This window comes from Barbatula barbatula (genome assembly GCF_947034865.1).
Source record: "Barbatula barbatula genome assembly, chromosome: 6".
Taxonomy (NCBI): domain Eukaryota; kingdom Metazoa; phylum Chordata; class Actinopteri; order Cypriniformes; family Nemacheilidae; genus Barbatula; species Barbatula barbatula.
Window position 1 is genome coordinate 24792178 of NC_136765.1, and position 140057 is coordinate 24932234.

The following is a 140057-nucleotide window of genomic DNA, read 5'->3' on the forward strand; positions in this document are numbered from 1 at the left end:
CTTACACTCGCCAATCGAGTCTCAACGTGGGAAGCTTTTTAAGCAGTACTTAAGGAATATGAACCTTTCTTGGACGGTTAAGAATCACCGGTGGAATGAATATACTGTATGAGAAAGTGGTTAATGCTGTTTTAGGATTCAGTGTTAGGTTCCTGTTAGTCAGCAAATCTGTCAACGTTCCAGAATTACCTTCCACCAGACTCTACAGTAGTTTTTTTGCATATCAGTAAAATCTATATTTTTGGGAAACAACCATCGAGGAAACAAACTCTGTTAACAGCATTCATCCATCTCCCTAAACAAACAAGAGAACAACATACCATAGTTGTTCAAAAGAAGTGCTCAAAATAATACAGACTCCTTTTTCACATCCTTAACATTTTTATATTTTTCTTATTCTACCTAAAACTTTTTAAGTCAGAATTGAATTGTATGATGGGTGAAAACTCATCTCGTGTTTTTTCCCTCGTTTGTGTTTTAATAGTTTTGCTGTCACTTTTTGGACCTCAAAGTCATTGCAGGTTCAATGTCACTTTTCTTATATGTGTGTAAAGTGTTTATGTAAAAATAATGATATAAAAGATCTGCCACCGATACAAACATGTCTATAAATGTATACGCAGATGTCACATTTGACCGTTACGGACACACCTGAAATGGTCAATATTTCAGTTCCTCTTGTAACTTAAGAATACAAATGTATGCGTTTTCCAAGATTCAACAACATTGTGAAGCCTGGTTAACTGCAGATATGTGAAAGTTTTGTTTTGTTTTTATATATACTGTACCTGTCTTAACTTAAAATGACAGGAATTGAAAGTATTAGAAAGAATTTTGCTTTGTCATCAAGTTTAGTTCTGCACAAAAGCACATGACATTTGATATTATTTATAGTCAATCATTCAGAGTCAGCTTTGGCCGGCCAATATGGGAACCGCTTCACATATGGTTGAAATAACGTAGCACACTGAAGTTTGTAATGTATAAAATGAATAATACAGTATCGGCACTTAAAACGACACAAAAACAAAGGATTGAAGGTAATGGTTTCAATAGCATCCAAAAAAACATGATTGGGGCATCCACACCACCCTAGATACTCTTGTATTTTAGCTGATAAATGAGGTCTCTTTAGGGTATTTCTGAAGGCTTATCCATGCAAAACATACTGCTGTAAAACATACATTTCCAATGCAAATCCACAGCGATGATGATGACGACATTAATTTCAATAAAAGGTGGCAAATGAAAGGCTCTTTGTGTTGTATGTTTATTCTCGTTTAGGCTGAAGGTGGTGGTTGAATAGAAATCCATGACTGTTATGAATGTTATTCATGTTATGAAGAGCCCAATTGTGGCTCTTTCTGGTGCTTGACCTGAAAGCGCTGTCATACGCTATTGTGTAACATTAGATTATATGGGCTATTCAGTGAATCCCAGACAGAAACAATCAGCTTTCTATATTTCGATATATATATATATATATATATAATATCACACTGAATTTCAACGGACAATTTAAAAAGCAAGGTGTAAATAAAACATCTGTCAAATACTGTAAACCGAGAAAAACACAGTGGTCAAATTTATATGGGATGAATGAGTCCTGCTGTACACTATAGGGTCTAATAATGTGTTGTTAATTTGAGTATTACACTCTATATATAAACGGTTGGTAAGAACCACACGATGTGTCATTTCTTTTGTTATTTTCAAGTCAACTTTAATTGAAGGGACAACACTTCACATTGTGTGTTACACAAGCAATGTGATTAGATTTAACACATCCTTTTTCTGAGTGTATGCATTGTAAACTACACTGTAAAAGTATTTTTGACTATAGACGGTTTCATCGGATGCGCACGCCTGGCCTGAAGTTAACTTCCGGTCTGTGTTTAGTTAGAAAACACTTTTTAGCCGGAGGTCTACCGCATGTTATGTTTAGCCCACATCACGTTTGTTGATGTTGTTGCCGCTGAAACAGTCTTCAGGGTCTTACTGTAACTGTAAACTAAGTTGAGAACTGTTAAAGTAATAAACTTAACTGAAAAAGAGGTGTAAAGGGCAAACGTATAGGGAAAGGCAATGTAAGTCACTTCGGATAAAAGCGTCTGCCAAATGCATAAATGTAAATGATTGAAATTGTCCTACCTGTGCAATTAAAGGCCTGAATAACAACCCTGTTAAACACTACAACAAAATTCTGCTTCATTGAGACATCAAATGAAAGATTTTTACAATAACAAAGTAAAAACCAACTGTGCGTATCCCGAAATGACCATATTTAACCTATTTTCTTTAAGATAAAGATCACTGAGAGCAGTCGTGAATGATGCACGTATGCCTTTATTGAAAAAGTGAAAAATCATCATCTCAGATTCATCCATTACAGGCATCTGGTGTATGTTCGAAAAAAAAATGATTTCTTTTGTTTTATATACGGCAGCTACAAATACAAAAGCATACACCATGAAACGCACGTACAGCATAATATGAACATTTACAACAGACACATACGGTTTCCTATAAATTAGCAAAATATTACAGATTGACTGAAAATATACACATCCCTGTTATTTATAACATCATTTAATTACAAAATATCTACAAGATCTATATTGTTAGTTTACAGAATAATCTGAATACTGCTGTGACATGCATTGTACTAGACTGAAGTCTCGTGCTCCACACACGGCGTCGGGTGTGACGGGAGAAACGTTTCTCTCTCTTCCGCTGGAGCACTTTCCTCCTTTACGTTGCCGTTAACTTCCTTATTCTGCTGGAAGCAGTTTTGCAATGATAAACCTCACAAAGCAACAATGCATTTCATAGTAAATCCTTTATACGATCTTACCCTGAGCTCAGGAGACGAACTACAGCAAACGCTGGGCTTCGAAAGATTTTGAAGATTTTTCACCACAGGATAAACTGTGCCGGAGGTGATGTCATTTGGTTTGGTCGGACCTTGCAATCGAAACATAACATTTTACCGCGCTAATAATGCGAGTTATTACGCATCACCAACTGCATGTGACAAATTGAGTCGAAAGGGACATTTCACCCCAAAATGAAATGTGCTTAAATGTATATTGTGTCCAGTGTCTCATTATGAATAAACACAATCAAGCTCTTACTGTACCTGTCATGAAGCTAAAAATGAGTCCAATGAGAACCACGGTAGAGGAGTTGACCGCACTGTACCACATGTATGACAGAGAATAGAGCCCATGTAGCCCTAAACGTCCACTAAAAATATATATATTTATACCTTAGATGTTTTCTCTTAACACATACAACATTACACCACACGTTGGTCGAGTATAACCATCACCTGCTTTTATTATGGGCAGAGTCTATGGTGGCTGTCAAAGCTGTGATGTTGTCAGAAACATCTGGCCTGGTGTTAGTAAAGTTGAGAAGGTAAACCTCTACAGGGATGGAAATCTGAGCCAAAAATCCACCAATGCCAATCCAGAAGGCCATGACCAGACCTGCAGCGAGTCCTATTAGAGCTCCCTGGAGTCAGAAGTGAAAGTTTAGTAATATTTAAACACATGGTTACACATTATAACCAGATACAGATCTGCAAATGTGTCTGTAAACACAGCTGCTGGACTGAAGTACAGATATAGCAGATATAAAGAGCAGCGTGTCTCCGCTGACCATCAAATAACCAGTGATGTTGATATAAGATGCAAATAGATCTATATACTCACAATGCTGTTAGCACACGGGAAGAAGATTCCAAGACAGAAGAGACCCAACAGCGGCCCTCCGACCATCCCAAAGATACTGAGAGCTGCCTTTTTAAAATACAATAGACATACATGTATCAATCTATATACCCATCTCTCTATTAATCCATTTTTATAGTTTTGTTTTTAGTTTTAGTGTATCTACTAATACTTTGAACCTTTATTTTTAGATTTTGATATTGCTACGTTACATTTTTTTATTACTTTCCAATATATATGTTATTTCACATTTTATTTATCTATCAATATCAATTGCATCTATCTCTACAACCTCCAAACTTCAGTCTCACATGTTTAAAACTTTCAAGCGTTTATAAACTTTACTACCAGGCCAGGCTTCCTCAAACCAACATCAAAGCTTGTCTAAAAACTTTACTATTTAGTATTATATACAGTCACAGACAGAACAAATACAAAGCAAAAGCTGACATGCTTACCTGTAGAACAGAACTGTTCATCAAATGGACAACATAAGACACAGCAAGACATATAATCCCATATGACAAAGCTGGATGAGAATATAATCAGATATTATAAAACATGCTTACTGGAAGGATTAATTTGATGTAATTGAATCAGAACATCAGATATGAGAAACTAGACATTCTAATGTGAGAATATGTATGGAAATAAATAGACATGATGTTGTCTCACCCAGAATCTTAGATAGCAGAGTGGCTCTTGACTCGCTCATGGAGTAATGAGGTTTAATCAGATCAACCATGGTCACAGTGGTCAGCGAATTAAACGCTGAGGAGATTGTGCTGTGGTAACACAACATTACTGCATGATTTATGTTGACATTTCATTCTTACAGGTAAATTAAGTAGATTTAATTGAGCATAAACTTAAAGCAACAGATTTTTTTTGTTTAGATTTAACACTTTTGCTACTCTGACCATGTTTGTGCATCTAGTATAAAGCGTAGAAAAACATTTTTTAAAACCTTAAATACTGTGTTTTCTTGATTTCAATTACAAAGCAACATTGACAATTTTATTTTCAAAAAACATGTTTTTTTTAAGATTTATTGTGTAAGTTAGCTGTATTTTTTGAGTTATTATGTCTTAAAACAGAACAAACCAACTGCAGTTTGATAAAAAAATATTTTTTATATATGTTAAAAACAGAGTTCTCATTTTGAAACCAAACTCTTCATATATATATATATATTATATATATATATAAATATATATAGATGACAAATCTTTGCTAATTATCTTTGTGAAATCACATTTATAAAATACACATTATATTTATAAATGTATCATTCATGAACCTCATGTTACATTGACATCGGAACGCCACATAAGGGATATTTGGCATCCTCCCATTATTATGAGCACCCGATCTTATTAGATCCTAATAACGTAACTAAAACGTAAAAAAATGACTATTGGAGGATAATAGTAATAACATTTGGGGAGGAGGGTGTCAAAATGCTAAATATCACAATCGTCCTAGAAATGCATGCGTATTTTTGTCTATTCAGTTTGGGGTTAAATATGACATGTTCTTAAATGCCTTATTAGATTCACAAAGCTTGTTTCTTAATTTAAAATAGCCATGGTTTTATTACAGCAAAAGTGTAGTAACCATGGTGTATTCATTACCATTTGTATAATCAGTTTTACTGGTAAACCATAGCTGAGCTAGGTTTACAGTAGCAACACCATGACAAATTTGTGGTAACCATGTGTTGCTTTTTAAGTTATGGTTAATTTTTAAGGGGTGGATGATACCTTAGAGACGCGCTGAACAAACATGCCACGAACAATCCCGGCAGCCCAGGAAAGTCTTGCAACATGTCCATAACAAAGTAAAGTACCATCTGTGACATGGAAAAACAAAATTAGTCTAGAAAAACATTTTGTGGTCTAGCGCTCGGTATTAGTTCAGCTAACCTGGTCTTTAGACTTGACGTAAGGGTTCGATTCATCGCCGTAACACGCATACATGACCAGTCCCATTAAACAACTGAGAGTTAAACCCACCTGAAGACAGGGAAACACCATATAGCACGACCTGCAAGAGAAACATCATATACTGTCACAACCTTTCTTTCAAAGATCACCTGAGACTCTTTAGGTCAGTAGTTTGGTGAAGTGATGCTTACATGACAGCTTCTCTCTCCGTGCGAGTACTGAGGTACCGCTGGACCTGCGCCTGATTCACACCATACAGAGAGAGCATCAGAAACACTCCTCCGACCCCTAACGTCCAAAACGTGTGTCTCACCGTCGGGTCTGGGTTGAGACTGAATCAACAGACGAATGGATCCATTAACAGTAAACATTTTGTGAAGATGTTTTTTAAGAAATCACTGCAAAATGTTTGGTTTATATGGATAGTTAGTTCACCTAAAAATAAAACATTTATTCAGCCTAATTTATATCTCGGTATTTTGAGAAACGTCTCAGTGGTTTTGTGTTGTTTGGTTCTCAACGTTTATTGCAATATCTTGTCTTGAGTAGAAAAACTATATGTGGAATCAATTGAATTCTCAAAACGACAATGTTTCAAGGATAACAGGATATTCTATCAGAAAAAAGGGTTTTCATTCATCAGATACTGACTGAACAATGTTGTCTCTATATGCCAACTCGAGCATTTTGATGTTGATTTTAATGAAAGATAACCAAACGTAATTTGCGTGAAAAATAATGTTAACTGATCAGAATTTGCATTAAGCAAGTCGGCTTCGAAGTGAACATACTCGATCCCTGAGATGCGGCCGCCCTCTCTGACTTTAACCCAGACTTCAGACAGACCACCAGCCTGCTGTATGCCCACGATGATGACGGCCAGCTGACCGGTGAACATCACCACTGTCTGAAAAACATCCGTCCAGACCACCGCCTTCAGTCCACCCTGACAAACAACAACTCAATTTCACAATCTACTCTGCACATGACTGGCATTATAACACTGCACATGACTGTTGTCTTACTAGTGCTGTATATAGAGTGCACACTGATCCAGTGGCCAAAACTGCTCCCCATAAATTAAATCCTGTAACTAGAGACAACCAGAGTGAGAATTTCATTGTGGGTATTGTGTTTAAGTCACGTTAGCAATGCATTTTTTTCATAGTTACTGTAATGTCACCTGCATTCAGCGCAAGAGCGGGGGTGTAGATACCAACACCCATATAAATGACCTGCAGAGCCACAAACAAACTGTTCCAAACACGTAATGTGATAAATATGGTAGTGTGGACACTTTTTTCATGATAGAGAACAAACAGGCGACGCTTACCATCTGAAAAATAAATGTGACTGTACCACATATACGGACGGCTTTACTGAAACGCAGCTCCAAATACTGTGAATGAGAATCGAACATCAATGACAAACGTTTGGTAAAATGATCTGAAGTGCCATATTTGCATATATTTGTATATGTAGATGCTACATTGGGCCGCTCCAGACAGATTGCCGCCTTGGGCCTGTTGTTTACGGTGCACATTTCATTCGCTGTCTAGTTTTACAGTTTATGTTTTGCAATTATAATATAATGCAAATATAATACTCAAAGAGCAATGTACCTGGTAGGCACTGGTAAGGTGAAGTCTGTAGAACACAGGGATGAAAATGTGTGCTGGTATCAAGAGACCCAGAATATAAGAGCAGCCTATAAACCAGTACTGCGTGCCGTTGGTGAAGACCTCAGCCGGCGTGCCAATGATGGCCACGGCCGACTGGAAGGTGGCCATGAGAGACAGAGAGAGAGGCAGGCACTTCATCTTCCTATCAGCGAACAGGAGCTCCTGCGTGGTCCTCTGACGCCCTCCGGTGAAGGCGTAGTACAGCCCGATGGTCATAGAGGCTATCAGCAGCAAAGCAAATATGACATAATCCACAGTACCGAAGTACTTGTGTCCTGTGGGATCCATACAGACACTCCAGGCGTGAAGATGATATTAGAGAAAGATCATAGCCGTCCGTCTGGACTTCTAATGACAACCTGAAACATCGCATGACGCACGGGTTACGTGAACGTTGCTGCCATATCAAGTTATTATAATGTGTTTGTGTATTCATAGAGCACTGTAGTAATCGCAACACAAAGGTCGTGGGTTTCAGTCTCAGGGAACACACAAACTGATGAGAAAAATGCATCAATGTAAATTTGATTGAAACACAAACATCCCACTCCTGTCAACACAATAGTTTTTAGAGGGTCTTGTTCAATGGACAATACGCAGTAAAGAGCTTCCAAGTGAAACCAAACATATGGCATGTTTACAAAACAAGCTACATAAATGTATAACAAGCTCCAAATTTTATTGAATAATCCTTTATAGACTTTGATCAAAATGTATAACTTCTATCTGTTCCTCTCACATAAAATCACTGAGTAATACTTTAGTAGTTACTCTATTTTACATTATATATGTATATAGATGTAGTTTTTAAACCATATAGTAACCTATAGTGATTATTAAAGTTATTTATAGCTAGTACAAAATACTGGAGTGAACATTTACAAAGTGTAGCAATAAATATAACATACTTGAGTTTACTACAGTAGTTTGTCCTGTTGAAACACACTTATACTATAATAAAACCATGGTTCATTTTCCTAAGACTTATATTAGACTGCAAAGCAGTTCAGGGTTAACAGTCCTGGCACGTGTTTACAAAAACACTTCCGACACTAGATTCAACTTTACCCTAAATCTATGCTATGATTTTGAAATGTTTACTTCCTTGTTTTAATAAAGGCGCGCGCCTCGCTACAATGTATCCGTTCACGATCAACTGAAAGCAACAAGCAGACACACGTGTGTTTATTATTGTTGTTGTTTTCTTACCTAACAAGAATCAAGCAGATTTCTGTAAGAGCTTCATGCGTTCCGTGCATGTCATCCCGGTGCAGACCGCAGATAGCGAGAGTCGCTGACAGTGTCGTTGTCGTTATGGTTCAGATATCATCACATCTGAAGGTTACAGAGCTAATTTCATTCAGCCCAAACCTCCAGTTTCACTACGCATCTCCCTAATAGCGACTATTGCGTTGATTATACCCACATTAAACATTATAAACCTCTATTTTCTCAATATCTTTCTTCATATCTGCTATTAAGTTATCTTAACGGCAAGTATGACGCAATTGTAATATGCAGACATGATACAACTACAACCACGTGGATGAAACGTGCTCTTAAAACAGGGATTTACCTGACTGTGTTAACCGTGTGCAGTGATGAAGCGCACGAGTTAGCGGATTAGCCGGCTGCGTTAATTGCGCGCAACGATGAGTCGAAAAAAACACGCTGTTTTCATTTCAGCTTCCGATGTAGACGTTGTCACTACAGCGCGATGATTTTATAAATGATTTAAAATGATAGAGAGCTGAATGAACGTCTGAAATCAGTCACTTGTTCACACACACTCGTTATTTCCTATATGGTGAATCGCATAAAATCCAGACAGTGTAAATATGATGACGTCCTTTATGGTCAATGAAGTGAGGGGCTGCAGCCAAAGACGCGGCGCGGCGCGCATGAAGATTATATTACTGTAACAGCAGTTTAATTATACAATCTAAATCGGGAATCTGTTAAAATACATAAAAAAGAATCCAACATTCTCATGAATTATGCTATTTAAAGATGATCGCTCTTTTATTTATAGCCCGGAATAAACCTAAAAACACAGCAGAAAGTACCAAGACTTAATGGCGTTTTTTGGTCTAGTTGCTTTTCAGAGTGATCTTTTTTGCGTTCAGTAAATTCAAAGCTTTGTTTTAGATTTTTGTTACATGGTGTAAATGTACGGTTCAATAAGGACATTGAAGTGAAAACATAGTTTACAAAAACAACATTAATGGTGGGCATCTTGAGACAAAACAATCGCACTAAAAGATTTTAAGATAAATCAGAGCAAATTGTCTTCGATTAAGACATCTAACATTTCAATTAGTCTGACTCGGCTTAAACCCTGTCTAGGACACCGCACTATTGTCAATAAACCACCTAATGTGCATGTTGGTGACATCTTTAAATCCCATACCTGTAAAAGTAAAGCGTCCTTTTTAAGCGTAGTGAATATTTGAATATCTGAAATATGTCTTAATGGTTAAAGGAACTGTTGTAGAAGTAAGTGTATGACCCTATTCTCAAGCTTTAAAAGGAAACAAAGCATTACTCCGTGTATTTTTCAAGTGTCGTGAAGGCATACGTTCGGGTTTGGTGAAAGAACATACAAATTATTCTCACCATGTGGGCTTCTAAACATACATTTCCTCCGAGTTTTCCAAGACCTTTCGTAGAAAATAGCAACAATTTGTGTGCCGTGACCCGAGTCCGCCACTAGAGGGAAGAGCGCGCTCATTTTTGAATGAGCGGATCCGCGAGCAGAGGCGGTTGTGGCTAGAAGGGATATAACTTCGGCCGGAAGTTGTGCAAAACCTCGCCATAAAATGACATTAGCTTACGCCTACACTTACCCCAACCCTAAAATTATAATAATACAAAAATAGTTATAGACTATTGTCAGCGAGACAATAATGACGCGCTATTGAAGTGCGCATGCCCAGTGATGAAGCTGTATCCCTTTTAGCCATAACCGAGAGGCTGGCAGCGCAAATTGGTTTTACAAATACTCGCACGAGGCTAAAAGAAAACAAGAAGCTACATAAAGGTGTCTGTTGGGAAACAGTTTCAAAAACAAATATATAACAGGAAACTTGCTTACTACACACCAGTCCAACATCAAAACAGCCACTGACACCAAATCGTAAAGCATGCGGTTTAGGTGACCCAGAATCAAAGGGGTAGATGTAATACCGACGACAAACATTTATTGGTGACATGACAGTGAATTTAAATAGACGGGCAACTTCATCCTCCTCGTTACGCGATGCGTCTTTCGGTGCGGAAGTACGCAGTGACATCATCGACTGTTCGACCAATCATAGGCGTTGTGTACGCGACGCTACAGACGCGCTCGGTGTTGTATAGGAGGCTTGACCGTCAGCATCTGAGTGCGTCTTGGTTAAGGTAGGCATTTCATCAGAATACATAAACAATATAAATATGCACTGTTTGCTGAGTTTAAGAGAGTTCATCTTTGATATTAAGGCTTTTCTTTAACCTTAATAATTGTCGTTACATTTGGCAGACGCTTTTATCCAAAACGACTTACAAGTAGAGCATATAAACATTTATAGTTAATTATCTATGAATATTAAACTACACATAAACGTTTATTTTTGCTATTTTGGTTTGGGTGAGATAAAGTAATCTGCGTAACAACATTTTTATATTTTATAGGTTATGCTGTAACTGTCTATAAATCTAATATAAAGCTACTTCATCGGTCTTCCTCTAATAAAATAGGCCTATCGGAAGATAACAGGGCATCACATGAGCTTTTTCCCATTTCTGCAGTATAGTATGTATGCTGTGCACAGTATGCTCATGTGTTACACATTTTTTATTAGCCTGCAATAAACGAAAACGTTATATAAGCACAAAATAAATAATAATTCAATAAATATTTTTTAAATAATTTTACATGTGCAACGTAATGATAATACTATAGCATACTGCTTGTAATGTTAATGAATGGCAATATTGTTTCATATACTAAGTAAAACTGTGGAATATTCATCAGTAAGTTATTTCCTCCAGACATCTCTCAATATTACTATTGTTATAACACATGTGAGTCATGAGTCGGTTTATTATCCTCCAGTTCAGCATTTGAATGCACGACCATCTTCGCATGCTTTTAATAATCTGAGAGGCGTATGCATTTTATATATCAGTGTTCAATACATGCACATTTTGATGCAACCTTTTTGTCGTTGCTGTATAGGTAGTTGCATGTAACATTGTTAAAAAGAAAATGCACCAAACATGTTGATGAGATTTCCTCATCTTACAACATAGTTGTAAATGTTTTGGCATCATGGCAGCGTTCAACACAGTGATGCAGTGGTTATTCATTTCCTCCTTTACATTTCCCACAGTTTAGTTAGTCAACAGTCGTTCATCCAAGCACTGTTCCCTCAGACAATGAATAAGATTCACACATCCTCATGGAAAGTGAGCACAGAACCTGGAGAATTTCACGAGTTTTTCATCGGTGTGTTTCATGATGATGGGAGTGTTGCTGAGATCTGTACTGGTCTCAAAGGGTTCCCAGTTTAGCCGTCAACTTCCATGTCCTAGTTTCCTCAGTCCAGAAGCTGACCAATATTACATGTAAACAACGATTTCTTATTATTTAAATAATAGCCTGTTTAACATTTCTAGATATCAAATTGAATAAATATGATTTTAAATAGATATTTAATATTTATAAATTTGACAGGTTAAGAAATCTATTTTTCATGTAAAATACTTCCTCCGATGTTTACTAAGCAAGGACAACTGTAAGAAAGATATTTTTAGGTTCACCAGAAGTGTAAACAATGTGACAGGTGTGCTTTCAAAACATTCCTCTGTTTACTTGATTATCCGGACAAGCCAAACGGACCATCACATGTGTTTGGAGGCGGACCTTATGAAAACACACAAGATAAAAACATCCTGATGTTAAAGTTCTCATACATGTGGCTCACTGATATTCAGTTTATTGTGAAATCATATACGAAACATGATTCACACACATTATCTACAATGAGTTCTAAGGTTGAAAAGTCCCATTTCATTTCTTTGTTTTCTCTGCATATATTACAGACAAAGATTAGTGTTTCACATTTTAGACGAGTGAACTTTGAGTCAGGTTTAGCACATTGAAGCTCAGTAATAAATTGAGGCCATTTAACACGATGTAATATTTGCATTTCTGGTACAGATGCCGCAACATTAAACGTCCACAAGAATGCTCAACCAGAAAAAATGAACTGGAAATCTGATGTTTCTGAAAGTTTTTCTTCGACCCCCTCAATGGAGCCTATGGCAGCTAACACCTCAGAAAACCCAGAATGCATTGCAGCATGTAAGGACGACCACCTCTCCAGTCTGAAGTCTTTGACCGAGAAGCTCAAACTTGAGACCAAAAAGTCATCTCAGCTTGACTGGAGAGCCCAGCTAGAGGCCATGCTGACCACTAGCCACGCAATCTCGTCCAGTGAAGCAGAGAAACGCAGAAGCTCACATCCTTTCAGATGGTCAAAGCTGTCGATGAGCTCTGGTGTGTTTAATGAAGCGAGACAGCCCGGAGAGCGCATGATGGGATTTAAAAGTATAGATCAAGCGCTGGAGTGGTTCAGAAAAGAGCTGGTGAGTTGTGTTTTTTTAACTAGTTCTGACTCCTTTGGTTTGTAATGTCAAGAAATGGTGTACTGTCCCTTTAAGACAAATTTAAGATGATGTATAAATGACCTGCTTTGGTTTCTCTGTTTCTTCTCTCACAGACAGAGATGCGTTTGCACGACCAGCAGCTGGCGCTCCAGCTAATGCGACTGCGCAGCGACATCAACAACCTGAGAATCGTGCAGACGTGCAACCAGCATCGCATTATGCTGAACGATGTCACGTTCGAGCTTGAAAAGCGAGATGATATGTCGGGTTTGTGTGACGTCCCTATGTCTCCTGGATTAGGCCTCTACACGCCACTCAAGGTCATTGGGGTCACCAAGATGAACATTAATTCTCGACGTTTCTCCCTGTGTTAGCAACCGTGTGTGTTTATGCCGCATGTCTTATACAGAATATATTTGACTATTTAACTTATATTTTCAGAACATATCTTCCCGTGAGATGAAGATCACAACTCATTGTGCTTGTGTAATGTTATTTCAGGGTTAACAGGATATTTAGCATGAAAAAACAAGGCTGGGTCTTGAGTTCATTTTTCTGTAATTGATGGATGGTAAAAAGTGTCTTTATATGGCAGGTGGTTCTATGACAAGAAGACTTGGTGGCAACAGCTGTAATGGAAAGTCGTCACACAAGATGAGCGAGTTATTCAATTTTGCTCTCGACGTGAGACCAGGAAACTATCAAGTTAATAGGATCAACGTGTTTCAGGAAATCTCAATGTAATGTCACTGTCTTTGCCAAGATTTTGTTATTTACCTTTAACGCTTCCTACGGTTTGGAACTGCACAAACTGTGAGGGGTAAAGATCACGCAACAGACCTGCTGAATGAAGCTACGGTGATACAGATACGACACAGACCGGTTAAAAGAAGACCGACGGGATGGGCATCAAAAGTTTTTTATTCAAAAAAATTGTCTATAGGAGAAGGTACAGAATGCATTTGCAAGAAGGATTATGAACCATCCGCGCTCTACCATTAAAAGCTTTACAAATTTCATTTTGCAGTTTGTTTTATTCCAGTAAGATTTAATGGTACTTCATTGGTTCCCATTATAAACAATAAATCCATCACACTTTCTGTGTTGAAATTATCAAGGATAAAATGTTTGCAACGAGAAGGCTTAAGAAATAATATGAACAGATGTAAATCAAGCTGAACACAATCTACAGAAGTGTTAAGTGTACACACAGGTTTTGAGTTTAAATGTTTGTAACCTGTTTGTCGTAGTTTAAGAGAATTTTTAAGAAGTGTGCCCAACAGTTCAAACCGGTTTTCCTTCAGAAGAATAACGTTTTTTATTCTGATCATGTAGATCAATGCGTTCACAAATCATGCGTTCACAAATACTATTTTATAATAAAATAGTTGAATAACAATTTCAGTTTTTATTATGATATTAATAAATAAAAATGCCCACAACACCAGCAAGCACCCCTTCAATGATCTTTAAATAATCCAAAAATAAAGATAGGCCTATGACATTTTATATCAAAATGTATTATTGATATTTAGCCACATTAGATCTAATGTCACGTGTAATTCAACAGTTTAGTATGATATGTTTTATAATATAATGTAATAATTGATCCAGTCTGACCTATCAAACGTCAAACAGGTCTGTGTGTCAATACACAACAATGAAGAAAGACTTCAGTGGTGTTTGTATGCTAGTGGCACAATCTCACATGGGTTATTGTTCTATGGGTGTGTTTCCAACATTTCTTTGCAAACCTGCTCCTGTTTTTTAACCAGTTTGTTCAGTCAGTGCACGGGAAGGTGTATAGATGTTTAAACTCTTATAGTGAGTCTGAGACTTAAGTTCTGTGTGTGAACTGACGTCACAATGGAAGTGCCCTGGAACTTTAGATTCGGGATAGTTATTCTGGGAGACTCGGCAGTGGGTAAATCGTCTCTTCTGCATCGCTTTACTGAAGGAACGTTCGATGATTCCCGACAGTCTCCTCTCGGCATTGATTTCAAGGTTTATAATATGCACTTTGACCCTGATGTTGTCATCAAGCTGTTGTTGTGGGATACTGCCGGTCAGGAGAGATTCAGGTGAGTTTTCCAAAAGCAAAGTCAACAAATGTTGTCATGTTATTATTGTTGTACTTAGTTATGCCACTCAGAAGTGCAGATTTTAGATGGGACAGTGAATAGACTGCTGTACAAGCCTAAAAATCACCGGGGCTAGTTGTCACAAGATTTTTATCTTGTTTATTTCTTATATCTGGAGAGTAAATAAAAGTGGTTTGCATGTTTGTTTCTTTATATAATATATAAGTTGTGGATTTCAATATTGTAAATACACTTTTGATTAGTTTATTTTGGATACATTCTGAACATTTCTGTACAGTATATTTCCCTTCACATTTTACCCTTAACAAGTTAGGTCAACTTTTAAATTTGACTTAGTTTATTGAAAAACTTGTTTTTTAAAGTTGAACCAACTATCGTTTTACAGCGTGAATTATTCATGAGCTATTCAATATTTCTAAATACAATTTTGTTGTGAAAAACATTTCATTTCATTACTCTTTTACATTAGGTAGTATTTCAAACAAAAGCATTCTTCCAAACGTTGTGTCTGGACCACTGTGACAACTTACCCCATAGGGTGGGAGTGACCATGTGATTGTTTTTCACTTGAGGAAAACGTGTGACAACTAGCCCCTGTCATCTTTAGAGTTGCCATGGTCTTTTTCAAAGAAATCTAAGCAAGCAAATAAATGTGAAATATTAAAATACATGACTTGGACCATTTCGTCGGCTGCAGGTCCATCTGTAAGTCTTACATGAGGAACTCTGTGGGTTGCATTCTGATGTTTGACATCTCACAGCGACAGACGTTCGATCGGGTGGGCAAATGGCACCGGGAGGTCCTGGACTATGTGAAACCGAACCCCATGTTCTTTTTGCTGGTGGGTCATAAAAGTGACATGGCTGTAGGACGTCAAGTCAAGAAGAGCGAAGGAGAGGCTCTGTCTAAAAAACTCAACATGATCGCATATCTCGAAGTGTCCACGAAAGAAAATATTAATGTGAGTGAAGCTTTCGAGACACTGACCAGAGGCATACATAATCTTCTCCGGCAAGGCAAAATAGTCACCCGAGACAACTGGCAGGGGTTAACCATCGGGGCAACCGTCGATAAAGAGCCACTAGTGGCCAAAAAGTCCAAATGCTGCAACTTTGGATGAGAACTTCATGGATCAAGACACGTTTTATTCCACAGTACATCTGAACATGAACAAGTATTGAACAGCATGCCTTTAAAGATAAAAGCACTTCCATCACATGTGAAGTCTTAAAGGCAAGGCCAGCTAATGGCTGTCTAGAGACACAGAAACGTTTGCACAGAATGTATTTTTCACTTGCACATGAAAATAAATTATTTGGGAACCAAAATGACTCTTTTTAAGCAATGGGAAACTTCTTTTTGGCATCTTTATGTGTAGATGTCCATTTGTTTACTTGCCAAAACTGAAGAAATAACTAAAATCGACGTTATATCAACATTCTGCCAATGGTTTTCTGTTCTGTAAGGGAAACTCATATACAGACTGCAGAATACAAGACATTATTTTGATTGTAAATTAAAAATAAAGCAAGCCGTGTTTGGGAAAGTATAGCACCACTTACAGGTCATGACTCACATTGTCTTAGACTTCCAAAAATGAAACCGTTTTATTTCAGTCACATTTTATTGTATTAAATGACAAATGTAAGCATTTACTTTCGTGTGTCCATCTGTATCTTGTTAATCTGTGGAATCTGTCCAATATGTATACGGTTTATATCATTTCCATTAACAAAACCTTGGATGTTGCATAAATGTTTAACAGAACAAAAATAGATTTGAACTCAGCATGTTGCGTATCTAATATGGAACACAAAATGTGAACATCTGGCAAGATCCCTAAATCACAAACAGACGAAAATGGGAAATACAATTAAAGAAGATCTCACCGAGAAACAGTTGGACAATGGATTCTATAACTTTAACCATGAAAATCACAAATAATAAATGAGTAACAAAATAATCGCTGCTTTTACCCTGATCTGCCGGGTGATGTTTGTCTAGTAAAATAGAGTTAAAGGGTCAGACTGAACCATATATAACAATATTATAGTAAATAAATAAAAACAAATAAAATGACACGTACGGTTCATGACTGGTTTAATGTCATGAACAGTTTTTTTACTTAATTTCAATAATGCGATTATTCGACCTGCCTCATATTTCACGTTGTAAATAAAAGTAATAAAAAAGCTTTTTGCTGGTGATTATTGAAGAGCATCCTTATGAAATCACACGAGACGACAGAAAACAACCACAGCAGCAGCATCTAATTTCCAAATCACATAAATAAACATACAAAAATATGTTAATATATCTTAATACTGTTCAAAGCATCAACTATGACACAACCATGCAAAGTAACACAGACATAGTTTGTTGTTCTAATATTATCGCGGTCTTCCCTTATATCTCATTCTTTATTTCTTTCAATATAAAACACAGACAAATGTTCATATCAAATATACAGCCAAATTGAAACAGTCAGATATCTAGAGCATAACACACATTTTCATTTTCCATACAGGTTTGGACAACACATCACATAGAATTTTCAAAAATAAACGTATACCTTGTTTTCATTAGTCTGTTTTAACATTCAAACGAACTGGATAACATTAATACAATCCATAGATCCAATGGAAGAAAAACTATAATCAGTTTAACAAGTATAAAATATCTTTCTCTAAAAACAAACTACAAAACGGTTCAAGCACAAACTTTAGAATATTAACTCTGACACTAACTTTCAAGGAAGATAATATCCTTACCAACACGTTGATGGGTCAAATATAATAACCAGGTATTTTTCCCACTTACATTTTTTTTCATTTTACCTAGGCTTACCCTCTACAGCATCACCATCAGATAGTTTATAGCAAGATTATAGCAAAGTTAAATTTGGCGTCACAAAAATAAACCTCTTGTCCTCAAAGTCCCCATGTCCCAATTTGATGGTGAAAAAAATGAAATCTGATGTGTGAAAAATCACAGTTTAACAAACATAACAGGCTTCATTCATGTCTGATTCCAGATTTAAAACGACTTCGATTGTAGCACTAACATAATGTGCATGTAAATGCATGCTTACAATGTCTCCTACTGAACCTACACATTTCAACTTCACACAATTCCTGGAACCTTAACAAACAAACAAAGATGTGCGTCCCTGCATGTGATGTTCATTTTCAGTACAGACTGTTACACAAACACACAAAACATTCAGTTTCACATTCCACAAGGATGCATACAGTTTAGCAAATCTAGATTTCTCAAACACGTATAACAGAGAACTGTTTACACACCACACTTTGACCTTGGACAATTCAGAGCCCTGCTTGAACGGACGTGTTTGCACGAGGAACATAATGCCTTGAGATTTCACCTCCGTGAAAACAATCCACCGTAGTACCTGGATAACCGTTTGAGGCCTTTCAAGAGTTGAACACTTCAATATCCAAACAGAACAGCTCCGCTCAACGTTTTTGAAATATTACAAATACAACTGGCTCTGTACTCCACATTCATATGAAATCACTCTACAACTGTACGTCTTCATGCAATACAATATCAGATTTCTCACTTTTGTATCATATCATCATAGCGGGCAGACGACGATAAACTAAATATGTCCAAAAGTCTGAACGCTGCCCAATAGGAATTACAATCTACAATGCTCTTCAACATGCATTTGACCTTGTGCGGTGAACCTGTTTTTTGTCTCGTAAGTCACGATAAGCCATTCTTAATTATATATATATATATATATATCTTTACATTTGAGTTTAGGTAATCTAAATAATTTAAGGTGTCATATTTGTCCTCCAAGCCACTGATGGACATATGTGAAAAATTTATATGAGGGGTGACATTCTATCTAAAAGCATCTTTTAAATCAGTCAGAAGAAAAGACTATTTGTACTGTTTGGATACCAAAGATTATGTTCTTGTGTTTAACCTGTTCAATAGAAAACAATGTTCTGTCCCTGTGCTACATCGAGGGTAACACGTCTCATTTTAAAGTGTATTTCTGAAACACCGGCGGCCATCAGGCGTGATAACTGAGGTCTTTATAACATGCTGTAGGAGGCATTTTGTCTCTTGCTAAAACTACAAGTGAAAAACATTTGATTTACATTGTACACTGAATTTAGAGTTGTTCTGTCAATTGCACGACAAACTTATTCAACCAACGTAAAACAAATTGAATGAGCTAAAACCAAACATCTGTATCACCACAACAATCTCAAACCTTCTCTTAAAAGTTGTAGACAGTAAGTACAGTAGCGCTATGATATCGGAACAGTGTTGGTTTTACACGGCGTGACAGCATCAAACCACCATAGATGGTTGAGATAGTTTATTTGAGTTTTTTTTGTAATTGCATAGTCTGGAATCAACAGATGAATTTATAATTGAATACTTTTGTTGACCGATTGTAACCTGTTCTTCATGAAACCACGCAAACATGAACCTATTTACATATACAATTTTGTCTTTCAATTAATAAACACACTAATGCTCTCTTATTACAAAGAATAGATTCAGTATATACACAAAAAAAAAAACATTTACATACAAAACGTCGTTACTTGAGAAGATGAAACTTTGTGGCGGGTAAATGATCTCCCTCAAATATTTCAGTGCTAAGGAGAGTTTTTATTGAAAAAGAAATGAAAACATTTTAATTCTATGATAAAGTATTACACGGCTACCTACAACCTTCTATACATTTGTATGTCTCGTAATAATGTCTATGTTCATATCACATATACGCCCCTCCAAAAAAACCTAAACAAAAATATTCAGTTTCTGTACATTAAAAGAAAGTATTTATATCATACAGTATGTACAAGTCATTTGGGTTCTGTATACTTTTTTTGGATGAACGGTCTGATACAGTGATCAGGGTAAGGCTTTACAAGAACATCTATACATTTATACAAAACATGGTTCCGTTTTAGCACCTTAAAGATATTGAGCTTGGCAACGGTGAAGCTGTGCTGGACATCAAATAGACAAATAAACTCTTTTAGCCCTAAGATTTGCTTCCCGCAAAGCAATAAGGCCGATGTCTGGCATGGCTTCACCCCGTCTGTTAATGCAATGCAGCCACGCCCCCCCAGAACCGCAGCCAATCAAATGCTGGAATGTTTACGTCCCCAATCTGCCACGCGTTTATACTGTACGTACAGTTCCACTTACTGCATTGGCACAATTGAAAGAAAACAATATCAATACTGGCATTGTTGTTTGCTGAACTGGTTGCCTTGTGCGGTTAGAAAAAAACGTTGTAAGGCACCACAGGGTAAAATAAACCACGGGTGTGAAACGAAAGAACAATGGCAAACAAATGACATAGTGGTGATAACATCATAGCGGATACCACAAGGATCCTTCATGATGTCTGAACGTGACTTTTGAGAATCCCAGATAGTTATGTTTCCTTGTGATACGTTCAAATTCAATTAACATGTGCACGTCGATATTCTAGTTTAGTCTATTTTCTGTGCATATCAAGGAAGCCCTTGACTTTTCTAACAAAAGCGGATATTCCAGTTTGAGATATTCAAGTCTGTCAGAGAAAAACCAAATGCCTGAGTACAAAAAAACAACAACAACATGCAATAGAAATAAAACAAATTATTTTACCCAAAGGCTTCGAATGCGTCATTAAAAACTACATAGGATTAAAAATAACCTTTCGAGGTGTTTATATTTCACAACCCTAAGAGATTTATGAGGACTATAAATCTGTATTTATAACCATCAGAGCTTAATAAGCAGGAAAATCCGGTTGTAGAAAAATGAATCACAGTGTATTAGCACCTGGAGGCGGGAGAGCATTTACAACAGAGATGTTCATGCGTAAGATGGCAAATAAGATAGAAATCAAAACAAACACGATTTGGCAAAGCTGAACGTAATAAACCGAAGAGATGCAGGTTTCTCCAGCAAACAACAGTGGACCAGAACACTGCGATGAGCTGAAACAAAGCAAAACATGTAGGGAATCACATGAAGTGTGTTTAAAGTCCCAGTGAAATAAAAAATGACAATGCCTATTTTTTCATGAAATACTGCAGTGTTTATTGTAAATAGTTAATCAATGTGGGTCATTCTCTTTTTTTATTCTTGTGCCCTAGTAATCTTTAGTTAAAATCTGAATATGAATTTCCTTCCTGTAATCTCAAAAGACGTGACGGCTCGGGCGGAGCATCCGTTAACTCCTCCCCTTTAACTGCCTTCTGCTGCCAGTTCCATTTCAAAATGCAATGACTGTTTTTATACATCCAATCAAATCGTAGAGAAAGACGAAATCCACGCCCACTGTTTTCTCATTGGAAATTCGTTTCCACTCGGAAACGCGTCACAATATGGAAGTAAAAACGCTCTTCCGGTTCACAGGGACTTTAAGATCTCAGAATGACTGAAGACTATTCAGAGGAATGTGCACAAGAATACACATGGGAAAAGGGCCAGCAGCGATCAAGACGGAAGCCGAGTCAAGGGAGACTTCACATCTAGCCATCAAGCAACTTTATGAAAACGTCCGCCAATTACTGTTCAGTATTGCACCGAGATATATATGGACAGAAAAAAACAATCATTATATTTCTAAAGCTCTTTTCCCAACGTGGCAAGAACCTTTTCACCTGTTTGATGGACGATGGACACACCAAGACACCGATGCTGTACGTTTCAATAAAACGTTACGCATAAAACAGAGAAGAAATATATAACTTACTGCGAGATCTGAACCTGTTGGTTTGTTAAAAACTGAAACTCGAGCGTCCAAAACCTATTTAGTAAAAGTGATACAAAACACAAATTGATCAGCAAATGGCGGTTCGTCAGGTTTTTTGTTCTCTCCGTGTATAAATTTAACTTTGCCATAGAGAAAAGGAGCGAAATATTACATTTTGATGAAAGATTTTTTTCAAATGTTCTGAATAACATGCACCCATTCTTCTGAAACAAGACCACAATTGTTGTAAATAAGAGTTCAACCTAAGCTTAAAAATATAGAAATGTAGCACCAAAATAAATCAACATACAACATGTGTAGAAAATATAATTTCCTAGAAGCACCAAGAAGCAAAGAAGATTGCCTTGACAGGCAGCTGATCGCACCAATAGCAGAGAGAGGCGGGATTTGGCTTTGTTGTTTGTGTGAGCCCAGTGCGTCAAGGTATTGGCTGCAAAATCCACCTGCGGTGAGACTGTTGTGTTAATACGCTCAGGTCAAGATAACTTCCACTGGCAATAGCTTGTTGCACCTTTGAATAAAATAAAAAACTGACAATTTAATCATTTCGCTTAGGAAAGTATGCATGCCGGGGCTCATTGCGGAACTTCGGCTCTATTTCTGCACCTCAGGAGTTTATTACTTGGAATAGCCGATGAAGATGCAGAGACGAGATGTTGATGGTGGTATCACTTTATACAGTGTAAATGCTTGAAAACAGTTGGAAAAATGGAGAAGAGCGTTCATCAACGTAACCTTGTGCGTGGTTTGGCTGTGCTTATTTCTGAAAGGCCCGGGGGTTTTTCTCTTCGAAATTAACTAAAGAGTTGTCAAACGATTCATCGCGATTAACCGCATCCAGAATAAAAGTGTGTGTTTACATTATATATGTCTTTGCGTATTCATTTTGTTTTTAATAAACAAAACTGTAGCAAATATGCACATGTATTAACCAATAATTTAAATAATTAAAAATAACTAAAAAAATAACTTAAATAACAAAAAATGTTGAGACAACCAGGTTACTTATTTCTTTAAGTTAAAATATTAGTTGACTTAATGATTTCCCCAACATATCATTTAAAGTGAACATACATACATACATGTTTATTAATTTCAATATTTCATATTTTCTTTAATATATGCATCTATGTGTAGCCTATGTTTTCATAAATACAAAATTAATATGCACAGTACACAGAGCTATATTGTGTGAACACAAAATTGAATTCTGGATGCCATTAATTTAAACTCTAAATATTACAAATAAAATAATATTGATTGTTGAAGGGGCAGTTCACCCAAAGATGAAAATTCTGATCATTCAAACTTGTATGACTTTCTTTTTTCAGCAGAACACAAAATAATATATTTTGAAGAATGTTGATAACAAACATGAAGCCCCACTGACTTAAATAATAAAGAAAATATCAGGGAATTATATTTTCTGCATTCAGGTTGACAAGGGGACATCCGAAAAGAGAAAAACAAAATCACATGTGCGGAGAAAATCTGAATTGGGCACTTTAGCAATCCAAACATTCAAGGTCACTTCAAAGACATTCCCTATCTGTTGTGCTTTCCAATCCTTTTAATTCCCACTAAACTACAGACTCAACATTCGTCATATTGTGCAAAACGTTTTACAAACCTGATGCGCTATACCAAGTCAAAACAGATATTTCCTTTATAACCTAACAAGAAAATCATCACTTTGCAAAGCTAAATTCAGATTATAAAGCAGACACGGAATGACAATAACTAAATAAAAATAATTTCGAATCCGTGAGGCAACGGTGTAAAATGAAGATCAGAAATATCAGACATTACAAGCCTGATACATCCAATCAGGGGGTAGAAAAATGTGTGAAAAATGAACTGTTAAAGACACAAGGCTGTGCTGATGTGTTCAACCCATCTCCATTTCTCCAATGTAATGGTTTAAGCTTGCTGTAAACACCAAGACACGTACAAATCCCCCGGACGGGAACATGTTCCTAAACAGGTACTGTAAAAAAACAGACTGTATGTACATATCATATTATATTTACACTTGTCTCTTCTCCATGGTTACGCCTGTTGTTCCTCTTGTTACAGAATTATGCTATTTAGATTTTTTTTACGAAGATACAAATCCCAGAAAGCAAAATGACATGGATTTGGAGAAACATGAATACTTCTGAATGGCTGAAATAAAAAACATGGATGAGAAATGAAGGAGCTGTCACAGGGACGACTCGTATTGCAACAGCTCGTACAGCAACGGTCCGTCCCTGTATCGGATCCCGACGGCCGTGGGGGTCATAAACTGGAGGATGTTTATCGTCCTTCTCAAGCGCCTGTCCACAAAGTGTGCGTCCCAGGCCGGGTAACGTTTCCTGGGCATGTCGATCTTGATGAGCGGTCCGTCCAGCCTGTACCGGCCCGAGGGCGGAGCGGGCTCGCGCACCTGAAACACAGGTAGACAGGTGTCTGCCGCATCGTCATCGTCCTGTTGGATGAAAGCCCCTGTGGAAGCCCGCATGGGGGTGGGCTGGGATGTCTGTGGAACGGGCGCCATGGGCTCGGCCTCCGGTGGAAAAGGAAGTCCCCAGAGGAGCTCAGCGCAGCAGGAACCAGCTAGCAGCCTTATTTTGGGTCCCATGGGATGGAGGAACCCGTAGTAGATACCCATGAGCGCCACCCCTGAGGCGAAGGTTAGGTACACTCCGCAGAGTACCGGCACCGCGTAGGAATCGGTGGCGACCGGGTCTCTGTACGCGTACCACAGGCAAGTAAGCACCGTGTTTTCAACGAGCACCACAAAGTAGTAGATCACCATACGGTACCTGGTTCGGCCCTCCTTCACGTTGAACCAGCAGAAGATGTAGACGATGCCCACCACCATGTTAAAGAGCACCTCTTCCCATTTGGACATGCAGAAATCCGTGCCACCGTGCACGATCCAGAAGGCCATGGCACACCAGTGCACCACCACGAAGATCCCGAAGTAGATGTGAAAGACGGAAGCGAAGAGGGCGAAGGAGAGCACCCGCGACGAGATGGTGAAAAGCCTCCAGAAAATGTGGATCAGAGCGCCTCGGTAGCTCATGCTCTTTTTGTCATCTCGGGAATCCCGCAGAAGCTTGTGGTACGAGGCGAGGACCCAGGCCAAGGAGAGCAGCGAGGCCACCGAGGAGACGCCTGCGAGACGACACACATCGACACCGACATGTCTTGAAATGGACGGCAAACACATTCAATTTGCAGTGAAATATTTCCAATTGAGTCATCAAGCATTACCGTAGCGAAACGTTTGTGGGTTTAGTGCTATACTGTTTTACTCACACTGTAGCGTCTCGGCTCGGTTCTTCTGGATCATTATGCAAAGCTGTAGCACCAGTTGGGGGGCGCTCTCCAAAAACGTCTCCAGCAGGCGGAGCATGTTGACGTCAGCGTACTCGTACATCATCGCCCAGTAAAAGCGTCGTCTGTGCTCCTTCCGCCTTCGACTCTGAATGCCCAGATACATCGTGCGGATGTACCTGTTCAGAAATAATGAAAACAGTAATACATACATTTGTTACCTCCTGAATAAAATGGAATCTGCTAGACTTAGATGTTACGAAAATCTTATGGATATTAAATTGTTTTACATTTTCACTTATAGACAAAACAAGACTCCAATTTACAGATACTCAAAAAAAAGTTCAGTTTCAATAGTTTCACTATTAAGCAATACAATACTAATATTTCGATATGTATTTAGTCTTTTTTATGTGACTAGGAGTCTTTGACTTTATGTCAGTCCTTGGGTTTGAAGAACATTTAGAAGTGTCGCTTAATTTTTTTCTACGGCTGTATATATACATTACAATTAAATTATTATCAGTTTACCATCTATAGGTAAGTGAGTAAAACGATCGTTTTTGTTTCTTTCTGTGAACTTGTTATGCCTTATTTCAAATGGAAATTCTCTGAAAAGTGTCCTCAGCCTGCGTTAAAATCTAGCAGTACAGAATATTGATTAATATCCTGTACAGTACTGAATACATGCAGACAACATTGTGTTGACCAAGAGGATTCTTATTTGAAACCGTGGATAAACAACAATGAACATTTCAACTTATTGTGATTATTTGTCTAGTATGCCAATCGCCCACCAAAATGTCATGCCTTCTGCAAAATAAGTTTAATTTAAACATAATTCAGTAAATAGACCTCAGTCAATTTATACAACACATTGGTTAGATGATAATGTTATGCCAGGACCCTTATTTAGTCTTGCAAGTTCACATAAATCATTATTTCCTGACAATAAATTATTAGATTTTTCCCAACCATTCTATTTTGTGTTCATTCGCTTTTTGCCTTGGTCCACTCACCTACTGGCATAGTCATGATCTCCACATTTGGCTGTTTGCGCTAAGTGCAAAAGACTAGCTAGGGAACAAATCTGCCACATCTGGGAAAAGTCAACAGGCATAGGATACTTACATCGTTTTTGAATAAACAAGGTGATTGTTTTTTGGCTCTTCATTGCCTTCGGTCCAGAAAAACACCAGGTCAGTCATAGACGATGGCATTTGATCACTACGGTTACCGTTACTACCGGCACAATTGCTAACATCTCCTCATAGGATCAGGAGTTGTAGAAGCCTAGCAACACGCACAGAGAACGTAAACCCAATTCTGAAGCATTGACGATAAAATAATAAAGGGGTGGCGGGCCTGTCTTCTCCGTAGGGACAGTGAGGGGGCCAGATCGGGTCACTATGAATCTGAGGGGGTCATGTCCCCCCCATCCCTAATGCCACCTGCGCCTGCTCACAGTGGAGGCTCTTCAATGGTTTTCATTCACTTTATGTTGGTCCTTCACTTCTAAACTGAATGGGAACTTGGACAGCTGTGCCATAGATATCAATCCAGTTGGGAATTACTGTAATGTGGAGTTTTATGTCACTCAAGCTGTGTTAATCAATAAAGATCTAACTGCAAAAGGCCATAGAACCAAATTTGCACTGAAAGCTTTTGCATGCAGGTTATTTATCCTTTTCGCATCATGACAAATTAAATGCCTCTGTATTCATGTGATTGAGTCTTAATATTTTTGGACCAAAGAAAGCAATCACTGTGGGCGGAGCTACAAAGAGGAGACGGAAATAGTGAGAAAAGAGATTTACCAGCATCCGTCGCAGTTGGTTGGAAAAAAAGTGGAGGAATGTGAAATGTTCATTTGCTTAACGTTCAGTGTAAAATTTGTGTGGCGGCTTTGAACACAGATAAATAAATTGCAATTTCAAGATACTTTATTGGCATGATTGCATGTTCTTACAGCATTAAACATATAACATAAAGACAACCAATAAGTACAAACGTTAAAGTTAAATCTACAGGTACAATAAATGTACAGACTTCTACTGATTTGGAAGTTACATAAAACAACCGTGTAATGTCATGGGACTAAAATCCTGATAGAGTTTCGGGAGGTTTCCTGATTAGTCCTTCCCGGGGAGCACTTTTGGGAAATAAAAGGATTTCCTTCGTTTCATAACTGGGAGAGAGCTTATTGAAACAGACAATGGCAGCAGTGGGAAAACCATCAGGAACGTTCTGCATGTGTGTCATACGGAGAAGCCTTTGATAAAACTGATGACAATTTCGATTCATTCCGGCTCACTGAGCAGTTTCAGTTTGGCGCTTGGTACCCGACAGAACGGAAGACTATGAGACTAAGTAAAGCAGAGAATAGAGTATGGGCTTCATGCACAATTACAGTTATTGGCTTTTAGAAAACCAGATATAATTCAACTGTTTATGACTGTGGCAGTGGCAATTTGAAAGAGATGAATGTGAGGATGCAAACTTTTAAGAAAGCTTAACCCAAAATATATCCATCCATCCATCATCATCTTGACACAGACAGAAAACAAACAGACAACAATGTAGTCGTGAAATAAGTATGTGCTGAAAACAACCCAACTAGCCAAATTTGATATGGGTGTAATGACTCCAAAGGTTAAAAAAGGTGCAAGTCAACCAGCGCTGCTGAGAAGAAAAACAAGTTATCCCATTTTTTTTAAATACGATAAAGAGTACCTCGATGTATATCCATTCTATCTGTATTTTATTTGATGTAAATGATACACATATCAGGTATAGCAGTGATTCATGTTGAATTTCAGACAATAAGGTCTCTCCTCTATTTGACCTCTACAAGACAAGTTCAGCGATCTGCTATTTCTAGCATGTGCATCATGACTCAGAGAGAAAACAAGCTGCCGAGACCATGTGAACTCCCTCGCTTTCTTTCATAGAGGGCTGAGAAGATAAATTGACATCACAAACTTTAGACTTCTTTTACCTTTCACAATCTAAACACATTTCAGTGCCAGCAACCCGTGATTGAACAGGGCTTTAAGATAAATGTCTGCGCTGTGTCTGTGTAATACTGCCATCGCCAAAACTGATAAATATAGATTTTTAGATAGCATTGCTACTAAAATTACTATTATTCTGTAAGCATACATGAACTTCAAGTAATAGTTGAAATTGAAACCTTAAATAACACATCAACAACAACTCAAACCGTCCTCAAAATTGCCAAGAAACTACATACAGGCTTCTATAAACCTTGGGCAAACACACAATCCTAAACTCACACATTAGTTGCATAAGTAGACAGAATATCTACTTACAAATAACACGGGATGAAATATTCATAAAAAAATGACACTGCTACAACTTTTCTACTACTAGAGCCAAAACAGAAAAACTTCTGCTAAGTGGTTGATCATATTTCTGGAAAAAGTGCTCAGTCAAAATGAGCCAGCGTGAAGCACCCAACATTGGGCACCATACAGGTGGCATGAGTGGGTAGATGAATTGAACCATACAAAATGAAATGGTAAGTCTGAAAGACGGATGGATATGTGATGCAGTGAAGTGTTTAGAGAGGCAGTCGGGTCTCTCATCCCCAGCTGCAGTCAAGTGGAGGCTGTGAAAGCTCTGTAGAGGGGATAAGGAAAAGTTCATCTCAAAATCATAATTGTGTTATTTTTTACTCACCCAAATGATGTTCAACATGTTTTAAGACCTCTCGGCGTCTTCGGAGCACCAATAAAGATATTTCAGGTGACTTTCGAGAATTTCCCAGGCCTCCTCATAGACATCACGGTTACAGTTGTTGTCAAGGTCCAGAAAAGCACTTAAGACATCGTTAAATTGGTCCATATGCTCATAGTGGCTCAATTGAATTTTTTTGAAGCGACGAGAGTGCGCATGCATCAAAGTGCTCTCGTGAACGCGCGCGATAGACTGACAAGACAGAGGAGAATATATCCATTCAAGTCGTTATTTTGGTTTGTTTTTCGCACAAGTATTGTCGTAGCTTCAAAGAAATTCAATTGAGCCACTATGAGCGGATGGACCCATTTAACGTTGTCTTTAGTACAAATTTGATTTAGAGATGAACTTTTCCTTTAAGATGTGAACTGTGGGGCTCATGGTCAGGCAAATATTCAGGTCAGTGTGCCAATGTCACAATGACTGCTAGTCTCCTGTGTGCTTTCTAAACCGCAAGTTCATCACAATAATGCTCACTGTTTATCAATAAATATTGGATCAGAATCCAAACCAAACATACGTTTTTTTAAATGCATGAGCACATGCATTGCACGTTTAGGGTTTCATTAAGGTCCAAAACATCTCCTTGTGAAATTGTCTTGATGTTATGAGCTCAAACAACACGTTATACCAACTGGACATTATCTACACATCTAAATTCAAAGGCCTTTCACATCAGGTGGACTCAGTCACGCTGGGGTCTTACACAATCAACCCTCATCAGTGTGTGATCTGTGCCAGGAGCAGCATATGTGCATCCCGAGAGTGTAAGTGGTGCCAGCGGGAAGCCGATTTTCTGCTGGAGCCTGCCAGCGTCTGGTCACCCGTGTGCTTGACACGCCATCTTAACCGGCGTGACAGTCAACTAATTGTCCTAGTCTGGCCTGCGCACACGTCCTGCGTTTCCTGCCATCAACATGTCTTATTCTTATACAACTCACTGGTCTCAATAAACAGGTTACAGTGCTGCAGAGAGATAATCAAAAATATTGAACACAACACAGCACGACAATTTCCACGCAACTGTTTAAAATAAAGTTGAATAAAATTGCATTTTTACTTCAAAATGCTAAATAATCGTATTTATAGTCTTAGAAAATAGGCATATTTTTTCATCATGCATCGTGACATTATTTTCTTGACCTTATGCCATATATATGATATAATATCAATAATAGTTGTCATTTTCAATTATAAGTATAATATAGAAAAATGCATTATAATAACAAGAAATTAATCGGAATAAAAAGCTAATAAAGTATATGTCCATGCAAATAATATCATAAGACCAATAATCGTACTAAAATAGTCTTCATTTCTTTTAGATTTATTTATTATGTTTAACTGTGACGCGGATGTTTACAGTACAAATGACAAAAGTATATTTTATTTCAGATCGTTTACATTACATTTAGCTCCTATATGTAAAATATGTATAATCCGTGAAAAAATATGAATTGTTACATAAAACATCTTTTTACAATGTTTTGAATAGCCTTAACTAAATAGACGTCTCCCACTCCAGCAGCATCAGCATCAAATTCATTTGACATTGAAAAAAGACGAAAATATTTGCAACATCCTAAAGATTTTCCTAAAAGCATCTTAAGCAGTGGTACAGATTCCACATCGGTCTGGATGGCAAACGTAGCTTGGTTTGTTTTCTTCAAGCAGAGGTCATTCACGTGAACTCATCACGAGCTCTATCGATCCCACACCGTGTCATACTGTTTAGCATCATTACACAGATGCTTAGGGGAGACAGAGCGAGCAATAAAACGCGACAGAAAGAAAACTATCGAGTAATTCCCTCTCGCTATATTCGACTGCTCTTTACGTCAAAGCATGCACGTTTCAGTTTTTAATGCATAAGCGAAATGATGGATTCCCGCACTGATGTGTTTGCATGCACCTGCATCCAGCGCATCAATATTAGGATGCTGACCGGCCAAAACAACCAAGAACCATTTGCATCTAAAATGCAATCGTACCCTTAAGGCATCAGTCTCTTACCTCCACACTTGCCCCATCTGAAGTACGTGCACGCAAGCGTGCCATATCCAAATAGAGATCATACACCATCGGTCCCTGCTGTAGATGCGCGAACTTAAATCCGCCGCGGCGCTTTTGCTGAGCCCCTCCACGGCCCCCACGCCACCGCCGGTGTAGTCCTGAACAAACCACCTGAAACTCAGAATCTGGACCAGAACCGACGGCACCAGCACGAAGAACAGAGTCAGCCCGAACCACAGATAGTCCCTCTTGGAATAGTAGTCGACGGCCAGCCACAAGTCCGTCCCGACATCCCAGAAGAAGACGAGGAGCGCCAGGATGATCCACAGACAGTCCAGCCACAGGCGCTCCTCCGGCTGGTGCTGATGCTGCGGCCGTCTCCATCCTCCAGCATCACTCTTCCCGAGCAGAGAGTGCAGACACGCGCTCCGGCAGCCCCAGTAACACGACGACGTGTGGCAGCAGTGGCAGATGTGTATGGCCGCGCTGCCCAGTGCGTCCTCGTCGCAGACACCGGTCGCTTCGTCCAGGTTGTGCAGCTGGGCGAAACCGGTAACGACCCCGACGCCATCGGATTTTGCTGCCATCTTGCTCCATGAAACGCTTCATCCCCCCTTCTTCCGGGGCTCGTGGCGTCACTTCCGCAATACCTGTGCTGGTGTGTGAGATGATTCAAATTGTCTGTGTGGATGTCAAATCAACGAGGAACATGGGGTTAGTTGTCACAGGAAATTCAAAACTTGTTTTAAAGGCTTAGTTCAAACCCCTCTCAAATCATTGTTTTGGCAAAATGGAAATGCAGAATTGATGTATTGTTAATAATTGCAAGCTGTCACATATTATTGTTGTTGATCAAGCTTTCAATAGCAGCAAAAAGAAAACATGCTTAACAAACAAGAAAACGGAAGAGTTCTGCAAACGCGTTGTTATTTTAAAATGTCTCTGAACAAACATGTTGCCTATTTGTGTTCATAACATGAAACAGCACAGTTGTCACATTTTAAGTTTGCAGTTTCATGTTGCCTCACTGGTGATGTTTGCTACAGAGCCTATACGTTTTATAATGGCAGGTGCGTTGTGACAACTTCCCCCGATTAGTGTTGCTGGCTGTGTGTGTTCATCTGTTCCTGACTGGAGTCTTCTATAAAGAAGTTCAGGCATTTGTATGATGTTTGATTCAACTTAACATTGTATTAGTGCTCTTTTAATATTTACGATGGTGAAAACCTCATCTCTGCAAACACATTCTGTGAGCTCACTGCAGTCTCAACACGGGGGAAATAAACTAGATTAGCAGAGCACAAGAGTCTCTGCCACAGGAATACTACACAAGCCGCCATCTTTAACTCCCTCCCTCAGGGTGCAGAGAATCCAAATCCTCAAAGACCCCGTGCAGCATCTGCCAGAGATACCGCCGCTTCAATGCTCATCACTAATTAAAACTGTCATGAAAAATGAACCGAGATGAGAACATTGTCAAGCACATTTCTTAGAAAGAATAAAATAAATATATTATGAGCTTGGTCACAAAATGAACCATGTTGACCATGGGTCATTTTAGATAGAAGAACATGCTTGCATGTCTTAAAGTCACAATGAAAAATCGAAGGAGAAACGTATAATATTATCTATTTTGTAATTTATCAGAACGAATAAATGCAAAAACCCTTTTTTAGGTTAAGACCATTACCCAGCGTTCTTATTCTCATCCATACAATGTGAGGCTCATCTTTCAGTAACGCTTCTTTTTTTTACGGTGGGCTGTTTGTTAAAACAGTTCTAAATCTCTCTGGTGGATCACGAAAGAACAAGAGCAGGACATTTTGATGAAAGCTGATGTTGTGACGGTGGGCGAGTGAATACTGAGGTAATTGCCTGGAGATCTCTTGAGTTCATCTATACTTTTGCTTGACTGGCAAAAATGAAAACCCTTGTCGTTCTGATACAAACTGTTATTATTTTTAACAAATTGCATTAGAAGCATAACAATATGAGTAAAGTTAGGCTACATTTTAGAAACTTTATTACACAGCATGCATGTGAGCTTCCATCAAAATCAATCCACATTTACATTTAGTCATTGAGCAGACGCTTTTATCCAAAGCCACTTACAAAGAGTTCGGGGAGCGATAAGCGATATGTCAAGAGCAATAGTACAATAGGTGCCAATACAAAGTTACAAGTTTCAACGAAAGCCAGGCCTCTTGAGAGAAGAGAGAGGGTTAGTCCATGTGCAATACAAGCATTGCTATAAAACATATTTTTGGTATAATTTCCAAGTGAGCAGAGAAAGTCATGTAGGTGTTGAAAAACCCTGAGCTTCCCACAATTGTACACTGATGGTGCCTTCTGCACAATCCATGTTTCTATGTTCATGACTTTAAATAAATGAAATGGATGTTCAGGCTCTGCAATACACTTGGTGGTTAGAAAACAAACCACTTGGTGGTTCTTTATGGATGACTCGCTATTGATTCAAACCATTAAATACATTAACAAAAGACGTCTTTCCTTTCAAGGAGGAACAAAATAGAAACAATTAGACATGAGGGTTCTTTGTGTTACTGTTAAGGTTCCTTTCGAACACTAAATTTCATTTTGGATCACCATTAAAATCTCAAATCAGAAATAGGTTGGATGAGAGAATTCTTCTGCAGATCTGGGAGCACAAAAACAAGACACAGAGAGGCATCAACTCCTTTATTTCAGCGAAGACACGTCTTTATATAGTGCACAATAAGACACCTGTTAAAACCAAATAAGGTATAGAAACTATATGGAAGAAACATCTTTATATAGTGCACAATAAGACACCTGTTAAAACCAAATAAGGTATAGAAACTATATGGAAGAAACATCTTTATATAGTGCACAATAAGACACCTGTTAAAACCAAATGAGGTATAGAAACTATATGGAAGAAACATCTTTATATAGTGCACAATAAGACACCTGTTAAAACACGCGCGTCTTGGTGAAAGTGAGAAACACTTTTTCAGTGTGGTGAACCTCTCCAGTACAGACAAACGTCACAAAGTTATGCATGTAACTTCATGCACACCCTTCATATTAATTAATTATATAATAAAACGAATGCACTTTTACAATTTGTTTAATCTATTTAATAACATGATTATGTTATTTTGTACAAATTAATTGTGCAGGTTTTTTTATATTGTATATAATAATTGTACTCGTATATACCCTATGGTTATAGTTAATTTTCCGTGATCAGTCTAAAGAGAATATCTGAAGTAATGCTCCAGACAGTTAACCTAAGAAAAAATATGTTCACAAATGTAATTCTTGAATGACATGAATCTAAATGCAGCAACCCAAAATGTAATGTATCCATCACTGGCTGTGTGTTGTTACAACAAATGCAGGTTGTTTATCTAATATATATACATATACAAAGGTTGAAAGTGTAAGAGATACTACACTCGCCTCTGGTCAATGAAACAAATGTAAAAAATACTTACCATCTGGTCATGCAAAGCCTTACAAGGATGTAACTTTTGTTGAGGTTGGAAACTTAAATTAATGACCAGAAGGTGGCAGCACGTTTTAATTCTTAATTTTAAAGACAGTGGTGACCCTGTGTGTAAATGTACAACCAAGAACAGTCTGATCTGTTGTAAGGACGGTGGTGTAGAAGGTTTGTCAGGCATCAGTCAGTGTCTTTCCACCGTTTCAAAGCGCAGACTTTTAGGCTAGACGGTCATCAGGTTCACTCCACACCAGGTTCTCCGTGTCAGACTATCAGAGAATTCTCATGACCTCTTCTCAAAGCCTAAAAGCATGTTATATAAACATGTGATTGATACTGTATTTAGATGTCACGATTCTTGCACAAATGTTTTTTGCCACATTCTGAAGGATGAGATGTAGTCTCCATGGCAACACATCACTGATGATGCCTTTTAAATCATATTTTTATCTGGGGCAGCTGGGAATGAGCCTGTCCAAACTGCTCGGGTAAGTTTCACAAATCCTGTATTATTCATATGCTGAATTTACAAATATCATATTCAGGACATGTTCTGTTGTGATGTTTGGAATCTTTGGTTTAGATGTTAAAAGTTTTGACAAACCTTGTGTTAATACATACTTAAGTGACATTTAAGTAAATCAACTCAACAGTCTTAAGATATTTCCACAGTGGTGGATTTAAAATTGAACACAGATCAGTTTGATAACATTGTGTCTCGGTTATTTCTGTCTAGCTGACAGCTGGCCTGCGATCTTAGATGACATCAATGCCCGCAGTGACTGGGGTATGACCTTCCGGAGTTGATTCAGACGATGCTCAGCTTCACTGGCTTCCATTCCAGAAAGGCTCGGGCAAACTAAACACCATCTGTGCTTTCGGTTTAGCTCAGGTTTTGGGGACCCTGTGGAATGGATGGTAATTGGGCTCTGCAGTGTTTTCTTCTTTATGGGGTATGCCTTCGTGCAGACGATACCGGACGATCCGGTCCTGCACAAACTGGTTGAAGGATAGATTTCTTTCCTCAGGCTATGATGCTCAACATCAAAAACTGACACACTCCATAAGCTCATACTTCTTTTTACCATGCACTGCAGTTTTTGGACTATAATGGATCATGCATTGCACATAATGCAATAACCATCCAATACCAAATTTGCATACCTACAGTATATCTGTACATTGTGCACTATATGGTTGATCCATTATACATGCACGTTCATGTGTACACCTGCATATTTAATGTGTATATTCAACGTCTAATGTGTACATACTGTCCATATGTATATAACGTATCGTATATTGTCTTTTTTTGTACATTCTATCCATTTATACTATGCACTGTTCGTCTGCACTACATACTGTCACTTAAGTTTGTAAATTCATACAGTTGTCTGTCCAACTGCATTCTACATCGTGTGGAGTACCCTCCCAACAATACTTTCAACAATAAAAGTGATTTGTGTTGTTATATGAAGGTCTACATTCTTTTCTCATTTGTATTTAAAACGAAGTAAATATGTACAGTTTTATTGCTTTTACAGTAAACCCAGTGATTATAGCGCTCGGTTGTACTTATCTCTATCCATTCCATTATCGTTTAAAATCTGATATTTTTCTTAAGCATGTAATTAACCTATCACCGTAGTTCTGTCAAATCAATTATTCTGTTGTATATTTCACTAGAATATGTGAATATTTCTTACTTGCGTACTTTTCTGGCATCTTAAGAATGGTGCTTTATGCAGAGGCTTTATACGATTTTTCTATAATAATTTCACAACGCTGAATAGCTACATGCTGTGTTCAGGAAATAACTTGTATCAAAATACAGATTTGCCATTTGTAACTCAGAATAACACAATTCTATATCTATATTAATTAAATGGAATTTAAATCTGAATAGAAACACTACATATATAAAACGATTAATAAATATAATTTTGAAGTCCAGTTTTCCTGGCCCTGGTTTCCAACACATAACACAATTCTAAGTTTTGAATGACAACTGTATGTAAATCCCTTAAATGTAAATTGTATATTTAAAGAATTCACTGATTCCTGAGAGGTTAATGGCTCATATTTTGGGTACAGTGTGTATACGGCATATTCGTTTTCTCTTGCAGCCCCGTACCTGGTGTAGATGTTTACATTTTATTATGTTACATGAATATCTGTATTTATACTCAAACAAACTTCTTTTTAGTGGACGTGGGCACAAAGTGCTGTTTGGTGGAAACCGGATCATATGTTAAGTGTCTTTCTGTTAGCCGAGATTTCTGCCTCAGTTTCAAATTCAGCAGGATGTCGGTAAGACTGGCTTCCTCCATCAGACACTCCATCATAATTTGTCCTTGAGACCGCAGAAAATTGTGCAGTAACGTTTCCAACTCCTAAAGAGAGAATCACAAAGTAAATTATACAAACATATTTTTATTCCTTTATTTCGAATGAGTTTCATCACGCACCATTCAATCCTCATCTGCTAAAAAAAAGAACAATGGGATGATTAATAAGACTCATTTGCATGTTGACTGTTGAATCTTGTCGCCCATCTGCTGTCTCACATAGAGACACAACAGTTAGGTTCCTCACTGTTTAATAAGGAACATTTGTAATCCCTATTGAAAAAATGAATAGGAGAGATACTTTCAAAACCAGGCCTGCTGAAAAAGTCACTATATATTAGGTTGTGTGTTTCTTTATTACATCTGGTAAATACTGACAGCATGTACCATCTTAAGATATTAGTGAGGAGTTTAGCATTCTATGACCAAATAGGTCTGTTACGTTTGTGAATATGAATTATTGGAGCCTTGACTTTTTAGGTGGTGCTAGCAAAAATGGCAAGGTTTTGTAAAGCACTTTTACTGTAGGTTACTGCTTAAATGCTGCTGGCAGCCCTGCAGTCATTTATCTCGGCAGCCTGCCAATAGCCTGAAGATAAACTTTGATCCCTCTTTAAAAGATACAATTCTGCAAAACAACTACAGGGCAGCTTAGATTCACAGCTGTGTTTGAAGCGTCTTCCCTTTCAAAAGCATTTATTTTAACATTAAAAATAAGTTGAGTAGACATGTCATTTGGTACTAAAATAGTTTCATCTATAAAGCTGCTTTGCCACAAAGCACATTGCAATATTAGTTTAACGAAATAGATTTTGGACTGTAATCTCCTAACAACCGCACAGAACCCTAAATTTGATATTGTAAATGTTGAAATTGCTTACCTGTCTGCCAATATTTCCTTCGCGTGGAAGATCATTTAAACTGGCCTGCAGTTTGGCCATCATCTGAGCTTCAGTCTTCACTTTGAGTTTCATGATATCTGCTTCTTTCTTGGACTGAGTCTCTTCCAGGACCTGCTGCTGTTCCAGCTCCACGGCATCTGTTCCCTCACACAGTGGCGGTGGATGAGGTGGCCCTATGACCTCAAGCTCAGATCTGATGTGTCTGAGACCTGTGTTTAAAAACGCCTGATAAAGGCGTTGATGAGGAACATATGTTTTTAGAATAAAGTCTATGAGAACAGCATGATGTCCACTGGAGAGACGAGGCTCGATCTGTGAGAGCTGATCCCCGATGACACGAACAGCATCTGGTGTCTTCAAACCTAGCAGTTATGAAAAGCAGTGATCGTGTAATTTATTAAGGACTGAAATGAAAAATCAAGTACAGTAAATAGAATAAACACTGTCTAAACCAGACACAAGCGGCATGACACGAGACGACAAATGCCTTGTTCTTATTGGGTTTGTCGGGCGTCGCATCCGGTGTGGACAAAATGTAAAATTTTTAATTTGTTCTATAGAGCTTGTTAATCGACGTCACGCCGCATTGAATGTCGCATCATCTTGGGAGGATCGCTGCTAGAACGTTCAATTCAGCGTTTTGTTTTTCTTGTTGGATTAGGAAATATACTGTAACTATGGTAGGTCTGTCTTGCGGTGTTAAAAACTGCAATAGCATTCTGAGAGCCGTTCAGGAAAAGCCCCTGGATCTTTCCCTTTGGATTTCTCCATATATCAAACAAAACAAGTAATGATACATATCAAGACTATAACAACATTGGAGTATTATCCTCTCAAGATGGCGGCGCCACTGCAACATAGGGCCTCATCGCGTCTGGCGTTAGTGTTTTATGGATATAGAACCCATAATGTCCCTACCTAAACAGTGTGTGGCGGGGTGGACAGAAATATTAAACTAACATCAATTTACATCCATGTTTTCATAAAGTTTACAAAGATTTTGCTACGATAAAAATGTATATAAACTGCTCTTGATATGAGCTTCAAACCGAGGATTTGTTTTGGTAAATATATGAACCGCCTCTAGAATAATATTTTAGATGCCATACGATTCCTGACATGTAGCCTACCTGAAATTTGAAAATGTCATTATTAGGTTTTATAGAAAATAAAAAAGGAAGGCTATCGTATTCTAATAGAAAACATGTGCAAACAATTAACCTGCTTAGTAACCACGTTTTTCTTTCAATTCACAAATACATTGTCGTTTTTATTCTGTTACGTTTTTTCTGATAATAAATCGCATTTATTTACAGTACAAGCTCAAAATGAACGTGAAGTGACAAACGTAACATTTTGATGAGCATCAATAAACGTTCACCTTCAAGTTCACCTTCAAGTTTAGGCAGGAGATCTTTGGTCGCACGTGCCACCCGCCCGACGGTCGACCACGGCAGTCCTCGGTTAACCGCGAACATCACATTCTCATACACAAATTCCTGATGTAAATGCTGCCGTTTATCATCACCATTAAACTCTGTCCATTGAAAACAGTCACTCAGTCGCCGGATACCAGCATCTCTCTGAAACAGCACAAACAATCAACAGCGTTCTGTTCAATGTAATAGATCGGGGTCTTATAGGAATCCAACGTAAAGGATTTTTCTAATGGTTTGCTCAGCAAAACACCTGATGCGCACTGACGTTGAATTTTAGGAGATTTCGCGACTGCATCTCCGAACGCGACGGCGTATTCGCGTCTGCCTCGCAGCGCATGCGCAGTTAAACCGTCGAACCCTTCAATCCGTCTCGCAGCGTTTATGATCTGTATGTGTGAGAATGTGCTTAAAGGCAGTAAGTTTACCTTCATTCTCGACATCTCCTGTAAAGTCGCATCTATGGAGGCCATAGTGTGTCTGCGTGTGCAGTTGTGTCTGTTGCCAAGGAAACCCAGTTTATAAATACACGCATGATGACGTTTACACTGCAGGCTCTCTCATGTACTGCACTGTATGTTTGCTGCATTTTGATATGCAAAGGACATATTGTGGGATTTAATAATAATATTTGATCTTTATTATCAGAGCGTGCCAACATTATGATAGTACATTATGAGCTGTCAATCTTTCCAATATTTGTATTAAAGGGATAGAAAATTTAGCTCAGTCGTAGCTGTTTTGTGTCCTTTCGACAGGTGTCAAAGGGTCTGTGTTGTTTGGTTACCGATGAAAGAATGATCTTCGTCTTGGGTATCTCTGTAAGTTAGGGAGATTTGTGCTTATTTGAACTTTACCAAATTGCAGTGCAAAATACACTGTTGCATTATGCATGCGAGCCAATGCACACATGCGGTGCATGCGACTGTATTTCATTTGGTGAGCTCATTTTTGGACCGCTAAGAGTTCATTTGGTTTGACACAGATGGCCACACAGTATAATCCTCTTTGTGAGGAGTCTCTCTCCTCCTCCTCCTCCTCCTCCTCTGCAGACGAAGGTCTGCTCGTGATAATTATCCTAATGTAGTGAATGACTGTGGATAGACAACATGCAGCTGCGGCGTGTCTGTGGCTCATCGGCATGGGTGGGAAGTGACATTCCTCAGCATGTTTTTAGATGGTGTGGCCGCATCGCTCTCACCTGCGTGAGCCAGAGAAAAGAGGCTTCTTCGTGTTAAATGAACCTGTTGAATTCTTTCACTGGATTTCTTGTCTGAGTTTGGAAGCTCAGCAGTCGAGGAGAAGGAATCTCTACTTACGGGGTAAGCCAATGAGCCCTTAGATGCGATGTGTGGAATTAGGACAGGATGTATTAGCTGGACATATATCTGTTAAGGCCTGTTTCAGCGTGTTTGTGTATCATAAGAGTTTAGCGAAGAACATGCGTTAAACTTTGAATAAGCAATGCACATTCGCATGCAATAGTTATTCAATTCCATAGTTGACTGATAAACTGATGCATTGCTGATGCGAATGTCTAACTACACCAGGCTTACAGATCTTACAGGCTGATGCATTTCTCAATATGTAGCAATGTTATGGTTATTTTCGGATCAGATTTGATGGTTTTATGTGTAAAGATGATTATCCTGTGGCTTTTGTCTACTTGTCCTGCTCATAGTGCAACTCTCTTTATTATGTTCAAAAATAAAGAAGACTATTATGATATACAATATCTGCTTTCTTTCTTTCTTTCTTTCTATGTTTTATATTTTAAGCTCTGTGTTTATTCGTGTGAATGGTCATAATCTGCTGTGTTTTACGCATGTATCCCACGAGTCTGAAATGTTTTGGCATCAGTGCCAGGATCTGACAGTGTGGCATCACAGGTTTCTCCCGCCGGGACTCAGTTGCTGATCATGTGTAACACATTCAACTGTTAACTCAACCTCAGAGGTTTTACAGTTTTCTCATTAGTGTCAAATTATGTGTACACCTCTCAAAGTGATTTGGCAGGTCATTAGCTCCAATTATAACTTGTTAGATAGCACCAATGAGCAGTAAGAACAGAATAATATTCCCTCATGCTTATAAACCTTCCAGCAGTTGCTCATATTATGTAGCAAACCTGCAGGGCATTTATGTATCGGTGTTTATTCATGGGGTTTGTGACTGACTCATAAACAAACGTTGCTGAGCATGCGCACGTTCGTGGGCTTTAACTTCCGGTACACATTCGCAAACAATAGAGCGCCTGTAGATTATTTCTGAAAACAAGCAACAGAAATTGAGAAGAACTATTACATTGCTAAAGTTGTCTTTCTGATATTTTGAATTTAGACTGCGACACTGAGCTTAACCGCTTGATGTCAATGTACAATACGCTTTCTTTAAATGTGACCAAACTACAGGATAAAGAAATTGTTTATTTAATAAACAAATATTTGTATACAATTATTATACAATAAAATATAAATTAATTAATATTAACATTACATGAATTAAATGAACTATAAATAGTTATATTATTAGACAAATAAACGTCCAAAATGTTCAAAAGGAATACGTCAACTTTTTTTTGGAATATGCAAATTAATCCGTTGTTTTTCTGACTCATGACGCAGCGTGCAATGGCAGTTGGTTAGTTTTCCCTTTCCACTTCCGGCAAAGTGATGTAACCTTATTCCCTACGCCGTTCGCAATGCCCTTTGAACTGAACATGCTCCCACCGGTTTGGCCTCTCACGTAAGATAGCGGAAAACCCTGTGAAGTCCACTTCACAGTCCACTTGGAATGCACCTACAGTCATGTCAATCACCACATTCATAGAATATATATGCCATATGCTGTTTGCAAATGATGAGCTTTTTAGTTTGAAACACGAAAGGAACATTTATAAAGAATCTCTAGGAGACAAGGATGACTGTCAAGCCCCAAAAAGACAAAAAAGAAAGAGTATGTGTAGTAAATAACTACTTCTCAAAACTTTCATATGGCTTCAGAGTCTTCTTGGAATATAGAGCATGAGTCATATGGACTATTACATAGACTGTAATGGCACATTTATGGTGTCACTTTTAATGATTAATTGGGAGAGATCCATTAACATTGTTCTTTTGTGTCACAAAAGCTAAAAACCCATCATCTCGGTTTGAAATAAGAAAAGCATAAAATCCTCTTTGGGAGAACCTGACTTACAGCACGGATAAAGCGGAGTGAATTTGAGCGCTGATGCGTGGCTGAATGTTTCATGTCAATTTGTAAAATGTACACATGTTTTTATTGGGTTACATAAAGCTGAGCGTATCTTAACGCTGTTCTGCACATCTCTCTTTCCGCTCTTTATGTCTCGCTGTCGTGTGTTTAATGCTCCCGTATAGAGTTCAGTGAGATCTCAAGATGAGGAAAGGAGCTTTTCATTCTATCATTAGCTACCAAAGGATCTGATTAGCGACTCAGTTTCTGCCGCACTCGTGTTCTTGGATGATACCTGAAAAGCAAAATATTTTTGCTACTCAGATCATTTGTTCATGTTTAATGCTTTTTAGCATCATATATGATCATATATTTTGTGAATGTCAGTATACGTTCCATGTATTTTATTATACTATATATATAAGTACTTTGTTGTTTTACTGTGCACTTCTGGTCTTTGAAAGCATATAAAGACGATCATTCTTATAATTCTCTAAATAATTATTAAATTAGATTCGATTAGATTCAACTTTATTGTCATTACACATATACAAGTACAGTGTAACGAAATGTAGTTTAGGTCTAACCAGAAGTGCAGTTAGCAAGTGCAGGATATACAGTTAGAATAAATACAGAATACAATATGAGAGAATATAATACAGTGGGCATGGACTATACAAATATTTTGCAGTGGGAATGTTCTATGAAAATATGACAGTAGGTTTATACTATGAACAATATATACAGATGGCTATATACTATGAACATTAATGTACAGGTGGATATGAACAGATAATTTAGACTAAAATAGTGCAAGTGACTTAGGTATGCATAAATTATTGACATAATTATGCTTTTGCGGATGAGGTGTTCCTTTTTAAACTGGCCTTGGAGTCTGTCAAAGTATGGGTTAGTTATCTAAAACATTCATATGTACAAACTAAGTAGGAATGTACTGTACAGAATGTTATTTATTTTTTATTTATTTGTTTTGCTCTACTTGTGAGGCATAAAGGAGTGAAATAGCAATTTGGTGCAATTGTTTTATTTTATTTGTCATTTTATTGTCTTTTAAAACATCTAATGGCAGTCATAGGGTAGGCCTAATGCCTATGACTTCTGTTATTAAATGTTGGATTAAAGATCCTATAAAAGACTTAGAAGGAAATGTGACTGTTTCCTTTAGAACATCAGATTAACTTGTGTACTAATGCCTAGTTTCACCGTTGCTGAACGCATACTGCATAGGATAAAGATTCAAAGATATAATGTGCTATAGAAACAAACGTTTTGTTATAGTTTGGGAAAGATTGGCAGCACAGTTTGAAACACGTCTGCTGAAACTAAAGGACTGAAAACTAATTGAGATTTAATGATTTTGTGTTCTTTCCTGTAGGTTTAATTTTAAATGTTTGTTCATTGAAACTGTTTAGTTTCATATGATGACACTCGCATGTCCTCTTTACTCTGCAGTTTGACGTGACGTGGAGAAGAGATGCAGGGAGGCTCCTTCCAAGCTGAAACCCATAAAAATGCTCCAGCATCCTCCTTCAGCTCCGGTCTGACCACGACCACACCGGCCAAGAGAATCACTTTCTACAAGAGCGGCGACGCCCAGTTTAAAGGCGTCAAGATGGCCATCCACAAACGCAGCTTCAAATGCTTTGATGCATTATTAGATGACCTTTCCCAAAAGGTTCCTCTGCCTTTTGGCGTGCGTACCATCACGACCCCCCGGGGCACCCACTGCATTAAACATTTAGAGCAGTTAGAGGACAGAGGCTGTTACCTGTGCTCGGACCGCCACTACGCGAATCCAATCGACATCGAAGCTGCAGGGAAGAGGCCGACAGTCTGGCACCACAGTCATCCTCCCAACGCTCGCAGGAAACCCTCCCGACCCGAGGACGCCCCCTCTGGACACCAGCATCGTCACCCAAAAAGGATCGTACTTGTGAAGAACACTGATCCTGCAGTGAGACGTTCTGTCCTTCTGAGCAGAAGGACCGCACGCAGTCTGCGTGTCTTCATGGACGAAATTTCCGAGCTCATGCAATGTCATGTAAAGAAACTTTACACACTGGAGGGATGCAAGGTGAGAGAGGATTTTATTCATTTAGCCGCGTCAGGTGTTTTGGAAGGTGGTTCATTGATGTCTGTGGTATTATAATATGTTACGTTAGATCAGCAGATTTGATACACATCAAGAGCACTCCATAAGCATTCCCATAGATCTCAATAGCAGTTGCTTGGCTGCAGTCAATTGGGATGCTGCCAACCTTATAGCCAATCAGGAAACGATGATTGTGAAGCAATAACAAGAGCTTTGACTTAAGACCGCTTTACAACTGACAGGGAAATACACAGACAGCTAGGATCTCCACAATTCTCGCAAGCAAGCATATGGATCATGAATATTTTATGTGAAAATACTTTTTGACCACTTTGGAAGAATTAACGCTGGTCCAGAAGAATCTCCTGGAACGAATGTTTGAACAAAATACAACCGCCAGATCATTTGTAACCGAATCAAAATTTTACACATATATCTGTAAAATTTAACTATACTTAAAATGAAACCGGAAGTGCATCTGGACCAGTGTTTACATCATGCAAAATAGTAAAACATATTATGAATAATAATAGAAGAGAATAAATGTTAAATCGTAAACATATGTGTGTATAGTCATTTAGTATAGATCACAGATATTTCACTGTAAACATAGAAAAGGATTTAGGGGAGTGACCACACTTTTTTAGCCAATCAGAAACATTCTCAATCCGTCAGTCATTTTGTTGTTTATTTTCTGACCTTGGGTTGACTTTTTGGATTTGTGTTTAGATTAACTCATTAAACTTGCAGAGGTCAACAAAACAGCTGTATTTAGTTTATGTAAATGTTTTTATGCATCAATATTCTGCTGTTGTTCCAGGGAAGTGTCTGTTTGCTTGACTCAAGGTCTTTAGGCTTCACAGGGTTTGTTTTGTCAGTGACTGTAGTTGTGGGGCCATAAAGCTTAGAAAACCAAAATGATGCTGGACTGATATTAGATTTAATGAAACACAATGTAATGAGACGCTATGACTGTCATTAAAGGGAATCGTGTGAAATGTGTTTCAGTTGGCTAAATGTGATGGTAAACAGGAGGCTCCGGTCGCTGTGGATCTGCGTGTTATTTTACAGCCATAATGGATTAACAGCTTCTCATTTAAAACATTACATTTATTTCAGTAAAAATGGGATTTAATCCCGTTCAGAGCACAATGAAGGCTTCAGTCCTTAACCCAGGGAGCTGCCTGTCTAGAAAGCATTTTTTTGTGATCGTAGGAATTGTAGAGTAGCCATCAACAATATGCTGTATAGATAGGGTTCACGATGTTGTAGTGTTGATCTGTAGTATAACAAAGCAGTTTCTTTATGGTGATGATCCAGAAACCCCAAAATGGTTATTGCAAACTCTATTAACTTTAAACATATGATATATATTTTTCATATAAATTATACATTTAAATTTTTATTTATTTATTAATATTCTTAAATGTTAAAATATATATATATATATATATATATATATATATATATTACATATTATATTTGTATATTTCCTATATGATTTTATTTATAAAATAAATAGATTATATAAAGATATAGTTTTGCAACATACTTAATAATTAATCAAGAATTGCCTAATTGCTTGTGTTGAAAATATGATGTATTCAATAATAATAATTATTATTATTATTTGTAGAAATTGGTTATTTGATATTTTATTATTTTCCCAGTATACTCCCATATATATTTGTTGAGTGCAAACCTTATGAGTATAACATGTGTTATGTAATAATAATTTGTCCTCTATGTTAGTCGACTCATAAAAATACATTTCAGGATGTGCCCTTAGAAGGCAGCTGCTCATGTAGACAGACAGCATACAGTGATGTTGTTTGGAAGGGAGCTAATGAATATTTATCTTTTATGTCAGTTGGTTGATGTCTGTTCATTACTCTTCACAGATTGACAGTATTCAGAGTCTAATGCAGTGCCCCAGTGTGTTGGTGTGTGTGGGTCTAGAACCCTTCAGACCTCTGCTTGTGGACGAAAGACTCCCTGGAATGGGCACAAGGTCTCGGTCCAGCGTCTGCAGTGAAGGTCATGAAAGCAAAAAGAATGGTAAACACTAAATGAATCATTACAGTGATTAACTCTGTCTACCCACACATCTCTAATAATAGACAAAGAGTGCAACAAACAAATTGAATTTATTATACAACACTGATGGGTTAAGAGCCTTTTAAATAGGTTGTCGGTATGGAAAGGATGCTTTTATCTTTCATGAGGTCATTGGAATCATAATCAAAGTGAGAAAGGTATACCCACAGCTTTATTTTTTATTCTTTCTTTTACAGTTAACTTTGGCCTGGAGACAAAGAAAAGCATCATCCATCCCAGATCTGACTCCAGTAATAGGTCGACAAGATTCTCTCTTTCTTCAGAGAAGTCCTACCAGAATGGATTATGCATGACACCCCGACAGTCGGCCTGCATCAACACCTGCCCCTACGTTAAAGAAATGTCAGTGAACGATGACATTGAAAAGAGAGTGTTTGTTAACAAAGACGGCAGCCTTTCTGTTGAGATGAGAGTTCGTTTTCATCTCTTCAGCGACGAGACACTCCAGTGGTCCACTGAAATCAAAAAGTCATCGAGCAAACTGACCGAAAGCGGCTCTGCGAACGAAACTACCCAACGTTATCTTCGAGCTAAAGCTGAATGTTCAGAGCCAGACTCCATCTCTCCATCAGAGACGGCAAAACTCCATAAAAAGCATCTTGAGGAATCACTACGTCAAAACTGTTGCAACCACTGCCAAGACTATGACATATGGAAAAACCCCATGCACAAAGACCCAGGGGTCTGCAAATCAATGAGTTCCAGTGGATCGTCTCAGAAAATCAGGTGTAAAAAGATGTCGACAGATAGGACGCATGCGATTTTTTGTTCTAGCGAGGACTACACCGAGCATGTGGTGGAAAAGGCTTCATGCTTCGAGCAGACCGTGGAGGAAGGAGACACGAGAGTCGAGTACTGTGCGAGAAGTCGTTGCTGCAGTCGCAGTGAAGTATTAGCTTCTAAGAGCAGGAGGTTGTGTGAAGATGGCTGTGAGAGTAACGCTAAAAATGAATATTGTTATAGTGACATCAGAGAACCTGGCACTGATCTGTCTCCAGCGCAGCATTATGAGGTTACAGAAGAGCGGGCAGTCTCAGTGGTCAGCAACTCATCCAAAGTGCTTGAGTGTTTGAAGGATGATCAGGATGATGAATACGATGACCTGCCTCCAAGCGTCTCGAGAGCTTCGAACTGGTCTCAGAGTGACCATGTTGAAGGTGATGTTCAGTCCAAATGCATCCATTGTTGTGGCTGTCAGACGTCACCAAGATCTCATTTATCCCCCAGACCTCCTAGTAAAGTATCAAGTGGTGCTGTTCGCTCTTTACGGTCCAAAAAATACAGAACCACTTTAGTGGAGACAGATGGGCTGATACATCAGGCAGCGAGGACAGCACCCACAATCTCGAACGTGTCCTCCAGAACTCCCGCTTGTACCTCAAGTTCACCTGCATCTATTAGGCAGCGCCGGGCTAAGAAGGGAGCTAGAAGTATAATTTCCAGACACAGCCGAGCGTCCTGTAAACCTGAAGGCCAAATAAACCCCCCTACTGCCTCAGATGCTCTGGAGACATGTGAGGATGGAAAAGCGCAAGAAAACGGATGTATAAGTGCCATGTCAGTAAAGTCAAGTGTATGTTTGAGGTGTGGTGAATCTAAAGGACTAAGGAATCCAAAGGAGACAGAATTACAGAACGCAGAGAAAGGCGGTTCTTTATCAAATACAAATCCTCAGGAAAACTGTAAAGCTCTTAATAATTATAAATCAGATAGGGAACATTTTGAGACTGCACATTCTAAGCATTTAGATGCCTCTTCTACCTTAAACAACTCAAAACTATCAAGCAGCATCGGTCATGAAAAGTGTCCTGAAGTAGAAACCTCTGAAGAAAGAGCCAAGAGTAGCATGTCAACAAAATCTGCATCTGCAGAGTCGACCAAATCAAAGCCAAGCTGCATCATTTTAGATGGGGAACCAACACCAACATGTCTGTCAGAAGCGAAATCAGATAGTGCCACGTCCAATAAATCAAACCCGGCCTTTGAATGTCGACCCCTTGCATCAGGAGAGACAAAGAGCTTTGTCAAAATGTGTTGTAAACTTATAGAGACTAAAGCCACTGAAGATTTTAGTTCTGCTGATGTTCAAAGTGACAATGAAGAGGGATCATGTAAAACTCATCTGAAGTCAAATGAATCATCAAAACATTCACACATTCAGAAAAAAGACAGCAATGGCAACGTTTCCACCACTGAATTGAAGTGGAGAGTGCCTAGTGAAATGTCAAACACTTCAAGTGCATCTTGTAAGTCTGACAAATCAAGCCACAACCTTCCAGAAACCACGGTTACCTTTGTACCTGAAAAAGCAGATGACTGTGACACTCCGAAAATTGTGTCAAAGAGAGCCACTAGCGCAATGTCTCATACCTTCATCAAAATAAAAAACCCTGATGCTCCTGTTTCCCAAGAGATAAACGCAGAGGAAGAAGACCAAGGCATGACACAGAATGCCTTAACTGTGACCTCTCCATCAGCTCGAAGGTCACAGTCCCCAAGTAGATCAAAATCAACCAAGACTAAAGTTAAGGAGAGGAACAGCAGAGAAACAAGTGGAATGAAAGTCAACTCCAAAGTCTCCTCACGATTGCAAAGATCCAGTAAATGTCATTGTCACAGCTCCTCAGTAAGTCATATAGGAGAGTCCAAGACCCAAAAAGAGGGAGTCGAAGATGAATCCGAAAGAGTTTTGAGTAAAACGTCTGGAAAATCACATCTGTCAGCTCAATCACATGTAAATAACATGAAGTCTTTTTGCAGCCAGTTGGATGAGCTTTTGAGCCCAACGTCCATAGCATCTGTCTCTCTTGGACTGCCTGAAGAACACAAGTGTGATGACTTTGAAGAACAGCCTACCAATGACATCACAGAGGATGCTAGATGTAAGTTAGAGGTTGTAAACTATGTGGATGTTGACGAAAGGCCAAAGACGGCGAAATCTGTGAGATCTCAAATATCAGAAAAGTCACATTACAGTTCGTGCAAGACTCCTTTGCAAACCCTCTCACCCGTCTCAGCCGAAAAAGTCAAATCAGCATATATGAAGACAAGCAACAACATCAGATCCTCCTCCAATGTTTCACCATCATCTTCACCTAACAAGTCACCAGGAAGTACTAAAACTGCAACTGTGAAAGAACATGACACCATCCGAACGGAAATGTCTGAAACGGACAAAGCATCCAACAAACAATCCTTAAAACATCACAGTGAAAGATCCTCTGAACAAACTACACCACCAAGCGATTGTTTAGCTTCTTTAAAAGCTTCTCAATGTTCAGAGAATTCCAAAAAAGAGACATCTAAACATTCTTCAAAATACAATGGCCTCAATATCTGTGATGAAGACAATAATGGAAGCCTTAAAAAATCCAAGAGATCTGTGAAAGAAGACGCATCCAAGCCAAATTCAGTAGTGATGTTTGACATTTCCCAAACGTGTACAAGTGTGCCACAAGAAAAGGAAAACAAGCATAAAGCATCAATCATAAATCCTGATTCAAGCGATGCCGTTTTATCACAAGCTCTTTCAGCAGCTGACCTCTTAAGAGAAATCACTGCCAATGCAAGACCAGTGAGAAGAGAATCAAAGTCAATCGCCTCCAGCAAAAACATTGACATGGTCGAGAAAATAAAGGAGAGTAAAAGTGAAAGAAGCATCAGGAGCAAACAGAGGAAAGTTATGATCAGCTATGCATCGGAACACAACAATGAGGAACCATATTCCATCATGCCATCATGCCTGCCGAACGCTTCCCTAACAGAAGTTGTCAATGACTGGCTTATGAACAATCCAATTCACGGCCATGCGTATGAGATGGACGTTGAATTCACTGAAAATACTGAGATTCAAGGTGAGGAAGAAGGTCCGGGGGACAAAAGTGAAGCACCTGGAAACATAACTGAACTTCCTCTTGAGGAGGAAGTTCAGATGGAGAATAAGATTACACAGTCGTGTGATGAACGACCACAGGTTGAATCAAGTGAATTGGATAAACAGTGTCCTTCTTCTGTTCAGGTCATGAAAGTCTTACTGGGTCCGAAACTAGACAGATGCAGCAGTTTGCCTGAGGTTTCACCTGTGTATGGAAGAAAGCTGAGCCGGTCAGCGCAGGGGTTGCTTGACTGCCTTGCAAATTTACAATTGATTGAGTCAGACCCTACAAATGAAAAACATCCTAAATACCATGAAGTCATGACCATCTTACAATCGCTTTGGCTCCAGGAGCCTTCTGATGACGAACCAAATAATCAAACCAAGCAAGAACATCAGTCAGGGGAAGATGAATTTAACCTGCAGTCTTCATCTGGTGTTGATGTAAGCAGCTGCTCCATGGGGTCTGTTAAAGGAAACATGAGTGGCGTAGTAGAAAAATCAGAGACAGCACATGGTAAAATATCACCAATTCCAGAACAGCAGGCTTCAAATAAAGATAAAGAGGAGTCTTTGATGGAGAATGGGAACACGGCTGCCACATGTGAAGAAACATCCAACATTTCAAATCCAACAACTCCAGACATTACAGATCGAGTTCAAGGGAGTCCAGAGAACAAAGACAGTCAAGAAAGTACCATTATACCTGCTGTTGAAGATGTTCAGAGCGTTGAGAATAAAGATGAATCAGATCAAACACAGCAGGCATCTTCTAACAAAAGCTCAGGGAATGACATGACAGAAAACACAAGTTCAGGAACTCCACCATCTCTTCAAAGAGCTCCGCTTGCTAAAAGAATCTCACAAGACCCGGATCCCGTCTGGGTGCTGAGTCTACTAAAAAAACTAGAGAAGCAGTTTATGTTACATTATGTGGACGCAATGGCCGAGTTCAAAGTGAAGTGGGATTTGGATGACAGTGAGATGCTCAACGCAATGATCAGTGAACTGAAAGAAGAAGTACACAAACGCATTCAATCGAGCATCACTTGTGAGCTGAAAAAAATCCAGACTAGGGCTGGCAGGGGTCCGAGACCACCTGGAAACGCTCTGTCACGAGAGTCTGCCATCAAAACCGAACAGAGACGAAGACGTCTTCGGGTGATGCGCAACAAGTCTATCACTTTCTCAAGGAGTCAGGAGAATTTCACAGCATCTGGCACAGAAAACAGCGATCAGCGGAGCGATGACGAATACTGCCCGTGTGATGCCTGCATGAAGAGGAAGATGGTGTCCAGAGTGGCCCAACGGGCTGAGGTTTTCAGCTCCGCCCCTGTCATGATGGAATTTGATTTGAGAAAAATACTGATGATGAAAAAGGATCCAGTTAAACCTGCAGAACAGAAGGTAAAAGATCAAGACACGTCCAAAGGGACCGGTACACGTGAAGATAACAACTTAGATGTGCTTCATGAAGAAGGGGAGAAAGGGAATGGTGACGTCAGAGGCTGTAACAATGCAGATGTAGACAATGTTTGTGTTTGTGAAGACCATGAGAGAAAAGATTAAAAATCTGATGAGAATGATGGTGAAGAAGTGGAAGAAAAGAAAGCCGAATGTATTCAGGAGGATGCTGAAAAAGATGTAAATGCAACAGAAGAGGATGATGAGAAGAAAGATGAAGACATTGCAGAGGTTGGAAATGTGGAAAAAGCTGTGGATGCTGAGGACAACAGAGACAGAGAAAAACAGGGGAACAACAGAGAAGACAACAGAAACTGATGGGGACACAGAGTTGCACGAGGAGGACAAAACCTCTAAAGGATGAGGCTGAAGAAACCAAAAATTGGGAGGACCAACCTACAACAGATTGTGAATCTGAGTCAAATAAAGGTGATCTTTCTAAAATTAATGACGATGAAAAAGAACAACAAAATGAGATGAACGATGATGGACACCAGAGGATGAAGCAGAAAAAGATAAAGAAAAGGGTGAGGACCAACCCAAGACATCAAGAGTCAACATCCAGGTGGGGTCAGACAAGACTTAGAAAATGAAACGACAAACATGATTCTACTGAGGAAGCTTTTACTTAAGATACAGAGAAAGACAAATCTGCTGAAGGCAGTGGTGTCGATTCTGAAATGACGAGAACATCGATGTAATCCCAACCGGGATCGGTGGAGAACTGTACGAATCAGCAAGCTAAACTACATGTTTCATGGAGAGCTTTGAAAGTCAAGGAGACAGTGTGGTTGTGATCACCAAACAACCACCGTACAAAGAGAGCCATGAGTTACATGGACGAGATTACCAGAAAGACATTAGCAATGGGGTGAGGGAATGGCAGATCTCACCTAAGATAAAAAACAAGACCTATAGACAAAATAAACTAAAGGACAGTGAAATTCTGATGAAGGGAAAATAAGTTTTAACATCTCAATTGATGATCTCTTATGTGAAGGACTTTTCCTTTGATTACTAACGTTTTTGGACTTCAATGTTTGGCTAGTCTGATTTTTCATCTACTGCTGTGAGAACATTTTAAAGACATTTCTGTGAAAAATAGATCAAAGGCTATTGTATATTTTTGAGTTGTTTCAACCCACTGTTGGGTAAAATATGAACAAACCCAACCGTTGGGTTAAAATGTCTTGGTTTGATCCATCCAAGGGTTAAAACAAACCAACATTTTTATGTCAGTGTTCTTGATGTAGTAATAAAGCACATTGTACTGATAAATGTTGAAATCTCAGGGTGCTGAAAGATTTTATATGCTGTAGCCTATTCCCCCAAACCTCACTTAAGGTTAGTATTGCATACATTACAGCCACAATTAGTCTACATGCATTATTATATTAAGAAAACAAATGATGTAATGATATGTTAACATAAATATGTTAAATAATGAGGTATTGTCCTCATTTTGCATGAAATCTGCAGGATTTTTCTATAATTGTGGACGTCAGTATGTTGTAAAGTCACATGATGTTTTGATGCTGATTGATATGGTATCTTTAAAACATATCGCTATGTCTGGTTGGTAAAGAATTTTTGACCAATGGTTCCTTTGTGTTGCTGTTTTTAACTGGAACATTGAATAAATGCTAAACTCTGAGCGGATCGCTTGTTGTTTCGGTACGTCAACACAGTAAACGCGCAATCGAAATATTGTTTAGTCTGGGTTAGAGGTTTGTTTTTGAACTGTTTATCCTTAGGACAGAAGTGTGGAGTTTTATTGAACATAACTTATGTGCATTCATGCATTACTGTGACAGTAAGCTCGATACTCACATAGCCGAGAGCTTCCTTAAAATATCCCATTAAACCAGTTGACTTATTTTAACTGTCTACTGTTTCCATTCACATGTTTACTTTAACTTGCTACGCAAGAGCCTCTGTTCATCGCTACATACTGTATTGTGAGGATGGTCAACTTTGGCATCTCAAACCTTGTGGGTCAAGAATGATGACCATAGGAACCAGCCAGAATAATAACTTTTGCACATATACATTTTTTATGGAACTCATGACTGGGGTATTGTTGAACGTACTAGGTTTTGTCATTTGCTATCGATCTGTGCATTGATTTGCAAATAAACACACTTGTAAAAGACGGCAACAGAGTCAAGCAGGCCGAACAGTTCTTGCGTCATCGTAATCTTCTTGCTTTCGCAATGGGTGGATATCTTTAGTGGTTCAGAGGATTGAGGTCACCCTGCACCAGTAGCATCACTTTAATCTAGTATGACTATTAGTTAATGCTATAAAATGTATGTTCAACAACAGTGTATACTTAAAACATAACATTTAATCTAGATTAGCCTCAACATGACAAAGTTTTTCACGGCATTCTTGGTGTTTTGAACCCTGGTGTTTGAAAGCACGCCTGCAGGTGTCAAACATTCATCGTGTGAGAATTAGATTGTGTAAAAGTATTTGTTCTTGGTGACATGACAGGGAATTATTTAAAGCTGTTCAAACATTGTTGTTATATACAAAAGTCGCTTGAAATGTTTTCAGAACGAAGAAGGAAACCAAAAAGTGTCATTAAAAAGATAACAATACAAGGAATTGTTTAGACCGTACAAGATTTTAACATTAGTTAAAAGATTTCACATGACAAAACATTACATTTATCACATTGTGACCACCGAAAGTTCAGATGAACGTACGGGTCAGAAAATCATACAGACGTTTAGCAGCGTTGCTCACAGAAGGTTACATCAGTCAGAAATGGAATATGTCGTGTTTTCCAGAGAATATATAAACTGTGCTTTACGATTTCCAGTTTATTAATATATTCCCCCAAATGTTTTTCACAGTTTATAATACTAATTCTTCAAAAGATTAATGTCTCAGTCTAAACAGAGTAAAATTGAACTAAACCTAGCATGTTTTTTGTTAGATGCATTGCTTTGCAATAGTTTTTTCTGCAGTTATGTTCAAAACAAACATTCTGTCTTCATTTTTTCACCTTTATGTGGTTGAAACTTGTATGTGACTCTTTCTTCACTGAAAGAAGATGATTTGAGAAATGTCTCGTGGGTTTTGTATTCATACAATGGAAGTCAATGTTCCATGTTTTTTTCTCTTTCAACATTCTTCAAAATACCTTCTTTTGTATTCTACAGAAGAAAGAAACTCATGCAGGTTTGTAATGCCATGAGGGTGAAAAAATGATGAAAATAATTTATTCTTTTTATTAACTGTAAAAGTTGCAGTTAATATTGCTGCACATTGGTTAGAAATAAGATACGTTTTATAGTGTCTTATTAACGTTCAATATTATTCAATAACAGGCTCGTTGATGAGAGCCATGAGTTTCTCCTGTAGCTCTGTAAACGTGGGTCTCTCCGCAGGATTTTTCCTCCAGCATTGCAGCATAATGTCATAAAGTGCTTCAGGACAGCCGTCCGGTTTCGTCATCCTCTTTCCTGTCTGAATGCCTCGGATACACGTGAGTTTGTCCTGACCTGAGTTTGTACAACACAGCAGCTTGTTGTTAAAGTAAATCCTAGACTCAGAATCATCATGTTGTTAAAGTTTAGGTTGTGTTTACCAGGGTATGGCTCATCTCCATACGAGACGATTTCAGTAAGGAGGATCCCGAAAGACCAGACGTCGCTCTTGCTTGTGTAGTTCTCGTTCTCGAATATCTCTGGAGCCATCCATTTCACAGGGACGCGGTCATCTGATGGTCAAAAAGAGTTGTTATATCTCTTTGTTTTTCTTTTAATTTGTGTTTATGGCAAGGTCAAATATCTCACCCAATGAGAGTCTGCGGTTTCCTGTGAGAATAAATTGGGCGAGGCCAAAATCGGCTATTTTGCAGGACTGCATGTTGGTCAGCAGAATGTTGTCGGCTCTTAGATCTCGGTGAACTATTTTATCTTCCAGGTAAATCATTCCTTCTGTGACCTGCAGTATTTAAGAAATTTAGACTAAAGTACGTTTCATGATGTATTTGCAAACCATGAGTTTAATTGAATGTTCTTTTCTAAAATCTTGTAAGAAATCAAGGACCTGGATAGCAAAGTCCATCATGAGTGAGAAATCTATATCTTGTTCCTCTTTGTGTTCTGAGGAAAGACAGAAACATGTCACCGTGGGTTTTTTGCTATCACTTTAACAGAATACTCAAATGTTATTTAAGGTTGGATGTGCTCGTCTTACCGATGAGAAATTTCTTTAAGCTTCCATTGTTCATGAGTTCTGTGACGATACAGAAGGGCTCATCGGTCGTACAGATGGCGTAAAGCTGCAGCAAACGCTCGTGACGCAGGTTCATCATGATTTCAATCTCTGTTGTGATATTTGGACTGACGGCTAGAAAAGTGGTACAGAAAATATGAAACCAGATTACAAAAGATTTTGCAGTATATCATAAACAGAGTTGAACTTTATCGTGGGCATCTTTTATAAAACAAGGTTTCATTTGCTCTCATTACTTTTTAAAACTATTATTTGAGAAAATATAGATATTAAACTATAAGTTTGTGTACTCACTTAAGAAGTACTTCAAAGCATACTTTTTTTTAATGAAAATTTGGGGCAGTTTTGTGTCAAGGAATACAGATAGTACACTTACAAGTATACTTGCGTCATGAAGTATACTAATTGTTATTTTTATTTTTAAGTTCAAGTTTATTTTTTGTAAGGGACAAGAAGAAAGTCTCCCAATATCAATCTGTTTCAAAAAAGCAGTTGCCCATCCTTATTTTACACCCTGTCCATGAAAAAAATGTGCAGATATTTCTGAAAGAACCCCGTTAAAATCTTATTTCATTCTACTGTAACGTAAGCGTTTCCACTGTGTTACCCTTGAATTCCTTGATGGCCACATCTGTTGTCCCGTTCCATTTGCCATGCCACACATCTGCAAACTCTCCGCTGCCTAGCTTCTTTATTTTGGTCAGTGATTTTTTGTCGATTTCTTGATCTAATTTAAAAGAAAGCGTTTGGGTAGTGGGCGCATCCAGCTAGAAGAGAAAAATATATATGTACTGTGTGTTCGCTGGAAAAACTTGAGCTGTTATACGGATCGATATACCGACCTTCACACAGGGTTGGATGGGCTTCACACAGAGTCCATTCTGGCTTTTAGAATAGAATTCGATCAACTCGGGCAAGGTCTTGAAAGTCGTGTGTTGAACGAGGAAAAATTTCTTGTGGTCTTCCCCCTGCTTGATCTTGTAATGTCGTGCATGTGGGCTGTTCTTCACTTTTAGAGGAAATGCAAGGTTGTATGTTATAGATGTTATATAGAGTAATTTTGGCTGTTGTTGTATGAATCATGTACCTGACAGGTAATAGTGATCGTTCTCGTCTGACTTCCACACGAGGAACGCGCCTTCGTTGTTCTGTGGTCTCAGCAAACATCTCTTAGCCTCAATGCGCCACTTAACGTCCTCAAAATACCATCTGCAAATCAATAGATTTTTTTGGTTTTTCTAACATCGTTTTTTGGATTGCACTGTAAAAAACTGTTTACTCCTGCCTTAAAGTCAGCATGAAATGGAAGTTTTTTTTCCATATCATAATGTATACCCGATTAAAACGACTTCTGAAGTGAGGAAAAAAGCCTCGCGTCATTCCTCGTGACCAGAAGTGAAGAGAGGAGGAGGAGGGACGCGTTTTTGATTAAAGATTACAAGTGCAAATACATTTTTACAAAATAATGTACAAATACTTCACCACTGTGTAAAACAAGTAGAATGATCCTTTTTGCTTCATGTTGACTTAAAATGTTTAGCTACATGAAATTGCCTTTACAACTGTTTCAGTGTAAGTTTTACATTTTCAAAGATTTCAATTTACTTTTATAATCTTAAGGTTAAAAGAGTTCAATTGTGTCAAGCTGGGTACAAACAATAATGATTTTTTTAAATATAATTTTATAGTCTTATTTAATCAACACTGTATATAGGAATTTATAGTTTGTCTGATATATGACCTGTGTTTTTACATGCATAACCTTATATGTTTTGCTTATAGTCAATGTTTTCTCGTAAAGCTGCTTTGTAACAATGAAAATTGTAAAAAGCGCTATATAAATAAAGCTGACTTGACTTGATTGGATGAATAATGGAGAAACATCCATATTTTACTTCTTGAGAAAGATAACCGTGCTTTAACTAAAAATGTGGTTAGTATAGTGAAATCATAGTAAACACACTGTAAACGTTTTGGGGTTAAAGTTTCAAGTACAAATTGACTTTACAGGTCATTTCAATTTTGTCAACTGCTGAGATATTGTAACGTTTAAAGAAGTCTAACTTAAGAAAACGCATTTTTATGAGTTAAAGCAAGCAAACATTGATTGCTCATAAAAAATTTGTCAACGTCAACAAATATTCCACAGTGCACAAATGAACCATGGTGTTTTTGATTTGATTTGATTCAATTTATTGTCATTACACACATACAAGTACAGTGCAACGAAATGAACCATGGTGTTACTACAGTTATCATAGTTTTACCATGGTATTTGTAATAACGCTGGTTGATTTCAGCAAGAGACCCTAACATGTATTCATTGTCAGGGTTATAAAAGTTTTGATGATCTTTAACTTTTAGATTTTTGGTTGAAATAAAACAGACTGGGATTAATTGAATACTAGTTCTAGACTAAAATAAACGTCAGAGCTGTCCAAACTGAAAGCAACTTGCACTGACACATCTTAAAATACATGAGTGCTATTGTTTGTCTCAAAATGCACACAGATAATGTTTGTTTGTAAGGCATTTTTGTAAAAACTACTTAAATATCCTAATTTAACTAAAACCTAGTCCTGGTTTATGATAATCCCTGTTTTTTGTCAGATTCCAGCTGTCACCAGATGTATCGGTATGAATCGGATCATCATCAGGAAGACCCAGAGCCAATTCCTTTAAACGTTTTCCGAAAACTACAGTCTAAATTCTTCAGAACGTCAGTACATAACAATGACATCACTGTAGCAACCCGAGCAAAACTCTTTTAACTTGTCAAACCAGAAAGTCGGGTGCATTCAAGCATCGGTAATTCACAGCATGAGTTAGCCTGTGCATCAAGCAAATAAATGTAACTCGATCAAAACAAATTCAAGGACTTACGGCTGGGCCTCCAAGCTATCCACCGGTTTCACAAAATCTTTGGGTACATAGCCCTCTTCCTGCAAGATGCCTTTACCCTGTGCAGTGTGTCTCCTCACGTAAAGCCAGTGCTCGTTCTCTCCAATAATTTCAAGAACATCACCTTCCTTCAGTTCTAGATCCAGTTTTGTGCGAGAGGCATAGTTGTAGATTGAGGTGCATGTTTTACGTTTGATGGGCAACATCTGATTCTTCTTTGGGCAGCAATCCGGACATGAATCCAGGCAGCAATCCGGACATGAATCCAGGCAGCAATCCGGGCAGCGAGGTTTACGGGTGCTTTCAGAGTTCCCCATGTTTACCCTACATATCCTCTGTGTCTAGAAGGTAGTGGTAGAATGATGGTAAAGAGAAAACCCGCTCACGGCAGTGCAAAAGCACAGCTGCTCGACCGGTTTCTAAAAGTTACTGTCAATAGGTCAAGGAAGTCCTCGGTAAAAAAAGAGATTGGAACTCCCCGGGTGGAAATCAAGCTGTGTTTATTTAACCTCCATCAAAAGCTCATAGCGTGCAATGATTTGTTATCGGCCACACCAATAATGCGTTGCACAGAATTTAGCTTTAAGACAATTACAGCATTGTGTTATTAAATCGTGACTTCGTTGTGGCAATTAAAACAGGTTATTTCATGCAGTGTTTACAGGAGAGAGGACGCAGGATGTCACCGCATCCCGAAGCACAGGGTGGGAATCTAAATGATGCTTCGCTTCAGTGAGACTGCAGCCGCGGTGTATCATCACCAGAGCGGTCGGGACCACCTGACAGTGAAGACACATTCAGATTCAAACATGGGTGGCGGTCTAAACAACAACAGAGTACCAAAACCAATAATTTTTTTTAATGTTCAGTTTTATTCCAGGATGCTTAGAGCTTATCCTTGCAGGGGTCTCCAACCTTTTTGTAAGCGAGGGCTACCAAAATATCTAGAATCCTCTAACGTACTTTCAAACTTTAAACATTTGATGCCTTATTTTTACGCTCACAGAACCAAATTCAGTTTTCTTGTATTAAAGAATAAATTAAAGCTTATAACACTTGCTTATAATTAACTTTCATGACGATGCAGCACTTGACTGATTGGTATAGTCACAGATTTATTATTGGTGAGCCCTGTGTTTAGCGGGCACCTTACAGAGTTCATGCGGGCACCACGTTGGAGACCACTGCCTGTGAAATTCTGAAAAGCTCGGTAGGAAAGATATTTTTCCAGAACTGAACTGAACAAGAACTGTTTGGTTACAAGCATTCTTCCAAATATCTTTCTCTGCGTTTAGCCAAATACAACTGGAGGGTGAGTAAATGATGACAGAATTTTGATGAGATTTTCGGTGTCTGTCCCCTTAAGAAAATGGTTTTATGCATTGGTTTAATTAAAAAAGCCAACATACAGTACATAATTAATCTGTGCACAAACCACATAGTAACTGAAATATATTTGACATACAACTATCGTTATACAAATGGAAATAATGTGTCATCCTCCAAAGAGAGCCTGCGGACTGACTGACCATCGGGATACCCATCCAGAGGAAACTACACATTACACCTGCACCAGCTGATCGTCAAGTGCCATCCTCATGCGAGAACCTGTGAACTTAACTCCATCAAAGAATCTCCATCAACAATCGAGAGACAAGATGGACCATTGTTATTTCAATACTAATACTAACTTTTGTTTAGTTTTGTCTTTCTTCCTGTAAAGCTGCTTTGCAAAAATGAAACATTGTGAAAAGCGTTCTGTAAATAAAGCTGAATTGTAAATCAGTCTACCAAAAACATGGCTATTATACACCTTAACTATAATAAAACCATGGTTCATTTTTGCAAGGACGGGATTCCCCAAGACCCTAAACAATAGCAGACCCCCTTGAACACAAAATATGTTCTTAGAACCTTTCGCTTACATCGCATTACATTACGAATTTTTTTACGAATTTTTTTTGATGTTTTTAAACGTTTCACTAACGGTGTTTTATACCACCATGTAGAACTTTAAGCAAAGTATAATGTTAATAAAATTATTTTTAACATTACTGCAAGAACTATTTTTATTGCAGGAATCTTTCGCATAATAATCTAAATAAAACTATATTACCCGCCCTGTTATATAATTATATAAAAACAGTCTTTGTTCGCTAGCAGTGCATTAAAAGAGAATTTGCCGTGCCAGGTGTGTGTTTGCAGAATTCAGGATTGTTTTTAATCCACATTGAATAATAATTGCGTTATGTAACCTGACTGGTTTTTAATGCTCATGGGTGACTCTACAGATGTTCAAGAAGAAGGTAATGAATTCTCACTCGATCCCGTCTGTTGGCCAACTCGGTGTGTTTCCTGACATCTGCTGAGGTCATCTCCTCACTCACATCATCTGTGTTGTAGATCGCTCTCAGCAGAGCACTTTCACACTCGGGTTTGGAGCGGTCTGTGAAGCGCTGGAAATGAGCCAGTTAAATATAGTACATTACAGAAAAAAACTACTTAAACAATACACAGGGGTCATATAAGATGTCAGTTACAAACCACAAGTAGTACAATGTAAAAAATGTTTTTTAGTCAAAATATTTGAAACTCCTTAAAATTACAAAACAATTACATAACAAGAAAAGTGACCTAAGATATTAATCTTGTTTCATGAAAGAAAATATCACTAGTCGAGTTTATCCTTCAATCTAAATTGTTAATTAAATCTACAGTAAGTTACTGGCAAACCTGCTGCAAAACTACAGCAAAGTTTCACAGTGCAGTACAAATCTAAAATAAACATGAATTCAGGATACAGTTATTTACATAAGAATCAATATGAACTAGGATATTGTCAACGTCCGTTTGCGAAAGTCGTGCCATTCAGCTGTTTGCAACGCCTCTGGGCAGCTATTTACATCACAGTCCTATCTACTTGAATAAGGGAAGGAAGAAAATTACAATTAAACTCCAGAATTCTGATCAATAATTAAATATGTAACTGTATCGTAATGTTTTAGTTTTTTGCTCATTTTAAATTGCACTAAAAATCTCCTTTTTCTAGGTCGCCGCATCTAATGCATCCACGCACAGGCTGCAGGTGCCTCACGAGAGCCCCGCCCCAGAGAATCGTCAGTCTTTATCCATTGGTCGTTTAACCAGAAGGCGGGACTTCCTTCGCTAGTGCGGCCATATTTAGCATTGCATTCCAAGCCATTCATTGTTACGGCAGTGGGACATCTTGTTAATATTAATATCTTTGCTATTGTGTCTTGCTTTATGAAAAACTCAGTTTATGCCTAAAACGAGAAAAATACCTGCCAATGGGATAAGAAAAATCCCCTTGAATTAAGTCCTGAATAAAGAAGGGAAGAATGGAAGACATTTTTTTTCCATTTAACCAATATGCTTAATTTGTATATTTTATCAGAAAACAAGACACAATATGATAAGTAATCTTGCTTATTGAGTAAATGTGTCTTGATTTTTTGGATATATGTACTGGAGAGTAAGAAATTCAAGAAATGTATATTTGCAGTGTAGGATTACGGGTGTTTGACAGGTTGTTGCTAAAGTGTTGCTGTAAGATGCTGCATTGTGCTGGATGGTTGCTAAGGTGTTGCTAGGGTGTGCTGTTTAAAACAAGCACCACCAATAGAACAATTGATCGTATAAATGTATTTGCTGGTTCTTTGGTTTGACAAAGAATTATCATCTTAAGAACCATTTTGGCATTTTTGTAGTTAGTTTTAACCTTCTTTCAGATTAAGAAAGGTTACCTGTAGAATGTTGACGGCTCTTCTGTACAGTTTACTGTTCGTCACTCTGAGGTCTATCATGAAATTCATGTAGACTTTTCCCTTCAGAACATGAGCTCCAGTGCTGAGTGCATTCAGACAGCATTTGGTTGAAAGCTCCCATTTCTGCTTCTATGGAATAACAACATAACGCTTATATTCCTGTTACACAGCTTATACATTTCAGTATTACTGTGCAGTTATGTAAACTATTCACAATGCAAACAAATGGCTTACCATTACTGCGATCTCATCGTCTGAGGAAAAAGACCATGTCATCTTCAGGACCGTCTCAAACACGTCGCACATTCTTTTCTGAAACATATGCATTCTGTAGATAGTTTATACATTTGTCTACCTCTGTTTGAAATATGATCTGATTACATAAACAACATTACTTAAGAGTTTAAGGTGCTTCTAGTTGTACTCACAGGAATGTTAAGTGTCTCAAGGTCATGAGTGACAGCATGCAGATTCGATGTCTTTCGCTTCACCTGATTGGCCAGAGCTGTCATCTCATGAAGGTCGTCTTCAAAGAAAGTATTCTTGTTTATCCGTCTTGTGAAATGTGTTTAAATTCAAGCAGATTGTATTGATTTACCTTTCACTGTAAACAAGAATACGATCATGTCATTTTGATTTAGGACGGGTAAAATGGTGTCCACGAAATCCTGGTGACCAATAACAAACTCTGGCCCCTGGAGAGAGATAAATATTGAAAATATATCGATCTAAATGGGGTTGGATGCCCTATTGAATATGATGTGGATGAAAACAAGGTTTTGAAGGACAGAGGTGCAGGCGGTCGGGTAGAATGTGTTGTTGTTTACTCTGATGTCGGACATTCGGCTGATGAAAACAACACAGAAAATATATGATGCTGTTCTCGGGTATTCGCAGTCTCAAATGTTTTTAATAAAACGGCTAAAAATACAAAACTATTCAATAATTATGAATGTTATTTCTCATATAATTTGGTCTTGTTGATAAATGTTCTTCTCGTGACCTTTGTGTCTACATCAAATAAATAAGAGTTAAAAGAACTACTGAATTGATATCGTTAAAGCAATGACCTTGAGCTCACCATAGATGACAGATCTCCCTCTTTATTTGTCATTTCTTTGAAACCATTGTTGATAAAACCCCTGACGTCACCAAAATCTGAATGAATTAATTAACAATATGTAAGTCTGGATGAGGTTGAAACATTTTCTTACACACTTATCAGTGCATGTTAGCCTTTTACAAATAAATAAATCAAACCATTTAAAGACATGTTGCTTAATATAAAAGACAAATGGAGAATGAGACGGAAAAGCACCTGCTCCAAATGTAGGCATACATTCACTGGCATCAATCATGCCCATAATGCCAAGAGTTCGCCAGCCAAGATAATACACATGTCCATTCCTACGAAGACTATAAAAACATTTACATCACAAAATCTTTGAGTGAATCCATACGCTGCTTTTGTTTATGATGAAACCTAAAAAATAAATTTAGCTGAGATTCTGAATGTTTTTTGCACCTCTCTCCAGCTTTCCGAATAAGAGCCGTGAGTTCATCAGCGTGTGAGTAAGTGATTTCATAAATCCTTTCGCTGGCTGTGATCCAGGAGGACACGCATCTGAATGACAGATGCAATTATATGAAATTACTCTCAGAGGAAAAGTGTGATAATGACGTGGAAGTATAGAAAGTCTTACTCTGGTGATATTGTCTTTTCTTTGAAGATGGCTTCTTGTCCAGCAAGAAGAACAGCTTCCAGAATTATTTTGGTAGCGCCGCCTCCTTTCATCCTGGAAGATCCACTGATGGCCTCGGGCTGTGAGGAGACACACGTCATGTCAGATGCCTTGGCTGTATCTTCTCTATTCGTGACACTCAGGGTAAATCAGTAAATAAACTAGAAATGTGAATACAGTGCTTCTAAAAAATAAAGGTTCCCTGCATGGTTCCATAAAGGAAGCTCTCTAATGTACAACATATTTTTATATATGTGGTAAAAGGTCAGAAAGAAAACATTTGACTAAAACTCCTATGGGCATTGGTATGTGCTTTACTGTAAGCTGGTTGTTTGTGAACTTCTAGGTGTAACCAAGTCCTTCAGGTGGCTGCAACGTGTTGCTTTGTTATTTCAAGTATTTGTGTAATGTTGTTTTAGTGCTGCTAACATTTGCTAAGGTATTTTATTTGTTTTGTTGGGGTATTGTTGATTAGGTCTTATTGTGCGATTACTTTGCTGTTCAAAGTATTTTGCTAGGATGGTGCTATGTTGTTGCTATGGTGTTCTAGATTATGCTGATTAGGTATGCATTTGCTATGGGGTTCTAAGTGTTTTGTTAGAGTGTCGATATGTTGTTGCTACAGTGTTCTAGATGCTTCTGGGTGTGTGGTTGCTATGGTGTTATGGATGTTTAGGGTGTTGCTAAGGTGTTCTAGATGCTGCTGATTAGGTATGGATTTGCTATGGTGTTCTAAGTGTTTTGTTAGGGTGTTGCTAAGGTGTTGCTAAGGTTTTCTAGATGCTGCCAATTGTGTGGTTGCTATGCTGTTTTAAGTGTTTATGGTGTTGCTATGGTGCTGCTAAGGTGTTCTAGATGTTGATGATTAGGTTGGACTGTTCATTTGCAACGAGGTTCTAAGTTTTAAGTTAGGGTGTTGCTATGATGTAGCTAAGGTTTTCTAGATGCTGCTGATTGTGTGGTTGCTATGCTGTTTTAAGTGTTTATGGTGTTGCTAATGTGTTCTAGATTTTGCTGATTAGGTATGCGTTTGCTATGGTGTTCTAAGTGTTTTGTTAGGGTGTTCTAGATGCTGCTGATTGTGTCGTTGCTATTTTCAGTGTTTAGTGTGTTGCTATGGTGTTGCTATTGTGTTCTAGATGTTGCAGATTAGATATGACTGTACAATTGCTATGGCGTTCTAAGTGTTTTGTTAGGGTGTTCTAGATGCTGCTGATTGTGTCATTGCTATTTTCAGTGTTTAGTGTGTTGCTATGGTGTTGCTAATGTGTTCTAGATGTTGCAGATTAGATATGACTGTACAATTGCTATGGTGTTCTTAGTGTTTTGTTAGGGTGTTCTAGGTGCTGCTGATTGTGTCGTTGCTATTTTCAGTGTTTAGTGTGTTGCTATGGTGTTGCTAATGTGTTCTAGATGTTGCAGATTAGATATGACTGTACAATTGCTATGGTGTTCTAAGTGTTTTGTTAGGGTGTTCTAGGTGCTGCTGATTGTGTCGTTGCTATTTTCAGTGTTTAGTGTGTTGCTATGGTGTTGCTAATGTGTTCTAGATGTTGCAGATTAGATATGACTGTACAATTGCTATGGTGTTCTTAGTGTTTTGTTAGGGTGTTCTAGGTGCTGCTGATTGTGTCGTTGCTATTTTCAGTGTTTAGTGTGTTGCTATGGTGTTGCTAATGTGTTCTAGATGTTGCAGATTAGATATGACTGTACAATTGCTATGGTGTTCTTAGTGTTTTGTTAGGGTGTTCTAGGTGCTGCTGATTGTGTCGTTGCTATTTTCAGTGTTTAGTGTGTTGCTATGGTGTTGCTAATGTGTTCTAGATGTTGCAGATTAGATATGACTGTACAATTGCTATGGCGTTCTAAGTGTTTTGTTAGGGTGTTCTAGATGCTGCTGATTGTGTCGTTGCTATTTTCAGTGTTTAGTGTGTTGCTATGGTGTTGCTAATGTGTTCTAGATGTTGCAGATTAGATATGACTGTACAATTGCTATGGTGTTCTAAGTGTTTTGTTAGGGTGTTCTAGGTGCTGCTGATTGTGTCGTTGCTATTTTCAGTGTTTAGTGTGTTGCTATGGTGTTGCTAATGTGTTCTAGATGTTGCTGATTAGATATGACTGTTCATTTGCTATGGCGTTCTAAGTGTTTAGTTAGGGTGTTGCTAGGGTGTTCTAGATGCTGCTGATTGTTTGGTTGCTATGCTGTTTTAAGTGTTTTACTAGGGTGTTGCTAAAGTGTACCGGATGTTGTTGATTAGTGTGCGGTTAGTGTTCTCGACGTGTCACTAAAATCTTGTTTTCTGAGTTATAAACATATGTTGCTAGGCAGTTATTTGTTATATAGAATAAAATCTGTATTTTGTTACTACTGATACAATTGTTCTTACCCCCACTATAGGATTTAAAATGAAGGCTTTGCCTTGTTTCTGTTCTTTGGCCATCCTCTCTGCAACCTCTTTAAAATTAAATGAACAGTCCCGCATTGGCTCATTCCTGTCAACAGAAGAATTTCCACCAGTATTAGATTTTTATTGATGAAAGCTCAATAGAAATGTAAATTGTAAGCATTTGTGACGGAGAGAGAGAGAACTAGAGAGAGAGAGAGAGAGAGAGAGGGGCATCTACTGCAGGGCTACCTCGCCATGTGTACAGGATTAAATCCCAGAAGCACTGGGGTAAAGACGTCTAAATGCTTCAGACAAAGATCCAGTTGCCCAGCAACAAACGGTGCCTGTGACAGAACAACATCACAGGTTACTTCCAGGTGGCTTTAATAACAACATAACACACATTTTTAGAAATGTTGGCAGGTTTCGCTAAAGCTAGAGGTGATATTTTAAATAATATTTCAATAAATTGGTTTATTTTTAATTGAATTGATGACTACATTGATAGAAAGGCAGTTGTTTCATCCATACCGACATGCCACAGGATATTCCCATAAACAGAACATGCTTCTTTCCTGCGCAAACCTGTTATTAGTAAGTAAAAAACAACAGAAAACACATATTGGCTTTAAATAATTTGGACATTTATATATAGATTGACATAGGATAGGCCTACATTTTTTAAACATATTATAGGGACAGTTCATGTCATTACAAATCTGTACATGATTCTTTCATCTGTGAAACACAAACGAAGATATTTTGAGAAATATTGCATTGGTTTTGTGTCCATGAAAGTCAACCAACATTTCTCAAAATATCTTTTATGTGTTCTGCTAAAATCATACAGGAATGAAATAATGTTCTTTCTTATGTATGAAACTAAGAAGACCTCCGTTGAACCATTACAACCAAGCACAGTCAAGCACACCAGTCAGCGCTTCATGTCTCTCTAAAGGATGATAAAACCGATTGACTACTGTACTGTGGAAAAGCTGCTGTGTTGTTTCTCTTTCATTCACCTCGTCCAGCATGCGAGCTCCCAGCAGCGGTCTGTCCTCTGGAGCCTCCTGTGATGTGAGCAGGGCCCTTTAAAAACAGACTGATGTGATACTGCAGAGTCATGCAGAGTCTGATCTCATCAGACAGACAGACGGACAGACAGACGGGTAACTCACCTGTCACCTCCCGCTATGATGTAGGAATAGATCTGTGTGCGCCGATGGTCAGTCAACATCTGATTAAAGGACGTCTGATGTATGAAAATATGAATGTGAGAAAGAGATCAGTGGTTGAGATTACAACTCATTTAAAAAAAAAATTATGCTTTTCACGTTTATGTAATATTTCCAATTTTCCCATAGGGAGCTATTCTCACTATTATCTAGTTGTTATTAGCATGCCTAATATTGCATATCGGCTGTTTATTAGACCTTATTAAGCACATATTCTGCATGACCATATTCTTACATCCCTCATCCTACCCAATACCTTTACCCAACAACTACCTTCCTAACTATTAATAAGTCCTAGTTAATAAAGTCCTAGTTAATGGTTTGTTAATAGCGAGAATTGTCCCCTGTACTGAAGTGTGACCAACTGTATCTTTCTGTGTGTGAGTTTCGCTTCCCAAAGAAAACAAATCCAGATAAAAATGTAAAGCTTTGATGCGCTGTAAGGATTTTATCAAATGCATAAATGTTTTCAGACATTGGACCTCAATGCATTCTATAGCGGACAACAGGTTGAAACTTCTGAAAGAAAAATCAATAATTCTTTCTTAAACTCATTTACCGCCAATAGAAATGCAATGCGGCCTGACGTTCCGCAGCCACTCAATACAATCAAACTCTCTTCTGGCTCCTGCAGAAACAAATCAGGTTGAAATAAATTCAATATAAGTAAAGAGAAAGAGGTACTCATCAAAATAGGACTTTAGTCACATGTGACTGACCCTCAGCATCATTTCAACCTTCTTGGCAACATCCACCATAGTTTGGATGATGTGTGAACTGTATATTCCCTTTAAAAAAACACACACAGGTCAGCATTTGCAAACCCCTTTGAGTTCGACCGTAACAAAAACACACAGATTCTGTATAAACTCTGTGCGACAGACCTGATCGTCATTCTTAAAGATCTCAGCATCACATGTTTTCAGGATTTGCAGCATGTGTTTGGCGTCTGCTCTGTCGATATCTCTACTGATGGGATTGCATTTCTCTGTGATGGGCAGAGAGAGCTCGTAACACGACAGCTACGGATAGACAGAAACACAAGCACTGAAATGAAAGGCAGTCTTCTTGAGCTCATTTCATTACGGTTTCGCTCACTATTATCAGCTGAAGCACTTCTGAAATGAAAACACGGTCAAATTTCACTTACAGTGCGATCCATATTTATCACGACAGCGTTCGGACTCGTGTTTCTTGTGACAACAGACTGAGAGTCGCGCAACATGCACCTCTTGCAATAAACAAAGCCCTGAGCATTACAAAGTACACTAAATGAACTTTGATCCATCAGCTGTAAAACTATTTCTGCTCTAAAATGTGCATGACCTTTTTTCTCCACAACCTTTGATGTTGTTTGAGATTTTTGGTATTTGTTGCTTCTGTCATGGCTGTGGCGCTTTGTTACAACATTTCTGTTTTATAAAGGAACTGCAATATCTTGTAATACGTACGCTAAGTGTATTTTTGCGTGAATATGATACGCCAATGTTTTTGTATTATTCCCAATAAATCAAGACTTTCTAATCTCTATAGGTGATCTTATCTATTCTGTTATTTTATCCTCTACTCAGTTCTGTTTTATTATTGGTTAATAACGAACCATGTTTTATCTGAAATACAACGTAATCTTAATATTTCAGTAGATTATGTAAAATAATAAACCTATGTATACTCTTTTACTCCACTCACACTATTTTTCCCAGCAGTTCTGTTCCACTTTTCTATTCTTGTTTATTTTCTTCTATTATTCTCTATATCTGTAATCAATGCTCAAGTCTGGATCACATCCATCACCTCCAACAGCTGGGGATTGTGTTTTTGGATTTACTGCATTCATCCGGACAGCTCTGTGCGTCATGCGGCTATAGAAGGTGAATGAATCAGTCCCTAACTGGCCACCTGTAGGTCATGTGATTTATTGGTATTCCTCAAATGTCGTACACGAGCGAATAAAGTGAGAAAGGCAACATGAGCACGGGCTATGACAGACGCCACGCGCTCGCCTCCGGGTGCGCGCAATTGCGCGTTACATTAGATGCGCAAGGTTCAAGCGGCCGGTGACACGGAGGATCGGGAGGTCCACTGCGGTGTCGATAAAGGGGATCAAAAGTGTTATCTCTGTAACAGCCACGTCATTTAATCGTCATATAGGAGGAAAATACATCCGACTCGCTCGATGCGGATGATGCGCATTTGGATGGCAACAGATTGACAACATCATGCAGGCTGGAAAGATGCTGATGATAGTGGCTTAGATTTTGTTGCTCATCGCAATGTGTGGGATATTATAGTCAGTGTTTGAGTGGCACTCTGGGATCGTAAAATGGTTTATTTGTAGTCATGGTATGGTTGAAGGAATTTAGTTCAGGCTACTTTTCCGTGAATATTGATGTCACTGGATCCATTTTTAAGGAGATATGAATCATCTACTCACTTTTGTGAGCCGTATTCTGTCTCTGATCGGATGTCACATCTGCTTTGCAGGTGCAAGTAAGTAAACTTATTTAGCTTCAACATGAAAAATGAAAAAACGAAATGGTAAGAATTAAAACATAACAGCGAACGCATTGCGTATCTCCACTACATGTGTAAGTAGATGTGTTGGTCACCATGACTACAGTCTAAAAGCATTAGTGCCCTTCCGTGTTTTAAGTGTTTGCCCTCCTCAGGTCGAACTAAGAAAGGCATTAAGGAAATTGCCTCCTTTGGTCACTGACTTTGATTAAATGGCCCAGACAGTGCTAAGAGAATAAGATATTGTAAATCATGTAATGACATTTAAAATGCACTTTTAAAGAAAGACTAAAGCATTGTGTCTCGTCTATGACAGAAGGGTCTTTAACCACTGTCTCTGTGTGAATTATTTTTATTATGAAAAACATTATATTGTTTTGTTACGTAATGCATATTTCATTCAATTATGAAAATCTACACTTTTTGCGGATCCTTCAATTCACTTGAAGTTTGCAATGTCTTCAAAGTTCACAATGAGAGATCTTTTGGAGATATTCTGAGTTGGCAGGGAAACGCTTTGAATTCCTAAAATCTATAACTTGCAATCATTTCTAATAATGTGAATTTACATAATGTACCGTGACACTGTGGGTTTGGGGACAAGTTTGTTTGACAAAAAACAGATGAGGGAAGTGTTTGTAAATGCACGTTTATCATCGGATGCCTTTAGAGACAATAGGCAATAGGCATCCCTATACACTATACCGCAAAATCATCTGTAAATATTTCACAAACCTCATCAATTTAGCAGGAAACAGATTTCTAATCATGTTTTATACATATTCATATGTCAACTTAACTTGAGTGAGTATTTCGGTTCTTGTTGTTGTACGTATAAATAAATCGGTCAAGGTGCTCTTATAAATAATTCAAAATGGTACTTTGTATTTCACAGACCGCCCAGCAGCACCTGTCAATGTTTCTGTTACACACCTGGGGGCGGATTCTGCTACCGTGTCCTGGAATATTCCTGAGGGGGAAATCGTAATTGGCTTTGCCATCTCACAGCAGGTCGAACAATGTTATTACAATGAGATCCAGCCCTGAAGGAATTATACATATTCGTTGAAGTCTGACATTGAATATCTGCCATAACACCTGATGTGTGTGTGTGTGTGTGTGTGTGTGTCTCAGCGTCAGGACGGGTTAGTGCAGCGTTTCATCCGTGAGGTGAACACCACCAGTCACGCTTGTGTTCTGTGGGACCTTAAAGAAGACACGGATTATACCATCCAGGTCCAGTCAGTTGGGCTGTATGGAGAGAGTCTGGCCAGCAAAAAGTTTAACTTCAGAACGTCCAAAAAGTCTGAGCATTTACAATCCGCCATGATGAATCAAGGTATTCGATGACGAACACCATCATCTATTTATCTGAATATAAACATCATATTCCATATGATCGTCTTGTAAAAGATCATCAGTTTGAAACGTCTTATGTTGATATATAAATGCTTGAATACAATATTAAATACATTAACATTTATGCAGTTAGCAGCACTTTTATCCAAATTTCTAGATATTAAATAGTGTTTCTGTAGGAAATATTAAAGCGTACGGTAGCATAGTGTTTATACAGTTTACTATAGGTAAACCACAGGATACTTTAGTATACTGAACAGAGGTGGACAGTAAGTGGACATTTTTCTAGTATCTGTACTTTATCAGTGTTTTTCCCCTTGAAAAATCTTAAATGTTAAGCATAATATTATACTATTTAATATTTTTTGGCATTATAAATCTAGTCCTTTATTACTTTTAATCAAGTATTTTTACTCGAAATGTAATTGAGTATTAAAGGTTAAAATAAAACGTAAATAATGTACGCATGTAACGTAGTGAGGTTATGCTGTAGTGAATGCAATGAAGGCGTTTTTTCCACAGTAACACACTGATAAAGTGCAAATAAATGCACTTGACTTCTAATACTGTAATTACTATACTACTGTATACTACAATTTACCACCGCTTACTATAGTAAATATTATACAGTAGTTAACTATAGTAATTTCTCATGTGTGTATTTTTATCAAAACCCATGATCTGTTACTGATACATACAATATACATAAACACATATCTAAATACGTACTATATAAATATAATAATGTTAAATATTTTGATTTAAAAAAATGCATATTTGCTAATAATGTGTCCTCGAAGATATCAGACAAAATCTTTCATGAGTTCATGGGGTCTTCATGATAAATTCACCTTTGATTATCTTTCTGTCCGAACCACAATGTGTTGTTATATTATTCACCAGATGACCCTGAGGTGGAGGGTTTAGACATTTCCAGACATCTCCAGACTGGAGAGATCTTAATTATCATGACTGTGCTGCTAATGTGGGCAGGTAAAGAAAAATCTTTAATTGCAAAGTGTTGATTTTTGATATATTTTTGGACAACACGCATAATCGTGATGAACAGCAAAGTTCCGGGTTCAATAAACATGCATCTCCATTCATAGCTCTTGTGGCACATTGTCGATTCCTACGGAACATAATTTGGATTCGCGCCTCATCCGAGGGCTCAGCGTTATTCAACATTATCCCACAAACTCCATCAATAAAGCTTAACATTTGTTGAACCCGTAACAATCCTTTAAACCTCACTGATCTCTTTTGAGAAAACGTTTTTACATGTAATACACAATTGAAAGTTTTCTTTGACAGACAACTTTTTATTTCAGACTCAGTTGTGATGTGCAGGTGGAGGATGATGTTTAGTTTTATTAAAGGAAATCTAATCTGTGTCTCTGAAATCTCTGTGGCGATGCAGCCGTGATCGCTCTCTTCTGCAAGCAGTACGATATCATCAAAGACAACGACTCCAACAATCACAGTAAAGAGAAAAGCAAGCCGCTGTCCGGCCAGAGCACTCCTGAATATCATAACGGAGGCCTGCTGGGAAGCAAGGTGAGACCTTTACAACTGGCCAACATCATTATGTGCATTTCGGTTTAGTGAGTGGCAAACCGTTGTCTTTTTGCAAAAAGAGCTGAATAAATTAGGCTACTGATATTCTGCAGCAGAAGTTTCTTTTTAGTCAATGACATTGAGTTATGATGCTCACATAAATCTATAATATGATTTCATAAGACTCGTAGAAAAGACTTTTAGATGTTTTTTAAATGGTAGCATGTTTCTTTTTTACTGTTGCAGTACAGTCATAAGGAAATGCATTACATGAGTAACCCTTTGTTACCTTTCTTTTGTAGTTTCAGAGGACATCATCTTCTGTCAGCGTCATCAAGGTTTAAAAGGTACCACAGAATTGGGGCTGTCAACAGACTTGTCGGCAGATATTGACTCATGTTCTGATGCTTTAGATAAGTGTCAAATGCAATAGTAACATGAACTTCTCATTTCTCAAGTTAGAAATTGTACAGTAGTTACGGGTATTCGGTCGTTTACTCCATTAAGTGGTGTTTTCTGGACAATGAACAAATAGTTTCCTCAGCATAAGAGAACCGTTATTGGCAAGCGGATCTACGGGTGCTATGAATATGAGTGTTGAAACATTGACAGTCAGAGAAAAGATGTGTCTTTGGTTTTGTTACATGTAAGATAATGATAAATGATCATGGTCCATTGCATTACATTTCATAAATACTTAGAAAATTGTTGTGTTCAAAAAAAGTATATAAACACTGTGTTACTAAATGTCACTTATTCTTTTAGAGTGGATTGCACAGTGGGGTGGTTCCCATTTGAACCAGTAGGATATTGTGTGTGACATTAGTCTGCCAAACCAGTAAAGTTTCTGTTTTGAGCTTGTAAATTAGGATGGTATTAATATGTCTACACACTGGTATTGTTATGTGCACATAGATGATAGTACTTGATATATTTTTTTCTGAGTGATTCGGTTGTTTGAAGAGACTACACATAGTGGTAGTTTTGAGCAATAGTTTATGAATGTAGTTTAAACACTGTTTTATTGCACAGGTTAGAAGCAGTTTTATTTATTTTCTCATTCCTGTTTTCCAATAAATGGAAAATGGAAAAACTTGAGCTTGTGCCTGTTGGTTCTGTGTTAAAAGATGTGTATTCATTTATTATAAATTGTGCTTTTGTTTTTATTTAATTTATCTCATTCTTATGCACAAATGGTCTTCCTCTCTTGCCCAACCAATATATGGTTTCATCTCCATTTACTATGATATTTTATGTATTACTTTAGGTGTTTTAAGACATCGTGCGGTTTAAAATCAAGACATTGACCAGATCTACATTTACATTTACATTTAGGCCTTTGGCAGACGCTTTTATCCAAAGCACTTACATAGCATTATCCTATACATTATACAGGTATCTGCAATCCCCTGGGATCGAACCCACAACCTTGCGTTGTTAACACAAGGTTGTGGGTTGTGGGTGATCTATAGATACAATTTTATTAATCATTACAACCATTTGGTTTGATATTGTATGCAGTTGGTATTATGGTATGCAAAACATCTAATAACATTCAGATGTTTTAATAATTATCCTAATAAAGTTATGAGGAGGCGCCTGATCATTCTGTCCTGTTGATCACATCCCTAAACATAAAGTATAAGCAGCCAGTGATGTATTTGTTATCTTTTCGGGATCTTAACAGGTAGTCTGGAAATCATGTATTTTTTATTATGTTCACTTTTCACAATTTTAAGTAGAGACATACGAAAAAGAGGAAAAACAATTATAGTAAATATCATAATTTCAAAATCCAAGAAAATAATTAGAAAATAAAAAAACATGTGTTGCAGTTCTCCTAGTGTTCACCGGGCGCCGCAGTTTCCCCGTTTCCCGCTGAACTCATTGAATCACTTCCTGTGCTGCACATTCCCATCACAACAACTCCAACAGCAGTGAAACTTACACACTTCCACTTCAACAACCCACGGAGTGACCTAACACGATCAAACATCCGCGTGGACGATTCATTTTCCCGTGGATATACGCTGATATTCCCGCTGCTGGCTGTCCATTGATCAGAAACGCCGGACTTTTATTTTGTTTTCTATAGTTTGGGTTATCTGGTAATGCTAGTTAGCAAACGACTGGTGACAAGATAAAGACAAACTAAAAGCCAAATAGCCTTATTTTTATTTCTTTTCTTTTCAGAAATGTCGATTTTACGTCGCGATTGTGTATAATCGTATATGTCAGCGTTTCTGCTTTGTCGTCTCTGTGGTTTAAGTGCAGTTTATTAATTAGCTCGTGCTAACATCACTATTAATGACAGGAATGTGTATTTTTTCGGACTTTTGAGCATGTTTTTGGGGGGATATAAGGGGTAAAGGTGATTCATTCGGGGTATATTAGTGCTCCGAGGAGCTCTTTGTTCAAAGGAGGAAGAGGAAGATGAAGAAGAGGAAGACGACGATGAAGATTAGATCAACAGGGAACTGACTGTAAACAGACACACACACAAAAATGCCCAGACGGAAACAGTCCAATCCACAGCCTGTCAAATGTAAGTCTACGTTTATTTCTTATGTTCTCATTGCAAAGTTTGACTTTTCATTACAATATACTGTAACTGTAATTATGTTTATTGCTAATGAAAATAATCACTTATGCTCTTTTATGCCCACACTGACACCTCAGGTCATTTGAGTGACATGCTTTTATTATCTTAATTAAGATTTATTTGACTTTTGTTAGTTGTTCCACGAATCAACTTGTTTCCAAATGGCACCGTATATTGTATTATGATTTTCATATCTACACATTATTTTAAATGGTTTTAAATTGCGTAATTGCAAGTGCATACAATTTCAGATGATGTAGAATCGTGTCATTGTCATAACTTAATCATCACATCATTTTAACAGTTTACACCTCATATCAGTCAGCTGCGTATGATGCACAGTGTCAATTGTTTAAAATGTGATTTTCTGTTTTATTATAAGAGTTTTCAGAATTTCAGGTACGATTTTCTCCAAAGCTGTCTTGTATGGAGTCTGTATGAATCATCTTGGCTCTGTTCTAGCCCTCTAACTAAACACTGACTTCCTCTTCTTCGTCATTTTTCCCTCGCTTTATTTTCTCTGGACGGACCCTCGTTTCTGCCGAGAGACTCGGGGTCGGCCCATCTTTGACCTGACACTGTTCTCTTCCCCGCTCTTATCTGTCGTCTCTCTGCTGTTCCTTCCTCATTTATTCTCTGCTGTCACGCTCTCTTCCTCCTCACAGATGTGTGTTTTTCACCAGCTTTATCTCAACTCTTATCTCATGACTGTAAAAACTAGCCTGTGTTTTATATTTTGTGTTTTCAGTGTTGTGCTACTATTAGAATTCGCCTTTACCTCATGCCGCACGGCTTGTGTTATAGACTCAAACCTCAACTCGTGTGTCTGGGAGAGTTATCACACTTGCAATTTTTGTCTGCATTAAATGCGCGTTAGCACGTAGCGAACGAGGGACCCAAGTCCTCAGAAACCTCCCCAAAAAGAGACTTGTGGGTTGGTGTTCTTAACTTATTGACGCACAGAAGACAACTTGCTAGCAATGGCATAGCAACTCAATGTCAACTGTTCAAACCTCTGTGATCAAATGTCATGAACATAAATGACAATTGTACCTATATTCAGAGTGGAACTTTGTTTATTTGCAGTGGAGGCTGGAGATGGAGTTGTGGTGGGTGATCAAGAGAATCTCGTGCTGGAGAGTGATTTTCTCCTCGGACAGGACCTGGGCTTCGGAGAAAATGACTACAGGATCGTCGGTTTTGAGAGAGACTCGGGTGATTTGTTACTTCACATTACTACCTTATTCATCATTATTCTGTGCGTCTGTCAAAGATGAGCTTGTTCATTCTTTGTGTTATAAGACTGCATTTTAATTTCTGTTGTATGTTTAATGATAACTGCATGATCTCCCGATAGACTCGGTCACGGCAGATGTGGGTTTGCCGATGTACGGCTTTAGCGATGAGGACTGTTCCACCTACAACCACCTCGGTATGGAGAGCGATTTCGAGGACCCCCGTGACACAGAAAGCGAGCGAGAGGAGATCGGCTCTTACCTCTCTTGCAGACAGTGCGGCCAGCTTCTCGGTGATCCTCTGACTGGCGCGCTGGATCTCGCAGGCCTGTGCTGCCTCCAGTGCGGAGCGGAGGGCGGAGACGCAGACCATCAGGATAAACCTCAAGAGGAGGCCCATCCCACCGATGATGGGCAGGGGACAACGAATCGGAGCCGATCCAATGGAAGCGCCAGTAAGACCTACTCCTGCAAACTGTGCAGCTTCACGTCACGCTACTCCAATCACTTGAAGCGGCACATGAAAACGCACAACGGCGAGAAGCCGTATCAATGCCAGCACTGCACTTACGCCTCTGCCCAGCTGGTGAACCTACAGAGGCACGTGCGCACCCACACTGGCGAGAAACCGTACAAATGCGAGTTCTGCACCTTTGCCTGTAACTCCCTGGGCAACCTGAAGAGGCACCAGCGCATGCACACGCAAGAGAAAACGCTGGACTGCAACCAGTGTGACTTTCACGCGAACAACAGCCACTCTTTAAAGAAACACGTGATGAGCCACAAAGAGGAGAAACCGACCGAAGAAGGTATTTATATCATTCTTTAAAGTCGTCTTGAAATGGAAATCGATTTGCTTCGCTTTTATAAAGCACGTTTGTGTTTGTGCTTTGCGCCGCTTGCAGTTTCTGGTCATACTTTATTTTAATCATGAGTACTGATCAGAAATATTCTGAATGATCTTTCGTCATCTGATTAGTTTCAGATACTTCAAAGTGAACAAAAAGACATTTGTGTGGTTCTGTTTGTTGTTTCCCCTTCATACTTTGTACGTTTGTGTTTTGCGAAGCAAAAAGAGGAAGTTGATTGTACAGTTAAGGGAACCAAAAACCATCGTTCCTAAAACCAGATTCTTCACAAAGAGGAAGTATTTAACATGTGCCCTGCTCTTTTTTTTTCTCCAGAAGCCGTTGTGTCTGATCTCACCCTGCACATCAGCAGTGACCCCGACTTCCTCCAGAGCTACGACACCCTGCAGACAGACCAGCATCCCCCCGCCCTGCTGGACACCCAAGAGTCCGACCCTCTGCCCGAGCTACTCTTCCCCTTCACGTGCCGTGTGTGCGGCCTGGTCCTAGAGGACGATGAAGGAGCGGCGACGCAAATCTGCGGCAAATGCACGCTGGACATGCTGTCGAAAAGCTCCCCTGCTAGCCCGGAGAAATGCGACAAGCTTTTCTCCTGCACCTCGTGCCCTTTCGTGACTCAGTACCCCAACCACCTCGCCCGTCACATGAAGACTCACAGCGGCGAGAAGCCCTACAAGTGCCCGCAGTGCGACTACGCCTCTGCCCACTTCGACAACCTCAAGCGGCACCACCGGGTGCATACGGGAGAGAAACCTTACAAATGCCGAGCATGTGACTACGCCTGTGGCAATCTGGCCAATCTGAAGCGACACGAGCGCATTCACTCGGGTGCCAAACCGTTCCAGTGTAACGTGTGCAGTTACAGCTGCAACCAGAGCATGAACCTGAAGCGACACATGCTGCGGCACACCGGCGAGAAACCCTTCAAGTGCCAAGAGTGCGGCTACACCACCGGCCACTGGGACAATTACAAACGGCACCAGAAGAAACACGGCCACGCTGCCGAAGGCTGGATCAAGACGCAGCTGCCGGAGAAAGAGGAAGATGAAGAGGAAGGAGAGATGTAGGAGTGTCTCTCTCTTCTGATGTCTAAGTCCACTTGCCTTAATAATATTTATCTAGTCCATTGTTCAAAGGTGCACAGCGACAGGGCAGATGAGATGTTCTTTGATTGTATTTTGTACCTCTTTACAGCAACTGAATTTATGACATCATTACATAATGGAAAATAAGGGATACTTCACCTAAAAATGACAATTCTGTCATGATTTATATTTGGAGAAGTGTCTGTGTTGTTTAGTTACCAACTCGCTTTAAAACATGTTTTTTGTTCCGTTAAAGAAAGAAAGTCATACAGGTTTGAAGTGATAAGAGGGCGAGTAAACGATGACAGAATTTTCATTTTTGCATAAACTGTCCCTTTAATATCTATCAAACTCCAAAAACTAATGTGGGTGAAAGTCATAAATGCAGTAAGATAATGCACAAGACTCATTGATGAGCGTCATGGCTTTGTTAATGTTTGTGTAAACAACGAGTGGTGCTACATCTAGACCTGATTGTTTATGCAAACTTTCTTGATTCTGCCGCTGTAGTTTGTTGTTGGATTTACACTGAAGATGTCTGCCGCCTGCTATCTTCACTTATGCACAATGATTCAGTAACGTTGCCTTTCTCTCTTTTTCTGGCTGCCACTGAGAGATGCTGCACTGATGGGGGACATAAACACTGATGTTTATCAGGGCATTATATAGGACCACTTCATCTCATGAAGACTCTGGAGAAATGTCTGGGTCGCGTTTCACTTCCAAATCAAAAGTTGAGAAATGATATATGTCTGTTTTTAGGACCGTGAAGATTGTTTTTGCATGGTGATCCCACAGAATTCATTACTGCAGTCTAATATTCACACAAATGAAGTATTATTGTAAAGTACTGTTTGAGGGAAAATGACTCTTAAATGTCACCATGCAAAAACGATCTAAGTGGTCTTACAAATACGGTTTATTATGCAAAATATTATAACTTATTAGTTTTCTTTCAATTATTAAATGCAGTATGACCCAGACATCTTTGTGAGATTCACGTGTGTGCGAATGATTGTGTATCTTTTATTTGTCTTTCCTGCAGTTTAATTTCGATAAAAGTGTGACGCCTACTGTAAATTGTCCTTGCAAAAAGGAATCATATGGAAACCTGTAAAGGCAGCATTTACTCAAAAAACATTTGATTCCTTTCAAAACAAACCAGTTCGTCGAGAAAAAAAGACACAGGCCACACTTTATGATATTTGACGTTTATTTTATTGAAAGCACGTCAAAAAGGAATATTTTCATCATGTTGGTTTTGATAATGCTTTCATGCTGTTACAGGTATGTCACTATAATGGATCATGTACATCATGAATATTCAGTGCATAAATCAGGGAATAACTCGATGAAAAGCTCAGCACTGAACGACGTCTGCTCTCATGTCATTATTTATGTACTGTATGTTTTTGTGGGCTGCATTAAGCTTTCCGATGTTTGTAAACAAATCTGACAAACTGTCAAGTGGCCTTTGGTTTTGAAAATAAAGATGTTTTTAGCTTTTATTAAAAACATTTGCCTTGAGACATTTGTAACACTAGATGGGGAAAACAGTTCGATTCATTGTTTGATGTGTGATCTGATGCACCAGTTTGATCAAATGTAGCGCTGGAACATTTCACTGGTTGTATTTCTTCACTCGTCTCTGTTTGCAACCCTTGCGTTGGCTTTATAGAAAGGAAATATAAATATCTGAAATTCAGCATATTCTACAAGCAATGTCTATTTCTGTCCTGCAGAGAGCAGAGAAGAGCTTTGACAGACTTCAGAAAAAAGCACGAAATGTTGTAACAGTAACTAATTTACACTAATAAATGTGTGTGTGCTTTAAAATACAGATCCGTCATGTGGTGAGTGGGTATATATATGAGATATTCGGGTTTCTGGGTGATTTCACGGTGCAGTAGCTGGTTGAAAGGGACCAAACCTCTCTGAAACACCCGACTTGGTTCCGTTTTACCAGCAACTACAGCGTGTTTCTTAGTTTCCGGTTCAGCTCTTCAGGTCTGCTCGATTTATCATCGTATTTATAAAGGTGAGAAGAGGAAACAGTCGCTCACACTTTAGATTCAATTGATGGTCATTTTAAACCTGTATGACTTTCTTTGTTCTGCAGAAGATAGAACGTTGATAACCAAACAGCACTGAAGCCACTGACACATTTCTCAAAATATCTTCTTTTGTGTTCCACAGAAGAAATTATCACACGCAGGCTTTGAATGGCATAAGACGTAATAAATGACTTTCTCATTTCTCCATCCCCTCTGGAAGCCCTTCAGAATGAGCCCACCCCCACCTGCCCAACTATTTATAAAAGTAAACACAGTTGCCCACCTGTTTCCTGTCACTCACGGTGGAAGCCGATTACATCTGTCACCGACTGTGTGCTAGCAGAATGACTTTGACGTGACCTTTCAGAAAGTGTCCAAACAAGAGGAAGGTGACGGTAAACATTTTGCCATGTGAGACGTCGAGGCCTGTTTCTTTGCTGTTATACGTGTTGACTTTGTCTCTCTGAGACCACACACTTCCTTACATTCCATAGATTGATTCTGTATATGGGGATATAAGGAAGTATGTGATCTCGATGAGCAGCGGACGGATGCTGGAAGAAACCTCGGAAGATTTAGGATGTAATTCGGTTATTGTAGAGAAAACAATCTGAAATTTGTACATTAAGTAATGTATTTTATTTAACTTTTAAACCTTTTAATTGTATTAATGGTCATAAACCTAGAAAAACAAGTATGAATGAAACAAACATTGATTTCCTATCACACATGTCTGTAGACAATTGAAGCGCATTTGACATCCTCTTTAACATTTTTCCTGTTGAAACACACACACACAAGACACCCAAAACAGAACAACGCAGAAGAGATGTTACCGTACTGAACCGTCAATCCATCTCAGTTTACTCAATCCCACATTACTTGCCCATCCAGAAGTCAAGAGTGTCTAAAAGTCTGCGGTTCTCCGTCTATCGCTGTCTCTTGCGTGACTATCATCCTCCGTTGGCAGCTCCTGGATTGTGTCCAGGCCAGGCTTGCCTTCCCGGCCTTTTCTACGGCTCGCCCTCCCCTTTGTTGGCGGCCTTCCACCTGTTGATGTCGTTTAGAGGCCCGGGGCTCTCCTGAACCTCCTGTTCCCAACCCTCAGCTCTGTGACAGGGCCGGCCGGTCTGTGAAATCACACCTCTCAGCTGTTCTCTCTACGCTTCAGACATCCTATACCCACACCACACACTCCCATACAACGACAGTGACTTCTTTAAAAAGGGAGTTTTTATTTGGGGGGGCTAGAAGACAGCTGTGCAAGGGGGGCTTTTATCAGGACATCATGATGGAAGATGTCTGACAACTGATGGATAGGTTTGAGTGTTGTTGGCATTCAGAAAGGTATCTTAAGAAAGAAATCACATGAGGTCTCTTACATCTCATTTATTTCTCGTAGACCTCAATGGGGTTAAATGGAGAGCAAATGGAAGCTTTTGCTTTAGTCTCGTCTGCGTCTCAGATATGTCTCGTGAGAAAAAGAAATCTTCAAATGCATCTGTCATTAGAGTTTGAGACGAGATGTCAACAATGTGTCAAACTGAGCTCACATTTGTCAAGTCTGCAATCAAAAGTCAATTTTAGTGAAGATCTCGATATGAACTCGAACATTTCTCATCACATTTACTCAAATCCAGATGATTTGACCTCCACAATCTACATTCACTTTACACCTCCAGACTCTTCATGTGTCCGTTTTTTATTTCTCCTAATTTTAAGAGACAACACTCTTAAAAATAAAGGTGCTTAAAAGGTTTTTCCCAGCAATGCCATAGAAGAACCATTTTTAAAGAACCATTCAGCCAAAGGTTGGTTGAAGAACCATTTCTTTCTAACAGTTTCATCATCTGAAGAACCTTCTTTTCGCTACTTTCGTGAAACACAACGGTTCTTCGGATGTTAAAGGTTATTTATGGAATCAAAAGGCCCCGATGACCTTCTGAAGCACCTTTTATAAGCGTGTAAGTTCAATGAAACACAACAGATCTCATTAGCTATGAAAAAGCTAATTCTTGCCTCCGAGTTATGTTCTCTTGAAAAAGAAATTTGATGTAATCGTTTTTATGAGAATATTTTATTTGATAGGCAAAGTGTTTATCCTATCAAACATTCGCAGGTTGAACCAGGCTCAGGGTCTTCACCCTTAAAAAAAGTAAGTATATATCCTAACTCCGTCATACCCCGACGGTTCGTAAACATGCTATTTAAATCACAGGTTTACGGGATTGGCTGAAATGCGTGTCGTTCAAAGCCTAACGCTAAAATTCCATTGGTTGTTTCAGAAATATCAAACTGGAAAGTCGTTCCAGGTCCGACAGGGAAGTCCATCCAGGAATGTCGTCCTGGTAAGCTTCACGGTAGCGTCTGATCAGATGTTTTATGTGTGTGTCTCATATCAAGAGATCTGTGAGGAAATGTGAGGTCGGGATCGAAGGGGTCAACACCTGTGTATTACAGTCAGCTTCAGTGCAGAGAGAGACAGAGATGAAGAAACTCAACACCGGGTCTATTTCAGTAGCACACAGAAGCTGTAAATAGCCCCCGGTGCACATGCCTGTAGCGGGATAACATCCCTGTATGCAAATCTAAATGTGCTCACACACAAACCCATTCACTCTGACACACAGTTAGCACCAAAAAACAATTCATCCAGTGTATAATATATAATATGATGCTGAAGCTCTGTGGTTGTGCCATGTGTTTGATTCCCACTGAACACACATCTTGATAAACAGAATATATATATCATGAATATGAGACATCCGCCGAATGCTTAAAGGCTCAAAGGTAAGACACCTTACCGGGGTTAAGTGTACTGGTCATTTTGTGCCAGTACTTTATCCGTTTATTTTACGGACATTTCTGCAAATGTAATTCAATGCAGTGCCAAATTTAAGATACAGGTAAAACGACTGTAAAAAATGAATATGGAAAATTCCTTTATATTTATACCGTATATTGTCCCTTTTTTACAGATTCATTTACAGTGTTCATTTAACATGTTTGCCTTTAGAACAATAAATGTAAGTAACTAAGGATAAACCTAACCTATTTTAACCAAGACAATTTCCATATTTGGGAAATAAATGCATCTGCTTATCAAGCAAGTAAATTCCCAAGATGCAAATGGATGACACCTATACACCCACCATGAGCTCCGAACTTATCCATAAATAAATGTATTAGGCCTACAATATAAAACGCAATCTAAACTTTAAGAAAAAAGAATCTACTGCTGAAACATGTAGGATTATATCGGAAAGTTTGGAAGACCAATTTGCAAAAAACATGTATGACAGTTTTAAAATAGCAGTTTGAAACCAACGTAACAGCTCTAACATAAACAAGCATTTGTATAATAAAACTTATTGTGACAACCTGCCCCTGTTATTTTCACCATGTCTTATTTCTGCCTACCGGCTAATATTCATATGAAGAGTTTATTTGCCAAAACAGATATCTCAGTTTTTGAACATTTTAAGTTTATTAATTCACAAATAAACCCTCTAGGCCAATATTCTATATTTTCCTAGAAATAACAATATCGTTTTGCATTTCTTCATGCACTTCATGCCTGCACCCCACAGTCGCCCCATTGTACATTAAATACCCGAATCGAAAATATTTTCCTATATACATGAACAGTCAGTATATTCAATTATTTAATATACATTTGTAAACATGCAGAATAACACATTGTGAATATATTACGATATTTTTATGATACATACGGATTTGCCTCTTTTGATATTTAGAAAATGTTTTATTTAATATACAGCGTTTAGCTTTCCAGTACATCCCCATATATTTAGATGCTTCATACATAAAGTGTCACATTGCAAAAGTAAACATCAATCATGTGTAAATCATTTATTATGATTTTCGTGTTTGATCACACATGTTTAAATGATGTCTGCCTGAATTAACTTCACGAGACTAGTGCTGAATCATTCATATGAAAGCCATTAAAGGAAAGTAGAAGCCCTGTGTTTGCCGGCCAGTTGCCCGCTCTGTGGTTGATACAGCTGTTCCATAAGGGCCACACGAGCAGACGTCTAAAAGACCTGCTATTGTGTACATTTCTATCACTGAGGTCAAAGGTACAATAATCAACAGGTGGACATTCTGACAGGAGATGACACATGCTGCCACAATACATACACACATGATTTCTGGATAGGGTCGACTGGCGGCTTTTAATGATCTTTAAAGGTAAACATCAGATGGAGCCTCCACAACATTTTAGTTGTGGGTACGTTTTTAAATAGGCTTGCGTGACGTGAGTTAAAATTCATTGACAGCAATGCGTTTGATTGAAAGTTCATTCTAAATATCTCTTTTTCAGTATGTTCGCAATTAAAAACACGATCTCGGTGGCGGTGGTAAAGCAATTGTGCGCTCTTAAAAATCAAGGTGCTTAAAAGTTTTTTTCACAGCGATGCCGAAGATGAACCGTTTTTGGTTCCACAAAGAACCATCTCTTTCTAACCTTCTCATAATCTGAAGAAGAAAGAAGAAAGGTTCTTCTATGGCACCTTTTGAAGCACCTTTTTAAAAACTCACTAGAACAAAGTTCAAGAGCTTTAAAACAACACAAGGAGGAGTAAATGATCTTTTTTTCAGAACTTTCTGCTGATATTGACCCTAAAGGATTTGTAAATGTAGAATAATGCCTAAGCACATGTACGGGGTATCAGTAAATGACACAACTATGTGTTAAAGACGTTCTGATTCTTCAAGCAAGTGACAGCTGTCAGGCGTGACCCACTCATCCAAAGCATCTGTTTGATAGAGAATATACACAGAAGGAGCTGGTGCTCACTACAGGACCTCAAGATGTCCACTCAAATTTCATCTAATTCTGATTTAAAGTAATGTTTCATTTCGTTGCATAAACAACTTAGTGTGTCTTTACTTGATGTTCGATGTAAAATCTGTGTCATAAAGAGAAAGCGCTTTCCTCCAGATAAAACTCCCAGAAGGCATTCCGGCAGCTCCTCGGAGGAGCAGTTGAAGAGCAGCTGGTGAATATTCCTGCATTGTCGAGTCGGCACATGGTCTACACGGCAGGTGCTGCTCCACCGCAGAACTTTTCCTCCTCCAGAAACGTCCCCTCTCTCCAAGGCCGGGATATTCAGCTGGGATACGTTTAGTCCCCGTCACTCATCCTTCGAGTTCCTGGGTGAACGAGAGGCGGAGGCATGCGTTTCTAGCACATGATCCGAATAGCAAACGTGCCTGGCGAGCCCCCGATGTCTGACCACCGTTTCTTCCCAGAGTCCTCTGGGACAATTGTTGGCCCGTTTCAACCGAGAGCTTCATTCTGATGTGCTGTCATCGATCACGGATCTTCAGAAAGGAAAAACGCTCTTAGTTTTAATTCATATTCAGTTTGTTGTCGTTTAATGAAGTGGTGTATGCTTAGACACTTTATTTATAAAACGGGAAAGAAAAACTGTATTGAAATAGCATCAGTTATACTCTTAAAAAAGGAGCTTCAGAAGGTTCTTTGCCATTTTTGCTTCCCCAAAGATTCATATCTTTATTTTTTTATAATCTATACAAAGTACCAACTCCATTTAGCTTTTTTAAGAGTGTAGACAGGACGTTTGCACCATCGGGGAAAAAATAAATTTGAAGAACCACATTGTTTGTTTCTCTGGAAATCAGAGAAAAGTTGCTCAACCTGGGAGGGACAAAATTATACAAAAACCCAAAACATGACATCGTTCTGCTTTAAATCCTAAAATAAATGGCCCTGCGATCTGTGGGTCATGCTGTGAGAGAATAGCCATGTGTTCATGGCAACAGCAGTGGTGATAAATCACATCATGTCGACGGGACTTTCTCTCCTCACGTCCCATCTCAGCTGTGTATCTGGCAGCTGACATCATTAAACGACAGACCTGGGGTATCATTCCCCTGCCTTCAGCCCAACCGCTTATTCTGCTCAACACTTGGATCACTTTTCAGTATTTTAACCACGATCTCTGTAGAGGAGCAGATTTGTTTTTATTGTCCTTGTTGTTTTATGATGTCAAAATACATTTAGCTATTAAAAGCCATTGATAATCTGGACTAAATATAGTATGTGTGTGTGTACGTGTGCGCACAACCCACTCACACTGAATGTGGATAAGTTCAGAGCACATGGTGGGTGTATAGCTGTCATCCATTTGCGTCTTGGGAATTTACTTGCATTGTGTTGATAAGCAGATGTTTCCGGATTAAAACAGAAGTGTTTTTCTGCACATTCTCTTGAGAATCTATTGCCTCTTAACGTTTTAAACTCAAACATATCTTTATAAACTTGTAAAACTGAAAGGCAGAGATATAACATTCTTGTCAGTGTTTCCTTCCATATAACACTTACACGTTCATATATCCACTTCTTCAAAGCATCAGCCGTGTGCAGATAACCGTGACGAAGACCTCGGTTTGAACGTCTTTCACGAGGCACTGATGGAGAGATCCTGGGTGTATTTTAAGATCACACCTCATGCTTTACTATCTGCTCATGAATTGTTTAAGAGTTTCCACCCTTTGATGCTTCTCTTTTCTTTGATAATAAACTCTTCATCACTCTAAACAGACAAGATCTCCATAACACAAAGAGCACAAATGGGCCTGGTAAGCAATTCAGATTTCTAACATATATAATCTCTAGTTTTAATGCAGAGGCTTAAAATGTATTTAGACACTTAAAGCCAAAATATTTTCAGTTCTGCGCTTGATCATTCTGTGAACTATGAACAATATTTCTACCAAATTGTAAATAAAAATATTCAGACCTCAAATACTGAAAAGAAAACAAGTTCATAGTCACTTTTAAGCAATACAACATGTATTTCGGAAGAGTTAAAACATATTTTTAATGTGATAACCCTCTCTCTCTTTCAACAGGTAGTGGTTTAGCTTTAGTTGAAACTAGTAACTTTGTATTAGCACCTATTGTGCTATTGCTCTTTTATTACATATCGCTTATTGCTCCCTGAACTCTTTGTAAGTCTCTTTTGATAAAAGCGTCTGCTCAATGACTAAATGTAAATGTGTTTATGATAACCTGGATTTATTTGATCAGTTTTCATGTGCCTTGTCACACTTTCAGTATTTCACTTTTTATATGACTTTAGTTGAAATTCAACAGAGACTGGACTGAAATGACCAGTACATGATGCACTATAGAAAATGTATTGTCTTCTTTTAACGCGTCAGGGTAGGTTGTGTGTTTCTTAGACGCTCGTCCATTTCTTGAAATGGTTTCAAGTTGATGTCGTTGTCATCAGACAATTATTTTCTGTTCAGATTCATCTGTTCATCTATGTATTCTTTATATTCCTGGTTTCTTTTTGTCCTTAACAATGCAATCTCAAAATGTGCTATAGAAATAAATTGTAATTGAATTGAAAATATCTATTGCCTTGCCATTTGATAGAAATCATCTAAAATGCATTAATTTTCAAGAAAGAGCTCAGGTACCTGTGCGACTTTAAACATCCTTTAGAAGTCACATCGACACCATTAAAAGTCATTGAAAAACGTGTTCAGTTCTAATGAAAAGAAACAAAATTTGTTATGTAATGCAGAGACTTTTTAAAAATCTTTATCTTCATTTATCTTTCTGTTCACCAGCATAACTCTCATCCAAAGCTTTACCCCGGTGATATCCTTGAGTTTCCTGGCAACAAGTATTTTTCTCATTTTGGAGTTTATTATGGTGAACGGGACGGGGTTCCTTACGTGGCACATTTGACCATTAGAGGCGAGTCTTTCTTTTCACCTGAGCACCTTTAACTTCTGCTTAAAATTCTCATGACCTTCCAGAATTTCTTTTTCAGATTCAGACACAAAACTCTTGCTTTTCGGCCGAGCTTTGAATTCCGCAGTGAAGTTAGACCCGGTCGATGTGATTGGGAAGAAATACAAGGTCAGGAACTATTTGGATGACAAGCACCCACCACGAGACTTCTACTCTCACATCAAACCGGAGATCGATGACGCCATGAGCAAACCCATCACCTTTGACATTCTGTTTAACAACAGTGAACATCAGGCCACCATGTTACGATACGGCGTGAAAAAGTCAGAGCAGGTAAAAAAAACATTTCTCACTAAATATGATTATGCTTTAAAATGGTATTAAACGCATCCATTTGTTATTTGATATAAAATATAAATACTTTATATATATATATATATATGTGTGTATTTCCAGATATTATATTTAAACTTATTTCATTTTTAAATCGCTTCCAGATTGAGCAAGTCTATTCCAAGATAGTTCCCACCTGGAGAGAATTATTTGAGAAGAAAAAGGTTTAAGAGACAAGGCATCAGGATCCACGAGAATTCAAGATTACACAAAACATTCATTCTGAAATAGAAGAAATTAATTCAACAAAGTTGTACAGACTGCTCTTCATTTTATGTGTAAAGTTATACTGTATATCGTATAATCCAAACACGTTAAACCAACGATGTCTTTACTTATTCTGAATGTGTTAAGGTGTCTCTGAATGTTTGAACGTCTCATGTCTGTCTCACAAATGGCCACAAGGTGGCGGTATAAAGTCAATGTTTGCTATATTGGGTGAAAGAGTGCATTAACTATATCAAATGCAAACTACACATCTATCCATATACAGTATACATAGTAGTAAAATAGCTTTTTCATGTATGAACTTTGAGTTTTATTAATCTCCCCTCTGTCTCTAGTCCAAATTACATTTTGTTAAATAAAATGGCTTCATTTGAATGATCTCAATTGTAAATCTTACATAACAACAAAATGATTATTTCAAAATATACTATATACACAAAATTTATATTCTTTCACCATGTCATTGCAAGCCTGACTTTCTTTCATCTGCAGAACACAAAAGAAGAATCAGGTTTTTATATAGAATTTTTTTTTTTGGGTGAACTATCCCTTTGTCTTTGACTTGTCTTTGACATGAAAGCTGTTAATATTTCATGTGAATTTAAGAATGTCTTTATTACAGAGCAGCACACAGCATACAAGAAAGACTTCAGGGCAGGACATGGACACCGATATCACATCTGACTGTAAATGGCAACATTGGAGGGAAGCAATATGAAATAGTTCAGGTCGACTCAGGGTACCGAGCTGCTTCTTCAAGGACAGGAAACCAAATTCATAATGAGAGCCCCCTGAAAATAACAATATCATTTGGCTAAAATGCTAAACCATTTACAGCCGGTCAGTAGTGAAAAGTGAGCTGCTCTCGTGCCGGATCAAAAACTGCAAAGTTCTCTAAAGAAACAAATCTAGATGTGAAACAGAGAAGCTATTAAAGTGTACTAGTGTTGAGGTGGCGTAGTGCACTAGTAAGTGCACGAGATGTCAACAAATTACTGGGTGAATGAAGGTAGCACACACGAGATGTGGGAGAATAATCTCAGCCGAACAAATAGTTTCATATTTTCATAAAAATGTTGAGTGTTATTTTGAGACATAAAGTTGCAATCCATACTTTGAATTCTCTATGCGGTCATACCCGGCAGCTAAAAATGATATATTATTATTATAATCTTTTGGTACGTTTTCAGAAAATCTCATGATGTTTAATGATGTTAAATGTAAATACAAAACAAGGACATGCGTTGTGTGTTTTCTTAAACTACAGTACAAATCAACGGTTTGCTTTGGAAAGACGATGTCACGGAACAGGTAGTGAAGAACCCAAGCGCAGGCAGCAATACGGGGTAAAAGTTTAATACTAAATAAAACTGCAAATTACAAATAATACACCCACAATGGGGGGAAAACTGAACGGAGGCACAATACAAAAACAGAAAGTAAAGACTTCAAACTACAAGGGAACATGAACACGAGCCAAGGTACAGGTACACGCAAGGAAACATTTACAACGAACGAGCAACAAGACAATAAACAAGAGGGTATATATATAGGGAGACTAACAAAGGAGATAACGATGGGCAGGTGTGGGTAATGAGACACAGGAGGAAAGCTATACTAGAAACGAGAGGGGCGGGGCCAAATGACGAGACAGGAGAGAACGCATATTATGTCCTGATTGACAATAATATGTTTCTCTCCACATAAAACACGTGGGTCCGTCATGATTCTGCCTCTAGACCAGAAAACCAAGACAAGAGAAGGCAGAATCATGACAGACGAGGTCTGTTTCCATTCAATCTAAATACACACATCAAACCCTTTCAAATAAAGATGAATTATGCAAATACAATACTCACATTTTGTGAGCAATATGTTCGCTTGATGTTTTTTGTTTGAAAAAGGCCATTGCAGTGTTATGCAGAGATAAGTAATGCTGTTTGTTTAAGACGTCTGTTTTAAATGAACAAGTCAACAACACTAAATGCCATCTCAAATCTTTGATCAGAAGGAATTATTCTTCATTGCGGCGTCTCCGATTCATGAAAAGGTTAATTCATATAAACAGAAAAGAAACGCTCGCCTTCATAATGAGTCTTGTGTTATTAAGTACTGATGTATTCGTCTTAAGAAGACACGTGTTACTGTTTATATATATGAACAAGCAACAAGTAAACCGGTTGTCATATGATTAAATATGGAGAATCATTCCTCAAGTTTTCTTTTATAAGTAAATCTGAAAGTATCATCTATTAATTATATGTGGAAGGTAAAGACCAGACACGAGGTGCATTTTCCTTTTCCCTATAATAGTGGCCAGCTGGGATAAAGGAAATCACTGAGGCGGAACTGCAGTCTCTATTGTTTGCAATATGAATGCTAAGATTAAATCTTATAATAAATTCATTCAGGCAACATTAACACACAAAAGCAACGCTGAGTGCTGACAGCGATCTCTCACGTCAGTGGAAATAATCAGATCCGGCATACGCCAATGAAAAGACATCCCATTGCCGAGGGGTTTTTAGAACGCACAGATACAGAAAGAGAAATCAATCACATTTCTATTTCTAATAGTTCCTATAATCACAGAACAGAATCATTTACAGCTGAACAGAAGATGTGTATGTCTGTCCTGTTCATCTTATGGTTACTATGGTGATTTAAACTGATGTAAGTGTTTCAGGATACATGTGTGACACAGAATGAAGGAAACCGGCCTCAAGAGACCCAAAAGTGTCTTGGAGTGGCCACGCTAAGAGTTCAAACAACATGACCCTCATGCATTTACAAAGAGCCAACAAAACCAAGCCATTCATAATGACAGTCTGGATAATAACCTGTCAACTGAAACAGATCCGCTCACGTCACAAGACTCTGAGCGTTATCTGTCATAAACACTCTTCTGCCCAGAACAGGGTGCCACCCAACACTCACATTTCCTCAAATCTAAAAATATAGCTGAACACACAAAACCCGACCCGAATGCAGAAATGCTCCAAAAGATCTTTGCCTAAACTGTGTCTACCCAAAAAAAGATCACAGATGAGATCTTAAAATCACAGTTATTTCTCCCAGACATCAGCGAATTGAAACTTTTCTCGTCGACGTCTCAGATATTTCTCATGAGAAAGTGTCCGAAATCTCACAAATGTCTCCGTCATTAGAGTTTGAGAAGAGATGTCGACGATGTGTCAAACTGAGCTCAGATTTGTCAAGTCTGCAATCAAAAGTCAATATCAGTGAAGATCTCCATATGAACTCGAACATTTCTCATCAAATTGACTCAAATCCACATGATTTGATCTCTACAATAGACTCTTCGTGTGTTTCCACAATGACACTTTCAATTTACTATTTTTCTATTTCTCAGAAATTGTAGAAAATTCTTAAATTTGTTATATACAACCAAGAACTCCACCAAGTCTCACTGAGCTATAAAAGAGAAATAACACCAGTTAAGTTTGTACATTCCAAACAATATGTGCATTGCATCTCACATTCATACAATGATCAAGCCAGTCAATTCTATGTCTCGCCTGTGGAATTGAACATTCTGGTAGATTGTCCCATGTGAACATTAAACCTTGCTCTCCAAACACCCTCGAGTATCAGCGGGTTACTGATGATCCGTTCTCTGTGTCCTCCATCTGATGAGTACAGACCGATACCGTCACAAACCTGTCATTCTCAATCTGAACAACTACAGGCATTCTTTTTACATCAGAAGAAAATGTGAGAGATGCTTAAGTGTGCAAAACCTGCAGTCGAGATGCAAGGATGCTGTGGGTGGTCGCCACTGCTTTGCAACAGCATGTGGATCTGATGCATGACAACTAACCAATATGCAAATATTAGTCCATTTCTGACCCTTACCAGGTCTGTGTTTGAAAAAGCAGAATTATAAGTGCTTTCACGCGACTGAGCTTTTTTTTGAAGATTTGCTTCACAGTGGAAATTTAATTTGAATCGTAGCCCAGGGAAATCTACATATTCTCTATCATCTTAGAAATGGACAGAACATATTCTAACACTAAAAGAAACGTGAATCTTGTGTGACTGCAGAAAATGAGTTCTTTTGTGTGTGAAATCATTTGGTGTTTTTAAATGAAGCCGTCACAGATCCCAGAACAGCTCTGTCGCTCTCTATTCACTTCATTATATAGCAGCAATCTCAGGTCAAGGCAATCGGCCGCTTTTAACAAAGAGAGCTGCGCTGTGTTCTTAAAGACTCAAAGCCTCAGGAAATAACACAAACCAGTCTGCTCTTGTCTTATTTACAGAGAACGCTTGGAGCATTCGCCAACACTGGAAAATGGACGTCTTCCCTTTTAATTTAAACAAAGGATGTTTTAGAAACCGTACTTATGTTGTGTAATCGTTTTTCGGAAGGAAAAAATAAAAGCTTTGAAAAGCGAAGGAAAGAGAGGAAAGGTCCGCAAAATAACGATAACACATGATCAAAGCTTACCGAATATGATTAAAAACATAATATTAATAACTGATATAACTACTCAATGTTTGCTTTATTCATTTTATATTTCAACGATTATGTTTTTACTATTGGATGTCTACAAAGAAAATTTATTTGCATTTCTTTATTTAGCAAACGCTTTAATCCAAACACTTCCTGTAACACTTTCCTTAAAGCATATGTGTATAATGCATTATAAAAGTTGTTTTAATGTATCAGTTATGCCTTGTAATGCACATAATGCTTCATGAATAAGTGTTACTATTGATACATTATAACACATCAGTTCATTGTTACACTTTTGCATTTGTATGTTGGTTATAACTCTTTACAACAACATTTAACATTATGAACAATTAAAATGCATCATACCATTTAATAACCCTTAATAATGCATTATGCCTAAAGGCTTTAAGGAAAGTCTTACCCAACTTACAAAAGATTCTGATGCAAATCATGAGTCCGTTCATCCAATATCTTCGAAATTCCAAACCTTTTATTCATATTAAAATGGCAAGCTGTGCTTTTAAGATTAAAATGGTTACAAAATACATTATTGACGGCAAATGATTGGTTGCAAACGACTTCATTGAATGCTTCAATCACAAATGACGGCGTTCTACTTTCAGCGAGACAAGACATTAGCATGCGCTTAAACAGCTCAGACGCTTTATCAAACTCATCTCACAGCTTCGGATGATCAGGAAGGGAGCCTTTCTGGTGCGTCTCCTTCAGCCAGGCGATGAGGATTTTATTCACTTCTGCAGGTCTGATGAGAGAAAACACAACAAGTGATATCATTTGAAAACATCACCTCATAACCACAAATGAGCACCACTAGAAAAGAAGTGTTTCTGACCCCTCTGTAAGACATAAATATCACGTTTAAACACTTCTGATGGGGTCAGAGGGTTACAGCGCTTGTCCTTTTTTTAAATGAAGCGAGGCATTTAGTGTCAGGTTGAAAGTGTCAGCGTTCATCTATTGATTAGTGAAGTTCAGCGTTTGATAGATTCACGGGGTCAAGAGAAATTCAAATAATTTACAGCCTCACGGGTCAAGCTATCGAGCCCTCGGGTCAACACGGAGAGGAATGTTAAATCCCTGTCTGATCAGATCCACTCATTACCCGTCACACTGAGGATATTAACCATAACATGGGGGGTTTAAATACATTAAAAAAAATGTAATCGAATGCTATTTTCTATGGCTTTCAAATAGACAAACATAAAAAGTCAGATCTCTTTTTTAGAACACGGTTGAATAGAATAATGCGTCTCATGAAGTGAATGCAAAAACAGCTTGTTTCATATCTGATAACACGTGACAGCAGTTTCAGGCCGGTTGCAGTTAAACTATATCCCGCAAATACCGTGGATTTTTAGTGAAAACACGTGACAAAAACTAACGCAATCATTTCACAATAATGCACTTGGTTAGTGAGGTCTCTGATATTTGTTAACACAAAAGAAGTAACTCTCAAGAAAAAAAACATCACATTTCAGTCCAAAACCAAAAGAAGAATGGATATATTTTTACAGCTGCAGAACAAAATCCCAGAAGTCACTTTGGATAAAAACGTCTGCTAAATGCCTAAATGTAAATGTAAAAATAAGAGACCACTTTAAACGTTCATTTCAAATCAATGTTTCTAGATGCATTGTGGTCATTTCAGTCCAGTGTCTGTTGAATTAATAATCAATCCTCAGGAATGAGTCATCCAACAGCAATGTGACAAGACACATGAAAACTGTGATCAAAATAAAAATGATCGCACACTTTTCCTGTCGACATACGACTGTTGTATTGTTTAAAAGTGTATTTTTTTCAGATCTCAAAAACAAGTTCAGATTCAGAGCCTCTTCCCTGTTATTCTCCCGTTTCTCTAGTTTTCATTTTCTATTAATAAATGCAGATAGAAACAATATTTTTGACCAAATTAGGGAGAAATATTGTTCATAGTTCACAGAATTAAATAAAAATGATGATTTTATCTAAACACAGACCTGTAAATAGCAAAACTGATGTTAAAATGGTCTCTTTTTGTCTCTTTATCATTATTTCCAGAAAAAGGAAAGTCCTTGAGGAAGAAGGGACTCGTGTCATAGTTTAAATCCCGGTCGGTATACAGTATGAAGAATGTTTTGTCTGTATGGTGAAATGCACATTAAGGTGTCATAACCTTGGATGCGAGTTGATTTCTGTCATCACGGTCATGTTTCTGTCATGTGATTGGATGACGGTACAGTCCCGTTTTATGATGGAAGGCCTGCATCCGAGCTGTTTTTCATAAATCCCAATGTCTGTAATATTTCCTAGGAAATATGTTGTGCATGTTTCTCTGCTTATGACAAACTAATGGCTGAAAGTGAGCACATCTATCAGCTCCATTTAATGTTTCCGCAGACTTTAGAGAATTTACCGTTAACGGACCAAAACTATCTTTTTAGTGTTTAAAATAAATCCTCATGAAACTCTGAATTGTACTTACTTAAACATTTCTTTTTCGTACAGGATTCATAAAAGCAGTGATAGTATCATCAATAGAATCATCAATTCATTTCTTATCAGTGTGTATTCACTGGAAATTAATCCATTCGTGAATCTTTCTGCATGTAATCTAGCAAAACTACTTCTACTTCATAATCGATAGAACGAGGTTAAAATACTAAAGGTCAGAATTCCTTTTTGTATACCTTTCACTGTTTTCCTTGAAAGTACATTTTCCTCAAACTCATACTGACATTTAAGCAGATGTGTAATATGTCATTTAAGAGTCATTCAGACACGTGACCTGCCGTAAACTATAAAGCGCTTGATGTTGTTTAATGTCAGTTTATCTGTATTGCGAGTACATTATGAATACATCATTGAACTCTACCTCTCCATTTGTGTCCAGTGTGCACACTCCTCAATGTGTCCTCTGCTGAGATTTGGAACCTTCAGACAACAGACAGACAAGGTAGAAATATAGCAAACGTGCCAAATGGTTCTGTATGACATTAAACATGGCAGGATTACCACAATTGCAAATGATCCCCACAAATATGTTTATGATATCTACCAACTCTTGCACTTGACCAGTGTTAAATGGAAACGGCCTTAAAGTATTTGCATTTACCATTTGGCAGATGTTTGAAATGAAAGTGACACTGAAATATAGATTAGACATGTGAATGAAGCTAACCACAGGGACATCGCTCGGAGACATATTTTTGTGTTTTAATTAAAAATAAGTCGATTAATGTGTGCTACTAATATGAAATATATAATTCTGTACTGTTCACGTCAAAATACAAAATGATCTCACCAGCTTCTCCATGCCTTTGGTAAAAACAGGCAGAAGTATGGTGTCCTTTCCTGCGGTCACCATCAAGGCTGGCATCATAATCTGTGGAGGAAATTCTTTATTTGTGAGATAATGCATAGACTAATTTACCAACCGTGTTATTGAGCTAAACGGGACTGCCATTAAAAGAAACTAAGTGAATTCGTGTCACATTGTTATTCCATTTTTGGCATTTCTTAAAGTGATCGTCATTTCAAAATGTATGATTTTCTTTCTTCCGCAGGACACAAAAGAAAATATCTTGAAGAAAGATGTTAACCGGCACCTATTGACATTGGTTTACAATCCGTACAACAGATGCAAATGGGTGCCAGCGCTGTTCTGTTACCCACTTTCTTTAAAATATCTTCATTTGAAATGACAAGAGCGAGAAAAATGATGACAGAATTTTCATTTTTGGGTGAACATATGAATCTATGAACTGTTCTTTAATTCGCAAATAAGGAAGTACAACCCCCCGCGCAAAAGTTTGCATTTCTTCATGAGGTTGGAAGTGTGAATCGAAACGCTTCAACCGTTGTCACGTCAGAGCAGATGTGGGATGAGGCGCGATGGGCTGTTTTTGACAGTGATGGTGTCAGAGATCTGGTTTTCTGGCAGTGAAGCGGATCATTTGGCGGACACTTGCCTTGCCCCTCGGCCTGGAACACATCCAACGCCAGTTCCTCTCCCCGTTACGGTACCAGTTCAGAGGACCCCTGAGACAGAACCATACCCTCGGTGAAAACATGTCATCTACGTGTAGTGAATAAACAGCTGTATATTATCAATTCCTGAGGCTGAACAGATACACCGTCACCGACTATCTTCTGAATCTTGCAGAAGACAAGAAAGCCCTGGTAATATGATTTAGGACATTGAGACTCATACACTAACAATAAAAATACACAAATACATGCACAAAGGTTTTCACCAATAAATCATCAAGTTTGGAGATTTGTGTATAAATACAATTATTAGTGCACGAGAGGCATTGTTTGTTAGTCTTGGCCATAAAATCCAACACTATTCCATTCCCTGACAGTGCGTCCTGTGTTTAAATCCCATTGAGTTTCTAACGTATCTGTAAAATGATCAGACGCCACTGAAACTATAAATAACACACCGATTTTGGAGTAAATGTACCTGAAGCCGTTCTTGGAGTATTGTTGAACGTAATACCGAAGGGCAGATTCGCTCAAAATGGCACTGCGGGGCGGATCCTCAGGTGCGCCCACAAACAATCCACCTGATAAACAAAACAAACGCAACATGACGGTAACAATCACGTCTGATGTGCGCATTTACATCTTTAACAGGCCTGATTTAAATGTCTAATTGTTCATTTACCTCTCTCGCAGACCCCAGCGGAGCGTAACTGAGGATGTTTCTGTGACAAAACAGAATTAAACTTCAATTTAAAAAATGTAGCATCAACAATGCAAAAGCTAATTTCTTTCTTCACAGTATTTCCACAAGTGCGCATGAGTTCCTACAAAGTGTCCGAAACCCCAAGTTGAGAATAGTGTTCTTATTATTTTCAAGGTATCCTTTTTCCTGCACGGGGTGAAGAAATAAACGGTGTGTTTGTTTGATAAATGGGAGTGATTCGTGTGAATGTGTCTCTGACAGCGTGCATCCCCCTCAGTCGTGGACATTTCCCTTGTTTTTTTATTTTCGGCAGGTCGTGCATCACTCATGTCATTAGAATTCAGCGTGAGTCTTTCTGAAGCTGATGTTTGTCATTCATCACTCGAGGATCACAGGGCCGGATGGGAGCCCTTTAAGTGGCCCTCATTATGATTCCGGGTCATTCGGCAGCGACTGCACGACGCGCCTCTTCATCTGCACTGCTGCCTTTTGCATAACATAATAAGATATCTGTGTTACCATGTTCTTGCAGTTCACCGGGGATCAAATCGACCACCTTGCTTTTGTCTTAAAATAAAGACAGGATTTAAAAACTAAATGAGTGTTTGTGACATTCCTGGAGGTTTGTGTTTGACTGAAATGTACCGTATTAAAACACATTGCTGCCATAAACAACATACCATCGTGACATCTGATGTATATAGCCAAAAGTACCTGATGTCAGTAGTAACAGTGTCACCACAAGCAATTTCTTTTTGTATAAACAATAATATACCATTTTATTTTTTATATGCAAAAAGGTAAATTAGAATTTATTACAATATGTAATATTAATAGAGAAAAAAAAGAGCAAAGAAAGAAAGATGACTATGTGTGAACTCAAGATGGCCACTGACACTGAAAATAGACCCTCACAACCATTATATAACCACATTTCTCTTTTTCATCACGATCTGTGACTTCCTTACAAATCTAACACATTTAATCTGTTTGAAAGTTCTCTCCAAGTTAGTTATAGAATATATAGCAAATAGCTGAATAACATTTTTATAAAACTTACGGTCTCATAACTTGCAAAGAACATCAGTTTGAAAGTTCTCTCCAGGTTTTTCTCTAGTTCGGCCTCTGCGACACCCTGGAACAAGACATTAAAAAGCCTTTAATACCGTCTGGATAAACATCAAATGAATCTGTGATGTTCTCCCTTACAGGTTTCTGAAAGTAGAGCTGATAATCAAAGATGGGTATGGCCTTGAGTTTCTCCAGCGGGTTTGTGTTCGGATCCACAGGAAACAGAGGTGTGTTGAGAGACGCCACGGCTCTGTACGTCACCACCAGAAAAACAATTAAACAACTTCTTGCATGACCTAAACACAATTCTACACCAATACGTGTTTGGTTTGTGATGTGTGACTGTATTTTATGGGTACCTGACTCTTTCCGGGTGATACTGAGCCATGTTCCACACCAGAGAACCGCCCCAGTCGTGACCCACCAAAGTGACCTGAGCAATTCCCTGCGGAACCAAGACCAAAGATATACACATCAATGCACAATGACACGTCTGGGTCATATTCATCCTAAAATATGACGAAATCAAGCATCAAGACATATTTCCCCAAAGATGAATCATATTTAAGGACAAATTATTTTTGCTTTAGAATTTTATTTCTTTTTGCTTTTTAGGTTAATGGTTTAGTTCGTTCTCTGTAGGGAAAACACTGACTCGGACTGATTACCAATGGCCAATACCGATAACGCTATTATTGTGATAACTACTGCAATAAAAACCTGCAAGCAGTCCAACGTATCTTTACTTTATTATTATTATAAATTATGTTTTTAGCAAAAAGTAACCCTCAAATATGATTTTATGAAGGCAGAGAGAAAGTTTGTAAGCATGGTGGCTGTTTAGGCAATATATTATTCTAGTAATGACCACCACCAACTATACAGAACTCTCACCCAGATACTGGCAATGAATTATTTACCATATTATAATAATGTGAAGTATTAACACAATATCAATTATTATGAGTATTAATATCACAATATTGTGACACGCCTAACCCAGTCACTTTAAATGTCAACTGTTCCAACCAGGTCAAAAATGCTAAACATTCGTCGTTCAGTGTCCTATATCAACTCCAAGTCTCACACAGAAATATAAAACATTCCTCGCTCCATCACAATGATTAGATCATCTCTCAAGGTCATTTGCATGATTAGATCATTAACTGTAGTAGATGATTCGAGAACAATAACCTCCTTCACAACAATATGACACGCCGCCATGCAAACCCCACCCTGATGCTGTCTGATGGGAAAACACATCACACAGAAACTCAAGCGCAGCATGACTGGGCACATACAACTAACATTGGATTTCATTTCATTAGTTCGATAGAAAAAGAAAATCATTATTTCAAGACCATTCATTTGGAAAGAGAGCCTCGTCTGTTTAAGTTAATTTCCTAATTCACTTCTTGTTTTGTGAAACTTAAATATGCCTCTGTGCTTAAAGTGTGAACAAGAAGTGCAACATCAGTTTCACATATTCACTTCAGCAGAAGTCACACATCGCTCAAATAATCAAACAGCAGTCGCTATGTATTAAAACAACGAATGTGTGAAACTGTCATATCATCGCTGTCCTTCTGAAACCTTCGATGTCCAAATACACTGTTTTGCAGAAAATTGTCAGTTAGATATTTCCAAATCCCAATAACAACTAAAAGAAAGATTCATGACAAAAAATTTTAATGACGAGATACAAAGTTTAAGAAGGACACCAGCAATATACTGTAGTCGTGCTCTTACAACCTAGCTTTGATAAACAAATGGGGGAATCTCATCCCAACACTGTAATGTCAGTTAAAACCGTCGTAAAAGATGTGCAGCAATTGGCGAATTATCTGATAACATTTCCACACGCGACTCCATTCCGAGCACAATTCAGTTATCTTTGAATGAGAAACTTTTTTAAATTGCACCATAAAGAGATCAAATGCGTGTGTAAAATAATAAACAGACATACCATCTTATTCAGAAAGGTCACCAGATCCTAAAATAAGTTAAGAGAAGAACAAAGTTATTCGTTTGTAGTGTAACATTACACGTCAACATGACAAAACAAAATCACAAATGTAAACGGAAGTTATGTTTTCTTACCAGCATAATCTGTTCTTGAGAGTATTCCTCAATGTCTGCTCAGACCCATGGAAATAAAACACAACGTCCCGTATTTATTCATGTCATAATGATTATTATAAAGTTTCAGTATCTTCTGTATATCACCACATAACTCCGTTAGAAGCCGTCTATTAAGTGTAAGCTACTAAACTTGATTTATTTCTAAAGAATTATTTACTAAAAAGGCTATTGTGACTATTTTAAAAGCAATTCAGTGTTTATTGAGACTGTAGTCATGCAGTTGTGACTTTATTCACATTGTACTTGTGGCTTGACCTCACTGCTTCAACAAAACATGCACTGTCATGGCACGCACGTCTTCAGAATACATCACACAAGTGCACAGCGCACATGGTGAAGAGCAATGCTTCTCAATTTCATTCTCAGCGTGGTGCCGCAGTGATCACAGGGTCTGAACTTACTCAAATCCCAACACAGGAAAGAAGTTTTAAACTTCATTTATTTTTATACCGTGGTTTGAATACTGAATACTGCATTTTGATTAGCTGGAGGCTGTGCATTAAAACCCTTTAACGCACGGCTAGCTGTGGATTATCACTTACATATAGCACATTTAAACGCAACGTTGTTGCCCAAAGTGCTTCACAAATTTAAAATCCAATAAAATACACATATAACCAACATGCACGTACGACAACATTTGTAAAAAATTCCCGCATCAAACTTTCCTTACTTCAAAGGCCAGACTGAAGAAATGGGACATAAAAACCTCTATAGTCGGGGCGTGCCAAATATACAGGGGAAGACTGTGAACTGTGTCCCTACAGCTGATAAGGCTTGTTCACCTTTTGACTTCTTTTGACTTAGGGACAGTCAGCAACGACTGATTTCCTGATCTAAGTGACCTTGCTGGTGTGTTACACCCTAAGAGATGACTGATATAGATTGGGGAGAGGTTGTGTAACACTTCAAATGCTTTTTTGAAGACTTGTGTATTTGCTTAATATCTGATATATAAGTTTAACCACCAAAAAAGAAAGGTACAAAAGCATTTTTAAATGCATTCATCTGCTACAAAATTCTTGTGTCAAAGCATACAGACGTTGTCGAAACAGAAAGATATGGACTACGATTGGGTGGAGGAATCTGAGTATCTGGCAGATAATAATAGAGAAAACACTTATTCATTTTTAAAGTAATCTACCTTATTCTCAGCACACTCATGAAGAATTAAAACACAATATTAAAGCCTGTGTCACATGATGAGAATCAGGTCTGACCTTTAGGTGCTGTGGAGTCGCCGTAACCTTTCATGTCAGGGGCCAAAACTCTGAATCCAGCCGCGGCCAAAGCAGGAATCTAAATCCACCACAAACAAACAAACAAAACAAAGCTACTGAGGGTGGTTGCTAAGGTGTTGCTATGCAGTTGTGGAATGAGTAATGCAACAAAATGAATAATAAGAGTAACGGCTTTATCCAATTGATTTAATTTAAGGGACCTTTCAAAGGCACGGTTTAGAAGGATAAAATCGCATTGATCCTCATTTGTGCATTTGTCTTCCTTCAGAAGACCTTTGTAGCCCAAAGCAATTTATATTTCAACCACAGGTACAATCCTTCTGGAGCAGCCTGTGGTTATGTGTTATTAACCACCCTTTCGGAGTTTGAACCCACAACCCATGCACTTTGACCACAAAAGCCACATCATCCTCATACCAATGAGCACAGTTCCTTCATCTTTCAATCTTTTTGTGCAGTAAACATCTTCGAGGACTGTGATCCTGATCTGGTTTTGCGAGGATGAGGTTCCTCACCTGGTACCTCCAAGAAAACCAACTCTCCGGAAATCCATGGCAGAGAAGAACAGGTGGCCCTTCGCCCATTTCCACATAGTGAATCTTCACCCCTGGCTATAAAAGAGAATTACGCACTTCATCAACTCCACGCTTCCGGTGAACGGTCACAAACGCAGTAACTTACATTACCTTAACATTCACATATCCATGGGTGACATCTTCAGGATGACAAAACGGTGGTTGGGGATCATTGGTGACCTGTAAAGAAGAGCAGGGGCATATGTAAGATATACACTCTCCACTATGCATTAATAAAAGTCATACCATGGTCTGTTTAAATGCTCGATCGACTTGAAGGTGTGCATTAAGTAAGGGATATACCACATCTAGCCGTGCGTTAAAGGGTTTTAATGAAACGCTGTGGAGGCCAAGAACCACCCAAAGCGCAGTAAATTCCTTTAACGCACGGCTAGCTATGGATTATATACCATGCTTATACAATGATCCATTTGCAAAGTAAAAGCTGTTATTGATGTTTACAGTGTCGTTTTAGATCAAACAGGTGAAAATGACATTTATGTCAAATGTAATCAAACTGACTGGAGCTACCCGTGCATTAAAACTCTTTAACGCACAGCTAGCTGTGGATTATCCATTCAATTTAAATCACTCAAATAACTTGATAACATAAACAATTTAATGTCAATGAACATAGATTTTTATCTAACAAATGTGTAGTAAATATACGGTAATCAAACAATTACTCAAGTCTTTTAATACGACATGGTTTCTCTACACAAATGGTTTGGAACGCGATCTTTGCACCTCTATTCCCGTAAGCTTCTTGATTTCCTGAAGAGCCTCGGCGATGTCATGGATCTGAACAGCAGTCATTCCCAAACCTTCAGCCGTCTTGACACTTTCTTCAGCAACATCCAGCCAGACTGCCTTAAAACATAAAAGATTTATAAAACAGAATCATGTTTATATAGTGCAGCTGCGTTAGGTCACAGGTTTTTTCTGACAGGGTTGAAGAAAGCAGCGAAGCAAAATAATGATTCATACAATGATAATGCGAAATACAATCAATCGAATTGTGCATGGATAAAATAACAAATGTTTCTAAAATAAGTTTTAGGGAATGTATTTTTAGATTCATCTATCAGTATTCAAATTTAAAAAAAAATAAGACCCAGTTAAACACAACTTGTTACAGTACTATGTGTTTAGTGCATTTACTTACTATCATAGCATGTCGATACTTAAAACTATTTGTACGATAAACATATATTGATGTCTCGGTTGTTTTGTTTGTATAATTGATGAAGGCCAAAATGGACGATTACGATTAATTGCCCAGCCCTAACTGCACCTACTTCTTGAGGTTTAACAGCAAGTTTCTCGAGGGCATTGTTGAAGATGTCCGGCTCAGGGACTCGGGCACCGGCATGGCAAGATCTCACAACCAGGTCAAAATGTCTTTCCAAGACAGAGATGATCCTCGCAGTGCTCTCTCTCTGATCGGTGTCATCAACCCAGATGTTGGCCAGAACGCAGGTGGCGATGCCTCGAGAGGAAGAAAGAATTATTCTGAAAATGTATTTCTTTAAACTGGTCTTCAGTGTTGCGACAGGAACGTTATAAAAATACCATGATGACGCAGGACAGATGCTGCTTCAAGAATCGGCGTATTGAATTCCACCCGCCTGATCTCATCCAAAAGCTTCTGAACAGAGAACTGGGTTGGCAAAGACAAACTCTTTTCGGATGCCACCTTCTGACATTCCGCTTCAAACTCAGGAATCATCTGTGAAGTTTAACATCAGCAGTGTCATGTCAGTCAAAACCATTAAAGATAAAATAAAACGAAAAAACACTTAATAATTCATGCATATACAATATATGGTTCAGAAGATGATAATGTACACGGTTTTGTTCCTTGCCAACTTTAACGTTTTAACAGTTAAGATGACTTGTGACATCAGTAAAGTTTTGCAGCGTTTCATCATCGCTTGTTTGCATGCAAATTTACACAATTTCAACAAAGTTATATATAAGAAAATATAAGTTCAAACTATTAATATTAAATGCTTTGTAATATATACAATACATTAATGCAGATTTGGTGTACGTCTAGAAAAGGAAGATATAAATGTGAATAAATCACCTGAGTCAGAGTTATCCTCCCTCTCTCAGCTCCATGCAGAGCATTATCACTGCCAACATTTGCAATGACATCCTTTATGAAATCTCTGAAGCAAAAGAGTTATAATTAAGGAACTAACGGTTGTCATTGTCTTGCAAACATAAAGAAATAAACGAATGAATAAACAAAAGACCCATACCCTGAAATATCAAGAGTTTTCTCAAACTTCTGGACGATCTGGTCAAGTTGAGGAGTCACAACAGACCCCCAGAGACTCAAACACACCGCCTTCTTCATCTCGACACACTTATTTCCTTTCAGGAGTGAGAAACAAACCAAAGAAGAAGCACATCGTGATAAATCTGTTAATTTGTAACTTTGCACACACGAGCTTGCAGCACGAAGTTCGTGGCGTAATGCAAAATAAAAGTTAAACGTTTACCTTCTATTCGAGATTAGTATGTGTCGGATCAAGATTGTCGTGGTAAAGTTAAACGCCGTTCCAGCTTCTGAAACGAATAGCTGTTTTGCACCGCTTTTTAAACCACCCGGAACGATCTCTTCTGCGTCTAAAGAGGAGTGGACGTCTGCGGCTCTGCGCAGACCGATTGACGTTTGACGTCACATTATCGCGATAAGCACATAAGTTATAGTGTCATACGTCGATATGACCAATGAATGTGAACTATTACATCACCCGAGTTTCCTAACCGAAGGACCCGTTTCACATTCATGACAGCCTTCAAAATGTAAACAAACCCTTTTGTGTTCCTCTCTTTCTTCGACAGTAACACAGAAGTACACTATATTACAACATGTATTGTACATTAACCACGGAACACGTTAAACTTAGCACAAAACAACACAATTATATTAAATGTTCTTATTAATGCAATTGAATTTAGGGCTCGGGTTTATGAAAGGGGTTATGCAACTGGCATACCTTTACGATGTTTGCATTGGGTGTGTATGGGGTGGCTTTCAACAGACTGATGCTCATGTTGGTACGTGATCCCTTTCAGAGAGGCGGTAATGTCTCACTACTTTAACACGCGTCAATCTTAACAAAACAAATGCAAATAGATGCATTAGATGCAAATAGATGTCGGCTCCCTGGTTATCGGATGTACTGCGTGAGCATCGCGCCAGCCTCCGGTCAGCTGAGAGAAAATGCTCTACCAATCTCTTCTCTCTTCTTTCTCTGTAGATGTCACCTCTGCAAAAACAGATTACTACCACTCGAGGATCTGCAACTCTCCGGACTCTCGAACGAACTTCAAAACCTTCTCTGCTCTCCTCTGTCCGCCTGCTCCCGCACCTTCATCGGAGTTAACAGCTGCTGATTTTGCATCGTTCTTCGTAAAGAATACTACTGCCATCAGCAGCCAGTTCTCTACGCCACCATCTGTCGAACCCGCCCACATCCCTGACACGTGTGTGCTCCCCGCCTTTTCTACTCTTGTCTGAAGCTGATGTCTCAAAGGTCATTGGCTCCAACCACCCTACCACCTGCCCACTCGATCCCATCCCCACCAATCTCCTCCAGGCCATCTCTCCTATGGTTGTGCCTGCTCTGACCCACATCATCAACTCTTCGCTCACCACTGGGACATTTCCCTCGGCGTTCAAAGAGGCCCGCATCACACCGCTCCTAAAGAAACCCACCCTGGACCCTACACTGCTAGAAAACTACAGGCCTGTCTCCCTTCTTCCCTTCATCGCCAAAGCCCTGGAGCGAGTTGTGTTCAATCAGCTCTCCTCCTTTCTCATGCAAAACAACCTCCTGGACAGCAATCAGTCTGGTTTCAAGACCGGTCATTCCACAGAGACTGCACTGCTCTCAGTCATCGAAGCCCTGAGACTGGCAAAAGCATCATCCATGTCATCTGTGCTCATCCTACTGGATCTTTCTGCTGCCTTTGACACTGTCAATCATCACATCCTCCTGGCTTCTCTCAGTGCTATGGGTGTCTCTGGAATGGCGTTGCAATGGTTTGAGTCCTACCTCTCGGGTAGGTCATTCAGAGTATCCTGGAGAGATGAGGTCTCCGCGTCCCAACAGCTCAACACGGGGGTGCCACAGGGCTCAGTGCTTGGACCGCTACTCTTCTCCATTTACATAACATCCCTCGGCTCGGTCATTCAGAAGCATGGCTTCTCCTATCACTGCTATGCCGACGACACACAACTCTACTTGTCATTTCAACCGGACGATCCGACGGTCGCTGCTCGCATCGCGGCATGCCTGAGTGACATCTCGCTTTGGATGAAGGATCATCACCTGCAGCTAAACCTTGCAAAAACGGAACTGCTTGTGATCCCGGCCAACCCAAAGATTCACCACAACCTTGCCATTCAACTAGGCTCATCAACGATTACACCGTCCAGCGCAGCCAGAAACCTGGGAGTGGTAATCGATGATCGGCTTAACCTCACAAGTCATGTTGCCAGCACCACCCGGTCCTGTAGATTCATCCTCTACAACATTAGGAAAATTAGACCTTTCCTATCGGAGCACTCTACGCAAGTCCTAGTCCAGGCTCTTGTCCTGTCCAAACTGCATTATTGCAATACGCTTCTGGCTGGACTTCCTGCTTGCACAATCAAACCTCTCCAGATGATCCAGAATGCGGCGGCAAGAGTGGTCTTCAATGAACCGAAGAGAGCGCATGTAACTCCGCTCTTCATCAGGTTACACTGGCTCCCTGTTGCCGCCCGCATAAAGTTCAAAGCTTTGCTCCTGGCCTACAAGACCAACACCGGATCTGCACCATCGTATCTCCACTCGCTAATGCAGATCTATGTTCCTGCCAGATCACTGCGGTCTGCAAAGGAACAAGGACTAGTGGTACCATCCCAAAAAGGAAAAAAGTCACTCTCCCGTACCTTCTCTGGATCTGTTCCACATTGGTGGAATGATCTACCAGCTGCTACAAGATCAGCAGACTCGGTTGCCATCTTGAAAAAACGCCTAAAACGCATCTCTTCCGTCAACACGTCGCTGATTGATTTTTCCTAATTCTCTTCCCTTTCCTTCTTTAAAAAAAAAAAAAAACACTTACTAACCTCACTATTCTTAGCTTTTTTATACTGTGCTAGGCTTTAATGGACTAGTTTGATGCACTTATGTATTTTGTTGCCTATGTTGTTATAATTGCTTCCAATGTTTCCTCATCTGTGAGTCGCTTTGGATAAAAGCGTCTGCTAAATGACTAAATGTAAATGTAAATGTAAATGTAGATGTTTAAACGACAGAAGCGACATGCACGCGCGTTTTAAGTTCTACGGAAGCCGAACGAACGTTGGGTTTTCGAAGTGTGAGCAGTTTAACTTTTCGTTAACTAGAAACTAAACGGGTTTGTAAACCGTTGGAAATGGGTTGAGAACTGTAAGTTATGCTTTTTATCCCATAAACCCGGAGGTCTCCCTTTCACTTAATTAGTTAATGCAGTTTTGCCCTCCCCAATATGGCGGCTGCGCGGCGATGTTGACCCAATTGTTGAAAAGTAGTTTTTTGTTTACGCAGACATTTGGAATAATACATTTGTTTTACCGCGAAATGTAGGTAATTATACCGCCAAAATCTCATACTAGCCCATAGTCTCAGCGTCATAAAATATCTTCCTGTTCACGTTACACATTAAACACAATACCGTTTTAATGTGTTAGTTAGTTGTGTTTTTTTGTTTGTTATTATAGCTCAAATCAAAACAAACCAACTGCAGTTTGATTGATATAATGAATTGATTGACTACACAGTAAAAATGTTTTGAAAATGTTTAAAGACTGAGTTATCTTATTTTGGAACCAAACTCTTCATATGTAAACCTTTTAGATCATTGCTCAGTTTCATGTAAGACAAGCACAATAAGACCCCGCCTACTGGAGACGCAAAGGAATCTCTTTAGCTCGTAGACTCCGCCCACTATCCTCAATGGAGATGCACGGCTATAGCTCACAGTCAGTCCAACCATCATGAGTGTCAGTGATGCAGGACCAGAGCACTGCACGACCATGACATGAACACAATCATGATAGATTATTTTACACGTTCATGCAGGCTTAAACTTCTGCCTGTGCCAATGGCGCAAAATCATCCAGGAACATTATTTCTTAAGACTTTATTGCTGTTTTTTACTATTGTGGGAAACATCACACCTGGTAAGTGTACAATTCTTATTTTGTTGAATATTGCTCTATTCATGTTTAACAGGATCTCTTTAACACTATATCTATTCTGGTTTATGTGTATGTATGTAACAAGTGTGTATGCAACACACCACGATGACGTTGAGAGTATATTACTGTAAAGGAAAGACATGCATCTGACGGTCAAGTTCTTGATGCATAATCTCATTCTTATTTTTATTTAAAGTAGACTGTACATAATCAGAGCATATGGATTCAATTGTCAGTATATTTAAAGCAATTTACAGGTTATGGGGATTATCCCAATTATATTATCATATTTTCTTTCATTTATTTATGGAAATGAACAGAACGAACAATGATTTTTAAAAATGTATGATGTAAAATCAAATACAAATGAAAAATATTTTGCACTTATAATCAAAATGTGTTAAATTACAGCGGTAACTCTTTTGTTTAAAGGGTCCAAAGAATGTGCTAATTTGATTTTTAGTAGTAGTCTCATATGTCTGGACCCCACTGCACCACGTAAACATAAACGCTATGCCTTTGCTTTGCTGTCTGTTTCTGTGTAACTCTACTCTTTCCTATTTGAATTCAATTATAATGTTTCCACCCTCTTTATTAAGAAACAATAAACATCACAAATCACAGGCAGGCTGGACTAATGAAAGCTGACTGCAGTGATTAAAGAATGAATAGTCATTACATCGAGGTGTGGATCTTCATTGCCAGCCTCTTATTTGACACTTTCACAACTCAGTTTGTGTGAGGTGACCCTAACTGCCCCCTCCCCTCTCTGCTTTTTTCACAAACATTCATCGGACACGTCTTAATCCATTCATCACCTGTCTTGACACAATGTAAAATAATGCATTAGAATCAAGACAAGGAAAGTTATCTTTTATTTCTTTAAGTGTGTCGATATTGTGAATAACATTAATATCTCTCGCAGTATTATCAGATGGTTGGACTCATGCACATGCAGAGGACAAACTCTTTAAAAAGCTCTTCATTGGTTACAATAAGTGGTCCAGACCCGTGCGAAACATCAGTGATGTGGTTATCGTGAAGTTTGGCCTGTCCATCGCCCAGCTTATTGATGTGGTAAATTTCCATTTTCATTTGACGTTTCAATTCATTCAATTTCACATGTTTTGAAGCAACAGATGTATCTAGGGCCCTTAAAGGCCAAAATAGTCTGCTTCCACGTTTTAAGATTCAGCCGTGACCTTATTACAAATATCTGACAGTCTTAGATTCATTGTCGTGTTCCTCTGACCTTTATTTGAACCCGACATTGTCCTAATGTAATTTATTGGCTTTTTCAAACGGATCTTCACTGATATTGTAACAGGATGAGAAGAATCAGATGATGACCACAAATGTTTGGCTAAAGCAGGTGAGACTCTTTAAATTGAATTGCAGTGATATATTTTAGGAAAATGATCTAATGACTTAATTTTGCAATGAGGCTATATGAAACCATGCTAAAATTACAAACTAGAACAAAGAACAATGAATCTGGTTGGATGCATACGGCCACAAGCATAATGCATTCAGTCAATGCGTTTGATCATGTAAGATCAATATCAGTCGATCAGTTATTCCTCCTCATGAACACGACGTTGTTCTATTGAACAGCTTGCTTCACATGTACAGTATTTTTAACATTGATTGTTTTATTTAACAAGCAAACTGGTGTCTTTCAACTTTTATCATTTAAACCCATGTGTACTCTCTCTCTTTGACCCTTGTAGGAATGGAACGATTATAAACTGCGCTGGAACCCGTCGGATTTTGATGATGTCACATCTATCAGGGTCCCATCTGAGATGATCTGGGTCCCAGATATTGTCCTGTACAATAAGTAAGTATTGGTCTACATTCGTAAAATGGTGTTAAAATTTGTAAATTAATATTCTGTTGTCAACGGTCCTGGATATGAAAGGTTGTAGTTGTTGTTTAAGGTAATGTGGAAAAAGAGCACGGTCAATGTCTTAATGACTCTATTAATCTCTGCAGTCTGTAGATACGGCAACACTCGCATCTGCATCTACTCTGGCTGGTGCTTCTGTAACATTAATATGTGAAATTAAACAGACACGCCGTGAAATAAGATGTTGGGCGCTTCTGGAGTTAAAAAAAGTTGCACGTTATCATCTCCTAAAGTGTCAGAGGATTTATCTATTTTAAGAAACATTACGTCCGTCTTTATCTAGGAGGCATATTTAATCTCAACATAAGAGAAATTGAGGTCCGCTTGCATCATCGTAACACTCCTGAAGGAAGAAACGAGAGTGGCTGTAGATATTTGAAATCATTATTGCGGATGCTGTTGAACATGAGCCCGGAGGCATGAGGAAGGTTTGCAGACACCTCCTGTATTCCATTCACAGCACATCAAGCACTTTTAAAGGGTTCATATCATATGCTTTTTTATCGTTTTATTTTCTTTCCCGAGGTCGACCTATAATGTTTTCAAAGCGGTTTGGTGCCAAAAACACAAGCATTTAGCTTATGTTTAGTGATAAGTTGGTGAGTTTTAAATGGTATATATTATTGTTTATATTTTATAACGTGAACTCTTGAAGGGATGTAATGAGGTATTTTCACCATTTCTACTAGATTTTACTACTTTACTTATTTGTTTATGAAAGAACTGCATTGTTTTACACGTATTCAGTTTTTATTAGGATATATTCTTTCGTTCTTTCGGGTACAGCGCTAATGGTGAGTTTGCTGTGACACACATGACAAAAGCCCACTTGTTCCACACTGGGAAGGTGAGCTGGGTTCCCCCGGCCATCTACAAGAGTTCCTGCAGTATCGATGTCACCTTCTTCCCCTTCGACCAGCAAAACTGCAAGATGAAGTTCGGCTCCTGGACCTACGACAAGGCCAAGATCGACCTTGAGCAAATCGAGAGCACTGTGGACTTGAAGGACTACTGGGAGAGCGGAGAATGGGCCATCATGAACGCCGTGGGAACCTACAACACCAAAAAATACGACTGTTGCCATGAGATCTACCCGGACATCACCTACTTCTTCATCATCCGTCGTCTGCCTCTGTTCTACACCATCAACCTCATCATTCCCTGCCTGCTCATCTCCTGTCTGACGGTGCTGGTGTTTTACTTGCCATCGGACTGCGGAGAGAAGATCACGTTGTGTATTTCCGTCCTTCTTTCCCTCACCGTCTTCCTCCTGCTGATCACGGAGATCATTCCATCGACGTCGCTGGTCATTCCTCTGATCGGCGAGTATCTTCTCTTCACCATGATCTTCGTCACGCTTTCGATAGTCATCACTGTATTTGTGCTGAACGTTCATCATCGATCTCCCAGCACCCATAAAATGCCCCGCTGGGTCCATTCGGTGTTCCTGAATTTAATCCCTCGCTGGCTCTTCATGCGCCGCCCAGAACCCGATCACAAGCGCCGCCCGTTCTTCCTTCTGCAGGAGAAGAGCAAGACATCAGACCTCAGCACATCCAAAAGCTGGCTTCAGTCGGAGACGAATGTAAGAGGTTGTAAGGACCTGGAATTTGGGGTCGGGATGGAGAGACCAGATTCCATCTCCTCTCCGTCTGCAACATCTTTGCCGTTGTCCAACTCTGAACCTTTGCTTCAGAGGTATGAACTCCATCAGTTAGGACACATGATGAACTCCTGCCAGCGTACAGAAGAGTTTACAAATCTTGCCTCAGAGCAAACCGTATCAGTCTCACCATGTGTGCTAAGAGCACTGGACGGGGTGCGGTACATCGCCGATCACCTGCGGGCAGAAGATGAGGATTTTTCAGTAAGTGGACCATTTACGGTTAAATATTATTATATATTTGCAAGTGCCATTGCCCAGTCCATATAAAACTGTTAATGTTTAAGGAAACGCTTTAGTGACTTATTCATTTCAAGGACAAACCTTTGCTGAAAGATGCTGTAAACCTTTGCCATTTTGCCACCCTAGAAACAGCCTAAACATACAAATGTTTTTCAGTTCATTTATTCAAATCTAATGTATTGTTGTTTATATTGCAAATTAAAGAAATACTCCCCAGGATTTTTAGGTGAATTACTATTAAATAAATGACTCCACAGGGTTAACAAATCTCTCATGAAGTGAATTTATAGGTTTGTGAGAAAAAAACATTCATTTTTAACCATCGATATGTTGCAGATGAATATAAAAAGCTTGATTTAAATATGGCGTTGATTACTCTGATTGGTTCTTGTGACGAATCAGGTATCTGACAACTAGTCAAAAGTCAGAGCATCAGAGCAATGCTAATAGATTATAATAGGAGTTGAATTTGCAACTATAATTTTCTGTGGGTATACTGGTATTGTGTTTAATGTGTAACGTGAACAGGAAAATATTTTATGATGCTGAAACTAGGCAAGGGCTGGTATGAGATTTTGGTGGTATAATTACCTTGATAAAAATATCACGGTTTCGCGGTAATACAGTATTGCTGTTACAACACTATTGTATTATTTCCAAATGTCTGCGTAAACAAAAAACTACTTTTCAACTTGACACAATACATTTCATTTTGAACCAACATATAGCACATGTGTGTCAGGTAAAAATAAAGCCTTAAATTACAATATTTAAAAAAAATTGGTACAAATATTTTTTTTGTAAAAAAACTGTAAACCTGTAAACATTCGATCGGTCGTCACACCTTTTTCATCTCAGCACTGCGTTTTTCCATTCCACAGGTCAAGGAGGACTGGAAATATGTAGCGATGGTGATCGACCGAATCTTCCTGTGGATGTTCATCATCGTGTGTCTGCTGGGAACCGTCGGCCTCTTTTTGCCTCCCTGGATATCAGGAATGATCTGAATGTTATCTTCAGATACAGAGATAGACGATCCCTGACACTGAAGGCCTTTCCGAGATCATCAGATGTTTAAAGGCTATTGTTGTACAAAAACAGACAGCGCTATAGATATCCGCTCGATCTGGGTTTACCTGGGGACGCAGTTCATTGTTACAGTACAGAAAACACAGTTCACCTCTCAGTAAATGTCCTGGCATTTAGCATCCAGCACGGCCGCCGTCTCCGTGCATAAAGAGCGGAGGATTTCACTAGAGCAATATGCAAAATTAACCTTTGAGAATGAGGAAAAGCTTATGTGACCCTGACCGATGGCAGTTGAATCTTTACCCTTCATCCGATTGTTAAATGAATGGCAGATTAATGTCTGTTCCGCTTTAAACAGTAATTACCTGTGAGGTCAGAAGGCAACGTATTTATTTCCTTGCAGTCTTTGATAATGTGTGCCGTTCATTCGCTGTAAAAGCGGTGTATGGGATCTTTTGTAATATATATTTTTAATTAATATGAATGAACCTATCTGCCAGACATATAACAGTGTAGAAAATGATACTACTATGGTCGTTTTAAGTTGAGTTGAAATGTAATCATGTACAGTATAATGTGGTGCCGTGATAGAACTTGAAACTTTCAAATGAAAACGAGACAAATTCATTGTGAACTTTGTCTTCCTCTGCTGATGATGGATTGAACAGCATCTGAATTAAGATATCAGAGAATGTTAAACTTGTGATTTCCAGACATATGAAAAAGAAATATTTAGAATTTTCTGAAAGTTTATTTAACACTGCATATAAAGTTTTGCTTGGCTCAAAAATATTTCCTTACCAAAATCCATTCTTTTATCAGCACAATCTTTAAAAAACAACTTTGGGACATTCACAAGATTCGAGTCTCTCTCTTTAAAGAGGCAGAGAAAACATCCTTAAAATATTTTCTCTATGAAATAGTATCCCTGATCCAACATAAGTCATGCCACATAAAAATGCATATAATACTGACGTAGGTTTATTTTCTTTCAAAACACCTGGTACAAAAAATAAACACACATCTGAAAATGATCAGATAACACAAAATGTTTGTGGAAAGCACTGCTTTCGCTGTCATTCATAGGCATAAATAAAACCAATCATTTATCATTTAATTCAGCATCCAATCAGAGGTTGGATGTGATGGGTTTGGCTATATTAGCTCGTACTCTGGCCTGATCCACAGCGTCCAGAAGGTTCTTGCAGTCCATGGCGAGCGTGTGAGCGGCCGCCAGCATCTGTTTCTTACATTCTTCCTTCAGAGACGTGACGGAGTTCTGCTGAGCGAGACGCATCTTACTGATCAGCTCGGCCAGATCTTTATTCAGCAGCTTCTGGGTTCCTTCAATCTGAAGTACGGAGAATGACATTTATAAAGCTTTGAATGAAAAGTGTTTGGCTAAAATGGTTTTAAAGAGGTTCTGACAATGTCTTAAATTGGGCAAATCTATTAGGTCTCTTAAAGGGACAGTTCACCCTAAAATGATCCTTTAATCATTTATGTACTCTCATTGCATTTCAAACCTCTATGACACCAAAGCCACACTGAACCCCATTGACATTTCCACTGAGACGTTTCTCAAAATATCTCCCTTTGTGTCCCACGGAAGAAAGACACATATACAGGTTTGCAACCACAATAATAAACAAATTTTGGTTACATTCCCATTCTAGCGTTTGGCATAACTAAAGATGTACATTCATTATATAAATCACCAAACATCTCAATTTTGTGTATTTGTTATCAATATGAGGGTTTTATAACCTCAGTTCTGATGGACTCGTGCAGGGTCGGGAGGATGTCGTCCACACTGTGGGTCAGACTGCGCAACCTCAGTCCTACCGACTAGCAAATAAGAGAACAACATGTTAGACATTGATGTTAAACTTCAACATCTTCCCAACTATAATCTCATTTAAGATACAGATCTATGCTAAAATAACTCGAAGTGAGTTGAAAGTGGACTGACCTTCACCACGTCGACGTATTCTGAGGCTGGTAAAGTGTTGACGTCATTCTTCAGCTGGACCACCACCTTCACCATCTCCATGACATTATGATAAACCATATCGCCTGTGCGCTCCAGTTCAGCTGTGGGTGTCGGCTGTGACGGTCGGGATAACTCAGTGATAACTCAGTTTTTAATATAGATGAGACTATTTGGGCTTTTCTTTCTAGCTTGCTTTGGGATTTTATTCAATTACATTAACACAACTAGTGGTCAAATAGCGGATAACTACACTAGATTGACTTCTAACAGGCAATTTGACTTTAATATCACATTGCGTTTCATTTAGCCGGCTGTCTGAAGATCTAAAGGTTACGGTAATATACATGTACATTTCATCAGCTTTCAGTCTCAGTAAACCCTGCTGCCATCTGCCCGTCTGGAAACTTCCAAAGGACGACTGTCACCTTTAACACAGAGCTCTTCAAAGAGCTGCTTTAACTTTCTTCATCTTTCAATTGCTCCTGAACTCTTTGTAAGTCGCTTTGGATAAAAGCATCTGCTAAATGACTAAATGTAAATGTGACCCCGTCCCTAACCACGTTGAAAGAGCAATTACCTGAGCGGACAGCCGGGGGGGTTTATCCGGCACACCCTGGAAATGAGCTGAGAGAGAAACACTATCAGGATAGATATGAACAGATGACAGTGAGACAAACTTTATATTCGTTTTCTTATTAGTAAAGAAAAATATTTTGCTGTTATTGTCATTATTGTCTGTAAACACAGATGTTCAGAATATTTGCATTTTTAGCTTTTTATATATTTTCTGTAGGCCATCCAAACACACAAACTTATGTAAGACAATAGTTGGTAACGTAGGATTGGCCAGATAAGTCGTCTTCAAGGCGGAGCTTAAAAAAAGAACCAACCTTGTTCTGTGTCAATTGTAGACATCTAAAAGATGGAAAAATGTCAACGTAAGACCTTTAGTTACGTTAAGAAGGTGACAGTGAAACTAATAAAAACATATATAATTTTCTATATATGTAACATATTACCCTTTTGGTCTTTGCGTCATCATTGGCAAATGGATCCTGTGAGATAAAAAAATAAGACGACATGATAAAACTCTCTTCAAAATAACCATTCATAAAGGTGGATATTCATTTATTTGTTTTCCCCCCAAAAGTGTAGTTTGTGCATGAGATCAACACCGTCTCAAACAACCGTGTGTCAAGGATTAATGTTTGTCTTCTCATTTACTTTGACCTTTTTTGAATGCTATAAGCAAAGTTTATTTTCTCCGTGTGGTACCTCTTGATTTTACACGTAAAATAACATTTGGTGGTTCTGTTGATAAATTAACTGATGCAGGACAGCCGCTTACTTCATATCGACACACTATTAAACCTCATGGCTCTTTAAAAACAGCTCTGCCAAGACATCATTCGTAACTAACCAAAAGTTTTTCTTCCTTCTCCAGCCATTTATTGTCCTCCAGCATTTCTTGTTTTTGCCTCTTTAACATGTCCTGTATGTGCCGGCGCTCCAGATCCCAGAGGCGCTGGGAGTCTTCTCTACTGCAGGGCTCCATGAGACCCTCCACGAACACACACAAACATTTACTGACACATTAAAGACACATTCTAGAATCTAGACTGTTATACTTTATCTTTTGAAATAAAAGGCTCTTACCCCCATACTGCCGCGGCGAGGGGGAAGCGTATGCATGTCGGACGTGAAGGCCGAAGGGGTGTCTGGCGGATCAAGGAGAGATGGAGAGCTGCTGGACAGAGACTCGGACTGTGAGAAACACAAAGATGAGAAAAACGAAACCACAAAAACATATTAACACAATGACAGCTTGTACACGAACGAGTGAGTCAGGCTAAAACCACATGTGCCTACATGACCTAGATAATCCGTAAACAACATCAAACTTTTTTATAGTGAATGATCAGACAAAAAAGTCACATGAGTTCTCTCAGTAATGTTTCATTTTTACTGATATCTCAGACATTTCTCCTAAATTTGCCCCATAATGTTTTTGAGACACTTTCATGAAACATCCTTTAACTGCAAACTATATATATATATATATATATTTAATTTGAATATAATATGATTTCATTTGCACATGAAAAGAAGTGCAATGTTTTAACAGTAAGCATTAGGAAGATAAGAAGCTAAATATGATTAAACATTATTAAAAAAATGTAATAATAATAATAATAGAGGACTGTAAAGGCTTTCTCTGAAACGGTACTGTGGACATCGTACAGAAAAACCTATAAACCCTTGTAATGACCTCACACCCCTTCTAGGTTATTATTATAACTATTGACACATTTCTGTTTATTAAAAACAAATAAAATATTGCCCTTAATATTATAACTAAAATTAGAAATGTTACCTCGGGAATAAACAGAAATATAAGTTGAAGTGAGATGAATAAAGAGCGTGGAATGCAATTAGTCATGTTTGGTGTAAGAGTTCAACATAAAAAGTATAAAAACGAAAGCTAATTCAAAATATAAATAAAACAACAATAACACTGAAAACAAAACCACCACAATAATAACTCTGACAACTATAAGTTTCTAAAAAGACTTCTTCACAGTGAAAAGAATAGAAGAAATATTTTTGGTTCCCAAAACCATTTAGGATTTTAAATCTTTATAACCGTACAACACCAAACATAGCCAGAAGAATCACCTGGCGATGCAGATTTGGACCGAGAGTGTTGTAACCTGATGATCTTATTCTTGATGGCTTATCATAAAACAGAAGAGGAAACAAATATGAGACATGATACAAGAACAGAGGATGAGAGACAAAATGAGAAAATAAGACATAGCCTACCTTTGGTGGAGCATCCACAGACGACATTCTAGGGAGTGTGTGGACAGAACGGGCTCGTTCGTTCTGCTGGTCCACCTCCACCTCCTGCTCCATTTTGTGGACATCACTGCCACCAGAACAGAAAACACGGTTAAACATAAAGAATAATGGTGACACTTTACAATAAGGTGCTTTTTGTTAACAATTAGTGAATGCATTTACTAACATGAACTAACAATGAACAATACATCTACAGCATTTTTTAATTTTAATTCATGTTAATTTCATCATTTACAAATAGACTGTAAACAATAGTTAATGCACAGTGAGCTAACACGAATAACACTATTGGCACGAACTAACATTGATAAGGATTTATTAATGCTGAAAAACGAAATTGTTGATTGTTAGCTAATGTTCGCTTATGCATTTACTAATGTTAACTAAAAGCACCTCATTTAAAAGTGTAACCAGAATAATAAAGAAAAAATACACCCTGAGATCAGAAGTCATCATATATTAACTCTTTCAAGACGCACAAATGTCTCTCCTTGATTCAATGAAGTGTGTTTTGAAGGCAAAAGTTTTATTTCAGTCCATTGAACATTGGTTTATTCAGCAGCCTTTTTACTTTTGTTTATTTTGTTCAAAAAGGCACCTCATGTGCAGAGTTTCAAACTCTTTAGTTTACCAGCCCGGATGTTAAACCCCACAGAACCCTCTGTCCCGCCAGGCAACGGTGACGTACCTCAGCTTGCACACTAGTTGGGTAAAGTTTGGCCTCTCATGAGGGTCATAAGCCCAGCAGCGTGTCATGAGCGAGTAGAGGGCGGGCGGGCAGCGCTCGGGTTTTGGCAGACGTACGCCCTGCTCCAGCTGATTGATCACATCCTTATTCTCCAACCAGAAGAACGGCTGCTGACTGCGACTCATGATCTCCCACATACACACAGCTTAAAGGAAAACCACAGGAACGCTTTGAAACGTTTTGCTTGTCTGATACTTCACCACAGAAATCCACAGATATTAAGACACAAATGAATTCACAGAATGGTGAAGGTCCAAAAATTGAAGTGACATTGATTTATTGCGTAACGTGAGCGGTGATTCAGTCTACGTCATGCTGGGAAGATTCCAAGTAGTGTCAACATGACACGGCACGTCTGAAGTCTTTCGGTCTAATGACCGTAAATGTGCATATTCGTATCTCATGAATGAGTCACTAACCAAACATCCAGACGTCACTCGCTGATGTAAACCGTCTGAAGTTGATGGACTCCGGGGCCATCCATTTGATGGGTAATCGACATACAGAAGCTTGAGAAAGACAACAAACGCTGTCACTCGAGAGCAAAAGGTGATAGAAATACAATCACGGGTATTGGAAGTCAGATCTTGCCTTTGTAATACTCCTCTTGTTCTATGTATCTGGACAAGCCGAAGTCCCCCAGCTTAACGCAGTCAGGTTTGGCCACCAGCACATTTCTTACTGCTATGTCTCTGCACGCACATAAGAATAAAGTCAATAAAATATGTGCGATGTGCGTTGCTAACATTGGTTATGAAGAATCACATATCAGATATAAATTACTCTACCAGCCAAACCTTTAGAGTCACTAAACCACAATTTTGATCTGAGGGTGCATGCTTAAATGTTTGAAGTTATTTTTTGTAACAACATGGTCATTTCGTTTATTAAACTAAAATGATATGTTAGACATCAGAATAGATGGGATCTCCTTTAATACTGTTAAGAATGCACCTCGCACAAAATGACTTTCTGTAGTCACAATTCCCACAGTTACATATGTGATACTCAGTAGTAACACTATCACAGTGAGTAACCCTCAATATAACAAAACATAATTATACTTCAAGCAACTACTTTCATAGAAAGCTTAAATAAAGTTTTAATACATTTTAAGTCTGTCCTTACTAAGTAATTTGTAACTGTAATTGAAATGTCCTTGTAAAAAGTAAAGTAAGGGATTACATTATTTAAGGTTGGTGGAGTGAAACAGTTTGTGATGCGTAACAGGATTCAATTAAAATGATCCGACAGATACAGGCAGATATGGAGGAGATGGGGATGGAGGTGGGATTAGGGAGCAAAGAAAGGCAATTTAAATAGGACGCAGTCCACTGTAGTATGTGTTCTATGACTATTGGTTAACGTTGATTCACTGCACCTGATGTGATCGGCTGATGCAAGCTACGTGACTTACAGCTACGCTTGATTTTTACAAAATAATATATTTCGAAAAATGTTACCTGGACCCCATTCACTTGCATTGGTTTTGTGTCCATAATATAAGTGAATGGGGCCCAGTGCTGTTCGGGTACCAGCTTTCTTCAAATTATCTTCTTTTGTGTTCCGCAGATGAAAGAGACTTGAAATGAGGTTTGAAATGACAAGAGGGTTGTAAATGATAACAGAATTGTCATTTTCAGGTGAACATTTACTTTAACTTACGCTGGGTTGTTTTAATAAATAAATTAATTTAACCCAGTGGCTGGGTTTGTCCCTTTTTGTAAAAACCCAGCAAAAGTCCTTCATAACATTACCTACAGAATATTCTGTGAAAATATAACAATATCTTCAATATTGACTGAATAATACCAAAATATAAGTGAAATCAATGCTTGAAATTAATCTTCGATGCTTGTTATAATAATCAATTTGGTTATGAGATGTTAGCCTGGGTCTTCACAGGGTCACAAATGTTTACATGCTGATCAATAATGCTAATGCTAAATGTAGATAAAAATAAGCACGTGTTTGCTGCTCTACATGCGGCACGAGAGAGAAGCAGCGCGCAGAGCGGAAACGGTTCAATTGACACATGTTTGGCGCAAAATAAAGATATTAGAGGATATGTCTGGCGGTCGGGATCCAGATCGCGGTCCACTTATTGAGGATGACAAGTGCAGATGTTATATCCAGGTGTGTTGTTGTACCTATGTACCATGTTGACACCCTCGAGGTACGCCAAAGCTTTACAGATCTGCAGACTGAACAGGGTCAGAGTCACATTGGTAAGTGTGTGCTGGTTGTCTGCCAGGTAGTTTCCCAGCTGATGAAAAGACGGAGAAAACAGATTACAATAACATATTACAATACAATAACAAAAACACGATATGCTGGTTAGTAAGTTTCGAAACACGGCAGCTGTCATAACCAGCACATTACCAGCTACCATGCTTCAAAACATACCTAACCGGCATATGCTGTTGTTTTCAACAATCTCAAGCTTTCATAACGGATCTCACCTCACCATACTTATACAACTCCATCACAATCCACACCGGATCCTCTTCAATGATTCCTATGAGTCTCACGATGTGCGCATGGTCCAGTTTCTTCATGATCACTGTAAAAACAGTCAGCTAGGGCTTTTATTTTGTTTTTAGCTTGATAAAAATCTTCGATTCTACCGGTGGAAACGTCTTACAGGCTTCACTCATGAACTTCTCTTTGACGTCGGCTGTGCAGTCCTTGCATGTTTTCACGGCCACGTTTATTCTCTCTCCTGTCTGAAGAAAGACAGAACATTCACATCACAACCGTGTCTGTCTTTAAAGGAATGAGGTGCAACTTTAACACATTGGTATGCGACACAAACTTTGCTCTTGTAGACTCCGTCGTGAACCTCTCCAAAGAAACCTTCACCAAGAATCCGGCCCAACACAATATCGTCGCGTGACAGGCTGACTTTACAAGCTGTGACAAAAAAGGTGATTTAGATTGTGATAGATTATCTGCAAACACATGTCCTGTTGGTGTTATGTATAAAGTAAGAATTGTATATATTATGGCGTTGGATTTTTTATATGGAATGCGAATCCTGCCAAATTTAAATAAATAACTTAAAGGATGAAAATGAAAACCAGATTAACAATTTCATTATACACAACTGCACTATACAGTATGTGCCAAAATGAAATATGATTTAATTTTAATGTTTACACTGACAGTGAGTTGTCCCTGTCAAGTTGAAAAAGAAAATGCAATTTGTGATTTGACATTTCATTTTCACTAAAATCTCGAGACAAGACTGCCAATATGAAAATGAAAAAGATTGCTAAAACATTTTTTCAAAGTTTTGAATTAATGCTCACACAATAATACTGACACAATTCAAATTAAAATGTAAAGTCTTCGTTTTCATTTCCAAGGTCAACCTGCATGCAAATGACATGTAAATCAGTGGGTGTGAATGACCGTCTGCATTACTGGGAACGCCCACATAAACGTCATATCAAAAAAAATCTTTTCATTTTGGCTTTTGTTTTCATGTTGTGCACGCAGTTGTGTATAATGAAATTGTTAATCTGGTTTTCATTGTCATCATTGAAATTTGGCAGGATTCGCCTTCCATAATTTTAGGGCCTCTCAAGTCAAATATATTGATTTACTTTATATGTTAACCAGTAAAGCTAAAGTATATAAAACAGCCAGCGCTGAAATAAATATAATTATATCTGGTGATCATTTACAATAAATGATGTCAGTGGAAAACAAGATGTGAATTATATCTCCACTCTTACTGGTTTCTGTTATATCTTCGTCTATTTCTGCATATATATCTGCATCTGTACAAATAGAAGAGCATGTTATCCAACTATCCATCTTTTAGAAATAATGTATATACTATGGACAGTATGAATCCTTCAGGTATACTTACTTTTGCTTCCCGTGGCAGAACTCCCACTTTCCTTATCGCTGTTATCAATGTAACATTTAACAGATTTGTGAAAAACAAGTAAAATGAAAAATAAAAATAAAAAAATAAGTAAAACAAAACTTCATTTTTTATAAAAGTACAAATCTGAAATTAAAACATAAATGTGATATTGCTTACCTGCCGGGTAAAGGAGGGAGAGATTGTCTATCTTTTTTATCTGCTCAACAACAACACAAATTGTGTCGTTTTATTGAAATATAATCATACTGGTTATCTAATATAATAATTTAAAACAAAATGTGTGTGTTCGTTTCTATACTAGTGACTGTGGTTTAATCAGTGGATGTTCATTTAAGGCATGCGTGTTCTGCGGTTTTCGCCAAATAACACACAATCGTACCTCTACTGGGTCGCACGATTAAAGACGCCGTCGTGCCGCTCTCCAGACAACAATAACCATCGATTAAATTCGCCAGGTTCTCACCGACGGCCAGAGAGACTGTGCTGATGGACAACGGCTGTAACATACATAATACAGAGCAAGTGAAAGTTTTACAATCCTTTCTACTGACAGTCTTAAGAATTCAAGCACTTATTTCACCATCTCTGTATGAATGCACGTATGGTCTGTACCTGTTTAGCTCCTTCTATTTCCACATGTACCAGCGTCTTACTGTCATTCTGAAGGGAGAATTTAATACTCCGAATCTGTGAAAAGGTTGCCAGAGAGACAGGCTAGAGAGAAACAGAGAGAAACGCATATTTCAATAAACATATAACACAAAAAAATACTATGTGTTGCAATACATAGAAAACAAACACTGTTTTTCCACTGTGGTCAATTCACAGATGTGTTGGTGTCACTGCGATGAAGAACGCAGGCATCTCTTACCACCGAACCTTTATCCGTGCGCTGTCGGATGCCTTTAGGTCCAATGACCAGATCCACAGACACGCTCCAGCCTTGCTGCAGACGGATGAGACATGAATGAGAAACAGTTTAGGCGCTTGAAAACTTTCACAGAGGTGAATGAGGGAGAACTCACCACCAGTTCACAAGGAAATACTTCTTCATCAAAACTAGAGAAGATGGACAAGGTCTCGAAGAACTTCATGATGCACTGCTGTTCCTTCAGGAGGGAGAACTGCTGGAACGTCTGCTGGATGAGTTTTTTCAGATGCTTCGGCTGTCGAGAGCAAACAATTCGAAGGATATTCGTCATTATTCCTTATAAACACTGAGGTATTAAAAAGGTGGGAAAATCTTACCTTCATGCTGTCAATTAATTCCTGAGGGAAAAACAAATTCAGGCCGACTTCTTTCCTGACAGCACCGTAAGAAAGAATATTCATAAATGAGATTTCTTTAACGTATCTCATCATTATTCTCCTAGACATCGGTGATATCAAACAAAAAGTAAAGGAAGATATTTCTCTTGAGAAAAAAGGACAGAAATCTCACAAATGTGACTGTCATTAGAGTTTCAGAAGAGATGTCTCAGATGTGTGAAACTGAGCTCAGATTTGTCACGTCTGCAATCAATAGTCAATACTATTGAAGATCTCCATCTATCGATTTTCATTAAATTTACCCGAGTCCAGGTATTATTTTATCTTACACCTTCATACTCATGGATTTCCACGATTACACTCTCATCTGTTTCTGTTTTTATTTTGAGCAATTTAAGGAAAAGTGTCTGAGAAACACAACTGAGACCTCCACAAAATCCCCTGAGCTTTGAAAGAGCTTAATCTGAGCAATACGACTGTCTATGTACTTACTCGAGGAGTTCAAAGTTGCTTTTTTTTTCCAGACCGTCAGCATTCATGTCTTTATAAAACCTCCTATTAGAATGTCAATTGATCAGCGATGTTTTCATTTAGACACTTATACGTCACCGTTAACGTGATATAAAACACCGTACCTGATCTCCAGACAGCCCAGCTGTAAAGCCATCCCATCACTTACTTTACTAGCGTGATGCTGCATGTAATCGGTGCGGACCTGTGCAAACATTTCACATTCAGATGCATTTATTCTCCTTTTAAAAGTGCAAACCACCCTCCCAGACATCCCGCACATGTGTTTCAATGAAAATGTGTGCCGTTTCAGGAGATGCAAGAGTGAATTGGAAGCAAGATGTGTGACGGGCACCGACCTGCTGGTAGAAGTACAGCATTGTCGTTTTGTCTTCTTTTAACTTCTCCATGAAATCCGAAGGAATATAACGGATCCTCAAATCATATCTGATAAAGTGCAACAAAAGATACACAAACACTGAACTTCACAACTCCATTCTGTCATCATTTATTCACCCTCGTGTCATTGATACGCTGTAAATGATTGTTCTGTGGAACACCAAAGACATTTAAAGAAATCTTAGCGGTTTTGTGTTCATAAGTCAATTGGGTTCAATGTTGTTTGGTTGCCAATGACGGTGTATAAAAATAGACAGACGCACCTCCATTCTGCCTCGACGTGTTGCTGTTCGTATTTCTGTTCCACCTCAGTGACGGTCAGGTCTGGGTGCAGCCAGTGAACCTCGTCTGATTTCAGATGTTTGAGTAGCAGAGCAAAGCATTCTGGGAACTTGATGTTGGGCCCGAGTCGCCCGCTGCCCAGGATGGACTGAATAATTCTCTGCAGAATAATATATTAGTGTTTTTAACCTTAAACAGGGTCAATCATTTTGGAAGTGTAACCGCCTGTGACATGTTCTCACCCTGATATTCCAGGAACTTTCACATTTCACCAGTTTAAAGTTCTTGCCCAGGTTGGCGCTGTTGCTTATAAAGCACACTTTGAGGATTTTATCCGCCCCCCCAATTGTACTCCTTGTCTGAACGACAGCGTTGGATTCCTGCTGTGGACCACCAGGAGGCGGTTTCCGTGACAACGTACTGGTATCACCGGACATCTCTGCGTTGGCTGTCATGAGCAAGTTTCCCCCAATAAATATCAGCTCTGTGGCGAGATGGAAAAATGATAAAAAACCTGTTTAGACGTCAATATATCACACAAGGAAGTGTCATTAACGGTGATACATTTATTATATCTTGAATGGTTTCATAGGATTTCTTTTCTTCTGAAAAATGTTCAATTGCTCAAAAGGTCACTCACGCAACGTTTCTGGACGTGCTACATGTCTGATGATGAACGACTTTTCTCCTGCATTACACCATCATACGAACAACAAAACCTGTGAAATGACGACAGAATAAACAGGGAATCAAAAAGAAGTAGTAAATGTCTCAGAGAAGAGAAATAGGAAGTGACATTGAGCTAGCATGTGAGCTAAAGTGAGTTTTGAGAGTTTATTTTCAAATACCAGCGGTTGAGGTACGTGTTCTAAAAGCCTCCGGCGCTCACTAAATTTACTGGTTAAGGTTTTGTTTTGAAATACCTCAAAACGACTCGCCACAAAATTGGTTTCCTGTTGTTTGTCGAGATGTCAAATGTGTTGGAAATTCAGAAGGTGTTGAACTCACACACTTGCCATTTTCTTGCTTGTGTATTCTGCGACAAAAACAGAAAACACAACATATATATAAATCTTATAAGAATGAACTGCTTCACACACACACAAAGAGATGTGTTAACAAAAGCAGTGAGTGGTTGAAGATCTATTTAAAATGTGTATGCTTTGACATCCTGAACAGGAAAACATCAATCAATACATGTCAATATTCATCAATCGTTTGTGGTCTACAAATCCACAATAGCAATAAGAAACACACGTCACATGAACACCTGAAAGAGCATAAAATAACATTTCATTCAGAGAACAGAAACATGTTTGTTAAACATCAGCTCTTCCTGGACTTCCCTTTTAAAAGCAAAGTTGAAGTGTCTCACTTAAAACAAGACAATAAAAATGTGTAACAAACCTGAACAATCCAAGTCCAACACTTCTCTCTCTCTCTCTTTCTCTCTCTCTCTCCTGCTGTGTTTGTTTAATTCATATGAATTTAAAACAAGCTCTATGTGACGGCTTTTGGACACACCCCGCGCGTGTCTCTCCAACTTCCTTAAACTCAAGTCAGTGCATGAAGTGCATCACAGCACGCGCGCACGCGGTTATTTCACGCAGTCTTAAATGCTTCTGCAACTATTTGCGTTAACTTTAATAAAACACTTTTTAAACCCACACATTTCCCGAGGAAATAAACATAAGTTTGTGTTCTGTTTTTTAGGTTTCTCTCTCCCACACACAAGTACTCATCATCTAATTCTACTTTTCATAATTATAAAAAGAGCCAGGCCTACATATGTTAGTGTGCATACATTTTTAATGAAGGTGAGAATATTGAAACATTGCATCATGAAACGTTTCAAAAGGTATTTCTGCTGAGACGATGATAACATTGTTCAGATAAAGTGTGCGTGAGTTTAAAGTGAAACTATGTTTGCGGAAGTGTGTGTGTATGTGTGTGTTTACAGTAGAGGGCACCACTGTATGTTCACTGCAGACCTGTCAGACTTTAACACACGATGGATTAAAGTCGTGAAAGCTCATCTGGTGTTTGGGACGAAAAAGGTTACGGGAGATGCTGGCAGTAGTGCGCGTTCATGTGACTCCCGTATCCGTCAGACGAGAGATGCGCGACGGACTTCGCTGTTTGCACAGAGATCTCGTTTCACTTTCCAATGATGTGTCGGTATGTGTTTTACTAAAACGGGTTGTTTAAGGGACTTACATTATTTTGGTTAGAGTTTATGAGTTTATAAGATTGTATTGAATTATGCTGGCGCATCTAGCTTTCCAGGTACCGCACCATTTAATGAAATATAGCTTTATACATATTGATATTTTCCCTTTTCCTATAAAATATCATTCAACCAATGATCTTTGCAAAAAATGTTTGTGCCCAAATGAAAACTATTACTTTAGTAAATTCCTGTGTTTTTGAACCTTACTATATAGGCCTACAATATTAAGGTTCATACTAAAGTATTAAGCTTACAGACGTGTTTATTATAGTAGTAAAACAACACATATTAATACTATAGTAAATGATATACTAATAATTTTTGTTTTTCTATATATACTTTAAACCTCTTAAAATGCAGTAATGGTGTTTAAGTGAATTGCAGATGGTAACAACAGGTTTCAGTTAACAGGTGCAACTTTATCAGATAAAATGGAGATGTTCGGGGTTTTCATAAAGGCCTCTTTGTATCGATTTTAACGAAACTAGGAATAAGTAAACATTTGGTCTTATTTAACATTTTTAAATAATGTCTACTGTTTTAAATAACACAAACTAAACAGGACAAACACAAACTGTGTGTTTTAAAGTCCCGTAAAGCACAAGTAAAACTAACCTGACCGTATGACATTCTGACTTTGTAAAACTTAAGCAATCTTCTGTGTAGCGTCCGCAGCTATAGATTGATTTGGCGAAGATTTAATACATGTATGTGATGTTTTGACTTTAGTTGTATTATAGGGTGTTGAATTCTTTCTGTTTACTGTGTATAATCTCAAGTAGGCCGATGGGAACATTCTGACTAAATTATAGTGTATTTAGTCATATACTGCACATTATTTAATAACATTCATTATGAAACTGTTAAATACATCAAATCTGTGCCAGTTTGTTTTCACCACAGGCACACGCACACACAACAAGTTTTGACCTTTCTATAGATGTGAAACATTGTGGCGAGGATACAAATGTGTGCCTATATGACATTTCATTTATTAGACCTAAACTTTAGAAATGTATGCTTTGGTAGCTACACTGTACAACAATGTCATTCTATAACTTCTGGGTTGTAATGCACTAAATGGCACATTTACCTTAAAAATAAGCCAATGATTTCATTTTATCCACTAGTTCGTCCAGTGTATAACAAATGATCAAGAGAAATAATAGCATGTTCATAAAATAGCCTGTGGTTAATCCTCGGGAAGTCCGAGGGCTTCATGAGAAAGATGACATTTCCTGAACTATATTGAACCCTGTCAGGCCATTAGACATCGCTGTTGCTATAAGAGGACATAAGCAGAATTCCTTAGTCAGCACTTTAGACCAAACCAACTTCCCATTTCACAACCACTTCAAGTTATTGACTTCTGATGTGTTTAGACGTCCATTTGGCTGGTGTGTGTTTGTTATGATTTGGTCAAGATGCGATGCCTCTTTGTTGGTCATTTTGAGAAAGCAACCTTTACTAAATGAGAAGACAGATATAAAGAAACGAGAGAGGTAAGACCTTTATCACTATCTGCTAGATGTTAATATGACACAATAGCAGAGCAGCTCTTTTTTCTACAGATGTCAGTTTGTATGTTGTAACTCTATCTAAAGTTTAGGAGCTTAGATTCTAAACCTTGCTGAGAAACATTTAGCACCTTGTGATCATTTCAGTGACCCAAAAACTTGCGTCCACTCGACAGGTCTGTTGTTGAAAGATTTGAATTCTTTATGTCAGCAAATTATTCAAAGATAACAGTCATAAGAAGTTAATCAATTCAGTTATAGTTTTTATAATTCAACACACGCATAACCGTGCAAACCATTATTATACAGTTTGTGAACTCGGGAGGGTTTACCTCACAAAAAGATGAAGTTTACAGCGGGCGAGATTTTCTTAATGAAAGCAAGGTTGTTCAAACACAAAATGGTAGCTGGAGTCTGTTAGCAGTGTCATGTCATGTTTTAATCTTATGCAAACAAACACACAAAGCACTCTAATATGATGAAAATACATTACACCAGACAAAGCTTGTTTTTTATTATTGTTAATGCAAAGGTGACTGTAAATGCAGCTGATAAATGTTGTCCAGGTTTGAAACACATGTTGACCGTTTTACAATAATAATTTTAAAGTTTATTGAGTTGCACTGACACGAACATACAACATGCTTCAAATTAAAAAAGAAACTACTGTTTTTATATTCACGTTTCCTTTTTTATTTTAAAATCTTGTTTGTGCGTACTCAGTTTACTTTAAACTTTACATTCGTGTTGTTCCTCTAACTGGTCAAAGTCTGTCAGGTTCACACGCTCACTACATAGACTATAAAGCGAAGATGGAAACTTTGAAAACCACAACGGGCCCTTGAGTTTTTGACACTCGTGTGCTATGTGTTAATCTGATTTAGAGAAAACGAATTATTTGTTTTCACACCTAGAAAGCATACTCAACATCATTGTCTCATGAGACGCAGTCATACGTGCACAAGGTTTGAAAGATATTTTTTGTAAGATGTCCAGTAAGAGATAGAAAAAATGTAATGTCGGAATATAAGGTGCCCAATAATTTTCATGTCAAAGTAAAATGTACTCAATACACTCAAAATGGACACCACCATCATTTTGTTCAAATTGAAAATGAAGAGAGATAGAGATCAAATACGCATCCTATGTTCTAAGCAGATCATGTGACAGGACGTTATAAGATGGTGTCTAAACTTCATATGCAGATGAATAGCAGAGGAAATCTCACACTGAGTCATGCTGTGAATTTACTGTAACTACTGTGTTCTAAAGAAAAATATATTTTGGTTTGCTATATGGTCAGATTCTTGTTTGGATAAAGGAGACAAAAAGTTAATCTCATACAAGATTCAAAGTTTTTCAAAGAAACACAACACATTACGGGCAATTCAACATGACACCAGAATTAACTCTATTTTCTGCACATCGATCAAAAGAAAAACTGAATATTTTTCCTATTTAATATAATCTTCACAATGTGCATGACATCGGAAATAACTTCCTTGATGATTCCATTTTTCAGACTTTCTCACCTACCTTTCATATAGAGACCAATTTTCAAAGTAAAATATTCCAACTAACAAAATAATTTTTCATCATCATCATCATTATGTTTCGCACAAAATTAAGTCAGAATTATATTTGATACCTAGTGTATATTGTAACCTAAATAAGCACTCCTAAAAATACATGTTTTTGTTCTTTCCGATTTGCATAATTTAAAGTATTTGGGGACTTGACAAGCCTTTATACTCTCTTCTTTTTCTTTTTGTAGGAGTGACCTGTTCTTCAAGCTGAGAAAGGAGTTCATCCAAACAATGACAGCCCATCCAATCAATCAAAACAGTTTCCTTTTCAAGACTTTCATGGAATTTCATGGTAACATATGAACCACCATGTTACCACGTTCCCCCAATTCTTTATTATTACAACAGTAAGAAAAGTGCCCTGTTAATTTTTCAGAAATGACTGAAAATCTTTATGAGTCCAGTCAGTCAACTAACCACACCAATGGGAACTATTTGTTCCAGCATAGCCAGAGTGTGCCTCACTACAGTGCACCTAACATACGACACTCGTCTCCGATGTCTCCGTGCCTCAATCACCAGCATTTGGCATCTCCCGTCACTCCTGGAAACGAACTTGCTCCATTGCTCGATATGCCGAACAGCGCCGGTACTTGGGATTACAATCAGTTTGGAAGGGGATCGTCATGGGGGTCTTCTCAGGACGAACCGTCCGAGAGCGTCGGCGTAATACACCCTTTCAACATTATGGGTCAGAACGATTCCACCGCAACTTCCAAAGACGGCGGTGGTGCTGTTCTTCCTCAAAGGTTGGACTCATTCTCCAAGGCGTTCCCCTCCAAGAACATTCACCTTCTCTTCGAAGACAATGACAACAGGACTGTTGATAAAACCTCAGGTGATAACCACATTTCCAGGGGCTTGACGTTACCACAAAGCGGCACATTCGCCGAGGGGTCCGAAAGACAATCTTTGGGGTCTCCTGTTTATAATCAGATGGCTTTTCAGGGTCAAACGCAAACAATGAGCGAGTTTCATTTATCCGATCAAAACCCGCTTCATGGTCTTTATCAAAACCCTCAGCATTTTCAATATGGATGCCAGCAACACAAACAGACTTACGCAGACTCACAGGCTAACCGGGGTCTTCATAAGCCACACAGCCCTTGGCTTCACCAGCATGCCTATCAAAGTCATATACCGCCTTTCCCCATCAACCTAAACCAACAAGCACAACACCATTTACAACCCAGAGGAACGTTTGCACATAAAACTCACCTGGACTGTCAAGAGGGCCATGGGTCGACTCGATCTCCAACCTACAGCCAAGACTTCAGAGAGCAGCAGAGCTTCCAGGGCGGACATAGTTTGAGTCTCAATTCACCTCACTACCAAGACCAGCAATATATTAATTCGTTTTCTCATCCTAGCGGCGTCTACCAGCACCAGCATTCTCAAGAGCACGTTCAGACCGTCCCTGTAAAGCAAAGCGACGTGTTTCACGACGGCCATTTGCAGGCGTACGGCAAACACTCTGCACCCAACACACCCGTGTTTTCAAGTCTAAAAGACGACACCCGATCTGTTTTTAACTTCAACACACATAGAAGTGAAGATATCTGCCATCCCCATTTTTCAAACAAGAGTTCAGGCGTTTCACAATCAAAAATATTTCCACATCTCCCCTCGCATGCATCGCAGTGGTCACAGGTATTGTGTCTTTCACTTTATTTCGTTACGATTCTGCAGGATGGGGTTTTCATAAATGTCTCTGTTCTTGCAGGCATCTTCACCGGATATGCAGAGTGAAACCATGTCACATTACAGGTATGACATGATCTGAATGACCTATGTGTGGATATAATGTGGCTCTCATTTCAAGTTTATTTATTTATGAATCTGTGTTTGTTGTCAGGGCAGAAAATGGGCCGGTGAGAGCAGAAGGGTCGCAGGCTCGAATGAGATGCACCGTCTGTCAGAGGGAATTCAAAAGTCTTCCAGCCCTGAACGGACACATGCGATCCCATGGAGGATTTCGGACAAACTCCTCGACTCTTAAAGCGGTACCAGCCACCTTCTGTAGAACATGCATGGTCTTTATAATAATATTAATAAATGTATTTAATATATAAATCAACACAAAGATTGCATGATTAAATAACACTAGAAACCAAAAATCATTTTAAGACGGGTTTTAAAAATCCCTAATGAGTTCCCTGATGTCGACTGGTAGCGATTTCCACAATTTGGGGGCATAAGCAGAAAAAGCTCTGTCACCCCTAGAATGCAACCGTGTTTTAGGAACAAGTAGGTTAAGGTGTTTTAAAGCTCAGCCAAAAACTGAGGAGCGAGGTAATTGCAGTGCCTTATATGTTAACAGCAGAATTTTAAAAGCAACATGGAATCTTCCCAGGAGCCAAAACAGGAGTTAATGTATATGAGCACCACTCCTAGCCCCAGACAGAATTCTTGCAGCTGAATTAAGCAAATATTGAAGTTTGTTAATGCATACTTTGGAAACTCCAATTAGAAGGTCAGTACAGTAATCGATATGGGAAAAAAACGTAAGAATAAATCAACCTTTCTGCAACAGAGTAAGCCAACATTGTACTTAAGCGTGCAATATTTCTGAGCTGGAAAAACAAGGTCTTTAGGGTGTTCAGCAAGGCTTAAACGACAATGTGGGATCAAAAATAACATCTAGATATTTTTATTTACTTTGAAACTCCAGAGCAACTAGAGCTAGGGAACAAGCGTTACGTAATTGATGGGGAGAGTCAAGTAGCATGACTTCTGTTTTGGAACTATTCGAACACAAAAAATTGTCAGACGTCCATAACTTAACTTCTTAAATGCAGTGTAAAAGATAGATAACGTTTACATCTTGACCTGGTTTGAGTGGATGTATAGCAGCGTATCATCAGCATGAGCAATAATTGACCCAAAGCTAAAATATAAATGCTTAAATGCAAAAGACCAAGTATTGAGCCCTGAGGGACACCAGTAGTAACAGGACCAACCACTGATCTAAGGCCATCCACCAAAACAAATTGACCATGAGACGGATTCGAGTGGACTAATTAATACCGTGTGGTCAATGGTATCAAATGCTGCACTTGGGTCCAGAAGAATAAGGATGGAAACAGAGCCTGAGTCAGATGCCAATAACAGGTCATTAGTCATTTTAAACATTGCTGTCTCAGTGCTATTTCGTTTTCGAAAAAAGAGCTTATTAACAGCCAAACTATTGTATAATTGAGACGCAACAACACCCTCTAATATTTTAGCCAAAAATGGGAGATTTGAAATTGGAGAAAAAGTTGTTCACATCAGTATATTGCTTTTTTAAAACAGGGGTGATAACAGTTTTTAAGGCTGCTGACAAAAGACCGGTTAACAGTGAGTCGTTTAAAATTGAAAAGACAGTACACAAGACCCAAAAAACAAGTTTTAAATAAAATAAACACCATCTACTTTTCTGTTCCACGGAAGAACATTTATCAACATAATGACAAAACTATTCCCATTATAAATTTGTATTTTTTCATTTATATTGCTTTGAACAGAAAGAGGGACAGATTCATCTGCCGGGTGATGTTTTTCAAAGTAACCCTATCATCTTACCTGTATCAGTTCCTGTGAAGAATTACCCGACCCCCTCCAAACTTCCCCTCGGTCCTCAGTGTCATCAGAAAGATGGCGACCAGAGCCCACAGTCGCCCCTCCCGCCTGTGCGAAACCGGCCTTCCTGTGTGAGTGTTTGACTTTCACAGAGGGTATTTTTAGCTGATCTTAAAAAAGAAAATGGGGTTTTGTGACATTTTGTCTGAACCTAGTTTTTAACATTATCTCTACTGTATGCTACTTTAGAAACACCTTAAATTTGACTAAATCAACTTTATGCAGAAACCATACACATTTACAGTTTAGTGTCTCTCAGGCCAAACATATTAGCATAGAGGAGTGTAACAATATATTGAATTAGGGATTCAATGAACAATACTAGATTCGCAATAGGCTGCAATACTTCAGAAAGCATGAATGACATTTTTAATAACATTATTTAGAAGAAGTTACCCTGTGGTATACTTAAAGGGATAGTTCACTCAAAAATGTAAATTCTGTCACCATTTACTCAACTCAAGCTGTTCCAAACCAGTATACATTTCTTTGTTCTGCTAACACAAAGGAAGATATTTAAAAGAATGACAGTAACCAAGCAGATCTCATTCCCCATTTACTGCCATAGTAGAAAAAATAAATAAGTAAATGGAATAACTCAAGGGTGAGTAATTGATGACAGAATTTATGTTTTTGGGTGAACTATCCCTTTAACGCTCTCAAAGTTATAAAGAATAAAATATAAAATTTCGACACAGGCCACATCTAAATTCTAATAAATAAATAAACATTTTAGATATACATATATTTATATTATGTATATACTGTACATACACATATAGACACACAGCATATAGACATATAAATGGTCATTTATAATAATTCTTTATGTGATTGTATTGATAAAGAGATCAGTCTCAGATGGAGAATGTGGATCTAAACAGGGGAAACAGAGATGCCGTCAGTATTTGGTCCCTCTGATGATTCCTCCGCCCGGCACCGTTCAGGAGTCCAGAGGTGCTGTTCTCTTCAGAAGTCTGTTGAGGACACCCGGCAGCAGGGGGGATGATGTACCGTACACCCCTCCGCCCATGCTCAGTCCCGTCCGCCCGGGCTCGGGTCTTTTCAGTGCTGTGTGCAGTGGAACAGAGTCTGACGCTACTGCGCTGCACTGTTCAACAAGCAAGTGTCAATTTTTATTGAACTATAACGGTTGTAAAATATTTGCATGACTGAATTTTAAGTGCTGCTGCGTTATTGTCGAATAATGGAAGGTTCTGATCACCAACAGGTGTTGCAGACAACTGTGCTCTTACTTCAGGGCAGAAAGTCATAAAAGTAACACCGTAAGTTTTCTATGTGTTTTTGATTTCATGCATTCATTTCATGTTTATATGTACTGGTGGTTGCAAAGGCATTTCTGGTTGGTTATTTAAAACAAAATCAACCTCCGGACAGAAATCTGAACACAGTAATTTGTAAATTGAGTCAAATTGTTCAGCACAATCTCATGGCAACTCATTACTTTTTCCCGAGGTGGTTAACTCGTATGATCTCATTCCTCTTAAAATAGTTGAAGTTCCCATAAGTGCAGGCTGTACTATAGTTTATTTATGTTAAAGGGATATTTACTCACCCTCAATCCTGTCTGAATATGACTTTCTTCTTGAAGAATAATGCAGTTGGAGTCACCTATCATTTTACTTCCAAGTGGTGGAATGGGTGAATGGGCGTCGACTATTGAAGCTCCAAAAAGTACATCCATCGATGGAAGAACGGCTCTACGTGGCCATGTGGTCTTAACAAAAGTCTTCTGAATTGATGCATTTGTGAAAGATAAATATCCATTTTGAGAGAGCTATTAACGTTAATGTCTAGCTTCCGTTATCTGAGGCTAGTTTTTCCGGCAAATGACGTTCCGGTAATGATGTTCCAAAAGGATGTTGTGTTCCAATAGGATGTTGTCTCTGGCAAACGACGGCACTTGTCACCGTCATTTGCCGGAAAAACAAGCCTCTGGTTCATGCGCATTCGAGAAATGATGGAAGCTATGTTGTTAGTACTGACAATATGGATATTTATCTTCAACAAACGCATCGATTCACTTCAAAAGACCATTGTTAAGACCACGGAGCCGTGTTACTACCATTCTACCGCTTGGAAGTAAAACGATACATGGTATTATAACTCCAACCTTGAGGGTGCTGAAAACATGGAGACATTTTGTTTTGGCTGTGAAATATCCCCTTAACATTCAACTTCATATTATTTGGTTACTTTCAATGATTATTGTACATTGTTATTGAGAATTTGACACCGCACAGTAATTGTATTATCCCTTTATCGCAGTCACATTAATATTGGTGAAGAATTTCAAGCCACAATCCCAGAAATCAGTCAGTCCCTCATAGAGGAAGATACCCATAATGCATTTCTCCTGTGGATGCCCATCAATAACCTGAACACCCCTGATAACCAGCAGAAAGGTAACCTCTGTGGATTAACGTATAGTCCTAACAAATTCATTTATGAAAGTTTTTCAAAATCTACTTTATTTTCCCATCTCAGTGGACAACCTGTTAAAACTGGCTTGTTCTAGTGTCCTGCCGGGAGGGGGAACAAACACTGAATATGTCCTACATTGTCTTTTCGAGTGCAGAGGGGATCTTATGGTTAGTATGGTTTATTACAGCATGTCAGTCTCTAAAATGTGTTCCCTAAAAACTTTTTAAAAATGTTTTCATTGTTTCAGAACACCATTGAGAAACTTCTCTTGTCCTGGAGAAACACATCCGGCCCTAAACCAGACTATCATTACGCAGGTGTGAGACTGACCGTATGGTCACAAGACTGTAGTTAAAAATTGTCTGGCTCCTTATTTTTATGCAAATTATGAAATCATCTTTATGAATTTCTTCCTGAGGAAGTAAAACGAAACCAGAAAGGACATCAAGTATTAAACTACATTACAATGACTCCTCTTTCTCCCCGTCTGAACAAGGTTCTGATTCGTGGAGTCCTCAAGAGAAGCGACTTCTGAATAAAGCGCTGTTAGCACATCACAAAGACTTCTATCTCGTTCAGAAAGTGGTGCGTTTAAATAGTTTATTCCATGATTGTTATACATACAATCTTTTAATTCACATGTCTTTTTATGTGTGACCTTGTGGTTTGATAACTGTGAGAATTGTTTTGTTTGTTTGTTTTTAGGTCAAGACGAAGACTGTGGCTCAGTGTGTTGAGTACTACTACACATGTAAAAAACAGTCGCGTTTGGGTACAAGAATTAGTTCAGCCTTAACTACACCTGTTCACGACCAACAGGTAAATTACAGCCTTGTTTGTAATCCACTGATTTTATTGATATTTTGGTAAATCTATATCTGAGATTTTGGGTCAGATTTCAATACAAATTTAAACTTAAAATAAATGGTAGATAATGAATTTATTGGTAGTACCGTGTCTTAAAAAAAATTAAGACATCCGAGCACATTTACCCAAATTCTCACTACCAGAAATTTCAAAAAATTATATAATTTCTCATTACTGTGAAACTGAACATTCTGTTTTATTTAATTTCTAGGATTTATAGATTATGATAGTATTTGTTGTACTGCCTTTTTTATTTCAAACTGCTTTACTAAACTAATTATTTTTCACTTTAAAATCCAATGAAAAATCTGGGGAAAATGTTCTGAAGTATCACAGAAAAAATGCCATTATTCCAGCGATGTGACATTATGCGTTAGGGACGTGATATAAAAATTCTCAGAAAATGTATTTGTTACCAATATATCAAATCACCTGACTAAACCCTTGTTGATAGTGTAAATATCAGAAAAATATCAGTCTATGCACAAGTTTTCTAATTTATAAAAGGGAAGTAAACATGCGTTATGGATTTGACAACGTTTTAGGGAGATAACAAACTGTAGGATTTCTGTGAATTAAAATGCACAAACCTGAAGCAATAATACCCAACAAACGGAGAAGTGACGGCTTTTGAAAAAACATAGAAAAATTAATAA

General features: G+C 38.4%; 15 protein-coding genes across 30 annotated transcripts in view; 8 read left to right on the forward strand and 7 right to left on the reverse strand.

Moving 5' to 3' along the window:
* Positions 1 to 2323: 2323 nt before the first annotated feature.
* On the reverse strand, positions 2324 to 10601 carry slc5a6b (solute carrier family 5 member 6). 7 transcript variants are annotated; one of them, XM_079458081.1, is made up of 17 exons: positions 10464 to 10601; positions 8572 to 8697; positions 7303 to 7721; positions 7014 to 7079; positions 6864 to 6915; positions 6706 to 6773; positions 6472 to 6626; positions 5872 to 6012; positions 5660 to 5780; positions 5498 to 5586; positions 4410 to 4519; positions 4193 to 4263; positions 3717 to 3803; positions 3332 to 3516; positions 3140 to 3246; positions 2855 to 2964; positions 2324 to 2776 (listed from the first exon to the last, which is right to left on the reverse strand). In XM_079458081.1, the coding sequence occupies exons 3-17, from the start codon at positions 7648 to 7650 to the stop codon at positions 2666 to 2668; spliced, it is 1821 nt and encodes a 606-aa protein (XP_079314207.1). In that variant the 5' UTR covers positions 7651 to 7721; positions 8572 to 8697; positions 10464 to 10601; the 3' UTR covers positions 2324 to 2665. The 7 variants fall into 7 exon arrangements, with proteins under 7 accessions (XP_079314207.1, XP_079314209.1, XP_079314210.1 ...); XM_079458083.1 differs by having other exon boundaries at positions 6706 to 6767; positions 10464 to 10561; XM_079458084.1 differs by lacking the exon at positions 10464 to 10601 and adding an exon at positions 9979 to 10070 and having other exon boundaries at positions 6706 to 6767.
* Positions 10602 to 12129: 1528 nt separating this feature from the next.
* fam167aa (family with sequence similarity 167 member Aa) lies at positions 12130 to 14032 on the forward strand. The gene is made up of 4 exons (XM_079459356.1): positions 12130 to 12188; positions 12566 to 12993; positions 13128 to 13334; positions 13610 to 14032. Exons 2-4 carry the CDS (start codon positions 12610 to 12612, stop codon positions 13619 to 13621), a joined length of 603 nt encoding a protein of 200 aa, XP_079315482.1. The 5' UTR covers positions 12130 to 12188; positions 12566 to 12609; the 3' UTR covers positions 13622 to 14032.
* Positions 14033 to 14710: 678 nt separating this feature from the next.
* Positions 14711 to 17290, forward strand: LOC306895375 (ras-related protein Rab-39A). Its single transcript, XM_079458594.1, has 2 exons — positions 14711 to 15095; positions 15814 to 17290. Exons 1-2 carry the CDS (start codon positions 14881 to 14883, stop codon positions 16235 to 16237), a joined length of 639 nt encoding a protein of 212 aa, XP_079314720.1. The 5' UTR covers positions 14711 to 14880; the 3' UTR covers positions 16238 to 17290.
* A 5255-nt stretch (positions 17291 to 22545) lies between these two features.
* Positions 22546 to 31630, reverse strand: xkr6a (XK, Kell blood group complex subunit-related family, member 6a). Its single transcript, XM_079459249.1, has 3 exons — positions 30983 to 31630; positions 25193 to 25389; positions 22546 to 25048 (listed from the first exon to the last, which is right to left on the reverse strand). The coding sequence occupies exons 1-3, from the start codon at positions 31567 to 31569 to the stop codon at positions 24090 to 24092; spliced, it is 1743 nt and encodes a 580-aa protein (XP_079315375.1). The 5' UTR covers positions 31570 to 31630; the 3' UTR covers positions 22546 to 24089.
* A 4218-nt stretch (positions 31631 to 35848) lies between these two features.
* Positions 35849 to 39648, reverse strand: cUnh8orf74 (chromosome Un C8orf74 homolog). Of its 5 annotated transcripts, none has more exons than XM_079459014.1 (4): positions 39412 to 39516; positions 39104 to 39305; positions 37702 to 38084; positions 35849 to 36865 (listed from the first exon to the last, which is right to left on the reverse strand). In XM_079459014.1, the coding sequence occupies exons 1-4, from the start codon at positions 39496 to 39498 to the stop codon at positions 36659 to 36661; spliced, it is 879 nt and encodes a 292-aa protein (XP_079315140.1). In that variant the 5' UTR covers positions 39499 to 39516; the 3' UTR covers positions 35849 to 36658. The 5 variants fall into 5 exon arrangements, with proteins under 5 accessions (XP_079315140.1, XP_079315143.1, XP_079315142.1 ...); XM_079459017.1 differs by lacking the exon at positions 39412 to 39516 and adding an exon at positions 39587 to 39648 and having other exon boundaries at positions 35955 to 36865; XM_079459016.1 differs by having other exon boundaries at positions 35979 to 36865; positions 39116 to 39305; positions 39427 to 39514.
* A 590-nt stretch (positions 39649 to 40238) lies between these two features.
* On the forward strand, positions 40239 to 53574 carry rp1l1a (rp1 like 1a). The gene is made up of 4 exons (XM_079457876.1): positions 40239 to 40480; positions 43827 to 44448; positions 46368 to 46524; positions 46761 to 53574. The coding sequence occupies exons 2-4, from the start codon at positions 43849 to 43851 to the stop codon at positions 52025 to 52027; spliced, it is 6024 nt and encodes a 2007-aa protein (XP_079314002.1). The 5' UTR covers positions 40239 to 40480; positions 43827 to 43848; the 3' UTR covers positions 52028 to 53574.
* Positions 53575 to 54538: 964 nt separating this feature from the next.
* gckr (glucokinase (hexokinase 4) regulator) lies at positions 54539 to 69475 on the reverse strand. Of its 3 annotated transcripts, XR_013786780.1 has the most exons (26): positions 69374 to 69475; positions 69108 to 69245; positions 68943 to 69011; positions 68783 to 68851; positions 68167 to 68240; positions 68011 to 68077; positions 67520 to 67573; positions 67238 to 67332; positions 66989 to 67094; positions 64563 to 64681; positions 64385 to 64483; positions 64178 to 64275; positions 63941 to 64017; positions 63458 to 63554; positions 63288 to 63385; positions 63094 to 63171; positions 62839 to 62988; positions 61396 to 61530; positions 57261 to 57382; positions 57016 to 57182; positions 56781 to 56940; positions 56135 to 56287; positions 55985 to 56040; positions 55729 to 55879; positions 55521 to 55652; positions 54539 to 55434 (listed from the first exon to the last, which is right to left on the reverse strand). XR_013786780.1 is itself a non-coding variant. In XM_079458451.1 (19 exons), the coding sequence occupies exons 1-19, from the start codon at positions 69446 to 69448 to the stop codon at positions 59722 to 59724; spliced, it is 1830 nt and encodes a 609-aa protein (XP_079314577.1). In that variant the 5' UTR covers positions 69449 to 69475; the 3' UTR covers positions 58354 to 59721. The 3 variants fall into 3 exon arrangements, 1 of the variants encoding a protein (XP_079314577.1); XM_079458451.1 differs by lacking the exons at positions 54539 to 55434; positions 55521 to 55652; positions 55729 to 55879; ... (3 more) ...; positions 57016 to 57182; positions 57261 to 57382 and adding an exon at positions 58354 to 59853; XR_013786781.1 differs by lacking the exons at positions 54539 to 55434; positions 55521 to 55652; positions 55729 to 55879; ... (3 more) ...; positions 57016 to 57182; positions 57261 to 57382 and adding an exon at positions 59559 to 59853 and having other exon boundaries at positions 60540 to 61530.
* LOC306895835 (tyrosine-protein kinase SRK3) lies at positions 55247 to 57340 on the reverse strand (the record flags this gene model as incomplete). The annotated part of the gene is made up of 7 exons (XM_079459375.1): positions 55247 to 55434; positions 55521 to 55652; positions 55729 to 55879; positions 55985 to 56040; positions 56135 to 56287; positions 56781 to 56940; positions 57293 to 57340. The coding sequence occupies 7 exons, from the start codon at positions 57338 to 57340 to the stop codon at positions 55247 to 55249; spliced, it is 888 nt and encodes a 295-aa protein (XP_079315501.1).
* A 734-nt stretch (positions 69476 to 70209) lies between the features above and the next one.
* Positions 70210 to 74749, forward strand: fndc4b (fibronectin type III domain containing 4b). Its single transcript, XM_079459353.1, has 6 exons — positions 70210 to 70713; positions 71633 to 71748; positions 71872 to 72076; positions 73000 to 73089; positions 73517 to 73653; positions 73956 to 74749. The coding sequence occupies exons 1-6, from the start codon at positions 70641 to 70643 to the stop codon at positions 73995 to 73997; spliced, it is 663 nt and encodes a 220-aa protein (XP_079315479.1). The 5' UTR covers positions 70210 to 70640; the 3' UTR covers positions 73998 to 74749.
* Positions 74750 to 75505: 756 nt separating this feature from the next.
* Positions 75506 to 80959, forward strand: znf513b (zinc finger protein 513b). Its single transcript, XM_079458318.1, has 4 exons — positions 75506 to 76198; positions 77342 to 77470; positions 77613 to 78299; positions 78675 to 80959. The coding sequence occupies exons 1-4, from the start codon at positions 76159 to 76161 to the stop codon at positions 79424 to 79426; spliced, it is 1608 nt and encodes a 535-aa protein (XP_079314444.1). The 5' UTR covers positions 75506 to 76158; the 3' UTR covers positions 79427 to 80959.
* A 6889-nt stretch (positions 80960 to 87848) lies between these two features.
* plaat1l (phospholipase A and acyltransferase 1-like) lies at positions 87849 to 90260 on the forward strand. The gene is made up of 4 exons (XM_079459340.1): positions 87849 to 88131; positions 89134 to 89263; positions 89340 to 89593; positions 89758 to 90260. The coding sequence occupies exons 1-4, from the start codon at positions 88123 to 88125 to the stop codon at positions 89821 to 89823; spliced, it is 459 nt and encodes a 152-aa protein (XP_079315466.1). The 5' UTR covers positions 87849 to 88122; the 3' UTR covers positions 89824 to 90260.
* A 4129-nt stretch (positions 90261 to 94389) lies between these two features.
* Positions 94390 to 106750, reverse strand: ephx2 (epoxide hydrolase 2, cytoplasmic). 2 transcript variants are annotated; one of them, XM_079459127.1, is made up of 20 exons: positions 106594 to 106750; positions 106351 to 106465; positions 106173 to 106257; positions 105656 to 105812; positions 105378 to 105572; positions 104831 to 104949; positions 104195 to 104263; positions 104024 to 104119; positions 103488 to 103566; positions 102226 to 102260; positions 102092 to 102118; positions 100485 to 100570; positions 100264 to 100375; positions 100115 to 100189; positions 99034 to 99073; positions 98830 to 98932; positions 98333 to 98402; positions 97666 to 97746; positions 97237 to 97295; positions 94390 to 95124 (listed from the first exon to the last, which is right to left on the reverse strand). In XM_079459127.1, exons 2-20 carry the CDS (start codon positions 106446 to 106448, stop codon positions 95040 to 95042), a joined length of 1671 nt encoding a protein of 556 aa, XP_079315253.1. In that variant the 5' UTR covers positions 106449 to 106465; positions 106594 to 106750; the 3' UTR covers positions 94390 to 95039. The 2 variants fall into 2 exon arrangements, with proteins under 2 accessions (XP_079315253.1, XP_079315254.1); XM_079459128.1 differs by having other exon boundaries at positions 104831 to 104953; positions 105382 to 105572; positions 106594 to 106729.
* Positions 106751 to 110233: 3483 nt separating this feature from the next.
* chrna2a (cholinergic receptor, nicotinic, alpha 2a (neuronal)) lies at positions 110234 to 115152 on the forward strand (the record flags this gene model as incomplete). The annotated part of the gene is made up of 6 exons (XM_079458474.1): positions 110234 to 110312; positions 111256 to 111407; positions 111658 to 111702; positions 112061 to 112170; positions 113026 to 114106; positions 115027 to 115152. The coding sequence occupies 6 exons, from the start codon at positions 110234 to 110236 to the stop codon at positions 115150 to 115152; spliced, it is 1593 nt and encodes a 530-aa protein (XP_079314600.1).
* Positions 115153 to 115907: 755 nt separating this feature from the next.
* On the reverse strand, positions 115908 to 128668 carry ptk2ba (protein tyrosine kinase 2 beta, a). 2 transcript variants are annotated; one of them, XM_079458475.1, is made up of 33 exons: positions 128543 to 128668; positions 128059 to 128171; positions 127776 to 127854; positions 127378 to 127619; positions 127117 to 127295; positions 126814 to 126901; positions 126580 to 126659; positions 126437 to 126499; positions 125924 to 125978; positions 125701 to 125841; positions 125547 to 125621; positions 125288 to 125389; positions 125055 to 125172; positions 124832 to 124871; positions 124655 to 124692; positions 124518 to 124562; positions 123593 to 123690; positions 123422 to 123503; positions 123240 to 123340; positions 122928 to 123043; positions 121369 to 121469; positions 121197 to 121286; positions 120718 to 120922; positions 119991 to 120096; positions 119844 to 119900; positions 118824 to 118931; positions 118588 to 118728; positions 118187 to 118222; positions 118058 to 118082; positions 117745 to 117791; positions 117147 to 117281; positions 116942 to 117022; positions 115908 to 116525 (listed from the first exon to the last, which is right to left on the reverse strand). In XM_079458475.1, the coding sequence occupies exons 4-33, from the start codon at positions 127588 to 127590 to the stop codon at positions 116304 to 116306; spliced, it is 2988 nt and encodes a 995-aa protein (XP_079314601.1). In that variant the 5' UTR covers positions 127591 to 127619; positions 127776 to 127854; positions 128059 to 128171; positions 128543 to 128668; the 3' UTR covers positions 115908 to 116303. The 2 variants fall into 2 exon arrangements, 1 of the variants encoding a protein (XP_079314601.1); XR_013786783.1 differs by having other exon boundaries at positions 115909 to 116525; positions 117745 to 117805; positions 128543 to 128662.
* A 4032-nt stretch (positions 128669 to 132700) lies between these two features.
* LOC306895580 (transcriptional-regulating factor 1) overlaps positions 132701 to 140057 on the forward strand; it is a 9874-nt gene continuing 2517 nt past the window's right edge. The window contains exons 1-11 of one of the 2 annotated variants that reach the window (XM_079458944.1): positions 132701 to 134118; positions 134192 to 134235; positions 134324 to 134471; positions 135975 to 136160; positions 136938 to 137211; positions 137321 to 137375; positions 138379 to 138515; positions 138598 to 138701; positions 138782 to 138851; positions 139031 to 139119; positions 139240 to 139353. In XM_079458944.1, the coding sequence (XP_079315070.1) occupies positions 132847 to 134118; positions 134192 to 134235; positions 134324 to 134471; positions 135975 to 136160; positions 136938 to 137211; positions 137321 to 137375; positions 138379 to 138515; positions 138598 to 138701; positions 138782 to 138851; positions 139031 to 139119; positions 139240 to 139353 (2493 nt within the window). In that variant the 5' untranslated portion in view covers positions 132701 to 132846. The remainder of the gene's footprint in view (positions 134119 to 134191; positions 134236 to 134323; positions 134472 to 135974; positions 136161 to 136937; positions 137212 to 137320; positions 137376 to 138378; positions 138516 to 138597; positions 138702 to 138781; positions 138852 to 139030; positions 139120 to 139239; positions 139354 to 140057) is intronic. The other variant, XM_079458945.1, reaches the window with a different exon arrangement.

Coding starts and splice junctions, on each gene's coding strand:
- xkr6a (XM_079459249.1), bottom strand. CDS start 31,569: ATGGCAGCAAAATCCGATGGCGTCGGGGTCGTTACCGGTTTCGCCCAG. Junction 25,390..30,982: donor CAGATGGGGCAAGTGTGGAG/GTAAGAGACTGA, acceptor ATTTCTGAACAG/GTACATCCGCACGATGTATC. Junction 25,049..25,192: donor CCGAGCCGAGACGCTACAGT/GTGAGTAAAACA, acceptor GTCGTCTCGCAG/GCGTCTCCTCGGTGGCCTCG.
- fndc4b (XM_079459353.1), top strand. CDS start 70,641: ATGAATCATCTACTCACTTTTGTGAGCCGTATTCTGTCTCTGATCGGA. Junction 71,749..71,871: donor GCTTTGCCATCTCACAGCAG/GTCGAACAATGT, acceptor TGTGTGTCTCAG/CGTCAGGACGGGTTAGTGCA. Junction 73,654..73,955: donor GAGGCCTGCTGGGAAGCAAG/GTGAGACCTTTA, acceptor TTTCTTTTGTAG/TTTCAGAGGACATCATCTTC.
- znf513b (XM_079458318.1), top strand. CDS start 76,159: ATGCCCAGACGGAAACAGTCCAATCCACAGCCTGTCAAAT. Junction 77,471..77,612: donor CGGTTTTGAGAGAGACTCGG/GTGATTTGTTAC, acceptor ATCTCCCGATAG/ACTCGGTCACGGCAGATGTG. Junction 78,300..78,674: donor GGAGAAACCGACCGAAGAAG/GTATTTATATCA, acceptor TTTTTTCTCCAG/AAGCCGTTGTGTCTGATCTC.
- rp1l1a (XM_079457876.1), top strand. CDS start 43,849: ATGCAGGGAGGCTCCTTCCAAGCTGAAACCCATAAAAATGCTCCAGCA. Junction 44,449..46,367: donor ACACACTGGAGGGATGCAAG/GTGAGAGAGGAT, acceptor TACTCTTCACAG/ATTGACAGTATTCAGAGTCT. Junction 46,525..46,760: donor TCATGAAAGCAAAAAGAATG/GTAAACACTAAA, acceptor TTTCTTTTACAG/TTAACTTTGGCCTGGAGACA.
- plaat1l (XM_079459340.1), top strand. Junction 89,264..89,339: donor GGCACATTTGACCATTAGAG/GCGAGTCTTTCT, acceptor TTTCTTTTTCAG/ATTCAGACACAAAACTCTTG. Junction 89,594..89,757: donor GCGTGAAAAAGTCAGAGCAG/GTAAAAAAAACA, acceptor AATCGCTTCCAG/ATTGAGCAAGTCTATTCCAA.
- gckr (XM_079458451.1), bottom strand. CDS start 69,448: ATGTTGCGCGACTCTCAGTCTGTTGTCACAAGAAACACGAGTCCGAAC. Junction 69,012..69,107: donor TCTTTAAGAATGACGATCAG/GTCTGTCGCACA, acceptor GTTTTTTTAAAG/GGAATATACAGTTCACACAT. Junction 68,241..68,782: donor GCATTGCATTTCTATTGGCG/GTAAATGAGTTT, acceptor TTCATACATCAG/ACGTCCTTTAATCAGATGTT.
- ptk2ba (XM_079458475.1), bottom strand. CDS start 127,590: ATGACAGCCAACGCAGAGATGTCCGGTGATACCAGTACGTTGTCACGG. Junction 124,563..124,654: donor TTCTGCCACGGGAAGCAAAA/GTAAGTATACCT, acceptor CTATTTGTACAG/ATGCAGATATATATGCAGAA. Junction 117,023..117,146: donor AATACGTCGACGTGGTGAAG/GTCAGTCCACTT, acceptor CTTATTTGCTAG/TCGGTAGGACTGAGGTTGCG.
- cUnh8orf74 (XM_079459014.1), bottom strand. CDS start 39,498: ATGCGCTGCGAGGCAGACGCGAATACGCCGTCGCGTTCGGAGATGCAG. Junction 39,306..39,411: donor TCAACGTCAGTGCGCATCAG/GTGTTTTGCTGA, acceptor GTGCTGTTTCAG/AGAGATGCTGGTATCCGGCG. Junction 36,866..37,701: donor AAGGAAATATTGGCAGACAG/GTAAGCAATTTC, acceptor TTCTCTCTTTAG/GAGTTGGAAACGTTACTGCA.
- LOC306895375 (XM_079458594.1), top strand. CDS start 14,881: ATGGAAGTGCCCTGGAACTTTAGATTCGGGATAGTTATTCTGGGAGAC. Junction 15,096..15,813: donor GCCGGTCAGGAGAGATTCAG/GTGAGTTTTCCA, acceptor CGTCGGCTGCAG/GTCCATCTGTAAGTCTTACA.
- slc5a6b (XM_079458081.1), bottom strand. CDS start 7,650: ATGGATCCCACAGGACACAAGTACTTCGGTACTGTGGATTATGTCATA. Junction 4,264..4,409: donor TCTGCTATCTAAGATTCTGG/GTGAGACAACAT, acceptor ATTCTCATCCAG/CTTTGTCATATGGGATTATA. Junction 3,804..4,192: donor TGAACAGTTCTGTTCTACAG/GTAAGCATGTCA, acceptor TATTTTAAAAAG/GCAGCTCTCAGTATCTTTGG.
- ephx2 (XM_079459127.1), bottom strand. CDS start 106,448: ATGAAGAAGGCGGTGTGTTTGAGTCTCTGGGGGTCTGTTGTGACTCCT. Junction 104,950..105,377: donor TGTTAAACCTCAAGAAGTAG/GTGCAGTTAGGG, acceptor GTTTTAAGGCAG/TCTGGCTGGATGTTGCTGAA. Junction 97,296..97,665: donor CCAAAGGCATGGAGAAGCTG/GTGAGATCATTT, acceptor TGTTGTCTGAAG/GTTCCAAATCTCAGCAGAGG.
- fam167aa (XM_079459356.1), top strand. CDS start 12,610: ATGAACTGGAAATCTGATGTTTCTGAAAGTTTTTCTTCGACCCCCTCA. Junction 12,994..13,127: donor AGTGGTTCAGAAAAGAGCTG/GTGAGTTGTGTT, acceptor CTTCTCTCACAG/ACAGAGATGCGTTTGCACGA.